Source organism: Hylobates moloch, unplaced genomic scaffold (genome assembly GCF_009828535.3).
Source record: "Hylobates moloch isolate HMO894 unplaced genomic scaffold, HMol_V3 SCAFFOLD_3, whole genome shotgun sequence".
In the NCBI taxonomy this organism is placed as follows: domain Eukaryota; kingdom Metazoa; phylum Chordata; class Mammalia; order Primates; family Hylobatidae; genus Hylobates; species Hylobates moloch.
The window spans coordinates 33,947,145-34,072,063 of record NW_026652278.1 but is presented as its reverse complement, the minus strand read 5'-3'; the positions used below and the strand labels follow the sequence as shown (position 1 = coordinate 34,072,063).

Sequence of the window (124,919 nt, the reverse complement as noted above, 5' to 3'; positions counted from 1 at the left end):
GTCTTTGAATTAACCCAATCAAACAAAGACAAAGAAAAAAGATTAAGAAAATATGAACAAAATCTCCAAGAAGTCTAGGATTCTGTTAAATGACCAAACCTAGGAATAATCAGTGTTGCTGAGGAAGATGAGAAATCTAAAAGTTTGGAAAACATATTTGGCGAAATGATTGATGAAAACTTTCCTGGCCTTGCTAGAGACCTAGACATCCAAATACAAGAAGCACAAAGAAAACCTGGGAGGTTCATCACAAAAGGATCATTGCCTAGACAACATTGTCATCGGATTATCTAAAGTTAAGATGGAGGAAAGAATCTTAAGAGCTGTGAGACAAAATCACCAGGTAACCTATAAAGGAAAACCCATCAGATTAATAGCAGATTTCTCAGCAGAAACCCTACAAGCCAGAAGGGTTTGGGGCCCTATCATCAGCCTCCTCAAACAAAACAATTATCAGCCAAAAATTTTGTATCCAGCAAGACTAAGCATCATATATGAAGGAAAGATATAGCCTTTTTCAGACAAACAAATGCTGAGAGAATTCATCACTACGAAGCCACCATTACAAGAACTGCCAAAAGGAGCTCTAAATCTTGAAACAAATCCTGGAAACACATCAAAACAAAATCTCTTCAAAGCATAAATCACACAGGACCTATAAAACAAAAATATTAGTTAAAAGGCAAAACCAAAAACAAAAAAAACCAAGGTACACAGACCGCAAATAGCACAATGAATGCAACATTGCCTCACATCTCAATACTAACATTGAATGTAAATGGCCTAAATGCTCCACTTAAAAGATACAGAGCTGCAGAATGGATAAGAACTCACCAACTGCTGGGCATGATGGCTCATACCTGTAATCCCGGCACTTTAGGAGGCCGAGGTGGGCGGATCATGAGGTCAGGAGATTGAGACCATCCTGGCTAACATGGTGAAACCCTGTCTCCACTAAAATACAAAAATTAGCCTGGTGTGGTAGCACACACCTGTAGTTCCAGCTACTTGGGAGGCTGAGGCAAGAGAATCACTTGAACCTGGGAGGTGGAGGTTGCAGTGAGCAGAGATCATGCCACTGCACTCCAGCCTAGGCAACAGAGCATGATTCCATCTCAAAAAAAAAAAAAAGAACTCACTAACCGACTATCTGCTGCCTTCAGGAGACTCACCTACACATAAGGACTCACATAAACTTAAAGTAAATGGGTAGAAAAAGGCATTTCATGCAAATGAACACCAAAAACAAGTAGGGGCAGCTATTCTTATATCAGACAAAACAAACTTTAAAGCAACATGGTTAAAAGAGACAAAGAGGGAGATCGTATAATGGTAAAAGGCCTTGTCCAACAGGAAAATATCACAATCCTAACTATATATGCACCTGACACCAGAGCTCCCAAATTTATAAAGCAATTACTAATAGACCTAATAAATGAGATAGACACCAGCACAATAATAGTGGGAATTTCAATACTCCACTGACGGCACTAGACAGGTCATCGAGAGAGAGAAAGTCAACAAAGAAACAATGGATTTAAACTATACCTTGGAACAAATGGACTTAACAGATATATACGGAACATTTCATCCAACAACCTCAGAATACACATTCTATTCAACAGTGCATGGAACTTTCTCTAAGATAGACCATATGATAGGCCATAAAACAAGCCTCAATAAATTTAAGAAAATTTAAATTATATCAATCACTCTCTCAGACTACAGTGGAATAAAACTGGAAATCAACTCCAAAAGGAACCTTCAAAACCATGCAAATATATGGAAATTAAATAACCTGCTCCCAAATGAGCATTGGGTCAAAAACGAGTGGAAATTTAAAAATTCTTCAAACTCAATGACAATAATGACACAACCTATGGAAACGTCTGGGATACAGCAAAGGTGGTGCTAAGAGGAAAGTTCATAGCCCTAAATGCCTACATCAAAAAGACTGAAACAGCACAAACTGACATTCTAAGGTCACATCTCAAGGAAATGGAGAAACAAGAACAAACCAAATGCAAACCCAGCAGAAGAAAGGAAATATCCAATACTGACACTGCTGGAATACAAAAGATCATTCAAGGCTACTATGAACACCTTTATGCACATAAACTAGAAAATGTAGAAGAGATGGATAAATACCTGGAAAAATATAACCCCCTAGCTTAAGTCAGGAATAATTAGGTACCCTGAAGAGATCAATTACAAGCAGTGAGATTGAAATGGTAATTTAAAAATTACCGACAACAAAAAAGTCTAGGACCAGACAGATTCACAGCAGAATTCTATCAGGCATTCAAAGAAGAATTGCTACCAATCCTTTTGACACTATTCCGCAAGACAGAGAAAGAGAGAACCCTCCCTAATTCATTCTATGAAACCAGCATCACCCTAATACCAAAACCAGGAAAGGACCTAACCAAAAAAGAAAACAACAGACCAATATCCCTGATGAACATAGACGCTAAAATCCTTAACAAAATACTAGCTAATTGAATCTAACAACATATCAAAAAGATAATACACCATGAGCAAGTGGGTTTCATACCAGGGATGCAGAGATGGTTTAACATACACAAGTCAATAAATGTGATACACCACATAAACCGAATTAAAAACAAACCACGTGATCATCTCAAAGACGCAGAAAAAGCATTTGACAAAATCCAGCTTCCCTTTATGATTAAAACTCTCAGCAAAATCGGCATACATGGGACATACCTCAATGTAATAAAAGCCATCTATGACAAACCCACAGCCAACATTATACTGAATGGAGAAAAGTTGAAAGCATTCCCTCTGAGAACTGGAGCAAGACAAGGTTGCCCACTCTCACCACTCCTCTTCAACATAGTACTGGAAGTCCCAGCCAGAGCAATCAGACAAGAGAAAGAAAGGACATTCAAATTGGTAAAGAGGAAATCAAACTGTCACTGTTTGCTGACAATATGATTGTTTACCTTGAAAACCCTAAAGACTCCTCCAGAAAGCTCCTAGAACCGATAAAAGAATTCAGCAAAGTTTCTGGATACAAGATTAATGTACACAAATCAGTAGCTCTCCTATACACCAACAGCGACCAAGTGGAGAATCAAATCAGGAACTCAACTCCTTTTACAATAGCTGCAAAAACAAAAACAAACAAACAAACAAACTTAGGAATATACCTAACCAAGGAGGCGAAAGACCTCTACAAGGAAAACTACAAAACACTGCTGAAATAAATCATAGATGACACAAACAAATGGAAACACATCCCATGCTCATGGATGGGTAGAATCAATATTGTGAAAATGACCATACTGCCAAAAGCAATCTACAAATTCAATGCAATCCCCATCAAAATACCATCATCATTCTTCACAGAATTAGAAAAAGCAATTCTAAAATTCATATGGGACCAAAAAAGAGCCCGCATAGCCAAAGCAAGACTAAGCAAAAAGAACAAATCTGGAGGCATCACACTACCTGATTTCAAACTATATTAAAAGGCCATAATCACCAAAATAGCATAGTATTGGTACAGAATGGCACATAGACCAATGGAAAAGAATAGAGAACCCAGAAATAATCCCAAATACTTACAGCCAACTGATCTTCAATAAAGCAAACAAAAACATAAAGTGGGGGAAAGGATACCCTTTTCCACAAATGGTAATAATTGGCTAGCCACATGTAGGAGAATGAAACTGGATCCTCATCTCTCACTTTATACAAAAATCAACTCAACATGGATTAAGAATTTAATCTAAGACCTGAAACTATAAAATTATAGAAGATAACATTGGACAAACCCTTCTAGACATTGGCTTAGGCAAGGATTTCATGACCAAGAACCGTAAAGCAAATACAATAAAAACAAAGGTAATTAGCTGAGACTTAATTAAACTAAAGAGCTTTTGCACAGCAAAAGGAACATCCAGCAGAGTAAACGGCAACCCACAGAGTGGGAGAAAATATTCACAATCTATACATCTGACAAAGGACTAATATCCAGAATCACAATGAACTCAAACAAATCACTAAGAAAAAAAAATCCTATCAAAAAGTGGGCTAAGGATATGAATAGACAATTCTCAAAAGAAGATATACAAATGGCCAACAAACATATGAAAAAATGCTCAACATCACTAATGATCAGAGAAATGCAAGTCAAAACCACAATGTGATACCATCTTACTCCTGCATGAATGGCCATAATCAAAAAATTAAAAAACAGTAGATGTTGGCATGGATGCAGTGATCAGGGAACACTTCTACACTGCTTGATGGGAATGTAAACTAGTACAGCCACTATGGAAAACAGTGTGGAGATTTCTTAAAGAACTAAAAGTAGAACTACCACTTGATCCAGCAATCCCACTATTGGGTATCTACTCAGAGGAAAATAAGCCATTGTACAAAAAAGATACTTGCACACACATTACTATAGCAGCACAATTTGCAATTGCAAAATCATAGAACCAACCCAAATGCCCATCAATCAACGAGTGGATAAAGAAACTGTGATATATATATATATATATATATATATCTCAACATATATAAATATATATATATTTCTCAATCATATGTATATGATGGAATACTACTCAGCCATAAAAAGGAATGAACCAATGGCATTTGCATCCACCTGGATGAGATTGGAGACCATTATTCTAAGTGAGGTAACTCAGGAATGGAAAACCAAACATTGTATCTTCTCACTGATATGTGGGAGCTAAGCTATGAGGATACAAAGCCATAAGAATGATACAATAGATTTTGGGGACTTGGGGGTAAGGGTGGGAGAGGGGGAGGGATAAAAGACTACAAATAGGGTTCAATGTATATTGCATGGGTGATGCGTGCACCAAAATCTCACAGATCACCACAAAAGAATATATGTAACCAAATACCACCTGTACCCCAAAAACCTATGGAAAAAATTTTTAAAAAATAAAATAAATCCCATTTTCTCAATTTCAAGGAATGCCCAATTTTAAACTCAACCTAAAAAAAAATTCCCTGGAGAGGACCAAGCTTGATCCACTAGGTAATAACTCTTACTCAACGTCATTGCTTCATGAAATCTCATTGACTCCCTGCCCCCACATCCCGCTACTCCGCCCCAGGCTACCTTCTTGGCACTGATCTTATTCCAAGGACTGGGCCAGGCCCATGGGTACACACACACACACACACACACACACACACACAGCCTAGGCATTTACATCAACTGCATCAAAAGAGATAATCCCATATTTTAGGAAATGGAAAGTTATTCTCATAGCGACAAAGGTAAATCACTTAACCTTTGGATTTAATTCACTTACTTCATGACTTACTTATCAGGCTTCAGTTATGTGTGTACTCAGCCATATGTTAACGGACTGAGAAGGATAAGGAGGGGCAAAGAGTACAAAAAAAGAAAAAAACAAGAAAGCTAGGAAGCTGTAGTCCTGCTTTTCAAGAAACTTGAAATCTCTGGTGAAAAAAGACATGCATGTGTTATGCAACAATGGTAACTGACAGCCAACATTTATGAGTGGCTCACTATGTGCCAGCCAATGTAGACATTATTATTTTCTAATCCTATATTGTTGTATATTAGTTATCCATCACTCCATAACAAATTACCACAAAACTTAGTAGCTTAAAACAATAAATATTAATTATAAGTTTCCGTGGATGTGGCATTTGATATAATTGGCTAAAGCTACAGATACCTGAAGGATTGACTGGGGATAAAGAATGCACTTCCACAGTGGGTCACTCACACAGCTGGCAAGTTGATTATGGCTATTGGCAGGAGGCCTCAGTTTCTCCCCATGTGGGCATCTCCAGAGAGGTGCTTAAGTGTCTTCATGACATGGTAGCACATGGTACCACATTCTAAACAAGTTATTGTATGTCTTTTGATTATATCCATTCTAGAGGATATGTAGTGTCTCATTGTGGTTTTATTGTTTACTCTTAAAATTTTGTTTTAATGTTTATATATTTACGGGATACAAGTGCAGATTTCTTCTTTTTTTATTATACTTTAAGTTCTAGGGTACATGTGCACAACGTGTAGGTTTGTTACATATGTATACATGTGCCATGTTGGTGTGCTGCACCCATTAACTCCTCATTTACATTAGGTATATCTCCTAATGCTATCCCTCCCCCCTCCCGCCACCCCATGACAGGCCCCAGTGTGTGATGTTCCCCATCCTGTGTCCAAGTATTCTCATTGTTCAAGTCCCACCTATGAGTGAGAACATGTGGTGTTTGGTTTTCTGTCCTTGTGATGGTTTGCTCAGAATGATAGTTTCCAGCTTCATCCATGTCCCTACAAAGGACATGAACTCATCCTTTTTTATGGCTGCATAGTATTCTATGGTGTATGTGAGCCACATTTTCTTAATCCAGTCTATTATTGATGGACATTTGCGTTGGTTCCAAATCTTTGCTATTGTGAATAGGGCTGCAATAAACGTACGTGTGCATGTGTCTTTATAGCAGCATGATTTATAATCCTTTGGGTGTATACCCAGTAATGGGATGGCTGGGTCAAATGGTATTTCTAGTTCTAGATCCTTGAGGAATCGCCACACTATCTTCCACAATGGTTGAACTAGTTTACAGTCCCACCAACAGTGTAAAAGTGTTCCTATTTCTCCACATCCTCTCCAGCATCTGTTGTTTCCTGACTTTTTAATGATCACCATTCTAACTGGTGTGAGATGATATCTCATGTGGTTTTGATTTGCATTTCTCCGATGGCCAGTAATGATGAGCATTTTTTCATGTGTCTGTTGGCTGCATAAATGTCTTCTTTTGAGAAGTGTCTGCTCGTATCCTTCGCCCACTTTTTGATGGGATTGTTTGATTTTTTTCTTGTAAATTTGTTTAAGTTCTTTGTAGATTCTGGATATTAGCCCTTTGACAGATGGGTAGATTGTAAAAATTTTCTCCCATTCTGTAGGTTGCCTGTCCACTCTGATGGACTGATATGTGCCACATTTTCTTAATCCAGTCTATCGTTGTTGGACATTTGGGTTGGTTCCAAGTCTTTGCTATTGTGAATAGTGCTGCAATAAACATACGTGTGCATATGTCTTTATAGCAGCATGATTTATAATCCTTTGGGTATATACCCAGTAATGGGATGGCTGGGTCAAATGGCATTTCTAGTTCTAGATCCCTGAGGAATCGCCACACTGACTTCCACAATGGTTGAACTAGTTTACAGTCCCACCAACAGTGTAAAAGTGTTCCTATTTCTCCACATCCTCTTCAGCACCTGCTGTTGCCTGACTTTTTAATGATGGCCATTCCAACTGGTGTGAGATGGTATCTCACTGTGGTTTTGATTTGCATTTCTCTGATGGCCAGTGATGATGAGCATTTTTTCATGTGTTTTTTGGCTGCATAAATGTCTTCTTTTGAGAAGTGTCTGTTCATGTCCTTTGCCCACTTTTTGATGGGGTTGTTTGTTTTTTTCTTGTAAATTTGTTGGAGCTCATTGTAGATTCTGGATATTAGCCCTTTGTCAGATGAGTAGGTTGCAAAAATTTTCTCCCATTTTGTAGGTTGCTTGTTCAATCTGATGGTAGTTTCTTTTGCTGTGCAGAAGCTCTTTAGTTTAATTAGATCCCATTTGTCAATTTTGGCTTTTGTTGCCATTGCTTTTGATGTTTTAGACATGAAGTCCTTGCCCACGCCTATGTCCTGAATGGTATTGCCTAGGTTTTCTTCTAGGGTTTTTATGGTTTTAGGTCTAACATTTAAGTCTTTAATCCATCTTGAATTAATTTTTGTATAAGGTGTAAGGAAGGGATCCAGTTTCAGCTTTCTACATATGGCTAGCCAGTTTTCCCAGCACCATTTATTAAATAGGGAATCCTTTCCCCATTGCTTGTTTTTGTCAGGTTTGTCAAAGATCAGATAGTTGTAGATGTGTGGCATTATTTCTGAGGGCTCTGTTCTGTTCCATTGATCCATGTCTCTGTTTTGGTCCCAGTACCATGCTGTTTTGGTTACTGTAGCCTTGTAGTATAGTTTGAAGTCAGGTAGCATGATGCCTCCAGCTTTGTTCTTTTGGCTTAGGATTGACTTGGCCACGCGGGCTCTTTTTTGGTTCCATATGAACTTTAAAGTAGTTTTTTCCAGTTCTGTGAAGAAAGTCATTGGTAGCTTGATGGGGATGGCATTGAATCTATAAATTACCTTGAGCAGTATGGCCATTTTCATGATATTGACTCTTCCTATCCATGAGCATGGAATATTCTTCCATTTGTTTGTGTCCTCTTTTATTTCGTTGAGCAGTGGTTTGTAGTTCTCCTTGAAGAGGTCCTTCACATCCCTTGTAAGTTGGATTCCTAGGTATTCTATTCTCTTTGAAGCAATTGTGAATGGGAGTTCACTCATGATTTGGCTCTCTTCTTGTCTGTTATTGGTGTATAAGAATGCTTGTGATTTTTGCACATTGATTTTGTATCCTGACGCTTTGCTGAAGTTGCCTATCAGCTTAAGGAGGTTTTGGGTTGAGACGATGGGGTTTTCTAAATATACAATCGTGTCATCTGCAAACAGGGACAATTTGACTTCCTTTTTTCCTAATTGAATGCCCTTTATTTTTCTCCTGCCTGATTGCCCTGGCCAGAACTTCCAACACTATGTTGAATAGGAGTGGTGAGAGAGGGCATCCCTGTCTTGTGCCAGTTTTCAAAGGGAATGCTTCCAGTTTTTGCCCATTCAGTATGATATTGGCTGTGGGTGTGTCAAAAATAGCTCTTATTATTTTGAGATACGTCCCATCAATACCTAGTTTATTGAGAGTTGAATTTTGTCAAAGGCCTTTTCTGCATCTATTGAGATTATTATGTGGTTTTTGTCTTTGGTTCTGTTTATATGATGGATTACATTTATTGATTTGCGTATGTTCAACCAGCCTTGCATCCTAGGGATGAAGCCAACTTGATCATGGTGGATAAGCTTTTTGATGTGCTGCTGGATTCAGTTTGCCAGTATTTTATTGAGGATTTTTGCATCGATGTTCATCAGGGATATTGGTCTAAAATTCCCTTTTTTTGTTGTGTCTCTGCCAGGCTTTGGTATCAGGATGATGCTGGCCTCATAATATGAGTTAGGGAGGATTCCCTCTTTTTCTATTGTTTGGAATAGTTTCAGAAGGAATGGTACCAGCTCGTCTTTGTACCTCTGCTAGAATTCGGCTGTGAATCCGTCTGGTCCTGGACTCTTTTTGGTTGGTAGGCTATTAATTATTGCCTCAATTTCAGAGCCTGTTACTGGTCTATTCAGGGATTCAACTTCTTGCTGGTTTAGTCTTGGGAGGGTGTATGTGTCCAGGAATTTATCCATTTCTTCTAGATTTTCTAGTTTATTTACACAGAGGTTTTTATAGTATTCTCTGATGGTAGTTTGTATTTCTGTGGGATCAGTGGTGATATCCCCTTTATCATTTTTTATTGCGTCTATTTGATTCTTCTCTCTTTTCTTCTTTATTAGTCTTGCTAGTGGTCTATCAATTTTGTTGATCTTTTCAAAAAACCAGCTCCTGGATTCATTAATTTTTTGAAGGGTTTTTTGTGTCTCTATCTCCTTCAGTTCTGCTCTGTTCTTAGTTATTTCTTGCCTTCTGCTAGCTTTTGAATGTGTTTGCTCTTGCTTCTCTAGTTCTTTTAATTGTGATGTTAGGGTGTCAATTTTAGATCTTTCCTGTTTTCTCTTGTGGGCATTTAGTGCTATAAATTTACCTCTACACACCGCTTTAAATGTGTCCCAGAGATTCTGGTATGTTGTGTCTTTGTTCTCATTGGTTTCAAAGAACATCTTTATTTCTGCCTTCATTTCATTATGTACCCAGTAGTCATTCAGGAGCAGGTTGTTCAGTTTACATGTAGTTGAGCGGTTTTGAGTGAGTTTCTAAATCCTGAGTTCTAGTTTGATTATACTGTAGTCTGAGAGACAGTTTGTTATAATTTCTGTTTTTTTTACATTTGCCGAGGAGTGCTTTACTTCCAACTATGTGGTCAATTTTGGAATAAGTGCGATGTGGTGCTGAGAAGAATGTATATTCTGTTGATTTCGAGTGGAGAGCTCTGTAGATGTCTATTAGGTCCGCTTGATACAGAGCTGAGTTCAATTCCTGGATATCCTTGTTAACTTTCTGTCTCGTTGATCTGTCTAATGTCGACAGTGAGGTATTAAAGTCTCCCATTATTATTGTGTGGGAGTCTAAGTCTCTTTGTAGGTCTCTAAGGACTTGCTTTATGAATCTGGATGCTCCTGTATAGGGTGCACATATATTTTGGATAGTTAGCTCTTCTTGTTGAATTGATCCCTTTACCGTTATGTGATGGCCTTCTTTGTCTCTTTTGATCTTTGTTGGTTTGAAGTCTGTTTTATCAGAGACTAGGATTGCAACCCCTGCTTTTTTTCATTTTTCCTTTGCTTGATAGATCTTCCCCCATCCCTTTATTTTAAGCCTGTGTGTGTCTCTGCACGTGAGATGGGTTTCTTGAATACAGCACACTGACTCTTTATTCAATTTACCAGTCTGTGCCTTTTAATTGGAGCATTTAGCCCATTTACATTTAAGGTTAATATTGTTATGTGTGAATTTGATCTTGTCATTATGATGTTAGCTGGTTACTTGCTCATTAACTGATGCAGTTTCTTCCTAGCATCGATGGTCTTTACAATTTGGCATGTTTTTGCAGTGGCTGGTACCAGTTGTTCCTTTCTATGTTTAGTGCTTCCTTCAGGAGCTCTTATAAGGCAGGCCTGGTGGTGACAAAATCTCTCAGCATTTCCTTGTCTGTAAAGGATTTTATTTCTCCTTCACTTATGAAGCTTAGTTTGGCTGGATATGAAATTCTGGGTTGAAAATTCTTTTCTTTAAGAATGTTGAATATTGGCCCCCACTCTCTTCTGGCTTGTAGAGTTTCTGTGAGAGATCCGCTGTTAGTTTGATGGGCTTCCCTTTGTGGGTAACCCGATCTTTCTCTCTGGCTGCCCTTAATATTTTTTCCTTCATTTCAGCTTTGGTGAATCTGACAATTACGTCTCTTGGAGTTGCTCTTCTCGAGGAGTATCTTTGTGGCATTCTCTGTATTTCCTGAATTTGAATATTGGCCTGCCTTGCTAGGTTGGGGAAGTTCTCCTGGATAATATCCTAAAGAATGTTTTCCAACTTGGTTCCATTCTCCTCGTCACTTTCAGGTACACCAATCAGACATAGATTTGGTCTTTTCACATAGTCCCATATTTCTTGGAGGCTTTTTTAGTTTCTTTTCACTCTTTTTTCTCTAAACTTATCTTCTTGCTTCATTTCATTCATTTGATCTTTGATCACTGATACCCTTTCTTCCACTTGATCAAATCAGCTACTGAAGATTGTGCATGTGTCACATAGTTTTCATGCCATGGTTTTCAGCTCCATCAGGTCATTTAAGGTCTTCTCTATGCTGTTTATTCTAGTCAGCCATTCGTCTAATCTTTTTTCAAGGTTTTTGGCTGCTTTGCGATGGGTTCGAACATTCTCCTTTAGCTTGGAGAAGTTTGTTATTACCGATCATCCGAAGCCTTCTTCTCTCAACTCATCAAAGTCATTCTCCATCCAGCTTTGTTCCATTGCTGGTGAGGACCTGCTTTCCTTTGGAGGAGAAGAGGTGCTCTGATTTTTAGAGCTTTCAGCTCTTCTGCTCTGGTTTTTCCCCATCTTTGTGGTTTTATCAACCTTTGGTCTTTGATGATGGTGACATACAGATGGGGTTTTGGTGTGGATGTCCTTTCTGTTTGTTAGTTTTCCTTCTAACAGTCAGGACCTTTAGCTGTGAGTTTGTTGGAGTTTGCTGGAGGTCCACTCCAGACCCTGTCTGTCTGGTTATCACCAGCAGAGGCTGCAGTACAGCAAATATTGCAGAATGGCAAATGTTGCTGCCTGATCCTTCCTCTGGAAGCTTCGTCTCAGGGGGGCACCCAGCCTCATGAGGTGTCAGTCAGCCCCTACTGGGAGGTGCCTCCCAGTTAGGCTACTCGGAGGTCAGGCACGCACTTGAGGAGGCAGTCTGTCCATTCTCAGATCTCAAACTCCATGCTGGGAGAACCACTACTCTCTTCAAATCTGTCAGACAGGGACGTTTAAGTGTGCAGAAGTTTCTGCAGCTATGTTCAGCTATGGCCTGCCCCCAGAGGTGGAGTCTACAGAGGCAGGAAGGCCTCCTTGAGCTGCAGTTGGCTCCACCCCAACTTCCCGGCCACTTTGTTTACCTACTCAAGCCTCAGCAATGGTGGACGCCCCTTCCCCAACCTCACTGCCACCTTGCAGTTTGATCTCAGACTGCTGTGCTAGCCGTGAGCAAGGCTCCATGGGCATGGGACCCTCTGAGCCAGGTGTAGGATATAATCTCCTGGTGTGCTGTTTGCTAAGACCATTGGGAAAGTGCAGTATTAGGGTGGGAGTGTCCCGATTTTCCAGGTACCGTCTGTCACAGCTTCCCTTGGCTAGGAAAGGGAATTCCCCAACCCCTTGTGCTTCCCAGGTGAGGCAATGCCCCACCCTGCTTCGGCTCATGCTCCATGGGCTGCACCCATGGTCCGACAGGCTCCAGTGAGATGAACCCGGTACCTCAGTTGGAAATGCAGAAATCACCGTCTTCTGCATCGCTCATGCTGGGAGCTATAGACTGGAGCTGTTCCTATTCGGCCATCTTGGAACCTCCCTAGAAGAGACAAGTGCAGATTTCTTACATGCATATATTGCATAGTGGTGAAGTCTGGGCTTTTAGTGTACCCATCACCCAAATAGTGAATATTGTACCCAACAGGTAATTTTCCAACCCTAACCCTCCTCCTACCCTCCCGCCTTCTGAAGTCTCCAGTGTCTAATAGTCCACTCTGTATATCCATAGGTACTCTTTGTTTAGCTCCCACTTATAAGTGAGAGCATGCTGTATTTGACTTTCTGAGTTATTTCACTTAGGATAGTGGCTTCAAGTTCCACCAATGTTGCTGGAAAAGATATGATTTTATTCTTTCTTATGGTTGAGTAGTATTCCATGCTATATATAAAATACAATGTCTTAATCCAACCTTCTGTTGATGGACACAGTTTGATTTCATCTTTGTTATTGTGAATAGTACTACAATAGACATTAATGCAGATATCTTTTTGATATAATCATTTCTTTCCATTTGGATATATACGCATTGGTGGGATTGTTGGATTGAATGGTACTTCTATCTTTAGTTCTTTAAGAAATCTCCATACTGTTTTCCACAAAGGTTGTACTAATTTACATGCCTACCAACAAAGTATAAGATGTGTAAGATGGTATCTCATTGTGGTTTTCAGTTGCATTTCTCTGATGATTAGTGATGTTGAACACTTTTTCTTATATTCTTTGGCCACTTGTATGTTTTCTTTGAAAAATGTCTGTTCATGTCCTTTGCCCAATTTTTAATGGGATTAGCTGCATTTTTCTTGTTGAGTTCTTTGAGTTCCTTGCAGATTATGGCTATTAGTCCTCTGTTGTATGCATAATTTGCAAATATTTTCTCCCATTCTGTAAGTTGTCTGTTTACTCTGTTCTTTTGCTTTGCAGAAGGTTTTTTGTTTAATCAAGTCCCATTTGTCTATTTTTGTTCTTGCTATGTTTGCTTTTGAGGACTTGGACATAAATTCTTTGCCTAGGCCAATATCCAGAAGAGTTTTTCCCAGATTTTCTTTGAGGATGTTTATAGTTTCAGGCATTACATTTAGGTCTTTAATCCATCTTGATTTAATTTTTGTTTATGGCGAGAAGTATGGGTCTAGTTTCATTCTTTTGCATATGGCTATCCAATTTTCCTAGCACCATTTGTTGAATAGGGTGTCCTTTCCCAAGTGTTTATTTTTGTTGATCTTGTCAAAGATCAGTTTGTCATAGGTGTGTGGCTTTATTTCTGGGTTCTTTATTCCATTCCATTGATTTTTTTTTTTCAGTCAGAGTCTCACTTTGTCTCCAGGCTGGAGTGCAGTGGAGTGACATTGGCTCACTGTAGCCCCAGCCTCCCAGGCTCAAGCAATTCTCATGCCTCAGCCTTGCAAATAGCTGGGATTACAGGTGTGCGCCACCATGCCCAGCTGATTTTTTTTTTTTTTGTAGTAGAGATGAGGTTTCACCATGTTGACCAGGCTGGTCTCCAACTTCTGGCCTCGAGTAATCCACCGTCTGTCTTCCAAAGTGCTGGAATTACAGGCATGCACCACCACGCCCAGCCTATTCCATTGATGTATGTGTATATACTTATACCAGTACAACACTACTTTGGTGACTATAGCCTTGTAGTATACTTCAAAGTGAGAAATGGATGCCTCGAGCTTTGTTCTTTTTGCTTAGGATTACTCTGGCTATTCAGGCCCTTTTTTGGCTACATATGAATTTTAGGATTTTTTTATAATTCTGTGAAAAACGACATTGGTAATTCGATAGGGATTGCATTGAATCTGTAGATTACTTTGGGGACTATGGTCATTTTAACAATATTGATTCTTCCAATCCATAAGCATGGGATGTTTTTCCATTTGCATAATCTGCGATTTCCTTCATCAATGTTTTGTAGTTCTCCTTATAAAGATCTTTCACTTCCTTGGTTAAATATATTCCTAGGTATTTTTTTTTTGTAGCTATTGTAAATAGGATTGCCTTCTTGATTTGGTCCTCAGCTAGATTGTTATTGTTGTATAGAAACACTACTGATTTCTGTACATTAATTTTGTATCCTGAAACTACTGCATTCATTTATCAAATCTAAAAGCTTTTTTGGAGGAGCCTCTGGGGTTTTCTAGATAGAAGATCATATAATCAGCAAACAGGAATAATTTGACTTCCTCTTTTCCAATGTGGATGCCTTTTATTTTTTTCCTTTGCCTGATTGGCCTGGTGAAGACTTCCAGTACTAAGTTGAATAAGAGTAGTGAAAGTGGGCATCCTTGTATTGTTCCAGTTAGAGGAAATGTTTTTATTTTTTCTCCACTAAGTGTGATGTTAGCTGTGGGTTTGTCACATATGACCTTATTATGTTAAGGTATGTTTCTTCTATGCCAATTTGTTGAGGATTTTTATCATGAAGGGATGTTGAATTTTATTGAATGCTTTTTCTGTATTGAAATGATCATATAGGTTTTTGTCCTTAATTATCTTTATGTGATGTATCACATTTATTGATTTGCATACATTGAAACATCCTTGCATTCCTGGGATAAATCCTACCTGATCATGGTGTATTGTCTTTTTGATATGCTGTTGGATTTGATTCGCTAATATTTTGTTAAGGATTTTTGCATCAATGTTCATCAGGGATACTGGTCTATAGTTTTCACTTTTTGTCATGTCCTTGTCTTGTTTTGGTATCAGGATGATACTGGCCTTGTAGAATGAGTTAAGGAGACTTCCCTCTTCCTCTATTTTTTGAAATAGCTTCAGAAGAATTAACAATAGTTCTTCTTTGTATATTTGGTAGAATTTGGCTGTGAATCCATATAGTTCTGGGCTTTTGTTGTTGTTGTTGAGAGATTTTTTATTACTGATTCAATCTCACTACTCATTATTGTTCTGTCTGTTCAAGAGTTCTGTTTCTTCCTAGTTGGATCTCAGAAGATTGCATGTTTCCAGAAATTTACCCACTTCTTCTAGGTATTCTAGTTTGTGGGCATATAGTTGTTCATAATAGTCTCTGATGATCTTTTGTATTTCTGTGGTATCATTTTAATGTCTCATTTTTCATATCCATTTGTTTATTTGGATCTCCTCTCTTCTTTCTTGGTCTAGCTAGTGGCTTATCAATTTTGTTTACATTGTCAAAGAAGCAACTTTTCATTCATTGATTTTTTTTTGGTCTCTATTTCATTTAGTTATGATCTAATCTTCATTATATCTTTTCTTCTGCCAACTTTGGGTTTGGTTTGTTCTTGTTCTAGTTCCTTGAGATGTGACATTAAGTCGTTATTTTGTAATATTTCTACTTTTTACTATTTTTATATTTCTACTTTTTAAATATCTATCTACTAAATATAGATATTTAATGCTATGAACTTCCCTCTTAGGATTGCTTTTGCTGTACCCCACAGGTTTTGATATGTTGTGCTTTCATTTTCATTCATTTCAAATTTTTTTTAAATTTCCATCTTAATTTCTTTCTTTCTTTTTCAGACAGGGTTTCACTCTGTCAGCCAGGCTGGAGTGCAGTGGTGCGATCACAGCTCACCACAGCCTCAACCTCCTGGGCTCAATCAAGCAATCCTTCTGCTTCAGCCTCCTGGGTAACTGGGACTATAGGTGCACATCACGATGCCCAGCAAATTTTTAAAAATTTTCTGTAGAAATTGGGTCTTACTATGTTGTCCAGGCTGGTTTTGAACTCTCACAGGGCAGTGGGAATTTTTCTATGTATGTGTAGGAGAGCCTGGTTTCCCATCTGTTCTTGGATGGGCAGCAGCTGCAGCTGCATCAGTCTGAACTCAGCCTAAGGGCAGGATGTAGCCTAACATTAAACTCTCAAAATGGTGCCTTGGGCCTGGGACCAGAGAGGGTAGGGCACGTTCCAGGCAAGCAGTGTGGGCAAGAAGCTGTGGGGAAATGCAATCCGCTCACATCTCAGTCACACAGCAGCCCACTGCAGGGCTGTGGTATTGTCTTAGATATGTATAGGAAAGCCTGGTTTCCCTGATCCTGCTTGGCTGGGTTCATGTCTCAGTCTCAACGGCAGCCCACAGATGGGTGGTAGGAACTCTCCCAGGGGTGTGTGAGAGCACTTGGTCTCCCCTCTCCCTTTTTGGAGCAGAGCAACAGCCGCAGCCATGTCTGTAGATCCCCGGTATCTAGACTATCAAAATAATGCCTTGCTGAGGCTGCTCTAGTCTCAGATGCCTGTAGGATTCCATGTGGATTTCTTTTCTGGAGCAACATATCTGTGCAATTTTAGGCAGCTCCATATATCAGGCCTGAGGTCCTAAGCTGGTTGGGGTTTTTTTGCATAGCCAAGATCATAAAAGCTCTTTCTGGAGTGTGGAGCCCTAGGGATTTCTCTCTTATTGTTTCCCGGCATCCAGGAGCCTCTTGGGGCTCTCAGTCAGCCCCAAACCCTCTCCTTATTTACTTCTGGTGCTTCCCATCACTACTCTGGTGAGTCCTAGCATTCTCTACCAGACAATCTCTTTAAAATATATCTACTTACTCTTCTGGTTCCTCTCCATGAAGGAGGCACATACTACCTGTGTCTAGTCAGCCATCTTCTCATTGTAGTTTTAATTTGCATTTCTCTAATGACTAATGATTTTGAACATCTTTTGAACAGATTGCTTATTTGCCATCTGTATATCTTATTTGGTGAAGTGCACAAATCTTTCGTCTATTTACACCTGGGTTGTTTGCTTTCTTATTATTTAATTTTGAGAATTCTTTTCGTATTCTAGATACAAGTCCTTTATCAGATATGTGATTTGCAAATATTTTCTCCCACAGAAGGATAACCCACTGTGTGTCTTATCTTTTCATTCTCTTAGTAGTATGTTTTGAAGAGGAGTAGATCTTAGTTGCCTTTTTTTTTTTTTTTTTTTTTTTTTTTGAGGTAGGGTCTCACTCTGTCACCCAGGCTGGAGTGCAGTGGCACAGTCATAGCTCATTGCAGCCTCGAACTCCTGGGCTCACATGATCCTCTCATCTCAGCCTCCTGAGTAACTAGGATGAGAGGTCCATGCCACCATGCCTGGCATATATTTTTATTTTTAAATTATTTTTAGAGATAGAGTCTGACTGTGTTGCTCAGGCTGGCCGTGAACTCCTCCCACCTCAGCCTCCCAAAGAGCTGAGATTACAGGCATGAGCTATCATGCCTGGCCTAGATCTTAGTTTCAATGGAGACCAATTTATTAAGGTTTTCTTTTGGTGTGTGAGTGTGTATCTTGCTTTTGCTATTGAATCTAAGAAATTTCAAGGCTACCAAGATTTTCTCCTCTATTTTCTTTTACAAGTTTTATCATTTTAGCTCTTACATCCAGAATTATGATCTATTTCAAGTTAGTTTTTATACGTGATGTTAGATTTTTTTTGGCACTGTCAGTTTTTACTTATTAATATTTCTCTGCAATCTTATCATATGTGTACATAAAGAGCTTCCTTTTGTTTTTCCAGGTACAACAGCAGGTTCTTTTCTGATTCCTCGAAGTCCTGCATGGGGTGGAGGCAGAGATAGAAGAGAATGTAAACACTGGGTTCCACCCTCTGGAGCTTAAGGGAAGACCCCTTACCCAGACAGGGACCGACTGGAGAGGTGGAAGGGAACAAGGTGAAAGGTAGGGGTACTGGTGAGAGAAAGCAGGGGGGCCTGAGAACACAGAGGAAGGTGGTTGAGAAATGTTCTCTCATATGCTCTTTAAGAAAAGCAAATGCCCCTTTTTTGTCCCAGAAAGCATGTCTCTTTATCTAGAATTAGGCCGTGTGCCCACTCCTGAAACAGTAGTTATGACCCAGGGATGAGATTTTGCCCAATACCTCAGGCCTGGCTTGCATGTGCCATTCCTAGGGCCAGGAGTGGAGTCAGAATCCTCAAATGACATGCTACACCTGAGGGTGTCCACACTCAAGTAAAATTGGGATGGATACCAAGAGAAGGGGTTACGTTCCCTTCTCACAATGCCTCTGTTCAAGTACTACGGGCTTTTAGAGTTTGCCATACTGTACCCCCACCCCAGCCTCCCTCACCCTAGTCTCTCTGAGGAGGGGCCTTTTACTTCTCTGAATGACCTGTGGTATTGATTTTCTGCATTTTTCAAATTTTCAATCATCCTACTTGTTAATTTACTTTCTGCAGATGCTGTCATCTCCCTGCTCTGCTATGTCTTCATTCCTCACAGTACCCGAACACAAAGCTGTGGTGTTATCAGACTTTTACTGAAGGTTTGGGGTCCCGAAGAGGATTATAACATAGCACAAAACTCAGAACTGAACATTGATAATGTCATTATCAATATCCAAAAGTTTCCTGACCAAACCCATTTTAAGGACTGCGGTAATTTAAAAGTATGTCTACAAATTAGTTGATACTTCTTTATTCAAAAGGTGGAGCCTAATTCCCCTCCCGTTAAATGTGGGCTAGGAGTTAGTGACTCACTTTTAACAAATAATGTGTGGCAGAAGTGAAGATATTTGACTTCTGAGGCTAAGTCATACAAAGGATAAAGTTTCTACCTGGCTTGTTCTCTTTAGGATCACCCTGGGGGAAGCCAGCTACCATGTAATGAAGGTACTCAAGCAGCCCTGGGAAAGAACCATGTGAAAAGAAACTGGGGCCTCCCACCAATAGCCAGCATCAACTTGCCAGCCATGCATGCCATCTTGGAAAGATATCCTCTAGTTCCAGCCAAGACTTTAGCCGCCTATAACCCCAGCTGACATCTTGATTGCAACCTCATGAGAAGATCCTTAGTTGAGGGGCAACCAAACTCCTGACCCACTGAAATTGTGAGAGATAATAATGCTTATTGTTATTTTAAGCCACAAAGTTTTGGAGTAATTTGCTATGTAGCAACAGATAAGTAATAGAGTCTCTCATGGGCTGTTTTCTTCCGTCTTATCTGCCATCTTGCCTTGATCCTTCCTCTTTTTTCATCTCTTTTTCTTTTTTCCTTCCAGAGCTCCCCAAACCCAGTCTCTAGAGGGAATGCTCAAAATTACTGTATTTCACTTTGCAGAGTAATTTAAGTCTTCTTGGTCTAAACATCTCCCATGTAGATTAAGCCCACGGGATTCCATCTTTTCGGACCAAATATACCTGTTAAGGTCCAAAACAGATAATTCTGTCTTCCTACCAGGCCCAGTGGCATCAGGTCCAATCAGACAGCTGCCAGCTTGCCCTAACAGAAGTAGATATAGGCAAAATACTATAAGAGCAAAAAATAAGAAGCATGTAAACTGACTTGGGGGCTCATGGAGGAGGTAATATTTGAGTTGAGTTTTTAAGGATATGTAGGAGTTCATTTGGTAGAGAAGTGAATGAAAGTTACTTATGCAGAGTAACAGCAAGCAAAAAGGCTCAGAGGTGAGAAAAGTTATAATCAATGCTGAGAACTTTAAATATGTAAGGGTTCTGGGTGACAACATCTATTAGTGAGCTTGGAAGCTTTTGGGGGCTAGATAATATCAGACATTGAAAGCCATATGTATCAGGAGACTACAGACAACGTAAATCCCTGATTCACTGACTTAAAAATAAGAACAATAAGGAATTTACTATTTCAAATAATAAGCCCAAGGTAAGACTGCTCCAATGTCTTAATTTAGCAGCTTGATGATGTTATCAAGAACCCAGTTTGCTTCTGTATTTCTATTCTGTTATCCCCAGTCTTGTACCCTCATGATTATAAGATGGTTACAGCAGCTCCAGGCATCATGTCCTTAAGATTACACCTGGACAGCCTGGGCAACATGGTAAAACCCCTTCTCTACCAAAAATACAAAAAACTAGCCAGGTGTGGTGACGTGTGCCTGCAGTCCCACTTACTCAGGAGGCGGGAGGATCGCTTGAGCCTGGGAGGCAGAGGTTGCAGTCAGCCGAGACTGCACCACCACACTCCAGCCTTGGTAACAGAGTGAGACCCATCTCAATGACAACAACAACAAAAAGATCACACCTGGAAGTAGAACGGGGGCCTTCTCTTCTTTTTCTCTCATTATATAAATTTTTTAAAAAAAGAAATGGGATCTTGCTATATTGCCCAGGATGGAGTATGGTGGCTACTGATAGGCACAATCATAACATGCATCCAGAGAAAATTGCAAATATAATTGTAAGGCAAGCCTTTAAAGAGCAGTTAAAAACTTGTTTTGAAATACGGGTTTCTAGAATTTGTTGAGTTACAGCAAATGAAATAGAGAAATAGTCTCAATGCTTTTTAATTTGTCCTGCTGACTGGAAACCTTAGAACTCAGCCTTATGAGCTCTTAATCAGATAAGCACTGTGGGTTTTTGCAAAGAATCATGCTTGACAAATGCTTGAGGGCATATGGATTTATTGAAGGAAGTATTGTCCAAACCAGACTGACAAAATTTTACAAAGAAAATAGAATTTTAAAATGTTGGGATTAAAATGTAGATCTTATCTAAGCATAGCGGTGTGCGCCTGTAATCCCAGCTACTCGGGAGGCTGAGGCAGGAGAATCACTTGAACCCAGGAGGCGGAGGTTGCAGTGAGCCGAGATGACACCACTGCATTCCAGCCTGGGGGACAAAGCAAGACCCCTTCTCAAAAAAAAGGTAGTTTTTTTTCTGTTTTGAGATGTAGTTATGAAATGTAAATTAGCGGATGTTTCAATGAACTTTTGAATTATAAGTTAATATAGTTTATAAACCATATAAATTAAGTACTATTTAAAAAATAGATGGGAATTATACTTCTACTCAAAAACACCTTGAACTCCTGGCCTCAAGGGATCCTCCTACCTCAGCTTTCTAAGTAACTGGGATTACAGCTGCATGCCACCACGCCCAGCCCCATTATGAAAAATTTTCATTGACTTATACCTGTATTGTTTTTTTCTTTCAATAACTTTGGTATGAATGTATCTCTTTTTAAGATGAAGAAAACTTTGCCTAGAAATGTCTTCCCTCCTCCCTGGGCATTCTTCTTAACAGCTGACTTCCCCTTCATATTATTAGCTAAAATTGTATCATATGCCCATTTAAACCAATATTTTGTGAGGGTATGGGCCCACCATGATTGACTTAGACAATCACAATTTACCTCCTGGGACTGAGGTTGGAGCCTAGCACCCTTCAAGCACATGGCCAAGCATATTCAGTGTGGTTACTTGTCAAGTTAACCAGGTAGAAAAGAGAGCCTACTTCTGGAATAGGCTATCAGCGGGATCTCCCACACCATGCTAAGGAATTTGGACCATATCTCATTGGAATAAGAAACTACTATGGGATCACAGGATGGGATAAAAAATATATAATAAGGAACTTCTGGAATAAGGTACTTCTGGAATAGGCTGTCAGTGGGATCTGCCACACCATGCTTAGGAATTTGGACTATATCTCATCAGAATAAGAAACTACTATGGGACCACAAGATGGGCTTTAAAAAAAAATAAGGAACTAGTGAAGGATTTTAGATCAGGAAGCAGCATGATGAGATTTCCCAATGGTAACAGAATCAAGGGGCACTCAGGAGGGGCATGGGTCTGGAGGCAGGGCCACTAGTTGGAAGGCTTCATTAGAAGATCTTGGAGAGGATTTTAGGCACTTGAATTAAGCACCCCTAATGACTTGTTGGATGGAAAGGGAGAAAGAAAGTTAGAAGGAAGATATGCTAGGATGACTCTCATACAGGTTTCTGCTCTGGTGAATCACAGGGTATTTTGTCAAAATGGAGAATATGGATGGAGGAGGTTTAGGTGGATATGATGAGAGTGGAGAGATAATGAGTTTATCTGGGACAATGGGGTGCCTGAAAGACAGGTGAAGAGAGATGGGTAAACTTGGAAGGGAGGGTGTATACCACATGACATTCCTCCAAATTCCTTTAGAGGGTAGGGTAGGATGGATCATGGAGGGAAGGAGAATCCACAAGGGGGAATGAAGCAAAGCAAACAACTAGCACCTAATATGGGACCTGTTGGGCCGATTTTGCTCAGGGCTGGGCATCAAGCACATCTGGAGAAACAGTGCAAATGTAATTGTAAGGCAAGCCTTTAAAGAGCAGTTAAAAACCTGTTTTGAAACATAGATTTCTATAATTTGTTGCAACATGTTGAGTTACAGCAAATGAAATAGGGAAATAGTCTCAGTGCTTTTTAATTTACCCTGCTAACTGGAAACCTCAGAACTCAGCCCTATGGGCTGTTAACCAGATAAGCATTGCTGGTTTTTGTAAAGAATTATGCTTGACAAATGCTTGAGGGCATATGGATTTATTGAAGGAAGTATCGTCCAAACCAGACTGACAAAGAAAGTTTTACAAAGAAAATATAATAAAAAAATGTTCGGATTAAAATGTAGGTCTTTTCTGTTTTATGATGTAGTTATGAAACATAAATTAGAGGATGTTTCAACGAACTTTTGAATTATAAGTTAATATAGTTCATAAACCATAGGAATTAAGTACTATTTAAAAAATAGGAATTATACTTCCACTCAAAAACACCTATTTTATGGAACACTAAAGTTTGAAATATATATATAGATTAGACTTAGAACTCACAGAAGGCAAATTCAAGAAATTTTAAAAAATTACTCCAAAACATTATTTTAGTTCTTTCCATATCTATTTTGTTCTAGGAACTGAACTGGGCTCTGAAATAATAAAAATAACTGGTATCTGTATAATGTTGTGGTTAATCCCAACTTTATGCAACTATTCTATTCAATGTGGTTTCTGGGGGTCCAGATAAAATATAACACTTCAAGCAGAGTGGGGATTGAGGGACAGAGAAAAAAAAACTGAGAACTGAGAATTGAAGAAGAAAGGCAAATTAGGAAGTTCAACAAGGTTAGCAGAGTAGTGGAGCCAAAAAAACAATAGTCATGGGAACTGAATATAGAAACTGGACAACGGCTAGATCTTACATGACAGTTAGAACTCTGACCCACAACCTCTACAGCAACCAGCCCAGAATAATCAGGACTTGGTCAATGACTCAGTTTCCCTGTTTTTTGCCACCTCCTTTCTTCAACTCAGGACCCACTAAAGACAGCCAAATATGCTACCTACCCCAAGCCAATCACTTAAGAGACACTACTTTTGTTAGCCCACCTCCAGCTTTCCCATGCTAATACCCTCAAGTCAGAGCATACATGAAACCTTCCTTTTTGTTCACTACTAAGCTTTCCTGGCCAGGTGCAGCTGCTCATCCCTGTAATCCCAGCACTTTGGGAGGCTGAGACAGGAAGACTGCTTGAGCCCAGGAGTTCAAGACCAGCCTGGACAACGTAGTGAGACTCCATCTCTACAAAGAATTAAAAAAAGATAAGCCGGGCATGGTGGCACGTGCCTGTAGAGCCAGCTACTCAGGAGGTTGAGGTGGGAGGATCGCTTGCTCAGGAGGTCGAGGCTGCAGTGAACCATGATCGTGCCACTGCACTCCAGCCTGGATGACAACAGAGTGAGACTCTGTAGGTAAGTAAGTAAGTAGTTTTCCTAATGTCCTGACAGGCTTTGAGTCGGCCAAATGCAAGTGATGGTGACTGACTCCCTTGTCATAGCAAGCTTTGAATAAATAAAGCATTTGGGTGGTCTTCTTCCCCATCCCCCCCCCACATTAATTTATTTGCTTATTAATTATACATTAGTTGTGTTTTATCTGCCAGGCAGTGGCCAGTATTGGGAATATGTGGAAGCAGATAGTCCTTGCCTTCAAGGATATTCTGTCTAGTGGGACAGACAGACAGACACATACGTATAATAGTAATTCAACGTGCTAAGTGAAACACTAGGCATGTATAAAAAAGGTGTAGTAGGTCAAGTAGGGCTTTTAGGGGAAGGTGACCCTTAAGATGGGTGGTAAGGGATGAGTAGGAGGTGATTTGGCTAAGAGGCCGGGACGATTATTCAAGGCAGGTGGAGGGGCAGAATGAGCAAAACAGGACGCGTTGCTGGAGCGTGGTAAGGAAGGCAAGCAGCGGCAGAGGACACGGTAGGGCAGATCGTGGAGCGCAATGGATGTGCCACGTTGGAAAGAGCTTGGACTTTATGCCGTCCTCCTGGAAATGAGATAAGGGCTGGTGTAAGCAAGAAAGAAACACACACACCCACGCGCGCGCGTCGTTTCCTTTGTGTTACTGTAAGGTCAAGGAGGGCGGCGACACAGAAATTCATGATGATTGGCATAAGTAGACATTCAATGAATGAATGAATGGACACAAGCAGTTTGATGTGAACGTCATTGTCTTCGATTTATGTTTTTCTCACGGGGCAAGACAGTGAGGTCGGGGCATCAGTTTGGGAGGTGATAGGGAAGGTTTAAGGTGAGAGAACTGCCATTCTGGTAGGGAGGGTCAGTGGGCACAAAACCAACAACAGTTTATGGGCAAGGGATGCGCTTCGGTCGCAAACACCCCGAACCCACCCACCGGAGCTACTCTGTCCCAGGAGCGGCCGTGGAGAAAGCAACTGGCCAAGAGTTCGCGCCCCTGGGAGGGAAGCGGGCGCAGGGCCGCCCAGCGCCACTCACCTGTGAGCTCTCCGCTGGCCCTGCAGGCGGAGCCTCGGTACGACGCCTTTCCGATTGGGCGCGGCTCAAAGTCCCGGGGCGGGCATTAGAGGCCGAGCGCTCTAGGGGATTGGCCACCCTGGCGGACGGACGTGCTGCTGACCGAGCTGGTTCGCCCCCGGTTCGGCTCGTGGAGAGCCGGCCCCTCTCCTTGGGTCTTCTGTCAGTCATTGGCTCCCTGCGGTTTCCTTGGGGACGTGGCGCCGCCGCCGGCCCGGGCCCTCCTTCCGGCTGGGCAAGGGGCCGCGGGGAGCAGCTTGGGACTGAACCGAGCGGTGTCGAAGGAACCGGCGGGCCGCTTGATCCCGTGAGTGTGGGCGCGAGAGGGCTGTGGGACCCGAAGGGACGGGGAGAGGGAACGGGACCCATACCCCGCCACCTGGGGACGACTGGTTCCTAGAGGATAGAGCTGGCCCACGAGAACGCCCCGCTCCCAGGATGCCTGGGTAGGGTCCTCTGGGCCTGAGGAACCAAAGCAGACGGAGTGGGAGCCTGGGGAGGAGGTGGGAGCCATGGAATTCCCGTGGAGGTTTGTCTCGTGGGCTCAGTCGGACAGAAGCCTGAAATCAAATCTTTCTAGGCTGCAGACGTAGGAGATGCCTGGGACAAGGAGGCCACCTTCTCAGGGCAAAAGAAAAAGAAGGTGACAGGCGTTGAGACCACCGAAGGGAACCCATGGCTAGGTAAGGCTGCACACTTTCTCTCCGGCTGGGAGCACCGCAGAGGATGGCAGGCAGGTTGGGGGGCCCTGGGAGGCTGTCCCAAGCGAGATTTGCCCTGGAGCTGCACTTGGACTTTGTATCCTGGTTAGTTGGATGCAGAGACGATCAAAGTTGTATTATTTCGAGGGCTGATAAATAATAGTTTCTAGCCCATAGCCCAGGGGTGGTGGAGTGAGTCGGCTTGCTCAGCTCTGTAAAGTGCAAGGTTGTAACACTGATTCAGATTTGCATCTGAGCAAGGCTAGGTGCCACTTGAGGAGGTTAAACAAAGAAGTTTTTTGTTTTTTGTTTGCAATGAACTTTAAAAGCAGACAGACCGAGGTCCTTTTGAATCAATATACAAAGTGAACTTCACAGATGAATACACTTATCCATACATCATAATACCCTGAAGCTTTTAAAAAATATTAATGTGGATCTACATGCACCAATAAGGGACAGTTATAAAATAAAGTGAGGAAAGATGCAGAACAGCAGGTATGGTGGACTACCATTTGTGTAAAACCGAGGGAATGGATACGCACACACACACACACACACACACACACACAAACACACATACAGATATATTACTGTAAATATATTGGTGTATATTTATGCTTGTGTATCCGTAGAATATCCCTGGAAAAATACACAGCAATGGCCGGGTGCGGTAGCTCACGCCTCTAATCCCAGCACTTTGGGAGGCCGAGGCAGGCGGATCACCTGAGGTCAGGAGTTCGGGACCAGCCTGGCCAAGTAGAAACCCGGTCTCTACTAAAAATAACTAAAAATACGAAAATTAGTCGGGCGTGGTGGCAGGCACCTGTAATCCCAGCTACTGGGGAGGCTGAGGAAGAAGAATCGCTTGAACCCAGGAGGTGGAGATTGCAGTGAGCCGAGATTGCACCACTACACTCCAGCCTGGGCAACAGAGCAAGACTCCATCTCAAAAAAAAAAAAAAAAATTACACAGCAACTGGGTAGCAATGTTTGCCTCTGAGAGAGAGATTGTGGGGTCAGGGCAAGAATCACTTTTCACTATACAATATATCCTTTTAAACTGTTTGATTTGTCTTTTACTATGTGCATATATAATCTGGTAAAACATTTTTAAAATCAGTTAAATAAATTTTCTGACCATCCTGTTTCTTGACAGCATTCTTGGTTGGGAATATTGTAGTTGCTCTGATTCTCCAATGTTATGAGGTTGCCCAGGGAGACTGGTGATCTTTTCACTAACATGAGATTAAGTCTTTGAATTGCACTCAAAAGTGCAGTTTGGAAAAAGGGCAGATAAGGCTTTTCTGGTTTATATAGTAGAAGCACCATGAGCTTCTTCTAAAATTAGAGATGACAAGAACATTTAGACTTCTGTTGGCATGGATTTTTGCCTTTATTAGGAGGGCTTTTATCCAATTTTAAAACGATATTTAAGCACTCAATTGTAGAAATGTTTCAGACTTACTAATGTTTGTCTAATTTCAGGATCAGTTTTTCCTACCTCTGCCCAGCCTCCTGGTACTTCACTGTGCCCACAGTGAGTCCATTTCTCCGTCAGCGGGTGGCATTCCTGGGACTCTTCTTCATATCCTGTCTCCTTTTACTTATGTTAATCATAGACTTTCGACATTGGAGTGCTTCATTACCACGAGATAGGCAATACGAAAGGTGAGTCAGCTTTAGATTTTGGCACTCAAGTCATAAATATTTTCATAAGCTGTTTAACACACTACTAACTTTGACCCTTTTGGGTGATACTGTACTTTTATTAGTAAAATTGCATGCCATTTATTACATAAAGAAGATCTTAAGCCCTATTTTGGCAATGTTCAGTTTGGTACAGGAATACTGATACTGCATGAAAGGCATCTTTCTGTTTTCTTGTTTTGGTGGGCTGAAACTTATTGTGTGTATAAATGTTTAGGACTGTATATACCTTTATGAATGGACCCCTTTATCATTATTAAATGATTTTCTTTATCCTTGATTATATACTTTGCTCTGAAATCTACTAGTCTGGTATTGATATAGCTACTCCAGCTTTCTTTTGATTAACATTAGCATGACAGATATTTCTTCTATAGTTTTAGTTTTAGCCTATTGGTGTCTTTATATAAGTGGGCTTCTTGTAGTCAGTGTTTGGTTGAGTCTTGTTTTTTTATCCAATCTGACTATTTCTGCAGTTAATTGGGGTGTTCAGGCCATTTACATGTAATCTGATTATTTAGTATGTTTAGTTTTAATCTTGCTATGTGTTTTTCGTTTGTCACATTTGTTCTTGTTCTTTTTCCGTCTTTTCAGTTGAGCACAGTTTTTATGTTTCCATTTTATCTCTCATGTTGGCTTATTAGATATAACTTTTTCTTTTTTCAGTGGTTACTTTAAAGTTTATAGTGTCATCTTTAATTATCACAATCTTCCTTCAAGTAATATTACTCCTCTTCACATCTAGAACAAGAACCTAACAACAGTATGCTTTCATTCCTCCCTTCCCCTTGGTCTTTGTGCTATTGTCATATATTTTATTTCTACATGTTATAAGCTCCACAATATATTGTTATTATTTTTGTGTTAGTCAATTATCTTTTGAAGACATTTTCAATATAAGAAAAAAAGGCTTATGTATTTAACCATATTGTTGCCTGAAAGGGTCATATAAGCAAAGTGACCCTTGAATGCTGAAGGGACTGAGAAACCAAAGGAGGAGGCAGGCAAATTGTTCGTTGGTATTGATTGATTTATTGAGGGAACTTGCAGACAGAAGCATGGTCCTGGGTAGCTGCAAGACAGGTAGATCTCCATACTGTTACTCCTGAGACCCAGGGCTTATATAGTACAGGGAGACGGGATACGCACCCCGTGCAAGACAATTAAAGACAGCCCTCCAGAACAGGTAAGAATGCTGCATGTGCCATATCCTGTCATTTGTGTGCCAACACCAAGGTTGACATGTTCTTACACTAGTAAATAAAGCAGGAATCAAGAGGCATTTACGGGACTGGGGCTAGTCAGAAGTCAACGTGGCAGATTAGCATCCATGATGGAGTCACTTTTGTCTATATTTACCATTTCTGGGCTGCTTCATTCCTTTGTGTAGATCCATATTTCCATCTGGATCCATATTTCCATGTTTGCTTTTACCTCGAGAACATTCTCTAGCATTTCTAGTAGAGCAAGTATGTGGTGATAAATTCTTTCAACTTTTATATGACTGAAAAAGTCCTTATTTTGCTTTCCTTTTGAAAGAAATTTTCATTGGGTATAGAACTCTAGGTTGATCATTTTTTTCCTTTCATTACTTTAAAGATGATGCTTCACTGTCTTTTGGCTTGCATTCTTTCTGAGATGTCTGCTGTCCTTTTAATCTTTGTTCTCTCTGTATAGAATGTATCTTTTTCCTCTGAATACTTTTAGAATTTTCTGTTTATCACTGGTTTTAAGCAATTTGATTGTGATGTGCTTTGATATGGTTTTCTACATGATTTTATTTGTTTATTTATTTTTTTTTTGAGACTGTCTCGCTCATCTCCGAGGTTGGAGTGCTATGGTGCAATCACAGCCCACTGCAGCCTCAGTCTCCTGGGTTCAAGCTATCTTCCTGCCTCAGCCTCCCGAGTAGCTGGGACTACAGGCGTATGCCATCATACCTGGCTAATTTTTTTTATTTTTAGTAGAGGTGAGGTCTCGCAGTGTTGCTCAAGCTGGTCTCAAACTGCTGAGCTCAACCTATCCTCCTGCCTCGGCCTCCCAAAGTGCTGGGATTACTGGCATGGGTCACTATGCCCTACTTACATGATTCTTGTGCTTGTGATTTGTTGATTCTTGGATCTATGGATTTGTAGTTTTAATCAAATTTGGAAACATTTTGTCCATTACTTCTTCAGATTTTTTTGTTGTTATTCTCCCCTGCTTTTCCTCTGGGGACTCCAGTTACATGTATATTGAGCTATGTGATGTTTTCCCACAGCTCACTGATGTTCTTTTTTTTTTCCAGTCTTTTTTCTCTCTGTGTTTCATTCAGATATTTTTTTGCTGCTTTCAAATTTGTTAGTATTTTTTTTCTGTAGTGTTTAATCTACTGTTCCATCCAGTGAAAGTTTGGCATCTTTTTTCACAGATAGTACATCTGAATTATTTTATATACTTTTAGCTATACCAATTGCACAGAAGGTCTATATTTCTTTATAGCAGTGATTCATTTTGCTATTTTTTTGAGATTAGTTTTTGATGAAGGTACAAAATTAAATAATGGCATGTTGTGTTCATCATCTTCAACATGATTTTCTTATTAAAAAATTTTTTTCTTTAGAGACAGAGTCTCACTCTGTCACCCAGGCTGGAGTACAGTGGTGTGATCATAGCTCCTTCAACTCCTGGGTTCAAGCAATTCTCCTGCCTTGGCATCTCAAAATGCTGGGATTACAGATGTGAGCCACTGTGCCTGGCCTCATTTTAAAAATATTTACATTTTCTTTTTTTTTTTTTTGAGACAGAGTCTTGCTCTGTTGCCCAGGCTGGAGTACAGTGGCGCTATCTCAACTCACTACATCCTCTGCTTCCCAGGTTCAAGTGATTGTCCTGCCTCAGCCTCCCGAGTAGCTGGGACTACAGGCACATGCCACCATGCCTGGCTAATTTTTTGTATTTTTAATAGAGATGGGGTTTCACCATGTTAGCCAGGATGGTCTTGATCTCCTGACCTTGTGATCTACCCACCTCGGCCTCCCAAAGTGCTGGGATTACAGGCATGAGCCACCATGCCTGGCCTAAATGTTCTTTTTATTGCTTCTCAGATATGTATTAGTTAAGAGGCTTTGGGCTGCAAATAACAGCCCACATTGACTTAAACAATAAGAATGCTCACATACCTGGAAGTCCAGGGGTAGAAGGACTACAAGTTCAACATTGGCTGACAGGATGAGAGGCTCTGTCTCTCCTGTCTGTTGTCCACAGTGTCAGTTTACTTAATGGTTGAAAAACAGCAGACTGCCGGGCATGGTGGCTCATGCCCGTAATCTCAGCACTTTGGGAGGCGGAGGCAGGTGGATTGCATGAGCTCAAGAGTTCGAGACCAGCCTGTGCAACATGGTGAAACCCTGTTTCTACAAAAAAATACAAAAATTAGCCAGGCATGGTAGCATGCACCTGTAGTCCTTGCTTCCCAGGAGGCTGAGGCAGGAGGATCACTGGAGCCTGGGGAGGTAGAGAATGCAGTGAGCTGGGATCACGCCATTGTACTCCAGCCTGGGGGACAGAGTGAGACCCTGTCTCAAAAAAAAAAAAAAAAAAAAAGAAAGAAAAGAAAAACAGCAGACAGTAGCAACCAGGGCAGCATATATACTCACTTATGTCCTGTAGGAGACAGAAAGGCTTTCCATGACTCTCTTCTAAGAATGGAGAAGAGCCTTGCCAGAAACCTCTAACAACCATTTCCTGGAATCTTTTTTGGTCAGAATTGGGACACATGCCTACCCTCCTTTTTATTTCTGGATTCTGTCCCCAGATTTTCTCATTTCCCATTCACTTTGGTCATTCATTCATTCATTCATCATTCATTCATTCATTCAACAAAAATTTGAGCAGCCACTATGTGCAGATGATAATAGGCATCAGACACCAGATACAGAGACTTTGGTACATTTTCTCAAGAAGCTTACGTTTTCAGCCTTGCCTTCTTCTAGCAGCCCTATTCATTTGTATTTTTGGCTTTCTTTTCTTTTTAAATGTTACTGAAATAGAGATGGAGTATGGCTAAAGACAACTGCCCTTAAGAAACGTACTAAATTTGGGGACCTAAATCCATAATTTGAGTTTGTTTAATGCTTATGGAATTTTCTTGACAGACCTGCGCATAGTTTCTCACTTGAAGACGACATGGTCTAATTATGGAGTTCCATGTAGGTTAGTTAATATGGCTAAAGACAACTAGGGAGTGAATAGTGAGCTGTATGGCTGGAGAGCTAGATCAAGCTGAGTCTGTGAAGCTATTTTAGAGGGTTTAGGCATTACGCTCAGGGCAGAAGGAAGGCTTTGAAAGGTTTTGAAGAGTGAAAAGGTTGGAACTGCTTTTTAATTTTTTTTTTTTGAAACAGAGTCTCACTCTGTCACCCAGGCCGGAGTGCAGTGGCGCTATCTTGGCTCACTACAACCTCCGCCTCCCAGGTTCAAGCAATTCTCCTGCCTCAGCCTCCCAAGTAGCTGGGATTACAGGCATGTGGCACCATGCCCAGCTAGTTTTTATATTTTTAGTAGAGACGGGGTTTCACCATGTTGGCCAGGCTGGTCTCGAATCCCTGGCCTCAAGTAGTCCACCTGCCTCGGCCTCTCAAAGTGCTGGGGTTACAGGCATGAGCCATCATGCCTAGCCAGAACTGCTTCTTAAAGAAAGCTCACTTTGGTGGGATTGTGGAAAAAGAATTGGAGAGGAATAAAAAAGAAAGCAAGAAGAGTAATTGAACTAGAGATGCTCCTTGACTTATGATGGGTTATGTAAATTGAAATATCATAAGTTGAAAATGCATTTAACACACCTAACCTAACAAATGTCATAGCTTAGCCTAGCCTACTTTAAAGGTGCTCAGAACATTTACATTAGCCTACTGTTGTGCAAAACCACCTAACAGAAGGCCTATTTTATAATAAAGTATTGAATATCTCATGTAATTTATTGAATACTGTACTGAAAGTGAAAAACAGAATAGTTGTATGGATACTCATGGTATACTTTCTACTGAATGTGCATCACTTTTGCAGCATCATAAAGCTGAAAAATTGTAAGTTGTAAGTTGTACCATTCTAAGTCAAGGACTGTACCTCAAGAGAGAGATGGTTGTGGTCGCAAGAGGATGGAGAGAGGTAAAAGCATTTACATGTATGTGGGAGGCAGAGTTATCTGATAATTCTTGTCTATCACTGTATCCCAAGTGGTCAGAGCCAATAAATACTTGATAGGTTGAATTAATTGAAACAAGTTAGCAGCAGAGCTGAGGAACACATAGACTGTGCCATTATGGTGACCTCACCAAAGTCCTAACACCCTGGCACGCTGTGGCTCAGAGCTCATTGTTATTTAATGAAAGGTTCTGTATATATTGCCACAAATGACCATTTATCATTAAACTTCATTCAGGGCAGCCTCCATGAGTCATTTAAGAGGCAAACATTTATTGAGGGCTTGCTGTGTCCATGACTGTATGATAGCACTGGAGTACAAAGATGACAAAGCATAGGCCCTGAACTCAAGTAGTTCGTAATCTAGTTAGAGAGGCAGGCATAAAGGAAAAATTATTTCCCAGTGAGATAATAGTTTAGGTACGGTTGTATAGAATCAGGAGTGAAGAATCAGGAACTATGTACAAGGTTAAGAATTAGGAACAAAGTTAAGAATCAGAAATTAAACAGAAGAAGTTCTTGAGCAACCAAATTTCATATCACTAAGTTCATGTGCTAAAAGCACCTGTACTTTACTGATAAGATAGGCTCTCACATAAAGCCTGTTAGCTTTTATTTTACACACTGTTCTCATTTGCATGGTTCTCACTTGTCTCAGAACACAACAGATAACAAATTGGAATGGTGGGTGGGGTGTGTTGTTAGATGTGGGCACATTATGACAATAATCAGTTATATCTGGCATCTTAGCAGTGAAGCAGGAGAGAGGAAATTTAATAAAGATAGACTCAATAACTCAAAATTTCTACAGACAGTTTCTATAGTGGTAAACGGTTCTACATATGTTGTTAAAACTGTTTTATTACATAGTCTAAAAATTTATGTTAATGAAATGATAATCTTTCTTTTTTTTTTTGAGACAGAGTCTCACTCTGTTGCCCAGGCTGGAGTGCAGTGGCATGATCTCAGCTCACTTCAACCACCACCTCCCAGGTTCAAGTGATTCTCATACCTTAGCCTCCCGAGTAGCTGGGATTACAGGTGCACACCACCATGCCCGGCTAATTTTTGTATTTTTAGTAGAGACAGGGTTTCACCATGTTTGCCAAGCTGGTCTCGAACTCCTGGCCTCATGTGATCCACCCACTTCAGCCTCCCAAAGTGCTGGGATTACAGACATGAGCCACCACGCCTGGCCATTAATGATAATTTTAAATCAGAGGTTTTCAACCTTTGTGTATCTAAATCACTTGGGGAACTTTAAAAAAATGCAAATAATTGGGACTCTTCTCAAGGTGAATCTAATATACCACCTGGGTTGAGAAAAACTGCTCTAAGATTCGGTTACATTTATTTAAGGAGGTATTGTGAGGCAAGGGAAAGTATTAATTTTAATCAGCCCATCATTTGCTAGTTGGGTAATCTTGGGCAGGTTTCTTAATATCCTGGAATTTCATATTCTTTATATATAAAGTGAGAATACAAATAGCTATCTTTTAGTCTTATCATTTGCATATGACGAGTAGAGCGTCTAGGAATGTCAGGTGCATTGATTGACTAATCAAATGTCAATCTATTATTATTTGAAATAATCTTGATTTTTCTGTTTTCCAATTCTCTTCTCTGCCTGAAAATATACACTGAAGATAATGGGCATTATAATCTCTATTTAAAATTTTGATGAAATGATTAAGCAAGTAACTAGGAATTGGTAGAAACACTTACTACCTTAGTTTAACAGCTTAAAAAAGTTTTAAGACAAGCGCCTGTAGTTGTGATTTTTTATATTATATTCATATATAGACATATTTTTTTCTACTTAAATTGTTCCTAATTCACACAGCGAAATTATATCAGTACTTTATGGTGTCCCTCAGAAAGTGTGCTGACTTCCAGGAATCACTTACACGTGTCTTCATGGGAGCAAGTTTGGAAACCTTTGATCAGGAAAATGTGCCTAGAGGAACACTACATTCATTCTTTATTTTATTTTATATATCTTTCTTTTTTTTTTTTTTTTTTTGTAGAGACAGTGTCTCCCTATGTTGCCCAGGCTGGTCATGAACTCCTAGGCTCAAGCAATCCACCTGCCTTGGCCTCACAAAGTGCTGGGATTACAGATGTGAGCCACTGTCTCAGGCCCATTCATTGTTTTATGGTCTTGACAAATAAGGCATTGCTTTAATTAGAAATGATAGTCTCTCTTGCACATTGCATCTTTGTATTTTAATATATATGAAAGCAGTTAATGTTTAAAATATTTTAATTACTTTTGCATTGAAAACAGATATTTCAATGTGAACTTTTTCTAGGCATTGGTGGAATTTAACATATCACTTCTCAGGGGATATTAACCAGGACTTTAGAAGCCTATCGGGGTTTTCTCTCAGTAGCTCCAGAACTAAAGACTTACATTTTTTTTCTTTATTGTGAACACGTATCCATATTGCTTCTGGAAAGAGAAAGTAGGAGGTTTGCATCAGAACTAGAATTTATTTGATACAAAAAAAGTAAATTTAGAGAGATGGGGTGTCAGTAAGGATAGAATCCAAAACTGTGTTTTTTTAATAAACTTTTTTTAGAGCCATTTTAGTTTTACAGCTCATTTGAGCTGAAAGTGCAGAGATTTACCACATATCCCCTGACCCTACACATGCACAGCAGAGCTGTTTTTGAGAATAATACTTGTATTAGATGTGTGGGTTTTTTTGTTTTGTTTTGTTTTGTTTGAGACAGAGTCTCGCTCTGTCGCCCAGGCTGGAGTGCAGTGGCGCGATCTCGGCTCACTACAAGCTCCGCCTCCCGGGTTCACGCCATTCTCCTGCCTCAGCCTCCCGAGTAGTTGGGACTACAGGCGGCTGCCACCACGCCCAGCTAATTTTTTGTATTTTTAGTAGAGAGGAGGTTTCACCGTGTTAGCCAGGATGGTCTTCTTGATCTCCTGACCTCATGATCCACCCGCCTCGGCCTCCCAAAGTGCTGGGATTACAGGCGTGAGCCACTGCGCCCGGCCGAGATGTGTGTTTTAATCAACTATTCTTCTGGCATGTGCCACATAAGACATGCTCCAATATTTTCTTCAGACTTAATACATATCTTATATCCATTTATTCATTTATCTGTTTACTTATTCAACAATTATCGAGTGTCTACACTGTGGTATCAAATAGGGTAGTCACTACCCACAAGTGGCTAATTAAATTTAAATTAATATTAAATGAAACAAAATTCAGTTCCTCACTTGGACTGGGCACATTTCAAATGCTCAGTGGCCACATGTGGATATATGGGACAGTGCAGATAGAGAACATTTTCATCATTTCACAGAGTTCTGTTGACAGTGTTAAGTGTACCATGTTTTAATTTCTGCTGTGGATGCTGGGTAACTTAAAATTTATTAATTTTTCATACAGTCATGTGTTATGTAATGATTGGGATATGTTCTAATAAATGCATCATTGTGTAAACGTCATAGAATACTTACACAAACCTAGATGGTACAGCCTACTACACACCTAGGCTGTGTGGTGTATATGCTCCTAGCCTACAAACCCGTACACATGTTACTGCACTGAATACTATAGGCAACTGCAACACAATGGTAAGTATTTGTGTATCTAAACATATATAAACATAGAAAAGGTACAGTGAAAATATGGTGTAAAAGATAAATTGGGTCTGGTATGGTGGCTCATGCCTGCAGTCCCAGTACTTTGGGAGGCTGAAGTGGACAGATCTCTTGAGCCCAGGAGTTCCAGACCAGCCTAGGTAACATGGTGAAACCTCATCTCTACAGAAAATTTAGAAATTAGCTGGGTGTGGTGGTGCATGCCTGTAGCCCCAGCTACTTGGGTGGCGGAGGCAGGAGGATCACTTGAGCCCAGGAGGCCAAGGCTTCAGTGAGCCATGATTGCTCTGCTGCACTCCATCCTGGGCAACAGAGCAAGACCCTGTCTCAATAATAATAATAATAATAATAATAATAATAATAAATTGTACACCTGTATAGGGCACTTACCATCAATGGAGCTCACAGAACTGGAAGTTTCTCAGCATGAGTGAGTGGTGAGTGTGAAGGCCTAGGACATTACTGTAGACTTTATAAACACTGTATCTTTAGGCTACACTAAATTTATTAAAAAATTATTTACATTTTTTTCTTTCTTCAATAATAAATTAACCTTAACTTACTGTAACTTTTCCACTTTCTAAGCTTTGAAATTTTTAAAAACTTTTTGACTGTTTTGGACTAACACAACTTAAAACACAAACATATTGTAAAGCTGTAGGGAAATATTTTCCATATAATATTCTTATTCTATAAGTTTTTTTCTATTTTTAAAAATTTAAAAATTTTTTTCTTTTAAAACTTATTTGTTAGAAATGAAAACAGAAACACACACATTAGCCTAAGCCTGCACAGGGTCAGGATCATCAAGACGTCATTAAGTAATAGGAATTTTTTCAGTTCCATTATAATCTTATGGGACCACTGTTGTACATGTGGTTTGCTGTTGACTGAAACGTCATTATGCAGTGCATGACTGTGTAAGAGGAACTTCTAGCATGTATACATAGTGTACCAGACACTATGGTAAACAGTTCTTAAATGTTCTATTTAATACCTTTCCTTTTTCACATTCATGTTTAATATTGTTCACTTTTTGGTAGCCTCACTGTTATCTTCATTAGTGGGTAAAATTTTGTCTGGTTGAACTATTGTCTGAAGAATGTCTTTGTAGCTATTGAAAGGTGGTGCCTTCATGTTCCTTTACCATCTGGAAATAACTGAATGAGAGGTTCTGTGTCAGCAATTGGCTTGGTACTGGCCTTCCATAGGTGTTTCAATTCTGTTTAATTAAAGCAAGTCAAAGAGAGGCATTACTTTTGGTTAGAATGCTCTTTAGCATATACAGATGAAATGATTGGGTTTCTTATGTGTAATAGAACAGTTCAGAGATTTTTGATGGTGAAATTGAAAGCATTTATTCACGTTTATTATTTATAGAGTGACTCAAGCCATCCTCCTGCCTCAGCCTTCCTAGTATCTGAGATTATAGGTGCATGCCACCGTGCCTGGCTAAATTTTTTATTTTATTTTTAGAGACAGAGGTCTCACTATGTTGCCCAGGCTGGCCTTGAACGCCTGACCTCAAGCAGTCCTTCCACCTTGACATCCCAAAGTGCTGGGATTACAGGCATGAGCCACTGTGTCTGTCCCACATTTATTCAGTTAATTGATCTTTTTTTTTTTTTTTTTGAAATAGGGTCTCACTTTGTCACCCAAGCTGGAGTGCAGTGGTGTGATCATAGCTCACTGCAGCCTCAACCTCCCAGGCTTAAGCAATCCTCTCACCTTAGTTCCCCAAGCAGCTGAGACCAAAGGCAAGCACCACCACACCCGATAATTTTTATATTCTTTGTAGAGATGGGGTTTCACCATGTTGCTCAGGCTGGTCTCGAACTCCTGAGCTCAAGCAAGCCACCCACCTTGGCCTCCCAAAGTGCTGGCTTACAGCCATGAGCCACCACACCCAGCCCATTTATTTGATCTTAATGGTGTTTTGAGCAGGACTTTAAATTATAGATGTTCCTGACTACTCTGATTAATCTTGTTAGGAGGTAAGCAGTAATCTTACAATATACTTTTCTGGGTATGTATTACTATCATCAGTCATGCACAGCTACTTTAACCGTAACATCATTATATTTGGTTCTGAGCTTTGAACAGAGTTGAGGAGTATGATGACATTCAGCAAAGAATTAGTAGCCCCATACTCATGGGGGCTACTTCAATTGATTTTTGGCCCATCACTGAGCTCTGTTTGAACTCTAAAGTGGTATAATTAGTTTTGATTTTGTAAGCTAGGTAATGGTTTGCTTAGTTACAGCTCTAATGCTGTTAATGCTTTCAGGATAATGGCAGTGAAAAGCCATTGTCTTCCAATTCCACCTTGGGTGATATATTTGTGGGTAACTTTCTTTTCATTGACTCAGCAGTGACTAGAAGGAAATCATGTTTCTTAAACAGAGGGTGTGTGTGTGTGGGTATGGTATTGGGGTGAGTATGTGTGATAGTGAATCAGCCCTCTTTGGGGAAGGTGGATGTGAGGAATGCCAAGGCTTTTGAGACTTTTCTTTTGGGCTTTTGGTCCTCTTTAGAGATTGGCTAGTGTGGTATCAGAAAAACAGGAGGGTCCAGCAATGCAAGTAATTGACCATGATGGCTAAGGCCATGGCTACAAATTATATATGACAAAAAAAAACTATATAGGAAAAAATGCAGGAAAGATCTGGTGATCCATTCATGTTAGGAGCCTAAATAGAGGAAGGCTTCTAGTTGGTTGAAAGTGTAAGAAGCCTGATTAGGTCATAAGAGGTCAGAGTTCCAGAAAAAGGTAATATGGTTACTGCCCAGAGGGGAAAACTGTTCTTTAGTTACTCGTTTGTATGCACAATGAGAAAAATGGAGACTTTCCACTGCGTAAATGCCATTTAGGCCTATCTTCCTCTTTAGTGATCTAAGGTCAGCTGACATTTTAGCCAAAGCTCACATGGAGACTTCGAAAGGAAGAGAAAGAAAAGTTGAGTTGCACCAAAACTGGAGCTGTAAAGTTGCTTATTTTGGCAGGAATCAGAGAGCATAACAAGATACTTTATTTGGAAAGCAATTAAAACTTTCTAAGAAAGAGACCAGTTGATTCTGAGTAGAGCTGTACAAAGACATGGAGGAGTTAACAGACCAACAGCTCCATTTTGTGAGCTCTAGGACCAAACCAATCAATACTGTTTGATACATGTTTTGGGTGGAGAAACGTGAGAAACTCTGTGACAGTATCAAGATACTATAGATAAGGTACATGTTCTTAAGAAACTTATGGTCTAAACAGGTAGAGCAAGCAAATATGAAAGAAATCTTAGGGGCTCATACTGAAATATAAACAGGGAATATTGACGTCCACATTTTAGAACAGAAGGAAGAGGCCTTTTCAAATCATTCTGGGTATTACCAGTCAGCATTGTTGAGTAGAGGCTTTTTAAGAACTGAGAAGCCATGTCCAAGGAGACAGGAGAGAGGAACGAGTAGGTAGAGAAGCAGATGGATGTTAAAGAGAAAAGGAAGGCTGTATTAGAACAGTGGTTCTCAAGAGTGTTTAGTGGCCTTTGGAGGGTCTTTGAGACCCTTTTGGGAGTCTGTGAGGGTGAAGCTATTTTTATAATACTAAAATGTTACTTTGCCTTTTAAAACTATGGTTCAAACATATACAATTTACCATTTTTAAGTGTACAGTCAGTAGTATTAAGTATGTTTACATTGTTGTGACACAGATCTCCAGAATTTTTTCATCTTGCAGATCATAACTCTGTATCCATTAATGAACTCTCCTTTTCTCTCTCTTTCCAGTGAGCTGCTGGTAACTATCATTAAATTTTCTGTTTCTACTTTAGATACCTCATATAGATGGAATCATACAGTACTTGTCTTTTTGTGCCTGGCTTACTTACTTAGCATAATATCCTGAAGATTCATCTGTGTTGTAACATGTGACAGGATTTCTTCCTTTTTAAGGCGGAATAATATATCATTGTATGTGTATACCACATTTTGTAGATCCATTTATCTATTGATGGACATTTGGGTCGCTTCCATCTCTTGACTGTTGTCATGTTTTTTTTACCTTTTTCACTGAGTTGATTGATACTTGCTTGGATGGTGCAAAAGCAATGGCAGGTAAAACTGCTAATAATGCCTTAGGCAAATCAAGATAGAGGCACCACATTGTACTAGTAGTTACTATATTCTTCATTGCCACATGACTGCATTGGAAGAAAAGATTCAGTTCCACTTATGAATATCTTTTCAATATTCTATGTGATGAAAGGGGAAATAGGTATTAAGCACTTCTGCTATATACTGAAGTTGTCTAGAGTAAAAGCACTTGGGCAGTTTTTTGAATTATGAGGTAAACCCAGCTGCTTTTATCATGGAACACTATTTTTAGTTAAAAGAATGACTGCCAGAAAAACTAAGGTTTTAGACTTGCGTATTTTACAGACATTTCCTTGAAAATGAATGAAATAAATCTGTCACTTCATGAAAAACAGTTTTCAGTATTTATTGCCAATGTTAAAATTTGAACTTCCAAGTGAAAATTAGTATTTTGGAAAACTATATCTGCCACTGTGAATTGGATAGCTTCCCAATACTTAAAAGACTTTTTGAGTAAGATTGGTAGTGATACTAATGAATGTGTGTGTGTGTTTTTTTTTAAGGATTGTAGAATGAAATGTGTCAATGTTAGGAAGATTTGCATAACTCAGTGAACCAATTATTTTCCAATAGATGATGTTATGAAATCATGCTTGGATAACAGCCATTCAAAGTGCATGGTAAACCTATGTTTTTTAATGGATTTTAATGTAACGGAGTATGAAAAGTTTTTAGATAGGGTTTTAGATTCCAATTGCAACTCATCTTTTTTTTTTTGGCGGGGGGGCGTGAGGTGGGGTTTAGATTCCAATTGCAACTAATCTTTTTTTTTTTTTTTTTGAGATGGAATCTTGCTCTGTTGCCCAGGCTGGAGTGCAGTGGTGCGATCTTGGCTCACTGCAAGCTCCGCCTCCCAGGTTCACACCATTCTGCTGCCTCAGCCTCCCGAGTAGCTGGGACTACAGGTGCCTGCCACCACACCTGGCTCATTTTTTGTATTTTTAGTAGAGATAGGGTTTCACCATGTTAGCCAGGATGGTCTTGATCTCCTGACCTCATGATCCACCCGCCTCGGCCTCCCAAAGTGCTAGGATTACAGGCATGAGCCACTGCACCCTATCGCGACTAATCTTTAAGAAACGCTACTTGTTGAGTTTTAGTATAGTATCAAAGAAGAGTATTCAGAATGATCTGAAAGGGCTGTTTAATACTCCTCTTGTTTCCAACAGTGTGTCTGTGTGAGGCTGGATTTCCACACAAATGCTTCAATTTGTGTGAAAATTTTCAATTTTCAATTTTCAATATTGTTTTGATATATTGTAACAGATTGAATACAGAAGTAAATGCGAGAATCTAGGGTCTTCTGTTAGTTTGGCTACTAAAGATATTTGCAAAATTATAAAACAATGCCACTCTTCTTTTTTTTGTTTTAGGAGATATGCTTATTTTTATAAAAATATATTTATATGTAATGAGTTTATTTTATTTAAATGAAATGATACTTAACATTTTTATGTTTTATTTTCTAATATAGTAAATATAGATAGATATAACCTATGTCTGTGAAAGCTCTTTGGGGTTCAATAAGTTTTAAGATTATAAAGGAGTCCCAAGGCCCCCAGATTTGAGAACCAGTGCACTAGAGAAAAGTTACTCATTATGCAGAAGGGGATGGGATCCAGAATCTTGCAAGAGACAAGCAGAGTGGGTGGTTTTCAGAGAAGGGAAGCAGGAAGAGTCTGTGAAGCATGTGAAATAGAAAGATTGCTATGATTGGAAATGAAAAGTCACTTTGGAATGGGGGTGGATTATCTTGCCTGTTTCTTTTTTATCTTTGGCCTTTTATGAGGTCAGTATTTGCAAGAGTTCTGTGACTTGAACCCAGACTTTTGCCCAGCTCTCATATGATAGAAGTGAGCTGTTGCTAGTTGATTGGTGGCTTCTAGCCCAGTTCAGCCCAGTGATTTGATTTATGGGAAGATATGTGGTGAAATGGAATCTTTAGGATTAGAAACTTTCTGTTATGTAACAGATTTTTACCATCTGCTTCATTTCCCTCAACTCACTACCATTTCAGATCCAGAAAAAAAGTTCTACCTACCCCTACTCTCAGTAATAATTTACAACATTATATTGAAGCTCAGTTCCGTGTTCTTCTCTTTTTTAAAAAAATGCATTTTGCATTGTAATATAGGAAAGGTACTCTACTTTTTTATTTCAGAATTATTTCTACATGCACTTCTTTTTATCAAGTTTGCTTTTCTGCCCAAATAAGGAACAGTGTGGTTTGTCTAACAATGTGAAATCACCAATAAACACTGGCTAGATTGGTTTCAGGAGCGTGATGTGTGGTTTATTGTTGATTGGGGGTGGGTTTACTGTGAAGCTAATGATCCTTATACCTTAAAGCCCCTCACTTACATGGGCTTTTTTTCTATTTGTAATGCTGAATCTTGTTTTTAAAAGGCTTTCCAAATTCTGTTAGCTTCAGACATCACAAAAGCTGGTTCTGAGGGGTGCTGTGTAAGAACCTTGGAGATCTAGGAGTTGGCTTTAAAGACAATGTTGGATGAGCAAGGCAGATAGCTTTTTTTTTTTTTTTTTTTGAGACAGAGTCTTGCTCTGTCACCCAGGCTGGAGTGCAGTGGAACGATCTCAGCTCACCAAAACCTCCACCTCCCGGGTTCAAGCAATTCTCCTGCCTCAGCCTCCTGAGTAGCTGGGATTTCAGGCTCCCGCCACCATGCCTGGCTAATTTTTGTATTTTTAGTAGAAATGGGGTTTCACCATGTTGGCCAGGCTGCTCTCGAATTCCTGATCTCAGGTGATCCGCCCACCTCAGCCTCCCAAAGTGCCGGGATAACAGGCATGAGCCACCGCACCCAGCCAAGTGCTCAGAAGTATTTTAATCAACTTTTAGTCTTCTTTATTTTCTGAACTTTTAAGCCTTTTTCCTCAGAGTCTTCTACTATTTGCTTTCCCAATGATTATTCTGTTAACAGCGGCAGCACAGTTCTGCTATGTGTATGATCTCTGTGAGTGTAGATACCCTTCACTCTCCTTGTTTTACAGATGAGGAAACAGTCTGAGAGAAGTTTATTAACTTGCCTAAGGTCACACAGCATAGAAAGCAATAGAGCTGAGATTCAAACCTTGATATGTTTCATGGAACACCTTTACTTGTTTCATCTTCCTGATGTCAGCCAGCCAGATATCTTGGAATGAGAATCTGAAAAAATTCCAACACAAAATACTAATGTCCTAGCGGCCAAGAAGAATTATTATTATTTTTTAAAAGTATAATTTATTTTTTAAACTTGGTGGTAGGTACACAGGCATTTGTTTTATTGTTATTCTTTATACCCTATACATATTTTATTATCATTCTTTTTATGTTTGTAAAATATTAGGCCGGGCGCGGTGGCTCATGTCTGTAATCCCAGCACTTTGGGAGGCCGAGGCAGGCGGATCACGAGGTCAGGAGATCGAGACCATCCTGGCTAAGACGGTGAAACCCCGTCTCTACTAAAAATACAAAAAATTAGCCAGGCGTGGTGGCGGGTGCCTGTAGTCCCAGCTACTCGGGAGGCTGAGGCAGGAGAATGGCACGAACCTGGGAGGCAGAGCTTGCAGTGAGCTGAGATCGCGCCACTGCACTCCAGCCTAGGAGACAGAGTGAGACTCCATCTCAAAAAAAAAAAAGAAAGAAAAAAATATATATGTATATATATAAAATATTGTAGAAAAGAATAATTATTGTTTTTATGAATTACATTTTTAGTTAATGCAATTCTAGCAATATAAATACAAAACAAAAAGCAAAAAAGCAAAACCAAAAAGCCCAATCAAAAATATCACCAGCCAGCCCAGGTGCAGTGGCTCACACCTGTAATCCCAGCACTTTGGGAGGCTGAGGCAGGAGAATCGGTTGAATTTGGGAGGCAGAGGTTGCAGTGAGCTGAGATCGTGCCACTGTACTCCAGCCTGAGTGACAGAATAAGACTCCGTCTCAAAAAAAAAAAAAAAAAATCACCTCTCAGAAACACATTAAATGAGAAATCATTCCACAATATTCTGGATGCATCTATAAAGAAAGATAGAAAAGAAGTGATTAAGATTGTCTCAGTTATCTAGTGTGTATAACAAGCTACCCCAAAACTTAATGGCATATAACAAAAACCAATTATTTATTCAGGGCTACAAGTTCTAATGCTTGAAAAAAGATTGCTACCTCAGCCAGTTTCAGAGCTGCCCCCACACGTGGGGACATCTTTTAGTCATCTAATTTCAGCGGCCTCTAGGCAAGTGAACCAGCTATTGTCTCAAGCACATCAGTAAATCTGTCAATATTGCTTCACTCATTGGTTAGGACTGGTAGTCCCATGTGCTTGACACATGTAGGCACTTAATGAAGATTCATGAACAAATGAAGTAAGTGAGGGTGCCTTTCATGGACCTAACTGCTTAGCACTGATTTCTCTTTTTGCCTGACTTAGGTATTTGGCTCGAGTAGGGGAGCTTGAAGCTACTGACACTGAAGACCCGAATCTGAATTATGGACTTGTTGTTGACTGTGGCAGCAGTGGTTCCCGGATTTTTGTTTATTTTTGGCCAAGACATAATGGGAACCCCCATGACTTGCTGGACATCAAACAGATGAGAGACCGCAACAGCCAACCAGTGGTTAAAAAAATCAAGCCAGGTGCTAATCAGAATATATTTTGTTGTCAATCTCTTTTAAGGCATGAAAGAGGAGAGAAAAGAAGGAGGAAGCAAGCTACCCTTTTCTTCTTGAGAGTCTGGGTAATGGGAGGGATATCTCATTCATTGTCACCCCCTACCTCTCAAATAAATAAATGTTTAGGATATTAAGGAGAACCTTATAGGGTATCAGTTTCCTGAGTCTTATGTGAGCCGCTTTTTAAAGAAACTTTTGTCTGTTTGTTTGTTTTAACTTAAGGAATCTCTGCAATGGCAGACACTCCAGAACATGCCAGTGATTACCTTCGTCCTCTGCTGAGCTTTGCTGCTGCTCATGTGCCCGTGAAGAAGCACAAGGAGACCCCTCTTTATATCCTCTGCACAGCAGGCATGAGGCTTCTCCCTGAGAGGTGAGATGCAGCGTCCAGGAAACACAGGAAAATGGTGGCACAAGAGATGAAAGGCCAGTTTCATGCACTGTCCTCTGTGGTTCCCTGGTGTATACCCCTAAACCCAATTATGACACAATCATTCATTCCCAACTTCTTGTCATTTGCTGCTTTGGGATCAGCATCTATCTGGGATGACTATAGTGATTCTTAGTTTGGATTGAGGGTTGGGAGTTGTGGTGATGGGAATAGATTTGGATCATCAGGCACATAGAGAACATAATTACAGAATAAATTAGGAAGAGGGTCGCCTGATGACCTGGATACCTAGGGACTAGTCGGAGAGCTCTGGTAGGAACACTACCTTTGCTGTAACTCTGCCTAGAACCCTGGCAATAACTGGGGAGTCCCTCATATTGCTGCTACTGGGAAGCTCAGTCTCCATTGCCTTAGGCCTGTTTTCTCAGCCCCAGCCAGTCACATCATTTCCACTTGACCTTGGCAATTCAGCCTGACACCTTGCCACCTGATCCTCTTCCTGCATTAGAGGAAGAGGAAGAGAAGGCTGTATTTAGGCCAGACTCCTTGTTTGTGATTTCTCTCCTTTGGTACCACCTTGATCGTCCATACTTACGTAGGCCTGGGGTAAGAATGAGCTCCCTGAACTTTTTTTTTTTTTAATGATTTTTATTTTATTGTGGTAAGAACACAACATGAGATCTACCCTCTAACCAGATTTTTTTCTTTTTTTTTGGAGACAGGGTCTGCTCTGTTGCCCAGGCTGGAGGGCAGTGGTGTGATCACAGCTCACTGCAACCTCTGCCTCCCAGGCCCAAGTGATCCTCCCACCTCAGCCTCCTAAGTAGCTGGGACTACAGGTGGGCACCATCACACCCAGATAATTTTTGTGGAGCCAGGTTTCACCATGTTGCCCAGGCTGGTTTAGAACTCCTGGGCTCAAGTGATCCGCTTGCCTCAGCCTCCCAGAGTGCTGGGATTTCAAGCGTCAGCTACCATGTCTGGCCCAACAAATTTTTAAGTATACAATACATTATTGTTGACTGTGTGTACAGTGTTGTACAGTGGATCTTCAGTGCTTATTCATCTTGCTTAACTGAAATTTTGTGCCTATTTATTTCCCTTAGCATATTGTCCTTAGTGTTCATCCACCTTGTCACATATTGCAGAATGCCCTTTTTTATTTAAAAAGGTCTAAATAGTTTTCCACTGTGTGTATATACCATGTTTTCTTTACATATTCCTCTGTCAGTGAACATTTAGGTTGTTTCCACATCTTGATTATTGTAAAGAATGCTTCAGTGAACATGGGAGGGCTCATATCTCTTTGAGATCCTGATTTTAAATCTTTGGAATAATTAGCCAGAAGTAGGATTGCTGGATCATATGACAGTTTAATTATTTATTTATTTATTTATTTATTGAGACAGGGTCTCGCTCTGTTGCCCAAGCTGGAGTGCAATGGCATGATCTCAACTCACTGCAACTTCCACCTCACAGGCTCAGGTGATTCTCCCACCTCAGCCTCCCGAGTATCTGGGACCACAGGCATGTGCCACCATGCCTGGCTAAGTTTTTGTATTTTTTTGTAGAGATGGGGTCTTGCCATGTTGCCCAGGCTGTTCTTGAAGTCCTGGGCTCAAGCAGTCTGCATGTCTTGGCCTCCCAAAGTGCTGAAGTACAGGTGTGAGCCACCGTACCTGGCCTATATTTTTAATTTTTTGAGGAACCTCCATACTGTTTTGCAGAGCTGCTGTACCATTTTGCATTCCCACCAGCAGTGTGCAGAGTTTCCAATTTCTCCACAGCCCTGCCAACACTTGTTTTCTTTTGTTTTTTTGGATAACAGCCATCCTGACAAGTGTGAGGTGATATGTCATCGGGGTTTTGATTTGCATTTCCCTGATGACTAGGGATGTTGAGCAACTTTTCATATGCCTGTTGGCCATTTCTGTGAATGGAGAAATGTCTATTCAAGTCTTTAGCCCATTTTTACATTGGGTTAATAGGATTTTTGCTGTTGAGTTGTAGGAGTTTCTAAAATGTTTTAAAGATTAACCCCTTACCAATGTATAGTTCGCAAATATTTTTTCCCATTCTGTAGCTTGCCTTTTTACTCTGTTGTTTCCTTTACTGTATACAGAAATTTTTAGTTTGATATAGTCTTACTTGGTTTTTTTTGTTGCCTGGCTTTTGGTGTCATATCAATGAGACCATTGCCAACCTTAACTTTAGAATTCATCCTCCTGGAATGTTCATGGTCTCATAGGCATCAGGTATTTCCTTATTAGCTTAAATATTTTCCCTTGGTCAATAGCAGTTTTTTTTTTTTTTTTCAACGTTTAAATTTTATAGTTGGCTTTCTTTCGTTAAAACAACAGCAAACAACAAAAACCTCAGCCATACATGTAGGGCTCCAAGGCTTATGTCAGACGTGCAGACAACATAATATATAGCAGCAATGCTTCTTTCAGTGGACTTTTTTTCACAGTTACTGGTTTACTGACTGGTTTACTGTCGAGAAGCAGATTATTTATGTAGCCATTTGTCAACATGAGAGGTTTTTTAGTTCCTTATTACCCCATACATTTCAGTCTTTAAAAAATTTTTTGTTTTGTTTTTACTTATCTTTAAAATCAAACTTTAAATATTGTAACTGCAGCCTTAACTCCTTAAGGGAAATCTTAAAAATGAACAAAACGAAACAATACAACTTACAACCCTGCTACCCTATCAAAACTGTTTCATTTTGTTGTATTCCCTCCTCTCTGTTCACATATATGTAATTTCCACAAAGTTGTAATCACACTGTGCATGCAATTAAGAATTTTTATTTGACATAGGTGATATTCATATTGTTCAAAAATTTTAGAAACCCTGGGAAGAATATAGATGACACAAGAGCAGATGCCCCATCACAAAGTCTATAAAAGGCCAAGGAAAGGGGAAGGAGGCCAGAGAAAAAGCTGACTTGGAGGTTAAAAAGGCAGAATTGACCAGCTGAGCTGGGCAGAGGAACCCACTTGCTAGTTCGGCTACCTTTAGTGTGTTTGGAGCAAAGGAGATTGTTGCCTCACCACCTGGCACTGTTTGGTATTACCTCTGTCAAAGAAGATTCCATCCAAACAAAACTCACTGTGTAGCTCCACCCTTTTTGTCTAAGATGTTAGTTGTCAATGTGGAAAGTCAGAATATTAATATTTATTGTATCTAAAGAATTTTTAAAGAAATTTGCCTTTTTCTCTTTCAACTTGTTTTCTGGTCACCTCTCTAAATAATGCATACATCTGTTCTAGGCTTATAAAATCATTGCTGCCTCTAAGTCCAAGCTAGTTGTTGGCATAAATGTGACTATCAGTATAAGAACCCGTTTTGTGTGATTAATGGTTTGCTAATTTATTAGCATTTGTACACAGATTCAAAATAGGGTTGAATCATTTAGACTATATTTTGAATTTATTAGCATTTGGTTTTATTTCTTTGCCAAAGGCCTGGACTAACAGAATTTTTTCTACCTCCCTTTTATTTTACAGTTAAAAAAATCCCTTAAAAATTGCAACATAATACAAAGTGGTGTTTAATGAAATAATAATTTTTATTTTAGGAAATTTCACATGTGTATAAAAGTAAAAAGAACAGTGCAGTAAATCCCCATTTACCCACCACCCAGCTTTAACAATTATCAACATTTTGCCATTTTAAAAGCATTTTAAATAAATAAACTACATTGAATTTTAGAAGATGAAAGCTTTATCCTGTCACTATGTATACATGAAGAATGATTTGGGTTTTTGTTTTTTTAGCATAAATTGAATCACATTATACATAGTGTTTTGTAAAATGTATTGGACGTCTTTTATCTTTTCATGTCTATACATGTAGATATAAGTAGACTTCATTTCTTTTAACATCTGTATAGTATTACATTGCATGGCTGTGCCATAAGTTATTTAACCAATCCCTATGGTATGGTATTTCCAATTTTTCATTGTTATAAATAATTTTCGTTGTTATAAATAATGCTGCAGTATTTCTCTTCTTTATTTTATTGTCTGATGATTTCCTTGGAATTAATTTCTAAAAGTATAACAGCTGGATCAAAGGTTAAACACATTGAAACATTTTGAAACATGGTCCTGGATTGTCCTTTAGAAAGGTTGTACTAGTAATTTATTTATTTATTTATTGGAGATGGAGTCTCCCACTATCGCCCAGGCTGGAGTGCAGTGGCATGATCTCGGCTCACTGCAACCTCCACCTCCCGGGTTCAAGCGATTCTCCTGCTTCAGCCTCCCGAGTGGGATTACAGGTGTCTCTCACCGTGCCTGGCTAATTTTTGTATTTTTGGTAGAGACGGGGTTTCACCATATTGGCCAGACTGGTCTCAAAACTCCTGACCTCAGTTATCCACGTGCCTCAGCCTCCCAAAGTGCTGGGATTACAGGCATGAGCCACTGCACCCGGCCTGTACTAGTAATTTGCATAACTAACAGCAACATATGTTGATGCCCATTCTTCCATATCATTGCCAAAACCAGCGAACCCTCTCTTTGAGGAGTTTAGAAGCATATCCAATAGGGACAGAAGAATACCACTTCTTGGTCCCCATTTGAAATTCTTATTGCAAGAATTTAATATGTATAACAACGAGCTTTTTAAGAAACTATACTTGACATTATATTGGAAGATTATTACTTCAAATATAGATCTTCACTTTGAAGTGCTAACAACATTCTTCATCAAGTAATACTGACAACTGTCTGAGCCAGCAGAATATTTTTGTAATGAATATTTTTTTAATCCAAGATAACTTGTCTTATTTTAACTAACATTTTCTCTAGATTCATATTATTACTTCTAGCTTTGTTTCTTTGCTTTCCTTTGCTTTATAATATTGATTACATGCTTAAAATGTTAGAGGAAAGACAACCCTATAGATACGAAGTTTCAAATGTTTTCCCCAAATTGGAAATGTTGTTATGTCCTCTGGATTTTTATCTTGATCTAGGGTTTTCAAATGGTAAGATTTTTACAATGAAAAAAAAAAAATCAACCCTTGAAATATGGAAAAGGAGATTAAAAAGTTAATTGTGGCTGGGCGAGGTGGCTCACGCCTGTAATCCCAGCACTTTGGGAGGCCGAGGCAGGTGAATCACCTGAGGTCAGGAGTTTGAGACCAGCCTGACCAACATGGTGAAACCCCATCTCTACTAAACATACAAAATTAGCCGGGTGTGGTGGTGCATGCCTGTAATCCCAGCTACTTGGGAGGCTGAGGCAGGAGAATCACTTGAACCTGGGAGGCAGAGGTTGCAGTGAGCTGAGATCACGCCATTGCACTCCAGCCTGGGCAACAAGAGTGAAACTCCATCTCAAAAAAAAAGTTAATTGTTAGCTTATGTAAAGGATTATATTAAAACTTGTGGAACCAACAGTACATCTTGTGTGGTAATGTGAAGCATTGTTTCTGTGTTGTGTAAGATTTGAGGATGAGATTGTGTTCCTTAATTTAACATCTTTGTTTTACAGTAGTGAGGAATAATGTAATTACATCAATTTTATAGATTATGCAACTTGGCTGCAGTTTCCTGTGGCTTGTTTGTACTCAGCCTGTGAGAGTCATAGAACCACAGTCTCATAGCCTCATCTTTTAACACTCTTTGAATAATAACATCATATAAGGGGAAAGTATTACTATTACCATGTTGCCTTTTAGGTAGGAGGCTATACCTGGAGGCAGTTTAAACTTTTAAAATCAAAGGCGGTACCAAAAAGAAGCAGGGCTGGACAAGTAAATGAGGTAGGTGAACAGTGAGGTCATGACAAGGCTAAGTAGAAGGACAAGTTGAGGCAGTTTATGAGAAGAGAGTTTAGTGACTAACTTTGGGATTTTTTGTTCTTTCTTGCAGGAAGCAGTTGGCTATCTTGGCTGACCTAGTGAAAGATTTACCACTGGAGTTTGACTTCCTCTTTTCACAGTCTCAAGCAGAAGTGATCTCTGGGAAGCAGGAAGGTACTGGGCCTTAAGGGGTGCAGCTGGTTCACCTCTAAGCCAACCACGGCACAGCCTCTCTAACGGGTGTTTAGAATTATTCTATATATCTGATTTTAATTTTTCTGCCAATAATTTTCTTGATTCTGCTACATAGTTGATTTGATTATTTGCATATTTTGCATTGGCATCTGTTTTAAAATGCTGGTTCTGGAAGTCAAAAATGTATATCTCTTTTTAACTTAGTGCTAAGCACTATGTTTATAAGAATGTATTAGTATTTAATGATTTCAGTCGGATATTTGGTTAGCTAACTATACTTTTGAAAACATATATAGTTCTAGGAGTTGTATTGAGTTTGTCAAAGTCAAATGTAAGGTAAATTATTAAAGTAAGGAGAAACTTTAATTTCAAGGGATGATCAGAATGAGTTACTTTCGTTTTGTTATGCCTTCATTGTAATTACTATGCAGTATTGATAATTCCCTGGAATCTCACACTATTGGGTTTGTACTTTTAGAGTGAATATGTGTTCTCATGCAGCCAAATGTGGCCAGTTTGATGAATTATATTTCCATTTCTTATAAACGAGAAGGAGATCTTATATGTCTTCTAATTGCAGACATATACATGGGAAAAGATTTACCTTTTAAAATTTCAGTATTGCATTTTTCAGTTGTAAAATTTCTATTTTGATCTTCTTAATATTCTATTTCTTTTCTTTTCTGTTTCTTTGCTGAGACCTTCTATCTTTCCATTCATTGTAAGACTGCTCATCTTTCTTTGTTATATGGTTGCTCTAATATCTTTGATAATTCCAATGTATGTGTCATCTCAGAGTTGGCATCTTTTGATTGTCTTTTCTCTTCTGAGTTCAGATTTTTCTGGTTCTTTGTATGCCAAGTGTTTTTATATTCTATCCTGGACATTTTGAATATTACATTATGAGACTCCGGGTCCTGTTTAAATCAAAGAGAACATTTTTGTTTGTTTGTTTTAGGAGGCAGTTGATCTCAAGTTCTGACCTGCTCTCTGTAGGCTGTGATTCTTTTTTTTTTTTTTTTTTTTTTGAGACAGAGTTTCACTCTTGTTACCAATGCTGAGTGCACTGGTGCGATCTCTGCTCACTGCAATCTCCGCCTCCCGGGTTCAAGTGATTCTCCTGCCTCAGCCTCCCAAGTAGCTTGGATTACAGACATGCACCACCACGCCCGGCTAATTTTGTATTTTTAGTAGAGACAGGGTTTCACCATGTTGGTCAGGCTGGTCTCAAACTCCTGACCTCGTGATCCACCCGCCTCAGCCTCCCAAAGTGCTAGGATAACAGGCGTGAGCCACTGTGGCCGGCCCATGATTCTATTAGTTCATTTTTCTTTTCTTTCTTTCTTTTTTTTTTTTTTTGAGACCGAGTCTCGCTCTGTCATCTAGGCTGGAGTGCAGTGTCATGGTCTCGGCGCACTGCAACCTCCACTCCCTGGTTCAGGCGATTCTCCTGCCTCAGCCTTCCTGAGTAGCTGGGACTACAGGCGTGTGCCACCACGCCTGGCTAATTTTTTGTATTTTTAGTAAAGACAGAGTTTCACTGTGTTAACCAGGATGGTCTCGATCTCCTGACCTCGTGATCCACCCGCCTTGGCCTCCCAAAGTGCTGGAATTACAGGTGTGAGCCACTGCGCCCGGCCTATTAGTTCATTTTTCAAAGCCTTGGTCACTGCTATTTGGATTTGTCTTGTGTGTCAGCCAGTGGCTAATCTGGAACCTGGGCAGTGGCCTAGCCTGTAGTTCAGTTCTCAGAGCTGTTTGTATATTGTTTAGGGTCAGATCCATGTATTTGTAGCTTGGAGGTGAGCCCAGGGGTTCATACACAACTTTGCTCCCTACTGTCTGTGATCCCTCTGACACTTTCTGGTTCCTTGGAGCTCCCTTTCATTACCCTCCTGTCAGAATACCAGAGCTTTAATTTGCCCACTCTCTGCCATGCACTTCTCATGATTGCATCTGCATCCAGGACCAAGTGGTGGGAGGACAGAGGGAGACAAAATAAACAATAGGATTTGTTTCACACTCTTGAAGCTACAGCTTCTCTGGTCAGAGAAAAGAATTCAAAGCCCTCAGAGTTTTAGGTCCTGCTCAACTTCTACCTCTGTTGCCTGAGGTTAGAGAGAACAAAATAAGAAAAAAAAAAAAGAAAAAAAAAAGCAGGAGATTTCCCTTATTTTCTCCGAACTTTTGGCATTCCTTTTTCTGTTCTTTGGACCAGAAAATGAATTGAAGTTCCTCTGTTCACACCTGGTGTTACTTTCATGTTTCAAGCTGCTTTTAAGTCTAGACCAGGTAGTATCTGAGGGGGAAGAAATGGGACACTCACTACTGGCTTGGTGGTAGTTTAAACCCTGGTCTCTGTCCCGGTGTGCTCATTATCATTTACTTTCAGAGTTTCCAGAAAGCTGCTCCATGCATTCTATCTAGAGTTTATATTTGTATTCAGTGGGGAGACAAGATTGCCCAGAACTAGAACTCCAAGATTTACATTTTTTCTTTTTTTTGATATCTTCGTGACATTAAGATGATTTATATTTCTTAAACATTTGTTATACAATTAATTTCTATTCATTGAGGAAATTTAGAAGATGCAAATGATTTTAAAAGGGAAAAAAATCACAAGATGAAAGATTTGAAATTCCTACATTGAGAGTATGGAATAAAATACTATGATTACTTTTTCCAAGAAAAAGAGGAAAGAGAATCTCTAAGGGAGAGGTGTATACATGGCATAGCAGTAGAGAATTAAGTGAGGGCTTTTCTATTTCTTACTTAGGGGTTTATGCATGGATTGGAATCAACTTTGTTTTGGGAAGATTCGACCACGAGGATGGTGAGTAATACTGTTTTTTTATGACAATTTACCTAAGGGCTGAAGATTTAAGTTATAACCTATCAGTAGCATGTAAATGCAAATTTTGAGTTGTTTTTCTTTTTTCAAACATAAGATGCTTCATTTTCCAGTCCTAATTTGCTTTCTTTTATTTCTTTTTAACTTGTTAATATGGAAAGTTTCAAACATTCACAAAAGTCGAATAATAAAATGAACCTCCATGGACCCATTACCCAGACTCAATATTTACTAACGTTTTGCCATTTCTCCCCCATATTCCCCCATGTATTAAAGGTTTTTTTCTCATTGAGTGTTTTAAAAAGCAAACCCCAGACATGGAATTTTTATTTTCATGTATGTCAGTATGTATCTACAACAGATAAGGGGTTTCAAAATGAACAAAAAATATATCCAGAATGCCGTTTTTAAACTTAATAGAATTAACAATTTCTAACATCATACAATACCCATCTAATACCCTACCCAGGTATAGATTTTCCTGATTTTCTCAAGAATGTTTATTTGTAGTGGGCTTGTTCAAATCAGAATCTGAACAAGGGTCATGCATTGCATTTGATGAATATGTCCCTTTAGTCTCTTTTAATCTATAATGGCTAACCTTACCACCTCACTCCCCTGCCTTTAAAAGCAAGAAAAAATTGGATCACCTGGTAGAAAGAATTTGCCACATGCTGGATTTGATTGACTGCATCTTTGTGGGGTTAACATGTTTTCTTTAACATGTTTCTTATCCCCTCATATGTCCTTTAAACTGGAGGTCAGATATAGATGTTTGATTAGACTCAGATTCAATTCCATCTGCAAGACTAAATCATAGAAGGCGCTAAGTGTTTTCCACTACTCACATCAGGAGTTTTGTAATGTCTGGTTGACTCACTTTTGTCATGCTCAGACTGATCAGGTATTGAGGGTTCAAGTATTATCAGCCTGATCTAATTTAGTATTAAAATTCCTTATCTGCCTTTCACGGAATGGTTGTAATAGCCAATTGTGATCATTGCTTAGACATGTTTTTCATTAGAGATTGCAAAATGGTGATATTTCTAATTCTGTCATTCCTTCTGCATTTAACAGCTAGAATTTTTATGTAATGAACTTTTCTTGATCAACTCTTTGGTTACCGTGACATATAGTTCTTATGGGAAAGACAGAATAAATCCTGATTCTTTTTATTTATCACATTTCTGAATAATGAGTTGGTATCTAGCAACTTCCAAAGGTAACCAGTGAAAAAAAGTTTTAATTATTATTATGAACTCATGGATTTTAATATATTAGATGCATTAGAGCCCATCACATTATTACTATTTTAAGGAGCATCTTTAGGTTGGCTCCTGTATCCTTTTAATATGACCCCAATACTCTTTTATATTCCCCTTGCTATCTGGTACAGCAATGTATTCCAGGGTCATCTTGTATACTTTCTACCCTAGACCTGGCATTGGCCTGTTTTTAAAAGAGCCCTGGTTTCTTTTAGTAAAAGATGGTATTTAGAGATTATTGGTCCAGATACCACAGGTGGTCATTACTCCTGGGATATCATTGCTTCTAGGCCTTTCAGTGAATAGAGCTAGGAAATATGTATTTTTTAGAAAGAGAAAAATAAATGAGTTCATAGTCATATTTCTGACTCATATGTAAGATTATAGGGTGCTATTAATTTGATTTTTATACCTATATCCTTTTTGTTGTTATGCTGAATCTTTGTTCCTAAAGATATTGACATAAACATTTATTTGTTTTATTCCACAATATATTTCATAATTTTTTTTTTTTTTGAGACGGAGTCTTGCTCTGTCACCCAGGCTGGAGTGCAGTGGTGCGATCTCAGCTCACTACAACCTCCGCCTGTCGGGTTCAAGCGATTCTCCTGCCTCAGCCCCCTGAATAGTTCGGATTACAGGTGCGCAGCACCATGCCCCACTAATTTTTGTGTTTTAGTAGAGACAGGGTTTCACCATGTTGGTCAGGCTGGTCTCGAACTCCTGACCTTGTGATCTGCCTGCCTTGGTCTCCCTTCATAATTTTTAAATAATAAAACCAATAATATTGTTAACAAATAAGACTACTGGGATGTAGCTTAAGATATTTGTTTCTTTTGTCCTTAGGCTATATCCTACTAGGGATACATAGTCAAAATGTCACGTTTAAGTAATTTGCAAGAATTATTCTTTGTGTAATAATACAGTTGATTCAGTTAGTATACTTCAGTTGATTCAGTTAGTATACTTGTTTGCTTTCTTTTTTTTTATTTTGAGACAGGTTCTCTGTCACTGAGGCTAGAGTTTAGTGGTGCGATAATAGCTCACTGCAGCCTCAAACTCTTGGGCACAAATGATCCTCTGGCCTCAGCCTCCTGAGTAGCTGGGACTACAGGTGTGCACCACCATGCCCAGCTAATCAAAAAAAAAATTTTTTTTATGAGAGTGTCTCACTATGTTGCCCAGGCTGGTCTTGAACTCCTCGGCTCACGTAATCCTCCCACCTTGGCCTCCCAGTGTGCTGGGATTAGAGGTGTGAGCCGTGGCGCCTGTCTGCTTTCAAAGTTTTAAGGGATTGCTGTTTTGGGGGTTTGACTTAATTTTGTTTTTTAATTACTAGAGCCTTTTTGTTCTCTTATTTATTTCAGAATCAGATGCTGAGGCTACCCAGGAATTGGCAGCAGGACGAAGAAGGACAGTAGGGATACTGGATATGGGAGGAGCCTCTCTCCAAATTGCTTATGAAGTTCCTACCTCAACCTCTGTCCTTCCTGCAAAGCAGGTACTTTACCTTTTAGGGAAATTTAGTTGCTAGGAATGCTAGTATTTGAGAAGGAAGGGCACTGTCTTTGGACTTAGACCAACCTGCCTGGCTCTAAATATTTGTTCAGATACTTGCTAGCTTGCGTTATCTTGAGTAGGTTACCTCTCTGAGCCTCAGCTTCCTCCTGTGTGAAAAAGGGATAATAATAGTATCTACCTCATAAAGTTATGAGAATGAAATAATACCATGTTTGTAAAGCATTTAGCAAACTGTCCAGCATAAGTGTTCGATACGTTTTAACAATTATAACTGTACTAGGTATCTCCTGCCACTGCTGAGGATAAACATGATAATGCATTTACATTCTGGAGCACAGTATTTGATACATATCTATTGTTCAATAAATGTTACTCCCTTTCCCCTTACTGATGATTCCATTCTGGGCCCTCTAATAATCCTTACCCCACTAGAATGTAAAGAATGTATTTTGAGGGAGAAGTTTCATCCTACACAGACACTTTTTGTACACCCATTACGTACACCTATTATGTACACCCATTATGTGCAAGGAATAGACAATACTATGTACAAGGAATAGACATGTTAGTTACACTGTCCCTAAAAACTTATAATTTATCTGTCAGTGGAGACAGCTTGTGATATCAGGGAGACTGTAGCAGTGCTTAACTTGATCTAAACCAGGGCTTCTCATCGTTGAGAAGGGATTATTATCGTTGTCATCAGGGGTTAACATGCATCATGTGATATCTCTTGCCTCTACCAGATGTCAGTAACAATCCTCCCCCTTCCAGTTGTGACAATCAAAAGTGTCTCCAGACATTGCCAGATGTGTGGGGCAGGGTGGAAATTGCCCATCATTGAGACCATCTGGTTTAAACAGAGAGCTGTGGCAATATGGGGACTGGCAGGGCCAACTCGGTTTGCAAAGTTGAATGGGAGCCATTCTGGCTTCATGGAAGGTAAAGTTTTACCTGGGCCTTGGATGAGAGTAGGCTTTTTTTGCAGAGTGGAGGCTGAGGGAAGGCCACCTGCATGGAGGGAACACTATGTACAAAGGCACAGAAAAGCAGCACAGAGGCCAGAATGTCCAGGGAATGACGAATAGCCTTTTGCAGTATAGGATTTTCAGGTGTGCTAGTAGTTAAGCCTGGGAAGATAAGATGGAGCTAAATCATGAGCAGTGTTGAGTGCTATCGTAGGGGGACTGGCTTTTATTTCCATAGATAGTGGAAAACCACCAAAGGTTTTTGAGTAAGGCAGTCACATGGGCCTCAGTTTCATTTATAAAATAATTAAACCGTGAAGGTCCTTCTCAGCTCTGAATTTTGTGATGATGTTAATTGTGTGACTGTGATCTGATCTGTTTTTTGTAGTGAAAGAATTTTTGTGTCAGTAGGAGAAAGAATACAGGTCACAGAACCTTGAGTGAGAAGTAATCAAGGGCTGAGTTAGACAAAGTAAGTGGAAATGAAAGGGAGGGGACAGATTTCAGGGGATAGTTTGGAGTGAAAAACCAATGTAATTGAGCGATTGATTGTGGTAGTGTGAGTAGGGTGGGAGGATGGCCAGCAGTGCTGAGGATCTATCCTAGATAACCAGAAGACTGAGGAACCCAGTCACTGAGAGAAGAGCAACAGGGGTAAGGGCAGGGGTCATATTAAGCAAACAGTATTGTCCTGAGAGATCTGGATGAGAGCATCTATCTGGTCTTCTAGTTCAGAAGTTGTAAAACTAATGACTTCAATTTTGGGTATATTGAATTTAAGATACCCAAGGAACATATGTGTCAGAATATCCACAGGACTGTTGGAAATGTGAGTTTAGCAGTCAGCAGAGAATTTCATGCTGGGGTTGGAAATGTGGGGGACTAACTAGGTTGTGATACTTCTTAGTCTATATTTGTTAGTATGTATTCAACAGGTAAAATGAAGGCATGGATCTGATACTAGGAAATAGGTGACAAGTGGGACTGGGGCTTCAAGTCTTAAAGAAATGACTTGTGTGTGTGTGCAGCTTTAGAAAGGAACACTGTTATGGAAAGCAACACTGGTACAGAATGCATACTTGCAAGCAACAAATTAGATTTACATATAGCAGGCCAGGCACAGTGGCTGACGCCTGTAATCCCAGCACTTTGGGAAGCCGAGGCGGGTGGATCACCTGAAGTCAGGAGTTTAGGACCAGTCTGGCCAACATGGTGAAACCCCGTCTCTACTAAAAACACAAAAATTAGCTGGGCAGGGTGGCAGGCACCTCTAATCCCTGCTACTCGGGAGGCTGAGGCAGGAGAATTGCTTGAACCTGGGAGGCAGAAGTTGCAGTGAGCCGAGATTGCACCACTGTACTCCAGCCTGGGTGACAGAGTGAGACCCCATCTCAAAAAAAAAAAAAAAAAAAAAGTAATTACACACAGCAATATAATGACTCTTCAAGATGAATCTTAGTGCTTGGTAAAAACGAAAGAAACTATGAGACAATGGCATTTAAAACATTTTAAATAATCCTGAATGCCTAATATACTTTTTTGTACAACTCACAAAGTTACGTACATTCACAAAGTTGTGCAGCCACCACTATTGAATTCCAGAACATTTCATCACCCCAAAAAGAAACCCTATATTCACTCCCCACTCATTTCCCATTAGCAGTCACTCCTCATTCTCTCCTCTCCCTACCCCTGACAACTATTCCTCTACTTTCTCTCTCCAGTGGATTTGCCTATTCCGGATATTTTGTATAAATGAAATCATACGATATGTGGTGTTTTACGTCTGGCTTCTTTTATTTAGCAAAATGTTTTCAAGATTCAGCCATCTTGTGGTATGGGTATTTCATTCCTTTTTATGGCTGAACAACATTCCATTGTATGACCAACCATGCTGTATTTTGTTTATCCATTTATCAGCTGATGAAAATTTCAGTGGTTTTCCCTTTTTGGCTATTATGCACAGTGCTGCTGTGAACATTCATATACACATTTTTCTACGTACGTAAGTGTTTTTTTTTTTTTTGAGATGGGGTTTCGCTCTTGTCATTCAGGCTGGAGTGCCATGGCATGATCTCGGCTCACTGCAACCTCTGCCTCCCAGGTTCAAGCGATTCTCCTGCCTCAGCCTCCTGAGTAGCTGGGATTACAGGCACCCACCACCATGCCTGGCTAATTTTTCTATTTTTAGTAGAGACGGAGTTTCACCATGTTGGCCAGGCTTGTCTCGAACTCCTGGCCTCAAGTGATCGACCCTCCTTGGCCTCCCAAAGTGCTGGGATTATAGGCATGAGCCACCATGCCCAGCCCAGTTTTTGGATCTCTTGGTATATACCTTGGAGTGAAATTGCAGGGCACAATGGCATTTTCACAAATTAAAAAGAAATACATTCAAAACAAGAATCCTCATTTTATAACAATACACATATACAAAAATTATACATAACACATTAGAATGGTTGCCTATGGCAGAGAGTGGGAATGAGAGTAAGTATGAAGATAAAAGGGAATAAATAAATAAAGCAAAAGAGAGGCTTTGCCATGATAATGTGGGATGAGCTGAGGAATATGATTAATTCAGCCTCTTCCCTTGAGGTTCAAGAAAAAAATATAGCACCTTTTCATTGGAGGTACAATAAAATTGAACTTTCCCAATCCCCAAACCTGTCACAAGGAACCTTAGAGCTTCTTGGATAATTTTAGAAAAGGCCACAGAACCAGGCACGGTGGCTCACGCCTGTAATCCCAGCACTTTGGGAGGCTGAGAAGGGCTGATCATGAGGTCAAGAAATCGAGAACATCCTGGCCAACATGGTGAAACCCGTCTCCACTAAAAATACAAAAATTAGCTGGGCATGGTGGCACGTGCCTCTAGTCCTAGCTACTCAGGAGGCTGAGGCAGGAGAATAGGAGAATTGCTTGAAACCGGGAGGCGGAGGTTGCAGTGAGCCGAGAGCGTGCTACTGTACTCCAGCCTAGTGACACGGTGAGACTCTGTCTGAAAAAAAAAAAAAAAAAAAAAAAGAAAAGAAAAAGAAAAGGCCACAGAATAGATCTTATGATGATCCACAGAATTCCTTAAATTTATTTTTATTAAATGATTTTTTCCTAACTATTAAAATAACACATTCCCATTGTGGGGAATTGGAAAATACAGAAAAATACATGTGAGAAAATGATATCTGTAGTAATTCTACCTCCTGTATAACTACAGATAGTGTGTTGGGTTTCTAATTTCATATTTAGTTTTTAATTTAGTGTCTAATTTGTACCTTTTGGTGCAGTCTTGTCATTTTGTGTCTGTTTAAAATAATACTATGAGGATGAAAGAATGCTTAAGATGTTTTAAAGAGTAGTCATAGAAATGAAGCCTGGTGTATTAGCAATGTCATAGCTTTCTGGAAGGCAACCAAAACTAAAATTCCCTTTTTTCTCTTGGTATTGTATTATAGGAAGAAGCTGCCAAGATCCTACTGGCTGAGTTCAACCTGGGCTGTGATGTGCAACACACTGAACACGTATACAGGGTTTATGTCACAACTTTTCTGGGTTTCGGAGGCAACTTTGCCCGGCAGCGCTACGAAGACCTTGTTCTGAATGAAACTCTTAACAAAAACAGGTACATTTGACATTGGATCTGAGTTTCTGAAATATAATGTCAGGCTGCAGATATTAGGGAGAAATATTCACATCCTCCTAAGACAGATAAGTCCCTGCTTCCTCCTTCTTTCTGACTACCCCTGCCAATGGGGTAGCATCTCTTAAAGACTTCTATTAGCAGTCCCACTCTGGGTGAGGGTACATTCTGATCTTTGTTATTAGGACTCATAAAGTACAGTAGCTTATTGTGATCTCTTGCTGTTTCCCATATTCAGACCTGACATCATGGGAAAAGGGAGATGAATTAAATTGCCAATTTAAAATGTACAATATATAGTGTAGCTGCTAGCAGTTCCTTCTGCATGGAAGTGTTCAAGACATGTTTGTTGAATTACAGTGCAGTTGCATCTTTTGTGGGAGTTCAGTTCTGTAGTATGTCTAAAAGATAAAAAGCAAGCGTAGTTAAAATTAACTTTTAAAATGGTCTCTCATCAAATTCAGAATAGTCAGTTTTTCCTTTAGCATTGGACAGATCACAGATTCTTCACTTGAGTACCAGATGAAGTAGTTAGACCATAATGTACAAACAGTGGTGGGATTTCTTGTTTCTTTTTTGTTTTTTAAGTCTGTAAAATTATTTATTTTATCATTAAGCACATTGAAGGAAAGCATAAGAGAAAGCAGAGTTCTTTTCCATCATTAAATTTACACAAAATTTTGGAATGAAACCAGTGTAATTGGGTGATTGATTGTGGTGGTGTAGATAGGGCAGGGAGGATGGCCAGCAGTGCTGAGGGTCTAGCCTAGGTAACCAGAAGGGTGAGAAATCCAATCACTGAGAGAAGGACCACAGATGAAAGGGCAGGGCTGATATTAAGCAAACTACACACTTACCTATGTATACTTAACCATTTAGCTACGAACACTAGCTTGAAGAGATACTGGTATATCCCGTTTGTAATAATTTATCCACAGCAATCAATTATCTTATATTTACAGCATGTTGAAGAAAATATTGTCCCATAAGTCTTTTTTGTTTTTGTAAGTCTTAGTCTCTAGGAGTTCAAGGTGCTTTGGGAGAATCCTGGTGCCCTGGATGATTGACTAATGCATTAAAATCAAGTGGTGTGTTTGTATTCTGAAAAGTACTCCTAAATCTATACAAACATTGCTTGGGTTGAGGTGCTCAGATGTCTCCTACAGGCACTATGATGTTTGAAGATCATTTGTTGTGGAAGTTTCACACCAGTTTTGGTTTTCCTTCTTCATTAGCTGCTGTGCTTCCATTTTCTTCTTTTGTTGTTTTACTGCTTTCTTTTCTGTCTGCTGTTTTCTGCTGTCTCCAAACTACTTCTTGCCAGACTGCATCTTCTTCTTCCCATGCGTTGGTACTTTTTTGCCAAGTAGCTAAGTCACCTACTTCAGGTGATTGATGAGTAAAAGACATATCTTGTGTAGCTGCCAGTCTACTAACCTGTTTCCTGAGACGGCAAAATGATCATTGTCTCTTCTCAATAACAATTTTCTGAGTTTTCCTTACAGTTGGTATCACATCCTTAAAATAGTCGGTTCCAGTTATTGTAAAGTATTCTGTTGTACTGCCTCATTCCATTCTCACCCTCGGTCTTTACACTTTTGGGTGCATCCTCATTCTAAGAAGTCTACTCTTCAACATCTGTCTGTTTAGGAACTGATGAATAATTAACTGCAACTGGCAAAGTTACTTGGACCCCAACTTAATTTCTGTCCTTGGACAGATCTTCATACTTATCTTTTTGAGGAATGAGAATATGGTTGCTAGGCAAGTATAAACTTGAAATAACTGGAACTGTGTTACGGCCATGGTGGGAATCAAAGCTTTCCAGTCTTCTCCTCACTCAGAGACTCCAGGCTCTGCAGGTGGCTTCCTGGACCTGTGCTGTGCCTGTTCTGTTCCAGCACTGCTCATTCAGAGGCAGGCATGGGCTCCATCACCATTGCCAGGCATTGCACATGGGCCACTGCCGTGGTCTGCTCTTCAGGAATCTCTCCCCACGGCCCTTCCCACCTCACCCCCTACCAGTTGTATTTTTAAACATTAGAACCACACTCCGCATGATAAGGTCCTTGCACTTTTAAGATGTGTGTGGGAATGAAGACCAGATGGAGAACAGCAGATTCACATCTCCAGTTTCACTACAGACTAGGAAATACACATGTTGACTAAAACGTCGAACAGAATTGATTACCATATTCCTCTTTTTTTTCTAAATTTAACTTGCTGAAGTTAAATGTTTATGTGATGAAATTGCACTCCATCCACTTTTCTAGGGATATCATGAAAACTAGTAGCAAGATATTTCTGATGCACATTGTATTTCTTAGACTAGGTTGAATACAGGCATGACATGTTTTTTTGTTTGTTTGTTTTTGTCATTGTGGCAGATTGCTGGGTCAGAAGACAGGTCTGAGTCCCGACAATCCATTTCTGGATCCCTGCCTGCCAGTGGGACTCACAGATGTGGTGGAGAGGAACAGCCAAGTCTTGCATGTCCGAGGAAGAGGAGACTGGGTGTCTTGTGGGGCAATGCTGAATCCCCTGCTGGCTCGCTCCAACACCAGCCAGGCCTCACTCAATGGCATCTATCAATCGCCTATTGACTTCAACAACAGCGAGTTCTACGGCTTCTCTGAGTTTTTTTATTGTACAGAGGATGTGTTGCGCATTGGTGGCCGCTACCATGGGCCAACATTTGCCAAGGCTGCTCAGGTAAATTATTAATGATAAACATGGCTTATGCTGGCAGCAGCCATTTATTGAATGCCTCACTCTGTGCCAGGTGCTGTGCAAAGGGCTTTGTATACAGAATCTCACTTGTTCTTTGCAGGAGCCCTTTGAACTCTCATTTTACAGATAAGGAAGTGGACTCAGAGAACTTAAGGATCTAGCTATGCTGTACTGCCTTCTAATTAACTAAATTTAGTTTCCATGGATGTCATGTCACCCAAATTATTACCCAGGTGTAAAATTTTTGTGTTGGCTAATGGTTTTTCTTCCAACTTTCCAATAGTCTTGTTTAATGTTTATGCCCAAGAAATGTCACCTCCAGTATTTTTCCTCTTGCTAGCTATTCTCTGTTGTAATGTGCTTTTGGAGATGATATCACCCAGAGGGGCAAGTCCATCTTTCTTTTGGTTTGAGGTGTTAAGAGGCAGAGCGGTATGGGGTCCCTGGGAATATTAGATGTTGTAAAAAGCAATGATGATGGAAGTTTGTTTAGATTTAAAATAGAGGAGTAAAAATTCACTTTGAGCATATATAGGACTTAAGCATCATATAAGTTTAAATCATTGGTACCTGGACAGATGAAAGTTTAGCCAGCTTTCTATCATGTTCTGCTTAATTTAGGGCCATCTCTTTGAATTGTTGCGTATCTCTATCTTTTTCATCAGAGAAACTAATGGGAGAATCTGTCCTCATATTTCTTTTTTTTTTTTCTTGAGATGGGGTCTCACTCTGTAGCCTAGGCTAGAGTGCAGTGGCACAATCTCAGCTCATGGCAACCTCTGCTTTCTGGGTTCAAGTGATTCTCCTGCCTCAGCCTCCCGAGTAGCTGGGATTACAGATGCCCACCACCATGCCTGGCTAATTTTTGTTATTTTTAATAGAGATGGGGTTTTGCCAAGTTGGCTAGGCTGGTCTGGAACTCCTGGCCTCAGGTGATCTGCCCGCCTTGGCCTCCCAAAGTGCTGAGATTACAGGCGTGAGTCACCGCACCCAGCCTCTCCTCATATTTCCCTCCCTCCCTCCCTTCCTTCCTTCTTCCCTGCCTACCTTTCTCTTTCTTTCTTACAATTCTCTAGGGTTCTCGTAGTGTAAGGCTTCCAGCAGAATAATATCTGCAGTATGTGTACTATTCTGTTCCCAAAAGACAGTCCTTAAGAAATACTGTGGGACACCTGGTTTGTATTTGCTCCTTTCTCTCCAGCCTCCAGGAAGACCTTCATGCTCCCTTTTTTTCTGGAGCCCAGAGCTCCCTAACTATCCATGGCCTGACTCTTTCTCTTATCTCAAAACTTCTTCAAATTCTATTCCCTTGAACACCAAAAGGCTCAAGTTATTGCTTGCCAACATAGCTAGTGGCTTAACATGTTATCTTTTCCAGGTAAAAGAGCGATTTTTTTCCCTTACCTTTTTAACTTTGACTCAAACGTTATCTTCCCAGAGCCACTTTCTGGGACCACTCTATCCAAAATGACAACGCTCCCCATATTACCTGTTGCCCTTTCCTGCTTTATTTTTCCCTGAGCATTTATGTTATCCAGCATACCGTGTGTGTGTGTGTGTGTGTGTGTGTGTGTGTGTGTGTGTGTGTGTGTTTATTGTCTGTCTCTTACCACTAGAATGTAAGCTTCCTGAGGACAGGAATTTTTGTCTGTTTTATTTACTGCATGATTCCCTGGCATCCAGAACAGCACCTGGCACATAGCAGACATTCAGTAAATGTCAGTTTACTGAACAAATCAAAAGGAATGATTATTTTGGTGAGAATTATAACACCAAGGGAGGCCAATGACAGGTTTCTAACCATCCTCTTCCATCTGCTCTCCCTGCTCATGTCAGTCCTATGTGGAGTAGAATGAAGCTATCTTTGGCTTTTGACATTACTATTTGTTAGTCCTAACCTCAGCCCCTCTGAAGCCTAAGAGGCTCAGAAGCCACATCAGGCTGGCTTGGTGCTAGACATGGGATGATGGGAATAAACAGGGGTATGGCGCAGTGTTTAGTGAATGAATATGTCATTTCTGTTTTCCTTTGTCAGCTGGTAGCCCACAAGTAACTTTAGAAATGGAACAGCTGTGACTGTGGGGAAGGTAGAGAGTTTGCCTCCAAATTCATGTTGCACTATTTCTGTGGTTGATCCAGGATTACTGTGGCATGGCTTGGTCAGTACTAACTCAGAGATTCAAGAATGGCCTCTTTTCATCACATGCAGATGAGCATCGACTCAAGTAAGTTACTTCCCTTTCCTCCTTAGATGTGGCCTTAAAATCTAGATGGCAGATTATAATGGAGAGAGAGTGAGCAATAATGCAGATTAGATTTCATGTTGAGGGAGCATTTGATTATTCCAGATTTGATTTTCTGAGGGATAGGGGCCAAAATAGTGAGCCTATTATAGCAAAGTCAGAAGAAATCAGTGGTTACCAAAGAGTTCTCATCAAGTGATTTGACAACAAAAGTGATTTTTTTTTTTTTTTTTTGAGACAGGGTCTCACTTTGTCGCCCAGGCTGGAGTGCAGGGCACGATCTTAGCTCACTGCAACCTCCGCCTCCTGGGTTCCAGCAATTCTCCTGCCTCAGCCCCCCAAGTAGCTGGGACTGTAGGCACGTGCCACCATGCCTGGCCAATTTTTGTAATTTTTTGTAGAGACGGGGTTTCGCAATGTTGCCAGGCTGGTCTTGAACTCCTGAGCTCAAGTGATCCGCCTGCCTCGCCCTCCCAGAGTGCTAGGATTACAGATATGAGCCACAGGGCCCGGCCAAAAGTGATTTTTTTTTTTTAACTTTGTATTATAGATAATATCAAACATATAGAAAAGTAGAGAGAATAGCAACATAAACCCTCATGTAACTATCACAGTTTCAACAAATAACATTTTGCCAGTATGGTTCTTTGGTCCTTTCATTTTTAAATGTTTTAGTTAAAAATTGTTTAACATTGCCGGGCATGGTGGCTCACGCCTGTAATCCCAGCACTTTGGGAGGCTGAAGTGGGTGGATCACCTGAGTTCAGGAGTTCAAGACCAGCCTGGCCAACATGGCGAAACCCCGTCTCCACTAAAAATACAAAAATTAGTGGGGTTTGGTGGCAGGTGCCTGTAATCCCAGCTACTCGAGAGGCTGAGGCAGGGAGAATTGCTTGAACCCAGTAGGTGGAGGTTGTAGTGAGCCGAGATTGCGCCACTGCACTCCAGCCTGGGCGACAGAGTGAGACTCTGTCTCAAAAAAAAAAAAAAAAATTGTTTAACATAAACAAAACTAGAATAGTGTAATCAACTCCTGTGTACCTGTCACCCTGCTTTCCTACTAACAGTTATCAGCTCCTGGCCCATCTTGTTTATATCTGTTTTCCCATCCACAATCCCCCTCTTACTACAACTGGGTCGTTTTGAAGCAAATCCCAAACATCATATAATTACATTTGTAGATATTTTAATATGCTCTCTGAAGATAGGGACTCTTAAAAAAAAGAAAAAGAAAAAGACAGCCACAGTATCATTATTGCCTTTATGGTAAACACAAGATAAGTAGGCTGACTTAGAAATAACTCACTTAGAGGTGAGGAAGGTGAAGCGGGAGGAAGTAGGTCTTTTAATAACTGGTGGGAATACGGAGTGGCTTATTGCAAAGGAAAGTATTAGAATTCTTTTCTCTTTTTTTAAAATTTAATTATTTTTGTCACACAGATATCAGTGTTTTAAATCGGCTTGGATGTACCAAGTCTTACATGAAGGATTCCACTTTCCCTATGACTACCCAAACCTGCGGACAGCCCAGCTGGTGTATGACCGGGAGGTTCAGTGGACACTGGGAGCCATTCTATATAAAACACGATTCTTACCACTCAGGTAAAGTAAGACTGACCAGTCTGGTATCTTGAACTCAGAGGATATCAGTTGATGCCTCAGAATTGGTTTCTTTTTTTTTTTTTTTTTTAACCGGCTTAGAATAGGTCTTAAGTGACCTTCCTCCCTACCCCCTCACAAAAACAAACTCCTTTACTTCCACGTGAGCCACTGTTACTACCAAGCATGCTTGAACAGAAAGAAGGTTGAGCATTACTGGTCTGGAGTCTCAGCTTTGCTGTTTCAGAAATCCAGCTTTATTTGTTTACTCACAACAAACCAGTCTTTAGGACTGAGCTCTTACTAATCACTTCCAAGATACTGACAAGCTAAAATGTCATTCTTGGGTTACCCTGGAAAACACATCTGACTAAAGAACAGGGTTAGGATGTCTAGAGCAATCTTTCATAACGTAGGGAGGCACTCCAGACATCGTATCATTGACTTAGAAGGCTTTTTGATGGGTCAGAATTAGAATAAAGGACGTGAGATGTTTTTAATGGGGCTACTTTCATCAAACTCTGGTAGCCTGATGCCTTACCTTTATGTACTGTAAGATATTTGGGACAACTTTTAGGTACTCTGTACCCTGGACTGTTTCAGATAAACTCAGATGAATTTTCTATCTTTGATGTCTGTTCCTCTAAACTCAATACCGTCAGGAGCCAGGCAGGTGATAGAAGTGAGGGAAGCGGGCTAGGTGGGGGTTGCCCACAACTGGAGCATGTATCCCAGTTAACGAACGGGCTGGTTACCGTCACGCACAAGCACTGTCCCAGCATTTGCCAGTTCTCATCTATCCAGGGAAGTCAGAAATCCATATTTTTTATGAAGTCTTTCAGTTTAGAGATTTGCATTCTAGAAGAACACTGCAGGTCAAACCAGACAAAACTAGATCTGGATCTGGACCGCTGAAGAGTGGCTTCTGTTCTAGCCAGGTGGACTATTACACTTCGTTTTCATATCACCTTATTTTTATCAGACTGTAATACAGTTGATCAGGTAACAGCTTTATTTAGATATATCCTAGATCCTAAGGAAACACAGTACCTTTAATTTTTATTATTTTTTTGAGACAGGGTCTTGCTCTGTTGCCTAGGCTGAGTGTGGTGGCAGTGCCGTGTTCATAGCACACTGCAACCTTGAACTTCTGGGCTCAAGTGATTCTCCTGCCTCAGCCTTCTGAGTAGCTGGGAGTACAGGTGCTCGCCACCATGCCAAGCTAATTTTTTAATTTTTCTTTTGCAGAGATGAGGTCTTGTTATGTTGACCAGGCTGGTTTTGAACTCCTGGCTTCAAGCAATTCTCCTGGCCTGGCCTCCCAAAGTGCTTTGATTATAGGCATGTGCCACTGCACTTGGCTGCACAGCAACTTTAAAAAAAGGATTTAGACACACTCTGATTTATTTATTGGATTCAGGGGATACCCTACTCTCATTAGTACTGTATTTATAAACCATATTTTAAGACTTATGTTACAGGTGATCAATCTAGCCTTTCTGTTCATTTTTTGGGCTTCAATTTCAAAGGCCTTCGTTCCCATCTTGGCTTAGATTCTGGAGGGTGTAAGCCTGGAGGTCCCTTCTGGAGGCCGTGGGAAGGAAGACACAGAAGTGCTTCTGGGGCGGGGGATGTTCTTCAGCTTTGCCTGCTCTGTAGAGCTGGTGTCATAAAATGTTTATGTGGATGGAATAAATGTGGTAACACTACTGGGCCTTTCAAATCAGTAAATGTCTCCCTCTGAAACTTAACAGTTTTTTCCACCTACAAATTCTTAATTCTTCCCTAGGGATCTTCGGCAGGAAGGTGTCCGACAAGCCCATGGTAGCTGGTTCCGTCTTTCCTTTGTATACAACCACTATCTCTTCTTTGCCTGTATCCTGGTGGTGCTACTGGCCATTGTCCTATACCTTCTACGGCTACGCCGAATTCACCACCGAGAAACACGAGCCTCAGCTCCGTTGGACTTGCTGTGGCTTGAAGAGGTGGTGCCCATGATGGGAGTACAGGTGGGGCCATGAGGCTGGACCAGGACTAGAGAAGCCTGAGCACCACCGAGTTGCTGCTCATTGAATTCCTCCCCTTTCTTATATGGCCTCAGATGCTGTGATGCCTGACCTTGTGGATATTTGCCCTTGGAATTTCTACTTTACTTTCTACCGTTAATTCCTTCTCAATACCCAGGTCTTCTCTGAGAGAAGCTATAATTTAATCTGTGAGGAACTAAATGACAGGGATTGGTGCTAATACGGGGGACCAAGCTTTGTCCAAGTGAAGCAGGCTTCGACTCCTTCTGAGAGGTCTGGTGTGTTCCTGGAATCTCATCTTTTATTCCCTTGCTAAAGCATGAAGTTTGGCATTTGGCACACTGGAAGCCTGGTTGAAATGAAACTTGTAGCATCTGATACAAAGCCAGAGACATTCTAGCAAGTGCAGCAGCCCCTTCTTTCTCTGTAACAGAGATATCATTTATGTGGAGATCCACAGCCTTTAACAGGGATCCAAGATCTTTGCAGTTCAATGGACCACATAGGAATTTCCAGGCACCAAAATGATATAACTTCCTTGCTTACTTGACAAAGAAGCCATTATGGGTGTGATCCAAGATCCCTGTCATAGTGTTGATGATGTTAGTACATGATTTTAAAGGTTAGAACCCCTTCTAAATGAATGGTCTGTGGAAGATGTTAGTATCTTATCTGATGCCTGGTATGACTAGGATAGAAAATTTTTCCATTTTTATGTGCCTCACAGGCTGTTTGGGCATTAATTTTGCTTATTGAGCCTTAAGTGTGTTAGTAGGATGGAGAAACTGTGATGGGGACTGGGAACCTGGATTTGTCTGATTTTAGGTCACTGTTCCCTAGGCCTGTTTTTATGAGCCCTTAAACAGGAAGATACAAAAAGAGTTCTTTCATTTCACTGCTAAAATCAGTATGTAGTTTGGGGAATGTATTTGGGTTGTTTTTAAAGAAAAGGGGAACAGAATCAGGAGAGTGGGCAAAGGCAATAAAATCAAAGTTCTTATTAATTATTTCTGAGAAATAGAAGTTTCTCAATTTCTGACTCTTGGAATGTCTGAAAGGGAGCAAATTCTAAACTTTGGAATAGATCAATCTGTTAATAAGCCATCTGGCAACTTTCAGAACCTCTATTAAGAGACTGCTCAGTCACAAACAGCACTTCCATTAATGAAGCGAGAGGAAAAGCCATAATAATTACATCTTCACCCACAACCCTTCCAGAGCTTTGCTTCTCCACATTTAGCCATTAAATTGCATGAGGATTTCTCTTCATCAGGGTCCGCATGGAATCTTTCTTATATTTTACCCTTTCCTACATGTAGCCTTTAATGTCCTGTCCACGAATATGCTCCCAGGGCTGGGAGCATTTTTTCTTTTTGTCACCTTTGATTTCTGGGATTAGATTAATAGGGGAAAAAGTCCCTGGCTTTAAAGAAGACAAAAGTAGAATTCTTCAAAAATAAATTTCATACTGGGAACAGAAAGGAATTAAATGCTTCATAAAACAGGGAAAAAGAAATTAAGATCATCCTAGAAATAAACTAAGATAAAAATAAATATATTGACCCTTGGTTGGTAGATAAAAAGATAACCAGTCTTGTATTGTTTTCAAATTAGATAAACATGGATTAAACATGCAAAGACTCTGTTCCTTTTTTTTTTTTTTACTTGGAGACAGGGCCTCACGCTGTCACCCAGGCTGGAGTGCAGTTGTGCAATATCATGGCCGCTGCAGCCTCAACCTCCTGAGCTCAAGCAGTCCTCCCAACTCAGACTCCAGAGTAGCTGGGACTACAGGTGTGCACCACCACACTCAGCTAATTTTTTATTTTATATTTTTAGAGATGGAGCCTATGTTGTCCAGGCTGGTCTCAAACGCTTGGGCTCAAGCAATCCTCCCGCCTCGGCCTCCCAAAGTGCTGGGATTACAGGCATGAGCTACTGCACCTGGCCTCTGTTTCCTTTGGAAATCTCTTACCTTTCATTAGGGTTTTTTTCATAGCAATTTCTTTCGGTTTTTAAGACTTCTACATTGCTTTAATTTTCTATTATCTGTGCTCCATGAACCTTATGAATGCTGCTTAAAAATAATGTCAAAATATGTTTTAGCTAGCCATTGCCTACTCAGGTAACATTTTCTTTTGCCCTCATCTTGGTTTCCATATACTATCTTTGGTTTTTTTGTGAGATCTAATCAATGATCTAGTCAGAAGCTACTTAACTGGCTAACAGTGATCATATTCATGTGCTAAAAATGAACTTGAAACAGGGAAGTAGTGATTGGTCCAATTTGAAAGCTCTTATTAGTATTCTTCATCCTGGCTGTAATAATAGCCATTATTTGTTAAGCCTTTGTTATGTACCAGACACTCTTAAGGATTTTATGTGTATTATTCAAATTGCTATTACTCTGTTCTTTTTATAGTTGAGAATCTCAGGATACCTACATTTATCACTTTTTCAATATATATGTATTTCTTATTCTTATTTTGTCTTGGAGTGTTTAATGTGTTATTTCCTGTTCATTACTTTAATATTATGGGATCTAGGCTTGTCTTTATTACCATGAGCAAGGTCTCCAGGAGTTCCACAGTACTGAAGGAAAATTTTATCATATCCCTCAGAAGAACTGTTTATTGTTGGTATTGGCTCCTTTGTTTATTCTGTTCTCCCAATTAATAGATTTTAAATGAAATCTCATTAGCTAGAAACAAAAGCCATTTACTCCTTGCTGAGGGCCAATTACTTAAATATATTTCTTCCTTATAATAAAATAATTTGCTTCTAGGAGCAGAAATCTATCTTGCCATACCCTTTGGTTTTTAAAGATTTCTCTTCTATTTGCATTTCTGCACTTTGGTGGTTCTCCCATGAAGATAATTATGGTGTCATAAAATTCACATTCCACTGGTTCCTTTGAATCTTACGAACCACTCTTGTTAACACAGACAATGAACCTGAACTGTTTTAGTACTCTTGTTATTACTGAGACAGGTCGCAAATGTCAAAATAGGAGTCTGTGGCTTGTAGTGATGCTTTTTAGTCTTGTGATAGCACAATCCATCACTTTCCCCAAAATTCTTGTCAAAAGAACGTAATGAAAAATATGTAAAATACCCATTTATGTGGCATTTCATTCATTTAAGTTGCAGTTAACTGTAAGCCAAATTATACCATTTTTTCTCTCTGTACTTTAGCTCCTTGAATTTCCTTAATCTGGGAAACTTTTGTTCCCACACCAAGGAACAAATTCAGGGGGTACAAGTGTAGGTTTGTTACATGAGTATATTGAGTGATGCTGAGGTTTGGGGTACAGATCCCATCACCAGGTGGTGAATATAGTACCTAACAGTTCATCAATCCATGCCCTCCTCTCTCCTTCCCTGCTATAGTAGTCCACAGTGTCTATTCTGGTCTGGGAAATTTTCATCACTTTCCACCAATCTTCTATTTCCTCTCCAAATGTCTTCCAAAGTATCTTGCCCCACCCCCTCCTCATCCTAAGTGATTCCTTTAACTTCAAGATCATATCCAGTGATTGCTGAAAAATGTCTGCCATGTACTTGCTAAGCCAGTCTTTTTAGGCATTAACATTTATTATCACATCCATATTTACATTTTTGAAATAATTTATACTTCTCACTAGTATCATCTAAACAGATGCTTCTCACAGTTTTATGTTTTGTTTTTTGTCAGGGATGAAAGACAAGTGAGTGGTTATCACTTAAGGGAAAGAACAGTAGGCTTAATGAATAGCAGACCTGGATTCTAGTTCTGGCTTTGTCATTTACTAGCTCTGGTACCCCGGGCCAGTCACTTACCATCTCTAGTTCGGTTCTCATCTATCAAACAAAGTGGCTGGACAAGATTAGAAACTAAAGGCAGAAGACAAGGTAGAAAGATCATATGATTTTGGGAAGAGCATTTTGTCCTTTGGTTTAGAAGACCAGGCTGCCCAAAAGAGCCTCCTATTTTATCCATAACCCCTGATGATGATAAGGTTGGTGGGAACAGAGTTTCTAATAGCAATCATAATAAATTTCATAAGAGTTTTAAAGCTGGGACTTTAAAGGTCTTCTGGTCAACCCCCTTGATTTATATGGGTGATGAAACTGAGGCCTAGAGCAGTTGTAATCTGTGCAAAGTCATAGTGAGTGGCCTCCTAGGCCCCAGTTTTCTCTGTAACACAGACACCCCAACTACTTTGTCAGCTACAATGAAATGTTCATTAACAGAATCTTTCTGCAAGTATAAACAGAATCTATTCTTTATAAAACAGCTGGCCACAACTAACTATGCCCGATCTTTACAACTGCTTCTGACATTCATTTATGACTGCTTTGCTCACATTTAGGAATAACCTTTGAAAAAAATACTTTGTTAGAAATTGTGCCAAGTTTTTACTACATCTATTCTTGTTCCTGTATTTCTTTTCATACTTTTAAATTTTATACATCTTTTTAAAACAATTTTATACAATTTCCTTTACTACAACATCCAAGCAATTCATTAGATGACTACAGCCTAGATGAAGGTATAAATGCCTATTACATCTACCTCATTAAAGAACTTTGTTGTAATTCTTGGGCAGTTTCCAGACTCTGTTACGGAAACAGAGGGCTGTTTCTTTTTGTTGTCTTTAAACTTTTCAAATTAATTCCAAACTAGTATCTCATTGTCCTTTTTGCTGTGGTATGTGGTGTAATGCTGATTGGGAATAAGAATTATGGTAGAAATAGCAGATGTTTCAAATTCTCCCGTATTAGTCTCTTAGGGACGCTAGCTCCAGATTCCAGCCGCTGGGGCAATAACTTGTGAGGATTTTCCTGGTGTTACAAAAAATATTGCTCTTAAAAAACTAAGACTCAAAACCAAAAGTTGTGATTAATAATAACAGGATTATTAGTCAATAATATTTTGATTAACACTATAGAATAGCAAACAGTGAATATACCTCAAATTGAAAACTTTTAGGTTGTGTTCTTGGCTCATTCTCTCATAACCTGGATCTAAGTTGGAAAGCTGTGGCACCCTGTTTGGGTGTCCCATCTACCTTGTTTTCTGTTTCTGCAGATGGTTTGCTCAAGCTTCATTTTAAGCCTGCTCTGTCTACTTATCTAACTTATATCCTAATAGACTTCTCTTGTGTTACTACACATTTCTCTTTTGCTCTAATATTTGAGTATTTTCCAGTTTGTCAGTACCGTTATCAGAGGGACGAGGAAGGAATAACACACCAGTTGACCATTTTGTTTCTCTGAAAATCTGAGCAATAAGGAGATCCTTTTATTAATAAAACTGAATCATTACTCATACTACAAGGGCTTTCACTTTTAAAATGTAATCCATCATTGCTTGCCATTTTTATGAAAACCAAAGTTGAAAAGTTTTCTGAATCACAGGCTATGTATAGCCACACATGCATGACTTCAGGCTAGCATAAAGACATGTCTGCTCCTGAGCCTCTTCTTTTAAAGAAGGGCAACCACTTGTATACCCTCTGGTGGCCACTCCTCCTCCTCCACTCCAAGGCAGCCCTGGTACTTTCCTAGGTGGCCCCTCCTACAGAGCACTTGCTGGCATTTGGCCTTCTGCTGGTGAAGACTGCCCCTTATTAGCTTCATAAATGTCCTTCTGCAAGCAGGGATCCCAGACACACACTTTGGTTTCTAGTGTTTCAGTTACTATGTTGTATTTGAAATTCTCATTCCACAATTCCCCCTTAGTTGAAGTCCTGAAGTACATGCCGTGTCTCCCCCTTTATGTCTACCTTGATCAATGGCCTCTGTGGAGTGTGGTGAAAGACATCTTTTTATTATGATCCACAGCTAGACACTCTACACTTGTAGAAACCAAAGGCTGCCTGTATTACATTGCTTTGGGGAGTTGTTAAGACTCTATGTCTTTCTACTGCTTCACATTAAACAATTAATTTTGTTGAATTTTGAATTCTTAAAATTCTCACTGACAAACATTTTAGGTCAGTGTTGAGGAAAATGTGTGATGCATGTTAGAGAGGTGACGCATTCTCCCTTATGCAGGGACATGGGTATATGTGTTACATATGCTGATATATAACCCACCATTCATCCCAGGACCACAAGGATAGCTGTAGATAAACTGGTTATCCTAAAATCATGATTATCGGTGCTGATCTCTGCAACCAACATTGCTTTAGGGAGTTGCTAGTCATTACCCCTGCTACAATAGATAGTATTTGTCAGTCTAAGTTATAGACAAAAAATTCTAGGTTGACTGATTAAGAAAGCCGTGTGTTTTAATTTCCTTCATGTTTTAAAAACAATGGACATAAGTGCAGAGAGACCTTTGAAAATATTAAGGGAAATCTATTTAATCCTATAGGTATGTGATGACCTTTTTTTTGGAAAAAGGTATTTGGGACATCAATCTGTAATTATCCATTTTCCATTCATGCATTCACTAATTCAATATTTGATATGTGTCTGGGAGTGCTGAGAATAATATAAATACAAAAAAAAACCTAAGATAATCATTCACCAGAAGCGCATAGATATAATACAGTTATATAGCTAAATGTAACCAGTTGTTTTTCCAAATGTATTCATCATCTGTAATAAAAGAATAATGAAGTAAAACATCTGAAACCTTAACTTACTCACGAGTTGCTACTTCCTTGGAGGGAACTGTAGAAGCATTAATATATGGTTCTTTGGGTTGGGTCATACTGTCCTCTGCTGACTCAGTTATTAACTAAGGACAACCTGGGTTTGAGGATCAGGAGAGGATGGTGTGGGAACCTGCCTCAGGAACTACAGTTCCCTTTCTTTGAAGGATTCTATCCAGAAGAGACCATATCCTACTAACATACTAACAGGAGCAACATAGCAGATCAAATGATATGGTGGGGTGGAAATTAGAAGGGAATGGGAATAAGCTAGTCAGAACTTTCTAAGGTAACTAGGCTATTAGGACCTCAGCCAGTGGTCCCTAGACTTGTCTGCACATTGGAATCACCTGGGGAACTTTAAAAATATGCCTTTTACTGCTTCCAGGGATTGTGACTTAATTGGTCTTAGATGAGGCTTGGGCTTTGGGATTTTTCTAAGATTCAAATAAGAGAGAAGTTGGGAATCTCTTCTAGGCAATAGCATAAGCCCATCCAGGGTCCAGGATTTATGAAAAATTGACAAACTGTTTTGCTAAGGATCACCTGTGTTAGTAGGCTTGCATTGCTATAAGGAAATACCTGACAATTTTTAGAAAGAAAAGAGGTTTATTTGGCTCACAGTTCTGCATAGAACTGTATAGGAAGCATGGCGCTGGCATCTGCTTCTGGTGAGGGCCTCAGGAAGCTTACAATCATGGCAGAAGGTGAAGGGGAGCCAGTGTGTCACATGGTGAGAGAGAGCAAGCGAGAGAGGAGGAAGTTCCAGGCTCTTTTAAACAACCAGCTCTTGCATAAACAACCAGAGTGAGAACTCAGTCATTACTATGGGGATGGCACAAAGTCATACATAAGGGATCCGCCCCCATGACCCAAATACCTCCCACTAGGCCCACCTCTAACACTAAATGTCACACTTTGAACATGAGATTTGGAGGGGACAAAACATCCAAACCATATCACCACCTGAGAATGGTATACTACAGGTCACAGAAACTTACAGGGTACTGGAGTTGAAAGAGAACTGAGATCACCTAGTTCAGAGATTAAAAATGGGAAACGTTAGGTCATTTATGGCTCTCAGACATGGTAAGCCTGCATAACATTTTTTAAAATCTTGAAATTAATTCCCAACACTTGAGAGCTTTCACAGAAAAATCTAGATATGTGGCTTATTTTTAAAAAACAGAAGATTTGGTGACTTAAACACTAAAATTAAACATTTATATCTGAATCCAGCATCTCTTTTTGCTTTGTAAATGAGGTCAAGGATGAAATCCAGATGTTCTCCCTTTGTATTTGTATTGTCACTGTATGGAATCTAGGTATATCCAAGGAAAAATAAACTTAAGATAAATTTATTTTCCTTATTTCAAAAAGCAAAACAAAAACCCAGAAGATCGAACAACCCTGGACCTGTAGAGTGGCAGCAACAGACCAGAACTCAGCAGTTTAGTCCGAGCTGGGGCACCTGCTCGCCAGTGTTACTGTCTCCATCAGCCTGACCCTAGTGAGCATTTGATTTGATCTACCCTACTCTTGCCTTCTACAGAACTAAAACTAACTTCCTGCAACTTTCACCCATTGCTGCCAGCTCTGCAGCATAATGGAAGCTCATTCCCTCTTCTGCATGAGATGGCTTCAACTTCTCAAGGACAGGAATCTTGCTCTCTCCCCAGATGTTCTCTTCTCCAGTTAAATATCCCTAGTTCCTTCAACTATTCCCTGTGTGATAGGGGTTCTGGACTCCTCACCATTCTGGTCTCTTCTTCTGGATACACACTTAAGTATCGTCTGGATACTTGCGTAAATTTGGTACCCAGTGTGAAATGCAATATGTTAGGGGTATTCTGACTATGGCTATGACACTTCTACTGATAAAACCTGAAGTACCACTAATTTTTCTGTGTTACCATATAATAACAACATGAATACTAGTTGGTTCATATTGAACCTGAGGACAACTGAAATCCCCAAGTCTTTTTTTATATGAAATGATATAAGGCCAGGTTTCACTTATACAACTTATTTAATTTAAATGAGTATGTTACATTTCTAATCTGTTTAATTTCATCTCAATGGGGTCATTCTGGGACTGTTTTCAGTTGCCACTGTCATCTATTATATTAGCAATATTGGGTTGCTCCATCCTCAAATCAGATGTTTCTGATGCCTTCATCCAAATCACTGATTTTAAAAGTAAAGTTGAGTAAGACAGAGCCCTGTGAAATATCAAGAGACCAAAATCACATTAATTCAGCAGTCAACAATTTGTTTAAATATCTGGATAGATGTCCATGTACTATACCATCAAGGCCATATTTTTCTTATTACAAAGCTGTTAGGAAACCCTCTCAGGAACCAATTTATACTGTCGATTCCATTCTTCTCTCTGACCTTGTAATGTTAACAGCCTTATCAAAAGAGGAACTAGCTGGGCGTGGGGGCCCACGCCTGTAATCTCAGCACTTTGGGAGGCCGAGGTGGGTGGATTACCTGAGGTCAGGAGTTCAAGACCAGCCTGGCCAACATGGTGAAACCCCTTCTCTACTAAAAATACAAAATTAGCCAGGCATGGTGACTTGTGCCTGTAGTCCCAGCTACTCGGGAGGCTGAGGCACGAGAATCGCTTGAACCTGGGAGGTGGAGGTTGCAGAGTGAGCTGAGATCATGCCACCGCACTCCAGCCTGGACAACAAGAGTGAAACTCTGTCTCAAAAAAAAAAAAAAAAAGGGAACTATTTGGCGATTACCTCCTTTTCCAAGTACTTAAAAACCATTTTGCTAAATATACACATTAAGCTTGTCAAAATCTGCAATTTCCCCATTTCTGAACATCAGGATATTAGAAGACATTAGCTTTTTTTTTTTTTTGCTGAAGACCAGCTGGCTACTTTGGGTATGTCAATCCTATCCTTTCAATCTTCACCTAATGGAAGTGAAGTTAAGAACATAAAGAAATTCTATTTAGGCAGAATTAAGGACTCAGGAGAACAAGGAGACAGAAATCATCCATGTAGAACCAAGAGCTTGCCAACACTGAAAAACCTGACATAAAGCCTGTTAAGCAGCAAATGGCAGACACTTCTTTCTCTACATTAAAACTGATTTTCAACATGAAAAGCAGATTTAAGAGGGAACACTTAGGGTAACCACACTTAATGCATTCTTGATCCAGTGACTTTCTCAAAACAGGAAAAGATTTTTAAGTAAGTTGACCATTTGGAAACCACTTGGTAGTTCAAGGTCATCTCGTAGAAAAGCCCAAGTTCTTACGATCTCTGAAGAGCTCTCAGAACCAGTCACAGTCCCAGGAGGCTAGTCCTCTAAGAATCATTTTGGGACTCTTCGGAGTTCATTCATCAGCCAAAGAGCGCCAGTGAGCAAAGCCAAGGAGCCTGACTGGTGAGTGGCGGCCAGAGGAGTTGGGACGTACATTAGCAGCGTGCTGATGCCCAAGCCCACCTGTCACAAAGGAAAGAAGGCAATAGGAAAGGCAGTAACCCAAAGTTCACACTGAAAATGGCCAGGCATGGATAACCACACACAAACCTCCACATCCTCCTATCAGAGCACTTAAAATACATACATTTTTTATTTCACAAGCAAATATGCTTACAATGAAAGAAATTCGAACAAAATTGATAAACCTAAAATTCCCCTTATTCTTCATTCCATCCCAGTTCCCCAGAGTAGTCACTGTTACCAGTTTCTGCACACTTATACTTTAGTATGTTTATAGAGAAATATATAGTTTTGTGCTTTTAAAAAAAATATTGTTCTGTCACTTGCTTTTTTTTCACTTAGCAATATACAGTATGTATTGCGATCTTATTAAACTGCTGTGCAGTATCGCACAGTATGGATATACCATAGTTTTTTTTGTTTTGTTTTGTTTTGAGACAGAGTTTCACTCTGTCTGCCAGGCTGGAGTGCAATGGCATGATCTCGGCTCACTGCAACCTCCACCTCCAGGGCTCAAGCAATTCTCCTGCCTCAGCCTCCCGAGTAGCTGGGATTACGGGCGTGTGCCACCACGCCTGGCTAATTTTTGTATTTTTTAGTAGAGACAGAGTTTCATCATGTTGGCCAGGCTGGTCTTGAACTCCTGACCTCAGGTAATCCACCCACCTCGGCCTCCCAAAGTGCTGGGATTACAGGCATGAGCCACTGTGCCCAGCCCATAGTTTTTTAACTATTTAGGTTGTTTCCAATTTTTCACTATCACAATTCTATGATGAATTTTCTCATACAAAAGGTCTTTGTGCATTGGACTGTTTCTAGGACAGACACTAATAAGTCCATTTGCTGGGCCAAATAATTATCCATTTAACTTTTAAAAGATATTGCCAGCCTGGGTGACAGAGTGAGACTCCGTCTCCAGAAAAAACAAAGATATTGCCAAATTGCCCTCTGGAAAAAAACTGTACTAACTCATGCTCTCACCAAGAGTATTTGAAGGTATCCATTTTCCTATGCCCATGGCAATACCTGATTATCTTTTTTCACTTTTTTCCAATTTGATAGGCACAAAATGGTACTTATTTTTTAAATTTGTTCCTCTCTGATTATAAGTGAAGCTGAACAGCTTTTCATGTTTACTGGCCATTAATCATTGTTTTTGTGGTAATTGTGTATTGATGTCCTTTACTTATTTTCCGGTTATTAATCTTTTAATTTATTATAAATATGGAAAATATTTTCTCCTAGTCTGTCACCTTTCCTTTTTTTTTTTTTTTTTTTTTTAAACAGATAGGGTCTCACTCTGCTGTCTAGGCTGGGGTACAGTGGTGCGATCTTGACTCACTGCAGCCTCAACCTCCCTGGCTCAGGTGATCCTCCCATCTCAGCCTCCCATGTAGTTTGGACTACAGGCATACACCAACGTGCCCATCTAATTTTTGTATTTTTTTGTAGAGATGGGGTTTTGCCATGTTGCCCAGGCTGGTCTCGAATTCCTGGCTCAAGTGATCTGCCCACCTAGGCCTCCCAAAGTGCTGGGATTACAGCCATGAGCCACTGTGCCTGGCCCCTTTTTTAACTTTGTATTGGGGATACTGTCAGAACAAAAAGAAGTGGTTTATACCTGTGTATACGCCAAAGCCAGCAGAGTCACTGCTGCCATCTTGGTCCTTCTAGGAAGGGGAATTCTCCGAGAGAGGAAGTAGAGCACTGTAATGGCAGTGACTGAAGTGATTCCCTGCAGGGAAGAAAGAGTTTATCACATTAGATAGAAGTGCCAGGTTTCTACTCACCTTACATGTATCTCCTCTAGAACCACTCAGCAACCATGAAGTACTTTCCTGTACCAGTCACAGAGAACCTCTCTGCAGTCCCACCCTGATTACTCCTCCACAGGCTGTCTCTTCCACCGTCCTCTTCTGCTTGCCACTTAAACGTTGGTATCACCCAGGCTCCACCTAAGATTCTGTATGTACCACTTTATACACCCTCACTCCCAGTGATCTCATCCACCTTCCAATGTGGGTGTCTCCCACATTTTTAAGTCATTCTTTGCATCCTTATCCCTAACCATATCTCTAATCCTATATTCTTAAAGCAGGGCTGACCCCAGCACGAGGGTTATTATTTTCCTGGGCTGTGAGTGGAGATAGTGCTGGTGCTGCCAGCTGGTGCTAAAAAAGACCTAAAGTCTCATTTTCATTCCTATCTCTTCAGAACAAGGGTCCAGGACTGGCAATAATGGTCCCCTTCCTCTCCCACAGTATCAGGGAGAATGTTTTCTATCATATTTCTACATTTATTTCACTTCGTTTCCTTTTGAGTGCTGTCCACAATGACAATTTCAACCAGGCTTTACTTATGCTAAAATACTGTGTGCAGGTGGGGACTCAGCCCACACCAGGTAACATGCCTCAGCCCAGCCCCCGCTGGACAGCTGAGTCCTCTGGCCCCCTCTCTCTGGATGTGCTGCTCTCATCTCACACTCAACATGCCTCCATCTGATGCCATCCTCCCACCTCTAGCTCCACACTCATTCCGAGGGTCCCATCCCTGTAGGTCATGTTTCAAGCATGCTGCAGAAGAAACTTTGGGATTTTGCTTGATCTTTCTTCACCTTTATTCCTGACAGCCAATCTTATTAACCCTTTTCCTTTATTTATTTATTTATTTACTTACTTACTTACTTATTGTAGAGATGAGGTCTCCCTGTGTTGCCCAGGCTGGTCTTGAACTCTTGGGCTCAAGCGATCCTCTTGCCTTAGCCTCCCAAAGTGCTGGGATTACAGGCATGAGCCATTGTGCCCAGTGCTCTTATTTTTAACTTAAATTTAATTTTTTAAGAGACAGGCTCTCACTCTGTCTCCCAGGCTAGAATGCAGTAACGTGATCACAGCTCACTGCAGCCTCAAACTCCTGCTCAAACAATCCTCTCGCCTCAGCCTCCCAAAGTGCTAGGATTACAGGTGTGAGCCACCGTGCCCGGCCTCTCTGTTCCTTTAAATTCTCTCTCAAATGCATCATTCTTCTCAAGTCCCACTCCCACCATGTAGGCCCCATCTCCATCACTCTCCCTGGCATTGCACAGCAGCACTATGCTTCTCACAGTCTCCTTACTGCTCATCTTTCCCCGCTCCAATTCATCACACACAGGTCTCCAAGCCAATCTTTAAATGGCCCATAGCAGACCGTTAAAACATATTAGCTTAAATAGAATGAAAAGTACTGGTGAAGCTCCTGGCTCCTTGAGCTTCTGGTTTAGCTCCGAGAGCTCCGTGCTTAGCAGCTATGGTCTCCGCATTCGCTTCTCTACTCAACCACATTTCTGCTGAAATGACTTGCTAGGTACGTGCAGGATTGAGGGAGGTTATCACTTGCCAAGTGGTAAAAGGCACATTTGAACTTTCAGAAGCTGGCAATGTCCTGAAAGCTAGAATTTGGCTGGGGTGGGGGTAGGGGGACAGGGGTGAATAATGAGGACAAAGACATTAGATTAGAGAAATGGTCCTAAAATTTCTTCCAAAGACAGCAGGAAATATAGTTCCTGCTCTACCCTCTCAGTGTTGCCATCAGTGCTTCACTGATACCCCAAAGCCTATGATAGGCTCCTGTGCTCTCTGACAGGTAACCACCAACTACACTTACCAGAATCCGGTGATCAAACTGCACCATGGTGGGATTCTCAAAAACATTCCTCAGGATGGGGGAGAAGGTAAAGAGGTCCTCCGGGATCCAGGATTCTCCCATTTTGGGAAAGGAGTTGTAAACAAGCCCAGCATCTAGCCCTGCCACAAAAGCCCCTGTATTCCAAGGTAAATGGTATTTATTAAAATGAGAGGAAGAAGAGACCAAATACTAGTTCTGACATAGAAAAAGTGTGTTATCCCAGAGTTAAACTAAGGGAACAGTCAGAGAATAATAGAAAGATCTACAATAGGAATTCTCCAACAGGGAAGGTACATCACGATCACCATGGAAATTTCAAATCTCTGCATCCTTACCTGCTCCCACCCCAAGATTCTGCTTCCTCTAGAGAAGTGGAGTACAGGCTGTGGTGTGGGGAGAGGGGGAGAGGCTTATTAGCTTAGAAAAATTCCCTTAGTGATCTTGATGCCCTCCTCACCCCGCCACTGAGTGCTACTGATTTATTTTAGAAATGCTCTCCCACAGATGTCTGCATGACTGACTCCTTTACTTTCAGCTTCCACTCAGATGTCCCCTTACCAAAGAGATTCCGCTTGATGATCCTATATAAAATGGCACTCCCCTAGCCCACTTTCTGTCTCCTGACCCTAATTTATTTTTCTTCACGGCACTAAATATCATCTAACACATTATGTTTCTATTGTGCATTATCTGTCTTCCCCCAAATAATAAATGTTTGTTGACTGAACACGGAAGTGAGACAAATCCCAAAACTTATAAACTAAATCCTGGATAAACAAATAAAGAGGGTATTCATGAATTAATGGATGTCTGATCCATTATTTATTATCAAAGAAAATCCAGAAATGTTTGGGTCACACTCCCTTTTTTCTTTTTCTTTTTTTGAGGCAGAGTCTGGTTCTGTCCCCCAGGCTGGAGTGCAGCAGCACGACCTCGGCTCACTGCAACCTCTGCCTCCAGGGTTCATGCGATTCTCCTGCCTCAGCCTCCCGAGTAGCTGGGACTATAGGTGCCCGCCCTTTGGTAGAGACAAGGTTTCACCACGTTGACCAGGCTGGTCTCGAACTCCCAACCTCAGGTGATCCGCCTGCCTCAGCCTCCCAAAGTGCTGGGATTATAGGCATGAGCCACCGTGCCTGGCCTTTTTTTCTTTTTTTGAGTCAGGGTCTTGCTCTGTCACCCAGGCTGGAGTGCAGCAGCGCAATCTCGGCTCACTGTAGCCTTGACCTCCTGGGCTCAAGCAATCCTCGCGCCTCAGCCCCCTGAGTAGCTGAGACTACAGGTGCACAACACCACACATGGCTAATTTTTGTATTTTTTGTAGAGACAAGGTTCCACCATGTTGCCCAGGCTGGTCTTGAACTCCCTGGCTCAAGCAATCCACCTGCCTCAGCATCCCAAAGTGCTGGAATTACAGGTGTGAGCCACCATGCCCAACCCACTCCATATTTTTTTTTTAAATGGAGTAAATACTTCATAAAATACTTCATATTTTATGAAGTAAAAATTCATGCTCTTATGCCAAAAATAAAAGTGTTGAGTGGTTCATTGGTTTGAATCAATATTATTTTTATTCCAGAGCAGTACTGTCAATAGAACTTTCTGTGAGAGTAGAAGTGTTCTATATTTGTGCCATCCAATATACTAGCCCCTAGCCACATGTGCCTGTGGAACATCTGAAATGTTGCTAGTGTGACTGAAGAACTAAATTTTAAATTTTATTTAACCTTAATTAATTTAAGTTTAAATATCCACATGAAGCTACAGACTCCTCTACTGGATAGTGCAATTCTAGAATGAGAGCAGCAGAGGTGGAAGTGTGGTTTAAAGAATGAAAAAGGCCAGGCGTGGTAGCTCACGCCTGTAATCCCAGCACTTTGGGAGGCTAAGGCGGGTGGATCACCTGAGGTCAGAAGTTTGAGGCCAGCCTGGCCAACATGGTGAAACCCCATCTCTACTAAAAATACAAAAATTAGCAGGGCGTGGTGTTGTGCACCTGTAGTCTTAGCTACTCGGGAGGCTGAGGCACAAGAATCGCTTGGATTTAGGGAGGCAGAGGTTGTAGTGAGCTGAGATCATGCCACTGCACTCCAGCCTGGGCAAAAGAGTGAGACTCGGTCTCAAAAAAAAGAATGAAAAAATCCTCTGTTGGTCTCTCTGTGCCAATGAACTCTCCACCTGCAACCATCTCTGAGGGCAAGCCTTTTGTCTGACCCATCTTGATGTAATGTGATGATAACAATAATGTTTATATATAGTAACAGCTAACACTTATGTAGCCTTTGCTACATGCCAACAACTATTCTACACATTTCACATTTAGCAGTCATACTGTTGTCATAATCTCCATTTTATAGATAAGGTCTCTAAGGCCCAGAGAGGTTACAGAGCTTGCAAAGGTCACATAGTTCACAGGTAGTGAAGCCAGGATTTGAACCTAGGCCATCTGGATCTAGGTAGGTGTTCAATATTTTTGTTCAAATGACAGTAAAGTAAAATTTTTGGAAGAGAGAAAGAAACAGGAAACAGAGGGTGAAGATAGCGGGAATGAGAGAAACAGATGTGAAAAGGAAATATAAAGATGCAGGAGGAAGGGGCAAAGCATTAGGCAACAGGTTCCAGCTTAGAGTGCAATGCAAACCCGTCATCTTTGATGAGCTGAGTCCTACCTGAGAGGGCAGTAAGGAACACCAGACCTGCTGTTCCATGAGCAAATCGTCTCAACTGTAGGAGCTGGCGGGTTTCAGGCAACTAAATAAGAAAAAAACCATTCAGTTAAACTGTGTTGCAGGAACAATGAGAGGCAGCAAAGACCTCCAAGGCCAAAACCAAGTGACAAATTAAGATCAGATCTTCTCTGACCCCTAGACTAGGTTAAGTACTCCCGGCAGATATTCTGTTCCAACAAGCACAGTATTTTATTATAAATATATATTACTATCTGTTTTCCCTTCTACCCCATAAGTTTTGTGAAGGCAGGAACTGCCATCTTTTTTACTAGAGCAATCTTAGCCTAGTGATTGGCACATAGGTACTCATTACGTATCTGTTCAAAAACTGAATGATTTACATTATTCAGGAAACAATGCTTCATCACGGTTGAAAGGATGTCGCTTAAGATCAGGACTGGATTTTCGTGTGTGATATTAGTGTTTAGCAAATATAGTCAGAATCAAAATTGCATAAAATGCTTAGAGATTCCTGAATTTAGTGTTTTTCATAAAATCAAAATTTGTTTTTATTCTTATTACCACCAATTTCTAATACTAATAAGTGAATCATCGAGTATGAATAAGAACTTTATAAACAGGTGACTATGCTACCCTTAAATGGCTTACACTCTACTATATGAAAAGTTAGGTATCATTACTAACATATTATAGGACAGTATATCAGCACTGTCTAATAGAACTTTCTGTGATGATGGAAAAGTTCTATCGTCTACCTAAGGAGAGCTTGAAACATAGCTAGTATGACTGAAAATTAAATAAAAAATTAATTTTATTTAAATACAAAGTTTAAGTAAACAAAAAGCTTATGTAAATAAATTTTATTTAATTAAAAAAATTTTTCTCACTTTGTTGCCCAGACTGGAGTGCAGTGGTGCAATCTTGGCTCACCGCAACCTCCACCTCCCAGGTTCAAGCGATTCTCCTGCCTCAGCCTCCCAAGTAGCTAGGATTACAGGTGCGCGCCGCTATTGCCCAGCTAATTTTTTAAATTTTAGTAGAGATGGGGGTTTCACTATTTTGGCCAGGCTGGTCTCGAACTCCTGACCTCAAATGATCCACCCGCCTCAGCCTCCCAAAGTGCTGGGATTACAGGTGTGAGCCACCGTGCCCAGCCTCAATTAGTTAAAATTTAAATAGCCATATGTAGCTAGTAGCTACTGTGTTGGACAGCATAGCACTATATGGCTCATTGGCTAGCATCTCAAATCCTTTTTGTAATTAGGTGAATCTAAACAAACAGAAAAACAATTGATAAAGTCATCAGTAACCTTTAAGAGCACAATTTCAGTAGCAAGAGTGTGTGGGTTTATGTGTAAGTGTGGGTAAATGTTTGAGTGTGTATGTATTGGGTTGGGTGAGGAAGATAATTACAGGGATTGAAAAGAAGGAATAGATTGTCAGGAAGCAGCAGCTATAGATGCAGGCAAAGTCTGAATTAAAGTGAATTCTGAATTAAAATGAATTCATTTTAGAAGTTTGGCTTTGATGGGCACAGTGGCTCACACCTGTAATCCCAGCACTTTGGGAGGCCAAGGTGGGTGGATCACCTGAGGTCAGGAGTTCAAGAGCAGCCTGGCCAACATGGCGAAACCCTGTCTCTACTAAAAATACAAAAAATTAGCCGAACATGGTGGTGTGCGCCTGTAGTCCCAGCTACTCGGGAGGCTGAGGCTGAAGAATTGCTTGAACCTGGGAGGTGGAGGTTGCAGTGAGCGAGGTCACACCACTGCACTCCAGCCTGGGCAACAGAGCTAGACTCCATCTCAAATAAATAAATAAACAAATAAATGAAGTTTGGCTTTGAAAATCAGGAGACTTTCAAATAATTCCTTATTTTTCAGATGTGGAATTATTCAGTGGTTGTCTACTATATCAATGTTTCAATCCAATTTGGCTTCTCTGTGGGAATGACTGCCAAGACAACACGTCCAGTCCTTACTGGGATCTAGCTACTAGCTCCAAGTACCTAACGGATGATTTGACTCAAGAGTCCTGCTGTCATCTCAAACTTTTCTCCAGAAACAGCTTATTCAGGTCAATCCACGATTTCAATACCTAATATAAGACTCATTTTTTTTTTTTGGAGATGGAATTTCGCTCTTGTTGCCCAGGCTAGACTGCAATGGTGCCATCTCAGCTCACTGCAACCTCTACCTCCCGGATTCAAGCAATTCTCCTGCCTCAGCCTCTCGAGTAGCCGGGATTACAGGCATGTGCCACCACGGCTGGCTAATTTTGTATTTTTAGTAGAGATGGGGTTTCTCCAGGTTGGTCAGGCTGGTCTCAAACTCCCAACCTCAGGTGATCTGCCTGCCTCTGCCTCCCAAAGTGCTAGGATTACAGGCATGAGCCACTGCGCCTGGCCAAGACTCATTTAAAAAAAAATTCTGTGGGAAAAAAATGTCCTATTGCTGGTGTGGTGTCTTGGGACCTCTATTATTAATGAAGGCCTCAAAAAAATGTTATACCTTGCTTTTAAATCAAAGCATAAAATGAAAAACTAGTACTTTCCTTTAATCAGCAGACAGAAAAATACTTCAGACAAAATCACTAAGGTTTACTATATTATTAGACTTAACTGGCAGGTCCCCATTTAACGAACAATATGGCTTCTGTCCACACCAGAAGTTCAGAAACACCTCTGTTCTGATCTTTCTCACTTTGCCATCCACCATCCCTTCTGGGAGTCAGAGGTAAAGCGACTGGGATATTTCTTGTTGTCGGTACTCCCTCCCACTCTATTTTTCAATTTGTTTCACCTTTGCCAATAGAAAATGTTGGCAAAATATTCAATTCCTATACGATCCAGCAATTCTACTTCTAGATATATATCCAAAAGAATTGAAAGCGGGGTCTTGAAGAGAGGTATTTGCACACAACTCTTACCTTGTGCGGAGGGAGTAGCAGTGAGAGTGAGGTCCATAAGCTGGCACAATAAAGAACCAGGGCTGATCCCAGGTGGGCAGCGAGGCGGTACTGACTGACCCGAGGGATGTCATGGGAGTCGGATTTTTCTTCTAGTCCGCTTTTCACCATATACCATCCCAACAGACCCTAGAACCCCCAAGAGATGAAGCAAACAAAACAAGGTTAAAATGATCTGTTCAACTTTCTTTTTGTTGTTTTTCTGAGACACAGTCTTGCTCTGTCACCAGGCTGGAGTGCAGTGGCGGGATCTCGGCTCACTGCAACCTCCACCTCCCGGGTTCAAGTGATTCTCCTGCCTCAGCCTTCCAAGTGGCTGGGACTACAGTTGTGCATCACCACGCCCAGCTAATTTTTGTATTTTTAGTAGAGATGGGGTTTCACCATGTTGGCCAGATGGTGTCAATCTCTTGACCTCGTGATCCGCCCGCCTTAGCCTCCCAAAGTACTAGTATTACAGGTGTGAGCCACCACGCCCAGCCTGATCTGTTCAACTTTACTGAGGAAATGAGCTATTAGGAGTACTCTCTACCCCACCCCTCCTCTTTCCATACCCTCCCCAATACGCAGTGTCCCAAGATTCATGATTTATCCACAATTCTTCGCATATCACCATTAATACTTAACTGCTATTTAGATCAGAAGTGTCCAATCTTTTGGCTTCCCTGGGCCACACTGGAAGAAGAATTGTCTTGGGCCATGCATAAAATACACTAACACTAACAATAGCTGATGAGCTTTAAAAAAAAAAAAAAAAGTCCATGGATATATCTCATAAAACTAGATTGAATGTTTTGGAGAAACTTAACAAAGGTAAATGCTTAAAAACATCTACTGTCAAGTTAGGTTGGAATAAGACAATTATAAAAGTTTCAGGGGAAAATCATAAAAATCAATAAGGTTTTGCATGCAGATCGCTTTGCAAATATCTAAGTTCCCACTCCTCTTTAAGCAAAACCACAGTTTATGGGGATATAAGAAACCTGCAGTTGAATGCCAATCTGGGGACGCATAGTCAAAGAAAAGGCCTTGATTTTGTAAAAGTTGGTAATGAACGTACAGATTTAAGTTTAAAAGTTTATGTTATGTATCATATTCTATGATTCTCTGCTTTAACTGACTTTTTCAATTAACCAAACAATTGTCAGTTCCAATCATATGAGATAAGGCAGCCCTTTCACTCCCACATGCCCAGCTCAGTACAATCAGGTCAAAGAGGTGGACTCTTTCTAAATATATACTCTTCAGGAAATCTTTTTGGGCATTTCTCTCCCCTTTCAAGATTACCCTGGATATTCTAATTACCTTAATTTCATCTGCAAGAGACATTGAAAGATGAAGACGTACACAGTTGATTCACTAGCCCACTTTCTTCTCCCACACCTTATCTGACATCTTCAATTTCTGCCTCCCTAATAGTCTTTTCAGTGTTGGCTTGTTTTTCTAATTCTAAAATGTTAACTTTCATTTTGTTCTACGTGCCTTTCTCTGGTTACTATTAGACTTTGATTACTGTTTCTGCTGCCTCTATTTCTTCTCTCATCTCCCTCAATCCCTTCTTTATTTATTTATTTATTTTCTGAGACAGAGTCTTGCTCTGTTGCCCAGGCTGGAGTGCAGTGGTGCAACCTCTTGGCTCGCTGCAACCTCCGCCTCCCGGGTTCAAGCAATTCTTCTGCCTCAGCCTCCCAAATAGCTGGGACTACGGGCCCACGCCAGCATGCCCAGCTAATTTTGGTATTTTAGGTAGAGACAGGGTTTCACCATGTTGGCCAGGCTGGTCTGGAACTCCTGATCCCTCCACCTTGGCTTCTGAAAGTGTTGGGATTACAGGTGTGAGCCACTGCACCCAGTCTTAATCCCTTCTAACTGGCTCATTTGCTTACCACTTCTGAGTTAAATCAACCAATTAGCTTCCTCCTGATTAAATTTTGATGATGTTTCTTTGATGCCCTGATAATCTCCTTTAGGATCTCTAAACCTTGACCCAAATACTCCTATGTGTCTTCTCTCTTAATTTCTGGCTCAGTTTCACCCAACTTTTTTTTTTTCATCATCCTAGCAGTACTAACCTGTTAACTGTGGGGTCTTTCTTTAAAAGGCGCTCAACTTACATGATTTTAATTGCCATTTATATCTGAATATCTCTCAGCTACATGGGTATTCTACAATCCTTCATCCCACAAAGTGTTTCTCTCTTTTGGAATTTTCCTGTATGCTTCTGTAGCATTCTAGCACGGGGATCCCACTTTCCTATAGCAGACAAGTTAGAAAAAGAGAAGAGACAAGAACCTAGGGAGACACCCATGATGGGAAACAAACTACATCTTGCAGCACATGAAAATATACTACTGAGTGCTTACTGATTCCAGGCACTAAGCTAAGTACTTTAAATATGGATTATCTCATTTAATATTTACACAACTGTACATGGTGGCACTATTATCCCCATTTACAGGTAAAGAAATCATAGCTTTCAGAGGTTAGGTAATTTACCCTAAGTGTCAGAGCTGGGGCTTGAAGCTAGGCCTGTGACACTAAAATGCATGCTCTTACCTACTCTATTAAAGTGCCTCAGAGATTATTTCCTTAAAAACAATGCCAACTAGGGGCCAGGCGCGGTGGCTCACGCCTGTAATCCCAGCACTTTGGGAGGCCAAGGCAGGCGGATCACGAGGTCAGGAGATCGAGACCATCCTGGCTAACACGGTGAAACCCCGTCTCTACTAAAAACACGAAAAATTAGCCGGGCGTGGTGGTGGGTGCCTGTAGTCCCAGCTACCGGGAGGCTGAGGCAGGAGCATGGTGTGAACCCGCAAGGTGGAGCTTGCAGTGAGCCAAGATCGCGCCAATGCACTCCAGCCTGGGCAACAGAGCCAGACTCCATCCAAAAAAAAAAAAAAAAAAAACAATGCCAACTAGGAAGATCCTGGGAGCATTTCGGGTTTCTCAACCTTGAATAAATCTTACCTGGAAGCAGACGAGGCCACAGAGGGCAAGAACACGTCCTTTCACGCCACGGCTGAGCCAGCCCTTTCTCCAAAAGTAGGCAGCAGGCAGGATGTATGCAAGGCCTACAAGGCGACCCCACATTCGGTGTGAGTACTCCATGTACCAGATGAACTTGAATTCTGTCAGTGTCATATCATGATTCAAGCTGGGTGAAATGGAAAGTCAAAAAAGAAGGAGGAAACATCCTTCTGATTTTTATTTTCTTATGGAATGCAAAAACTTTCTTTCCCAGTCCTACAACTTGGTAGGTCTGCCCTCTTCCTCAACAACCACCTCAGAATGACTTTGGATTTGGAGGCTTAGAAGACAAGCTGACTAAACATAACTGAACCAAAGATCATGAAAAAATCTAACCATTCTGAAGGGTTTAAGTGCAAAAGATCAAACGGGCCTACTGGGATGTTTATATAATTTTCTCTAATACTTACATTTTAAATTCTGGAAATTGCTGGTATCTTTGGAATTCTGCTTCCCACTCCTCTTGGCTTGTAGGTGGCTTCATCTCCTTTATTAAATGCCAATCTACCATCGAGAGGCCCGACTCTGTCAACCTTAGGATAGGAAAGAAATTTTGGGGTGTACGCATGAGGCTGCATTACTCACAAAAGGTTTATAGCAACAAGTGGATCTGAACTTAACCTCATTAAAGGTAAACACATTGTTTCCTCTTTTGAGACGTTTCTCTCTTACTGCTTAGAATTTTGTCAGAAACAGCTGCCATCAGGTACAAATTTATTTACCCTTATATTCTCTCAATCCTTTTATTCAACTCTCCCCAATTCTTTTTTTTTTTTTTTTCCGAATTCTTTCTTTCACTAGCATTCCTCGCCAGGCAAAATCAACCCCTACAGCCAAATAAATGTGTTCTAAATGCATAACCAACATTCCTCACCCAGGGAAAAGAGGTCTGTTACATGTATACAGGTTTAGATTCTTGGGTGAATTTAGAGACAATAAAATTCAAATTTGTTGCACTTGCTCATAACAACCTATATAACACATAAGGTATTTTGAAATAAGGGATGTGGAATGTGAAGAGAATTTTAGGAAGACACATTTGACTAAAACCAGAAACTTTTTCACCAAAAGGAATTAGGATTCCTAAAGTAAAAGGCTGATTTTAGGCCTGAGGCAAGAAATGTACAAGATGAATTTGGAACATCTTGTCATACTAGAAAGTAAGGAAACTATCAAAGGTAATTAGGGCCCTGCCAAAAAGTCACTAGAGCCAATTGCAGGAGATGCCCACTGACTAAAGATGGGACAATCTGAACAAATCACTAACACCGTTATCACAACGGACTGAAACATTATCAAGTGAGCCTTAATGAGCCTATAATCTCATAATGAGCCTTAAAAATTCAAATGCTTTATTTGTTGCCTTTGGAGGATTTGGGGGACCAATTTATTATTTTGAAAATTGGTAAATAAAGGGAAAGAAGAATCAAGTATTTATCCTGCCTTTCCTATACAAACTATACCTTGGGATGTCCAAATTGATGATGAGGGAAAGCTTTTTAGAGTTAAGCTAATAAAATATCATAATTTTGCTACGCTAACGAAATAATGGATCTAGGCAATGGTAATTAATGGCTGTTAACATCTATAATAGACACCAGATATTCATGAATGTTGTATTCACCTGCTGAAGTATTTTGCTCCCTCATCCCTAATTTGAATCTGATCAAGCAACTACTCATTCACAGGAAATAGAGGGGACAAAGGAACATGTTAAATATCACACAGTTATGCAATCAGCAAAATCTAGACTGTGCATAACCATAGGACAAATGACTAGTTTCCTCAGCAACTAAAAGAGGGAGAAAGGGAGGAGTGTCTAAATCTATAGTCTCTTCATAGATTTAAACAAACCTAAGAAACATGAACCAATTATGATGTACACAACTTCTTTGGGTTTAATTCAAACAAAGCGTAAAAAAAGTTTTGAGACAAACTTGGACTCTGATTGAAAGAGAAAAGATACATAAACAATGCACAGGTACCAGTGAAGACATAAACCAGTCTTTATAGAAGGCTCCTACTAATAAAACACTCAACTGTTCTATGGCAGGGCAAGCCATCAGACATGTTCCTTAAGGCCTCGGTTTCTCCATCTATACAATGAGGGAGCTAGACTAGATGCTCTGTAAAATTCCTTTCTCCAGCTGGGCGTGGTGGCTCATGCCTGTAATCCCGGCACTTTGGGAGGCCGAGGTGGGCAGATCACCTGAGGTGAGGAGTTTGGATCAGCCTGGCCAACATGGTGAAACCCTGTCTACTAAAAATACAAAAAATTAGCCAGATATGGTGGCACGCGCCTAGTCCCAGGTACTTGGGAGGCTGACGCAGGAGAATCGCTTGAACTCAGGAGGCGGAGGTTGCAGTCAGCCGAGATCACACCACTGCACTCCAGCCTGGCCAACAGAGCAAGACTCTGTCTCAAAAAAAAAAAAAAATTCCTTTCTCCTCAGTCAACCTGTGCTTCTACTGATGATCCAAATACCTGACTCACTATGAGCAAATTACTCACCTAGTTACTCCACCAAGAATAACTGCTCCAGCCACTGTTCCACTGCAGACCAGGAGCCATCGGCCCACCACCCGCTCAGCAGCCTTTGAGGGAAGGGACACTGTACCCCTTCCAGATTGCAAAGCTACTTCAGAGATGGTGCTGTATTGCCCTGGCCTCAAAGGGCGCCTGATGCAATCACACTAAAGATCAAGATAGACAAATTACAACTGGAGAAACAGGGAATGGCTGCTACCCACACTCAACCCCATTCTGATTAGCGTGAAGTACCCATAGCATCCCCGCAGCTATGTCTTGGTAAGTCATCATCTCTTATCTGGATTACTGCATCAACCTTCCAACTGGTTTTCCAATTGGTTTTCACTCAAACCTATCCCCAACTACATGAATCTTCTCATCTCTGAATACTTCCCTCAGACTTCACCCTACTTACAGATATGGAATATTTTCTTTCACCTCTAGATCTTTAAACATTTCTCTCTGGCTTGCACACTTCCTTTCCCCTGATTAATAATACCTACTGCAGATCTCCGCTTACATGTCACCTCCTCTGGGATGTGTTCCCAGGCTCTTCAAGGTCTGCAATAGGTCACTCCCACAGCACACTGGACAGCCCTTAATACACTGTAATGTGCAGTCAAGCATCACTTAACAACAGGGGCACATGTTCTGTGAAATGCATTCTTATGCAATTTCATCATTGTGTGAACCTCATAGGATGTACTTAAACAAATCTAAAGGCTGGGTGTGGTGACTCACACCTGTAATCCCAGCACTTTGGGAGGCAGAGGCAGGGAGATCACTTGGGTCAGGAGTTCAAGACCAGCCTGGCCAAAATGGCGAAACCCCATCTTTACCAAAAATACAAAAATTAGCTGGGCATGGTGGTGTATGCTTGTAATCCCAGCTACTTGAGAGGCTGAGGTGGCAGGATCACTTGAACCTGGGAGGCAGAGGTTGCAGTGAGCCAAGGTCTCACCATTGCACTCAGCCTAGGCGACGAAGCGAGACTCCATCTCTCAAAAAAAAAAAGTACTTACAGAAATCTAGATGGTATGGCCTACTACACCCCTGAGCTATATGGTATGACTTATTGCTCTTAGGCTATAAATCTGTATGGCATATTACGTACCGAATACTGTAACACAATGGTATTTGTTTATCTAAATATAGAAAAATTACAGTAAAAATATGGCATAAAAGATTTAAAAATGGGGCCAGGTGCAATGGCTCATGCCTATAATCCCAAGGCTTTGGGAGGCCAAGGTGAGAGGATCACTTGAGGCCAGTAGTTCGAGACCAGCCTGGGCAACGTAGCAAGACCCCCTATCTCTATTTTTTCAAAAATTAGGCACAGTGGTACACACCTGTGGTCTTAGCTACTTAAGTGACTGAGGCAAGAGGATGCCTGAGCCCAGGATTTCCAAGCTGGAGGCTGCAGTGAGTTATAATCATGCCACTGCACTCCAGCCTGGGTGACAAAGTAAAACCCTGTCTCTAAAAAAGAAATTTAGAGAAAAAGATTTTTTTTTTAAAAAAGGTACACTTGGAAAGGCAGCTCCATTATAATCTTATGGGACCATGACTGTATCTGTGGCCTGTTGTTGACCAAAATGTTGTTATGCAGCACATCACTCTACCTCCAGGTTCATCGGTTTGTATCTCCCACTAAACTATGAGCTTTGGGGTGGCAGTGTCTGGTCAGTCTTGCTCTCTCCCTTCTGCTAGCTTTGTTTCTAACACTGGTTCCTTTATATAACGAGACCATGATAAGGATTTCACAAATGAATAAACTGACTTCCTCCAGGGCAGGAGTCTTGTAATATTTATTTTTCCAGTTCCTAATATATAATAACCACTCAATAATTACTAGTTAAGCAAATGCATGGCCTCTTCTGACTATACTCCTATGAGTCCAAAGATCCATGCTCGGTTTCCTACTTCTGATTAACTGAGTCACCTTTAGAAAAGTAACTTTAAGCCCCAATTTCCTTCTCTGTAGGATGCAGTTATACTTCCTCACCTGACTACTTGGAACTTTTTAAGCAAAAATAAACTATACGGGTAAAAATTACTCAGCTTTTACCATGTGCTAAAGGACTGATGTATATTAAAGAATGTAATCCTCATAACAAACCTTAAAGTAGGTATTGTTATCCCCATTTTACAGATATAGAAATTGAAGAACAGAAAGTTGAATTAACTTGGCCAATACCACACAGCAGGTCAATGGTCCAGATCTGAACCTAGGGGCTCTGAACACAAGGAAATGAGTTGTGAGTGCACTGTAAGGAGCTCCGGAAACGTGATGTGGGGCTCTACATTATCTTTATCCCGGTCCTTTCACTCCATCCCCGCTCCCGCGACTCGCAGTCCGCTCAGTGCGGTACCTGTGCTCTAGGCGCTGCCCTAGGAGCCAGGAGCGGCAGACACTGCCTCCCCTTCAAGGCCCTCAAGGGCAGAAAGAGCAATCGCTGCATACTGATGACAGGGCACGGCCACCTCTTCCACAACCCAGGGCTCTGTGGTGTCCTTCCTCCGCCACGGAAAAAAGAAGCACTTCCGGGTCGGGCAGCGGGAGCCCCGCCTTCTCTGGGGCCCAGAGCGAACAGAAGTGCGCCTGCGTTGCAACTCCGCTTTCGCGGGGGCTGCTGGGGCGTAGGTGTCGGGGACGCGCGCAGGGGCGCGCGCAGCTGTTGACGCGCTTCTTAGCTGGTGCGCGCCGGAGCCCAAACTCCAAGTGGAAACTGCAGGCGCACGAGGGAGGAACGCGTGGAGCATGAAGAGGCAGGGGGCCTCCTCTGAGCGGAAACGGGCGCGGATACCGTCCGGGAAGGCCGGTGCGGAAGGTGGCGGGGGAGGGGACGGTCGGCCGAAGGCTCCCCGGGGCGGGCCGGCGGGAGTCGTGGTCAGTGGTGATTTCTTCTGGAGTCGTTTCCTCAGCTCCTTCCAGCCCCTTGGGCGGCACCTTCTATCTTTGAGGCGTTAAAGGTGTGGAAACGGAGGGCGTGACGAGGGGCAGGTGGCGAGAATGTCTCAGCTGTGGAGCCAAGGTTCGAGTCCCGGGGTCCCCACATAACGGCCCTGCGACCTTGTGCAAGTTGGTTAACTTCAGCTTCACGTTTTTTCCGTCTCCTCACGAGGATGCCAGTACCCCCCGAACCAGCAGCCAGTACTCCGCTGGGATAGTTAATTATCGAGCGCGGAGCCCAGTTCCTAACCTGCAGTTACCTGTAGCTGCCACGGCGGGGACGGGGCTTGGTCCTCAAAGCCACGCAGCTACCAAGTGGCCGAGCTTGTGGCTGCTCCAAGTCCCGAGTTCTTCCTGAGTGCCAGGGTAGGATGGCATGGCAGGTGCCAGAGAATTTGGCAAGTCCCTCTTCCTCTTCCTCCGTGAACTCTTGGTTCCTCCAAACGTTGACCTCAGGACTTCTTTACCTTCCTAAAAGTTATCAAGAGTCCTCAAAGATCTTTTCTTTATGTGGATTACATCTATCTATTTTGACTGTATTAGAAATTAAAACAAATTTTTCTTTGGGAGGCCGAGGCAGACAGATCACCTGAGCTCAAGAGTTCGAGACCAGCCTCGCCAGCATGATGAAACCCCGTCTCTACTAAAAATACAAAAATTAGCCGGGCGTGGTGGCAGGCGCCTGTAATACCAGCTACTCGGGAGGCTGAGGCAGGAGAATCACTTGAACCCGGGAGGCGGAGGTTGCAGTGAGCCGAGATCGCGCCACTGCACTCCAGCCCGGGCGACTGAGCGAGACTCCGTCTCAAAAAATAAAAATTAAAAAAAAACCAAAATTTTAAAATATTGATTAGAAAATAACCATAGTAAACCCATTACATGTTGACATAACATTTTCTATGAAAAAGAAATGTTCCTAAACAAACAAAAGCAAAAGAGTGGAAATATATTTTTGCAAGTTTCTTCAGTGGAAGACAGCTGGATTCTCATACCCGCTGCTTCATTCAGTCTAACATGTCAAGTAGCCTCTTGAAAACGCCTCTTCACGGAGGTTGCAGTGAGCCGAGATCGCGCCAATGCACTCCATCTTGGGTGACAGAGTGAGACTCTGTCTCAAAAAAGAAAACGCCTCTCACTTGTGAGAGAATTAAAGTGAAAAAGTCAAATAAAGTGTTAGTATTATTAAGAAAACGGTTGTAGCCCTGCAGACTCTGAAAAGTCTCAGAGGCTCCCAAAGCTCTTTGAGAACTGCTGCTGCTTCTCCTTTGATCTCTATAACTTTGTTGCTTGGGACAACTGCCTTGCTCTGCCTTCTGTCATAGCCTTTTTTATACATCTCTCCATCTTCTCCTGCCTAGGGTCCTTTCTTGTGTGAGGCAAATAGTCCCCTGGCAGCATCAGCCAGTGCCACTGATCTGACGGCTGGTCTGGTAGCTACCGGGAAACTCATGGAGTTAATAATGCAGAGCTGTTGGTTAACAGCATAGATTGACACTTAACCCTTTCACAGTTTGGGACTGATAGTCTTTTTTTTTTTTTTTTTTTTTTTTTTTTTGAGACGGAGTCTGGCTCTTGTCGCCCAGGCTGAAGTGCAGTGGCCTGATCTCAGCTCACTGCAACCTCCACCTCCCAGGTTCAAGCAATTCTCCTGCCTCAGCCTCCTGAATAGCTGGGATTACAGGCGCCCGCCTGCACACCCGGCTAATTTGTGTACTTTTAGCAGAGACGGGGTTTTGCCATGTTGGCCAGGCTGGTCTCAAAATCCTGACCTCAGATCCGCCCACCTCGGCCTCCCAAAGTACTGGGATTACAGGTGTGAGTCACCGCGCCCGGCAGGGACTGATAGTCCTAAATAAGTAAGGCAGTTGCAGTTTGATGTTAGCAGATGATAGGTTTTTGTTTTATTTGTTTTTCAAAGTAAAAATTGCTTTTTTAAATTATAAAAGCAATATTGGGTAGAAAAAATAAAGCAATAAAGAAAAGTAAAAAGAAGAAAATAAAAATAATTTCAAATCACACCCCACCAGAAGTGACCATTACCAGTATGTGAGGAACATTCTATTAAGTGTCATTGCATGAAGTGTGCATTGTTTTGTTCCTTTTTGTAAATTATGTGCTCCCGGAAAAAAACTCAAAACTCTGTTTACATCACACTTTGTGATATAAATACATTAATTTTGTTGTAATTATTCAGCTTTTAGTAAATATTTGATTATTGTGTACCATGGTAGATACTGTGCTTGGTGTGGGTGATGATAACGATTTCTCACGAAAAGACCTAACTTAGGAGGCCAGACGTGGTGGCTCATGCCTATAATCCCAGCTCTTTGGGAGGCCAAGGCTGGCAGATCGCTTGAGTGCAGGAGTTTGAAACCAGCATGGGCAACATGGCGAAACCCCGTCTCTACAAAAAATACAAAATTAAGCAAGTGTTGTGGCACATACCTGTAGTCCCAGCTACTGAGGAGGCTGAGGCACAAGAATTGCTTGAGCCCGGGAGGCGGAGGTTGCAGTGAGCCGAGATCATGCCACTGCACTGTAGCCTGGGCAACAGAGCAAGTCTCTGTATCAAAAAAAAAAAAAAAAAAAAAAAACTTAGGAACTCTAAGTCAAGTAAAAGTGATCAGATATTTATCTGCATAAATAATAAAAGGTAGCAAGTAATTCATATTTTAAGAAGGAACAATTGGGGTTTCGTAACTCATGAAGAGTTAAATGAGTTCAAAAGAGGGACATAAAATTTTCTACTTCGGGAGAGAGAAAAAATCATGGAAATGTTCCTTGGAAAATTTTATTCAAAGGTGAAGCCAGAAGGAACTCTGGGTTGAGGAGAAGGCATTGAGGAGCCAGCCATAGGGACTGGAAAGATCTGGAAGCATAAGAAGGAATGAGACAGAGTATCGCTGTGTCACCCAGGCTGGAGTGCAGTGGCGCAATTTTGGCTCACTGCAACCTCCACCTCCTGGATTCAAGCGATTCTCATACCTCAGCCTCCCAAGTAGCCGGGATTACAGGCACACGCCACGATGCCTGGCTAATTTTTGTATTTTTAGTAAAGACTGGGTTTTACCATGTTGTCCAGGCTGGTCTCCAATTCCTGACCTCATGTGATCCACCTGCCTCGGCCTCCCAAAGTGCTGGGATTACAGGCGTGAGCCACCACACCCGGCCAAATAACTAATACTTTTTGATTCTTGAGACTATATACTTTACATGAATTATCTCATTTAATCCTCACTACTCTGAGGTACATACTAAAATCTACCTGTTTTACAGAAAACTTAAGTAACTTATCTAGGATCTCACACTAAATAGTTGGTGGGACGTGGATTTGAAGTCTGTCCTGCTTTTAAACCTATATTCCTTATAAAGAAGTTTAAATATATTCTGCAGGCATTGAGAAGCATTGTAAGAATCTCAGCTGGAATGTGATGATGAGGTCTATGTTTTAGGAAGATTAATTTAGCATTCAATAGACATTTTCCTCAGTATAATTTTTTATATATCTGTCTGTGTACCTATTTCAGTCTACAGGCATCAATTCAATAATTAATGTGATATTTTATTGCATTCATGGGCCCTAGTGTACTTACCTATTTACCTATTATTGGACCAATCATTTGCATTTTGGCAGCAAAATGTAAACCCTTTGTGGTAAATTGGTCTGGATGGATAGAACCTTTATGAACTCTTACCATTCTCCATGTATTTTAGGAGCAGCAAATGGATTTCTCATGGAAGTTTGTGTTGATTCAGTGGAGTCAGCTGTGAATGCAGAAAGAGGAGGTAAGAGAAATTAGAGAATGAATGACAGTTGGCTACCCTTTTAAGAGTCTGAAAATTAATCCTGTGTGCTTATCTCGGAAGCCCTTGTGATCTCTAAGCATCCCCCATAATGCTTGCAGAAACAACCAATTATAAACCCTACTGGAAAATTATGATCTAGTCTCTCCCTTCCTCTCCCCAAGTGGGTCACATTTTAAGTCAAGTGTCGACAATAGTACTTACTCACTGACCTCATTTTTCATTGAACTTAGCAAAATTTTAATTTTTTTAAACCATTAACTTAAAGATGACTTCAGAGACTTCATCATGAGGAATTTTATCTTTTTTACTTTTGAACATTATCTATTTTTCCCTCAAAGTTTCTGTTGTACTCTGAACTTGTTTTAATGGGAAGCACAGACATTTTCATCATCTCAGGTTCAGAAAAATTAAAAAAAAATTTTATTATGGAAAAATAAACATATACAAAAGTAGAGCAAATAGGATAATGAAGCCCCATGTATGCATCACTCATCTTCACCCATTTTCAACACATGGCCAGTCTTTCATTTATTTCGGGGGTCAATAAACTTTTTCTGTGAAGAGCTGCATAGTATATATATTTTCAGCTTTGCTGGACACATTTGATCTTTGTCACTTATTTTATTTTTAAATCTTTTGAAAATGTAACCATCAGCCGAGTGCAGTGGCTTACGCCTGTAATCCCAGTAATTGGAGAGGCCGAGGCAGCCAGATCACTTGAGCTCACGAGTTCGAGACCAGCCCAGGCAACATGGCAAAACCCTGTCTCAACAAAAAATAGAAAAATCAGCCAAGCGTGGTGGTGAGCACCTGTAGTCCCAGCTACTTGGGAGGCTAAGGTGGGAGGATCACTTGAGCCCAGGAGGCAGAGGCTGAAGTGAGCCAGTCACACCACTGCACTCTAGCCTGGGTGACACAGCCAGATCTTATCTAAAAAAAAGAAAAAAAAAGTAAAAAACAATCCTTCTTACTTTGGCAATAGAAAAGAATGAAGTACTGATACATAACTATAATATAGATGAATCTTGAAATATTATTCTAAGTGAAAGAAACCAGTGGAAGAAAATACAACATATGATTCCATTTATATGATATGTCCAAAATAGGTAAGTTTATGTAGACATAAAGTAGATTAATAGTTGCTTAGGGCTGAGAGGCATGAGAAGGGTAAGTGACTGCTAAAGGGTATAGGGTTGTTTTGGGGGTGATGAAAATGTTCTAAAATTACTTGTGGAGATGGTTGCAAAACTCTGTGTATATACTAAAGAGTACTAAATTGTACACTTTTAAATGGGTGAATTGTATGAGTGAATTATATGTCCATAAAGCTGTTGTTTTTCAAAAAGAATACAAAAACATTCTTAGTTTTGCCCATAGCCCACATGCCATAGTTTGCTGACCCCTGATTTATAGTCCTACCTTCCTCTCTCAACCTCAGATTATTTTGAAGTAAATCCCGGACATCATGTTGTTTCATTTTAAATATTTCAGTATGTGTCTCTAAAAAATAAAGACTCTTGCTAGGCACGGTGGCTCACGCCTGTAATCCCAGCACTTTGGGAGGCTGAGGCGGGCGGATCACCTGAGGTCAGGAGTTCGAGACCAGCCTCAACATGGAGAAACCCCGTCTCTACTAAAAATACAAAATTAGCTGGGCGTGGTGGTGCATGCCTGTAATCCCAGCTACTTGGAAGGCTGAGGCAGGAGAATTGCTTGAACCTGGGAGGCGGAGGTTGCGGTGAGCCGAGATCGCACCATTGCACTCCAGCCTGGGCAATAAGAGCGAAACTCCGTCTCAAAAAACAAAAAAAAAAGGACTTTTTTTTTGTTGTTTCAGTTCTTTATTGTTTTCAAAGGCCTAGTATGTATACATATATAAGAAATCCATAAATAATGTGGAATTATTAATGTATATTGTTTAAGATAAAGTCCCTTTTAAAGAACAAAACACCACAGTGTCACTAACACGCCTTTAAAAAAATCATTTCTTAATATCGTCAAATAACCCAGTTTTCAGATTTCTCCAGTTGACTCATACAGGGTGTGTGTGTGTGTGTGTGTGTGTGTGTGTGTGTGTGTGTGTGTGTATGTAAACAGGTCTTTGAATCAAGAGCCAAACATTTCATTTGTTTTATATGCCTCTTAAGTCTCTTTAAATCTCTAAGTTTCTCCTGCTTTTTTCTTTAATTCTTTGTTTACTTTCTTAAGATTTATTTGTTAAAGCAACTGTGATATTCATCTTTTAGAGTATCCCATATTCTCAATTTTGCTAATTATATATGTGATACCATTTAACATAGTCCTCTGACCACTGTATTTCCTGTAAAGGTAGTTAGCCCAGAGGCCTAATCAGATTCAGATTTCAGTTTTGACAAAATTTATTTCTAGATACATTATGTACTTCCTGTTGCATCACATCAGGAAGACATCACATGTTGATTTTTTCTGTTTTTGTGATACTAAGATTGATCAGGGAGTTCAGGTATTGCCAGCCTAACCTATCCTTAAGGTTTTCTGTCAGCTTTTCACCTAATAAATTTAGCAACCTATATTTTAGTAGGGGTTGCAAAATGGTGACATTTATTTTTCACTTATGAACTAGAATATTTCTGTAAAGAACTTTCCCTCATCATCTGTTTGGTTATGCTGAAGTAGAGTTTGTATAAGAAAGGCAGAATAAATGCTTGCTTATTTTCCCTTATTTATTATAATACTTTTTAGAATAATGAATTTGTTCTGTCTTCCCTTGAATTGTTTTGTCATTGTGAATCTAGATTTAGATATATTTTGTGTATTTTAATCCATTGTAGTTATTCTGCTTATTGATGAACAAAATGTTCTATCTTTGGCTAGTGAGAGCTTCTTCAAACTGGTTCCTGAGATCTTTTGATGTGACCTTGGTAGCCTAATAATTCTTTTGGTTTCAGCATTTTCTTATTCTTGAAATGATCTTGGTTTAGCTACTCAAAAGTAGCTTTGTGTTTTTTAAAGCTTAGAATAATAAAGACCCTTTTGGGAAAGATTATGTTATTTTCTTATCAACGAAGACTCAGTATTCCACTGTATTCGGTTTTAAGAAACAACTTTATTCTATGTTACTTTCCTGTACATAGAGAGGTAACCCTATAATACAAAATTTTAAGAGAACTAGCTTAACTTTAATTAATTCTTAAATTTGAGTATGAGTAACACAATATGGGCTGCAGAGTATAGCTGAGTTAAAAACAGAGTTTTACTCTAGTTTTATAATTTGATTTCTCTAAGATGATTTCTAAGACTTCTATATTTGGAAAAATATATATATAAACAGGTTGCTGTTTAATAACAGCTTATTTTTTAAAAATGTGTTGAGCAATGCTTTTATATTACAGGTGCTGATCGGATTGAATTATGTTCTGGTTTATCAGAGGGGGGAACTACACCCAGCATGGGTAAGTGTCCGTTTTTCCCAGATTTTCTGATTGGAGTTCACAGAGCCTGGAAGCAACTGATAATCAGTTTTGTTGGGGTCCTTTACTAATGTCATGTTAACTATGTTATGGATGTATCAGAAATGTTTATGGTTGTAAAAAACAAAATGAAAGATTTGATCAAACATATTTCTTTCTCACATCAAAAAGTTGAAAGGTAGGTAGGTAATTGTTAATACCAGTTCAGCTGCTCGGTAGTAGCGTCAACGATTAGGCTTTTATAAAATCTTTCCATGCTGGCGTCCTTAGTATATTGAAGTCCCCTCCTGGTCTTTGTGCTATTGTTGTCATACATTTTACTCATACATATATCAAAAACTCCATGCTGTATTGGTAGTTTTGTTTGAAGAGTCAATTATCTTTTATTAAATAAGAGATTTAAATAATAAGAAAGCAATCATATATTTACCCATATGCAATTACCATTTCTGGTGTTCTTCATTCCTTTGTGTAGATCCCGTATTTCTGTCTGGTTTCATTTTCATTCTGCATGAAGTACTTTCTTTAACTTTTTTTGTTAAAAAGTATGCTAGTAATTCATTCCTTCAGCTTTTATATGTCTAAAATAGCTTTTTCCTTTATTTTTGAAAGGTATTTTTGCTGTGTATAGAATTCTAGGTTGACAGGTTTTTTTCTTTGAAGATGTTTTTCCGTTGTCTTGCTTGTATTGTTTCTGACAAAAAAATCTATCATCCATATCTTTGTTTTTCTCTATGTAATATGTCTCTTTTTTTTTTTTTTTTTTTTTTTTTGAGGTGGAGTCTTGCTCTGTCGCCCAGGCTGGAGTGCAGTGGCGCGATCTCAGCTCACTGCAAGCTCTGCCTCCCGGGTTCATGCCATTCTCCTGCCTCAGCCTCCCGAGTAGCTGGGACTACAGGCACCCGCCACCACGCCCGGCTAATTTTTTTGTATTTTTAGTAGAGACGGGGTTTCACCATGTTAGCCCAGATGGTCTCGATCTCCTGACCTCATGATCCATCCTCCTCAGCCTCCCAAAGTGCTGGGATTACAGGCGTGAGCCACCACGCCCAGCCAATATGTCTCTTTTTCCTACCTACTTTTAAGATTTTTTCTTAATTACTGGTTTTGAACAATTTTCTTATGGTGTACCTGAGTATAGTTTTTTTCATGTTTCTTGGACCTGTGCATTTATACTTTTCATCACATTTGGAAAATTTTCAGCTTGCAGCTTGCAGCTTGTTCTCCACTCCCTCCTTTAGAGACTTAAGCTATTCTTACATTAGACTACTTGAAATTGTCCCAAAAGTCACTGATGAACTTCTCTATTTAAAAAAAAATCTCCTTTCTGTGTTTCATTTTGCATAGTTCCTATTCTATTGTCCTTGAGCTTACTGACCTTTTCTTCTGCACTATCTAATCTGCTATTAGTCTCACCTAGTATGTTTTCATCTCATACATTGTAGTTTTCATCTCTAGAAATTTGAGTCTTTTTATGTCTCTGATGTCTCTTTTTTTGAACATGTGGAATAAAGTTACGATAGCTGTTATAATGACCTTGTCTGCCAATTCTAACATCTTTATCAGTTTGGGTTTGTTTCATTTGATTTATCATCTAATAATATATCTTATTTTCCTGGCTTGTAATTTTTTATTGGATGCAAGACATTGTGAATTTTACTTTATTGGTTACTAGACATTTTTGAATTCCTACAAATGTTCCAAAACAGTTTGGTCATTTTGGGTCTTGCTTTCAAGATTTGCTGGGCAAGTCTGGAGCAGTGGTCAATACAGAGCTAATTATTCCTTACTACTGAGTCAGGATTATTCTGTGAACTCTATCCAGTGCCCATGAATTTTGAAATTTTCCTGTCTGGCTGGTGGAATAGGCATTATTCACAGCTTGGTATGAATGACAGGCACATTATTTTTAATCCTTTTTATTGGTTCTGTCCCAGGCCTTGAATAGTTTCTTTGCATACATGCACCATTCAGTACTCAGCTGAATATTAAAGGAGGTTCTCTGCAGACCTCCAGAGTTATCTGTCTTCCTTTCTTCTTTCATTCCTTCCTTTCCTTTCTTTCCTTTCCTTCTCTTTTTCTCTCTCTTTGCTTTCCTTCCTTCCTTTCTTTCTTTCTTTCTTTTGACAGGGTCTCACCTGTTGTCCAGGCTTGGCTGAAGTGGTGTGACCATAGCTCCCTACAGCCTCAAACTCCTGGGCTCAAGCAGTCATCCTGCCTCAGCCTCTCAAGTAGCTAGGATTACAGGCATGTGCCACCATGTCCAGCTAAATTTGTTTGTTTGTTTGGTAGAGATGGGGTCTCATCATTTTACCCAGACTAGTCTTGAACTCCTTGCCTCAGGCAATCCACCCGTCTCAGCCTCCCAAAGCACTGGAATTACAGGCATGAGCCACCATACCAAGCCTATCTTTTAAAAAAAAAAAATCCTTTTTTAAAACCATTGAGATAGTCTTTGCTACTCCAGTGTTATCTTTCTGTCCTCCCTGTGCTCTCTCCTATAAACTCTAGCTACTTCAGTCTTCCTGAACTCTCAGCTTTGTCTCCTTAACTCAGGGAATTGTTTTAGCTCCATGTGGGTCCCCCATCCCTGTGTTTTGGCCTAGAAACTCTCAAGGCAGTAAGTTGGGTCAATCAGAATTGACTTACTAACTTCATTGTTTACCATTTTCAAGGATCATTGCCCTTCACTGCTTAATGTCCAGTGTCTTGCAAACCATTGTTTCATATATTTTGACTGTTTTTTTATTATTATTATTATAGGTGGGAGGGTAAATCCAGTCACTGTTACCCTGTCTTGGCCAAAAGCAGAAGTCCGTATATGAATTGTGGTCTCCTAAATTATGCTACTCTGAGGTTGATAATAACATTATTTAACGTAAAAAGTTTGTATATGCAACAGCCCTTTGGAATCTTCACACGAAAAGAGGGCATTCCTGGCCATTCTAAAATTCCTAGATCATGTCTGTAAATTTGAGTACAGTCTGTTTTTGTAACACCAATTATGATCATTGCTTGGTATTGGACAACTGCTATCCTATGTAAAATTGGAGTTCTTTTAGCAAGAAAAAAGAAGAAAATTCATACTGGGTAAACAATGGATGGAGCCTGTCACAGCCTTATACTATTGATGGTTTATGAGCTAGCCACATATTATGGCATATTTAGTTACTTTTATGCATAGATCTCTGCATAAAATCACAAATAAGTAGAACTTTGCCCCCTTTCACATATCTTGTTTAAAAAAAAAAAAAAGGTTTTGCTAAATGTCTTTGCCCATTAAAGGAAGATGAACTTTGAAGCTATTTAACCATCTCTCTAGTAGGTTTTAAATAGAGCTGTAATGAATTAGAAAGAAGAAATTGGATCTTGGGGAATAATGTACTGGCAGAACATCGAGCCTGGTAGTTATTGCACTTTCAAATGTCACATACCAATAAAAGGGTTGTGAGTCATACGGATTTTTGTTGAGTCAACTGACAAGTGCTTTTAAATTGTAGCATCTTCTGTTTTCTAAATTGTTCTATTTAACCCTTTGCTATTACTTACCTTCTGCCATATATACATTTTTCTTCTCAGTGTCCTCCTACCTTTTAGAGCCATCTTTGTCCGGTTTCTTTAGTTAACTCCACCTTTTTCTTTTGGAGGTAATATGCAAGAGCAAATGTAAATGACTAATAATATATCATTGGCTTTAGCTCACATTTGAATTTTAGTCTGCTTTCTTTTCTTGTAGGTGTCCTTCAAGTAGTGAAGCAAAGTGTTCAGATCCCAGTTTTTGTGATGATTCGGCCACGGGGAGGTGATTTTTTGTATTCAGATCGTGAAATTGAGGTAATGAAGGCTGACATTCGTCTTGCGAAGCTTTATGGTGCTGATGGTTTGGTATTTGGGGCATTGACTGAAGATGGACACATTGACAAAGAGCTGTGTATGTCCCTTATGGGTAAGAATTTGTATCTAAGACTTAAAAGCCTCTAATGATAATTGTATTTATGCTCGCAATATAGAAAAACAACATCACAAAACTGACTTTGCGGTCATAGCTACAGACACTTATACTAACCTAAGTATTTCAAATAGTAGTTATTTAGATGTTTGGGGTGGGGTGTATGCATGGCAAAGCCTTCTTAACTCTCCTCAATTGCTATAGATTAGGCTCTGCTACTGTTCCCATAGAACAGAAATTTAAGGGAAATTTACCATGATTCCTTTAATCACTGCACCAAGAACTTCAAAAGCTATTATAGTTGGTGAGGATGGACCACCAAGTTTGAAGATGCAAAGAGGACAGAAGCAAACTACCTATATTACTAGACCAAAGTATTTATTGAATGACCTCAGAGGGACAAGTATTAGATGTAATGCTGCCTTTATTGTTCTCAGATTAAATGATTTTCATTTGGTGCTAAGCCATGAAGATTTGGTGTTAAGCCATCAGAGAGTTTTGGAAAGATAAAACTTGAATTTGTAAGGCTGCTATTTTATTATTATGTTAGTTTACTGCCTTGTTAGGCGAAGAAAGTTAAAAAGTTTTAGCTAACATGGAGAATTCTATATATAGTAATCAGTGATGACATCTTCATTCATGTTGTTATGTGACTTTCTTTTTATAGCTATTTGCCGCCCTCTGCCAGTCACTTTCCACAGAGGTGAGTCATTTTCATTTTAAAAGTTCTACTGAACAGTGTTAGTTTTCTGATTTCAACAACTGCCACAACCTTTTTATGGGACACAATTCTGTAGTGTTCCAAGGTTACCAATTGGTTTTTTAGATCCTGGGACTAAAAGTTATAAAAGTAGAGATGTGCAATTTCTAGAAAATTTGAAGCCTTAGTTATGGAAAGTTGTTAAAAGTGGGTGTTGGTGGTGGTGGGACATAATAGAGAGAGGGAGAAAGTAAGCATTGCCTTCAAGTGTGTGTACGTATCACAGCATTCCAAGCAAGAATCCTGAGACTCATTTAACTAAGATTGTATTAGGTCATGTGCAACCCCAAAAGAATAAATTATTGTGGCTGGTGAAGTGAAAGGTACTGTCTATCTTAAGCCAGGCAAAACCATCCCTGGGGCTAGCAGTGAGGTGAGGTTTCACAGATAGAGACTGCTTAAGGGGAGAGAAAGTTGGGTATCTGGAGAAGAACTGGATCTTATTAGGAAGGGAGAAAGGAGAAATAGATGCAATCTAGTGTTGACTAGTCAATGAACAGATGTCCACAATAGTATACAAAATTATTTTTCATTATAGCTTGTCTGCACCACAATGATTTTTTAATGTGATAGTTTCTTATAAATAAATATTTCCTATAAAAAATCAGGTAGTTATAATTTTTTTTTTTTTGAGATGGAGTCTCGCTTTGTCACCTAGGCTGGAGTGCAGTGGCACGATCTCGGCTCACTGCAACCTCTGCCTCTCGGGTTCAAGCAGTTCTCTGCCTCAGCCTCCCGAATAGCTGGGATTACAGGCATCTGCCACCATGCCCAGCTAATTTTTGTATTTTTAGTAGAGACAGAGTTTCACTATCTTGGCCAGGCTGGTCTTTAACTTCTGACCTCTTAATCCACTCGCCTTGATCTCCCAAAGTGCTGGGATTACAGGCGTGAGCCACCACTCCCGGCCAAAAAACCAGATAGTTATAATTTCTATACTTTTTGGCTACACCTTGGTAAAATGGAAGAACAAGTATCTATTTTGCCGTCAGAGAGCACTGCCATTGCACATGAAAAGAAGTCTACAGTCAAAAAAAATTTTTTTACTTCAAATTTCTGTTCTTTTCTTTATTCCAATAGGTTTAACAAAAATATTTTTATATTTTCAAAATTTGTAGAATTTTTGGGTCCCACATTTTTTTCACTAATGTATTTAATGAGATAGCATAATATTGTTATAGTGGTGAGAAGGGAACTCCTCTGTGGTAGATTTAGTTGCCTACATACACTAAAGGTGAAATGAAGGGGCCTGTCCCAGAGGACCACTACCACCTAATCCACTGCAGGCTAGAGCTTCAATATCATGTAGCAGTATGAGCACCAAAGCAGAAGTAGGTTTTCTGTTTTCAGTTTCCTGATACCACTTTACTCTTTGAGGGCTCTGAGGAGAGAAGTCTCTTAAAAGTAGGATGGGGCCGGGCACAGCGGCTCACCCCTATAATCCCACCACTTTGGGAGACCGAGGCAGGTGGATCACAAGGTTAGGAGATTGAGACCATCCTGGCCAACATGGTGAAACCCCATCTGTACTAAAAATACAAAAATTAGCTAGGCATGGTGACGCGTGCCTGTAATCCCAGCTACTCAGGAGGCTGAGGCAGGAGAATCACTTGAATCAGGGAGTTGGAGGTTACAGTGAGCCGAGACCACACCACTGCACTCCAGCCTGGGCGACAGAGCAAGACTCCATCTCAAAAAAAAAAAAAAAAAAATAGGATGGAAGTGAAACTTCGTATAGTTTGTTGAAAACAAAACAAGTATCCTTATGCTATGAACCTTGAGTATGTGGGGTTAATAGATTAATCCAAAATATTAGTCAGAAATGAGAATGTGAGCCAAGGCTTTTTCTAGAACTGGTGAGTACAGTGTTTCATTCTACCTAGTCCAATTTTTCTGAAGCCTTAGAAGAGTTTCCCAAATTTAACTCACCTGCCTATCACATTTAAAATTTTACCATATATGAGTGCTACCTGTGCACATTTATTTAATCATTTTCTTTAAATAAAATCTTAAGTATGCACCCATGAAAAAGAACAAGATCATGTCCTTTGCAGAGGCATGGATGGAGCTGGAGACCATTATCCTTAGCAAACTAACACAAGAACAGAAAACCAAATAGCATATTTCTCACTTATAAGTGGGAGCTAAATGATGAGAACACATAGGCACATAGAGGGGACCAACACACACTGGGGCCTTTCCGAGGGTGGAGGGTGGGAGGACAGAGAGGATCAGGAAAAATAACTAATGAGTACTAGGCTTAATACCTTGGTGATGAAATAATCTGTACAACAAACTCCCAAGACACGGGTTTACCTGTATAACAAACCTGCACTTGTACCCCTGAACTTAAAAAAAAGTTAAAAAAAAAAAAAAGTAAATTTATTTTAAATAGAAACTTTTATAATTACTGTATATTGAAAACTTTTCATTTCTTATCTGCATTTAAGTAAATATACCATTTAAATGTGTACCATTATTAAAATGATTATGCACAGTGGTATGTAGACTGTGTGGTGTGCTGATGAACTGGCTCTTAGAAAAAAGAGCCCTGATTTGTAGCATTTTTAAATTTCTGTGGTTTAAATACTCTCTACCTTCACTAATTTTTTTTATTATTATTAATTAAATTTTTATTTTTCTTTTGAGACAGGTCTTGCTCTGTCGTCCAGGCTGGGGCACAATGGTGCAATTGGCTCACTGCAGCCTCGACCCCTTAGGCTCAGGTGATCCTCCTATTTCAGCCTCTCGAGTAGCTGGGACTATAGGTGCACACCACCATGCCCAGCTAATTTTTGTATTGTAGATATGGGGTCTTGCCACGTTGCCCAGGCTGGTCTCAAACTGCTGGGCTCAAGTGATCTCCCCACCTCGGCCTCTCAAAATGCCAAGATTATAGGCACGAGCCACTGCACCTGGCCCTACCTTCAGTAATTTCAGGCTGCCAGTGGATTAACAATCTGACTTGCAGAATTCTTGAGTGTTTAATAATTGGCCTTTGTAAGCCAGTACAAGCTAGGTCCAGCATGCCACTGCGTGTATACTACATTTTAGGAAACGCTGCATTAGAGATACCTGTTCAAAATTCACATCAGTTTTATGTATTCCAGCCTTTGACATGGTTCATGATCCAATGGCAGCTCTGGAGACCCTCTTAACCTTGGGATTTGAACGAGTGTTGACCAGTGGATGTGACAGTTCAGCGTTAGAAGGGCTACCCCTAATAAAGCGACTCATAGAGCAGGTACATGGACTTTATCTTTTTTTCCCCTAAGACGCTGTTGTGGTTACTCCTGACATTCTGCTGTTTAGCCAATTTGTGAGACTATATATTAGTGACTTTGTGGTTACTCTGTAGGAAAAGGAAGCAGGCAATAATGTATATAATTCTTATTTCTTTCACACAAGCCTTTGTAATAACCAAAGCTTTCAAGATCAAATTATATATAGATAGTGCCTAAAGATCTGATCTAACTTGGATAAGCACAGCAAATTTTACCTTTTCTCTGCCATTGGCATTGCAGTTTTTTTTTATTTTTTATTTTTATTTTTTAGTTTAGATACAAGGTCTTGCTATGTTGCCCAGGCTGGTCTCGAACTCTTGGGCTCAAGCCATCTGCCCTCCTTGCCCTCCCAGATTGCTGGGATTACAGGCATGAGGCACTGTGCCCAGCCAGCATTGCAGTTTTAAGCCACATCTTTTCGTTGTCAGCCCATGTATATTCAGGGGATCCCATATAAAATTATCATCTGGAGGTAAATTCCAAAACTAAAACTATAATCTTATTTCTTCTCATCTGTCAATATAGGAGGAAATATATTTTTCTATTTTAAGAGTTTTCTTGGTGAGCTAGCATCATTTGTAGAGCACTCAGAAGGTGACTTTGTAATTATAGTATGTCTGTGTTTTTCTGACATCAGTCCAGAGGCATTATAAGTTAGTGAGTACAGACCTTGAGGTGAGAAAGTTGAGCGTTTGAGACTCAAGTTTGATACTTGCTATGTGATGTTGAGCAGGTTACTAGTCTTTAAGCCTCTCTTTCCCCCTGTGTGAAACTGAGATGAGTTTAATACTTATTTTAGAGTTTCTCAGAAGATTGCTAAAGATGGGATGTGTTAGAGGCTTAGCACAGTGGTTGGCATATACTAGGTCTTAATAATGTTAGGTTCTATTATTACTGCTATTATTAATAATATTAATGTTCCTGTGTAGACATCTGGTTATTTTCACTTTTCTATAGCCATGAAAATAATTTTCAGAAATTTCTCCTAAAGATCTGATGTGACTTTGCTACTCTGGGATGTAATGGTTTTACAAACATTTATTAAATATATATTAGATGCAGGACATTTGTACTGTGGGGGTAACCAAGGGCTAAGTGTCTGTGTGTAGTCACTGTCCTTACAATTTAGTGCAGAACAGGCACTTCTAATAGAGCAGGCAATTTTAATAGAGCTCTATTTTTAAAAGGTACTGTAGGAGTACATTGGAGAGGAATTAACCCCAAATTTGGGGGAATGAAGGTTGGCAATAATTAGAGGAAGCTTCCCAGAAGAAAAGACATCCAGACTGCAGTGTTTTACTCATTTGAAGGATGTTTGGGAGTTATCTGTGTAAAAGTTGGGGGCAGTGGGAGTGAGAATGAAGGGGATGTTGGTGGAATTGTTCCATACAAAACAAATAGTATAAGCAAGGGCTATAAACAAAAGCAAGCATAACTTAAAACACTGAGGAATGACCAGAATATTGAATGTGGACAGAATGATATCCAGAGCCTTGAAAACGTTATTAAAGTATTTATTTTCGTGGTGCAGCGGGGAGGCCTGAAGTGTTTTAAAATAGAAGAGTTGATGAGTCAGGTTTCCAGTTTTAAAAGGTTACTCAGTAAGGAGTAGAAAATAAGATATAACCGCCATTGTAATGTATTGCATTTCAAAATGTGTATGTGTGTGTGTATGTCTGTTATTTGTATGTTAATCTATTGGTTAGTAGGAAGAGCTACTCAAATATTCTCATACATTAACTTTACTGAAGTAACTACCTAGTAGTGTAACATACTAGTTAAAGCATAGGCTTTGTGATTGGACAGGTCTGTGTTTAAACCCTGGCTTGGACACTTACTAATAGTGACCATGGATACATTACCTAACCATCCTAAACCTCAGCTTGCTCTTCTGCAAAGTTAGGATAATAATAGCACCTACCTCCTAGAATAGTCGTGACGGATTTCTTCAGGTTATAGCACTTAGTAATTGTTCTATATTATTAAATCTGACATTTAGTGATTGCTGCATATTATTAAATCACTTTGATAGCCTTATATGAGCATATACTTCTAAATAATCTTGTGTGGAAGGCAAAAAGAAATGGTAGAATTCATTTCTTTAAAAATATTATTTCTCTATGTTTTGGAAAGCCTTGATTTGAAAGAAACAGGCAAATACGACTTTTTTCCATTCTGAAGTGATTTCAGCTTTTTAGATAGTCAATGTTTTGTTTTATGGATGCTTTGTTCAGGCCGTTTGAGAATATGAAGCATCCTTGTTCCATTTATTTCCCTAACAATTTTTAAATTATTTGAAATAGACAGTCCCCTCTTTCACTCTCTTTCGTTAACTTTATTTTTTGCTTTATTTATTCGCTTGCTTTGTTTTTTCTTTGTTATACTTATTGCTACCTGGAATTTTACTGTATAAATATCCCTATGCATTGTCTCGTCTTTCTTGAATGTGTAAGCTCCATGGGAGCAGGAACTTTCTCTTACTCACCATGTCAGGGCGGAAAAACTTTTCTTCTATCCTCAGGGTTTGTTATTGGGGGCCTGCAAATTAAACTGACTAAAGACAGATTAGCAGGAGTAAAAACAGATTTTATCACATAAGTACATATATATATGTAAGTATATACAGAAGTTCACAAAGAAATATGACTTAGAATTGGGGGCCTATATACCATCTTAATAGGTGAAGGGGAGGGAGAAAATGGCACTTATTGGGGGGAAAAATGACTTTTGGAAAGATAACTTTCTAGAGACAAATTTACTATGCTGGACATCTTACTTATCCAAGATCCCAAAGAAATAGAGAAGATCTAGTAAAAATTAAACATTAATAGTAATTTTTAAAATTTAATACATTCTGACTTATGTTTCTATTCTCACTGCCTGATTATCCCATTCAAGAGAAAGATATTAAAATTTACTTGTTTTTTTTTTCTTTTTTCAGGCAAAAGGCAGGATTGTGGTAATGCCAGGTATTTATTTATCTATCAATTCACTAGCATAACACTGAACTATAGTGGAGGAAGAGCAAAGGAGGCAGGAAAATGTGACAGAGAGTATTAGTACATTACATATTAGTACATGATCTTCAAAGAGAAGAATATATAGTTTGATTAAAATGTTTAAAACTGAGAGATCTGTGCTAGAATTTAAAAGTTTAGATAAGAAGGAAAATATTCTAATAGGGATTAGCTCAAAGAGGAGCAAATAAGGAAGTAGATAGAGATTGAGGTTTCTCCATATTTGCCCTCTCATTATATAGAAATTTATGAATTTGGATGTTCATCTCTGGTGAGGCACATCAAATTTGATCCTAATCAAGTTTTGTTTAGGACAAATGTCCTAATAAACAGGGTTTAAGCAAAGGTTTAGGCAACATCCTTGGGTAAAATATAATACTCTCTCAGTTCCTGAAAATCTCTGATTGCCAAATTATTTCTTGTAACCAGAATTTAATCATATGATCCTGTTGATAACCATAAGATCAGTTAAGTTCATAATGGCTAATTAGAAATGAACAGTTGGAGCAGCTTTTAAAGAATTAGATAATACAACCTAGAAGAGTGAGACAAATGTAAAGACAATCTTAATTTTTTTAATTGTTTCTCAAACATATAAAAAAGTAGAAAATAGCATAATGAATCCTCATATGCTCTCTATCCTGAGGTATTTTTTTAAAGTTAAATTGAAAGCATCATGACATTTTATCTTTATTTATCTCTAAAAAGGGTGGGATGTTACCATAATGACAATTCCATTGTCACACCTATCACAATAAACATGTAATACTCAACTTTCTCCAGTTGTCCCCATAATGGTTTTTATAGCTGATATGTTCAAACTAGGATCCTGTCAAGGAACAAGCATTACATTTTCAGTTATCTTTTGTTTGTTTGTTTGTTTGTTTGTTTATTTTTAGAGATGAGGTCTTGCTATATTGGCCAGGCTGGGCTTGAACTCTTAGCCTCAAGCGATCCTCCTGCCTCAGCCACCCAAGTAGCTGGGACTACAGTTGCACGCCGCCATGCCCAGTTCTATTATCTTTTAAAATATCTTTAATATAGATGTTTTTCCTTTTATTTTTCTTGCTTTAAAAAAAAGTTACATTTACAAAGTTTGGGCTGGGCCCAGTGGCTCACACCTGTAATCCCAGCACTTTGGGAGTCTGAGGCAGCCAGATCACCTGAGGTCAAGAGTTCGAGACCAGCCTGGCCAACATGGTGAAATCCTGTCTCTACTAAAAATACAAAAATTAGCCTGCCATGCTGGCATGTGCCTGTAATCCCAGCTACTTGGGAGGCTGAGGCATGAGCATCACTTGAACCAAGGAGGCGGAGGTTGCAGTGTGCTGAGATTGCACCACTGCACTCCACCCTGGGTGACACAGCAAGACTCAGTCTCAAAATAAAATAAAAGTTTGGATCACTTACCCTGTAAAATGTCCTACTTTCTGGATTTGTCAGATTATTTCCTCATGATATTGTTTAGCTTGTTCCTCGTGCCTCTGTATATCCTATAAACTAATAGTTAAATCATAAGGTTTGAATAGACTCTGCTTAAATATTTTTGGTCAGAATACTTTATGGGTGATTCTGCATACTTACATCATATGACATCACATCAGAAGGTATTCAGTCTCTGGTTATCTCACTACTAATGATGTCAAGACTGACCAGGGTTCAAAATAGTGACACCTAGATAAAGAGTAACTTTTAAAACAGGCCGTGAACCTGGGCAATATAGTAAGACACCATCTTTACCAAAACGTAAAAAAATTAGTTGGGCATGGTGGCGTGCTCCTGAAGTCCCAGCTACTCTAGAGGCTGAGGTGGGAGGATTTCTTGAGCCCTGAGGCTGCAGTGAGCTATGATCGCACCACTGCACTCCATCCTAGGCAACAGAGTGAGACCCTGTGTCAAAAAAAAAAAAGGCCATATAAGGGGTATTGTCAGATACTTAGGAAGGCTTTGACCTTTAACAAGTCCTTGAAACATAAGCAGAGAGAAAGTATATATTATCTCTCAGAGTGTGGTACTTTTTGGTTAATCAAGGAATGTTAAAGAGACTTTCTGAGTGTGATGCTTTTCCATTTAGCACTAAATATTTATAGTTTTGACAACTAATACTTAGACAATTGTTGACATTAAGAGTACCTTTATTTAATATGCAATTGTTATCGGCTGTGTGCAAGGCATTACTTGGGATGCAAAGCTACACAAGAAACCACGTTCTCAAGAAGCTGACTCAGGTCAAAAGATGTTACGTACAAAAATATTTGTGATTAATTTCTTTAACAAACCTTATCAGGCAAATGTTAATTGTATGACAATTATGTATATTATATGCTAATTGTGTGATAGATATGAAAACAGAAATAAAGTAATCCTACTTGAGGAGCTCACAGAATAGACTTATAAACAAATGTATTACAATTTCATGTGAATAAGTACCAGCAAGTAAAAACTCCTAGGTAAGTCATTCTGAATGCCTAATAAGTATTCATCATTGAGAAATATAAAGAGGTAGTTGCCCTCTAGGAACTTTCATAATGAAACCTACAACATATTTAGGCTCTGGTTTCTTCATCTATAAAGAGAAGAATATTAAACTAGTTCTGTGGGATCCTTTTTTTTTTTTTTTTTTTTTTTTTTGAGACAGAGTCTTCACTCTTTCGCCCAGGCTGGAGTGCAGTGGCGAGATCTCGGCTCACTGCAAGCTCTGCCTCCTGGGTTCACGCCATTCTCCTGCCTCAGCCTCCCGAGTAGCTGGGACTACAGGCGCCCCCCACCACGCCCGGCTAATTTTTGTATTTTTTAGTAGAGACGGGGTTTCACCTTGTTAGCCAGGATGGTCTCGATCTCCTGACCTCATGATCCGCCCGCCTCGGCCTCCCAAAGTGCTGGGATTACAGGCGTGAGCCACCGCGCCCGGCACCTATGGGATCCTTTTTAACCATAGAGCTGTGTTAGTCTGAGTCTGGAAAGGTGTATTACCTGTGTACTTAAGTTGCTGATAACTGAGCAACATGTGTTTCAGTGGCCAGATGTTTTGTTATTTGTTAGAAGGAATAGAAGGAAATATATTTGTCTCTTAATCCTTACAATAAGCTTGTGAGGTAGCCAGTATTATCCCTCTTTTATTGGCGAAAAAGTTGAGGTCAGTGAATTTAAACAATTTATCTAATATCACATAGCTGTGAAGAGCTACAGTGATAAAGCCAGGATTTCAGTCTAAATCTACTCAGCGTTTATTTTTTCTATTTCTTTCTTTTCTTCTGAGACAGGGTCTCACTGTGTCACCCAGGCTATGGTGAAGTGGTACAGTGGTGCAGTCTCAGCTTACTGCAGCCTCTGCCTCCTAGGCTCAAGCGATCCTCCTACCTCAGCGCCTTGAATAGGTGGGTCTGCAGGCACCCACCACCACATCCAGCTAATTTTTGTATGTTTTTGTAGAGACAGGGTTTCACCATGTTGCCCAGGCTGGTCTCAAACTCTTGAGCTCAAGTGATCCTCCTGCCTTGGCCTCCCAAAGTGTTGGGATTACCAGTGTGAGCCACCACACCCAGCCTTTTTTCTATTTCTTAAGGCTCAGTGATATTACTGTACTACTAATGAAAAAAAGACAAGTTAATGAGTCTGAAAGAGTGTGTAAAAATAGGTTATTTCAGCATCTTTAATGGCTTGAGATACAAAGTACATAGTTTTAAAATATTGAGTACATCCTATAGGGAGATAAGGATATAAAGATGAATAAACTAATTTCATATTTATGATATACTGGTATCAATTCAGAATATGATTATATATAAATATTTAAAAGATTGTTCATCAAAACAAATGTCATAAAATACTTGGTGGTACAGTTTTAATAAAGTAGAATCAGATTCTTCTGTGAAATGAAGTATAAAGCTGATATTGTAACTAATAACCTGTATAATACCTTGCATTATTCCTGTTTCCAATGAAGTCAATATAGTCTTTACATCCGGGGCTAGAGACACATCTCTGAGGTTGTGCTTTTGTAGATTTTTTTCCTCAAACCTATCCTTACCTTTCTTTTTAATTTGATTTTGCTTTAATTGAGGGGCAAGCAGGGATAGCATTGTTATATTAGCCAATGGACAGATAAGATTCTATCATACATGTTCTATAAACTTAATGGTACTTCCCCAGAGTCTGTAGCCTATGTATCTTTTATCACTTTTCTAATCTCATTCTAGCTGGGTAGGGAGAGACTAATTTTTGAAGCAATGAGAAATTCAGTTTGGGGATTCCAAGTAAAGTAAGCAGTCATTATTATTCCTTAAAATTTATGCAAAATTCTATTTTACTAACATTTTTTTTAATTTTTTTTTGCACACAAAACAATAAACATTTTCTAAAAGTACATACAAACAAAAAGATGCATATCAAACATTAGGAAGGTTGCACATGGGAAGACGGGGAATAGAAATGGGGGGTGGGAATTAAAGAAAATAAATGAGAGAGGGACTTTGTATGGATCAATGATAATAACTCAATCCTCTATTTGACAAAGAAGGAGAAGGAAGAGGAAGAAAAAGAAAGTGGGATAAAGGATCAGAAAGGGAGGAAAATAGAAAAAATTAGAGTATAACTCCAGGGTAGACCTGTTTTGTTGTCGCTTGGTTGGTTGGTTGGTTTGTCAGTTGTATTTTTCATATGTTTCGCCATGTTGGCCAGGCTGGTCTCGAACTCCTAGCCTCAAGTGATCAACCCGCCTCGGCCTCCCAGAGTACTGGGACTACATGAGTGAGCCACCACATCCAGCCCCCACATTGCTTCTGGCCTCTGTGGTAGACCTCCCAGACGGGGCGGCCGGGCAGAGGCGCTCCTCACATCCCAGACAATGGGTGGCCGGGCAGAGGCACTCCTCACTTCCCAGACGGGGCAGCCGGGCAGAGGCGTTCCTCACTTCCCAGACGGGGCGGCCGGGCAGAGGCGCTCCTCACTTCCCAGACGGGGCGGCCGGGCAGAGGCGCTCCTCACTTCCCAGATGGGGCGGCCGGGCAGAGGCGCTCCTCACTTCTTCCCAGACAGGGCAGTTGGGCAGAGACACTCCTCACTTCGCGGATGGGGTGGCGGCCGGGCAGAGGGGCTCCTCACTTCCCAGATGGGGCGGCCGGCCAGAGGCGCTCCTCACATCCCATACGATGGGTGGCCGGGCAGAGGCGCTCGTCACATCTCAGACGATGGGTGGCCGGGCAGAGGCGCTCCTCACTACCTTGGGCAGACGGGGCCGCCGGGCAGAGGCGCTCTCACATCCCAGATTGGGCGGCTGTGGGCAGAGGCGCCCTCACATCCCAGACGGGCGGTCGGGCAGAGGCGCTCCTCACTTCCTAGACGGGGCGGCTGGGCAGAGGCGCTCCTCACATCCCAGACGGGGTGGCCGGGCAGAGGCGCTCCTCACTTCCCAGACGGGGCGGCCGGGCAGAGGCGCTCCTCACATCCCAGAAGGGGCGGCCGGGCAGAGGCGCTCCTCACTTCCCAGACGGGGCGGCCGGGCCGAGGCACTCCTCACTTCCCAGACGGGGTGGCGGACGGGCAGAGTCGCTCCTCAAATCCCAGACGATGGGCAGCCGGGCAGAGGCGCTCCTCACATCCCAGACGATGGGCGGCCGGGCAGAGGCGCTCCTCACATCCCACACGATGGGCGGCCAGGCAGAGACGTTCCTCACTTCCTAGACGGGGTGGCAACTGGGCAGAGGCGCTCCTCACCTCCCAGATGGGGCAGCCGGGCAGAGGAGCTCCTCATAACCCAGACGATGGGCGGCCAGGCAGAGACGCTCCCCACCTCCCAGACGGGGCGGCGGCCGGGCAGAGGCTGCAATCCCAGCACCTTGGGAGGCCAAGGCAGGCGGCTGGGAGGCGGAGGCTGCAGCGAGCCAAGACCACGCCACAGCACTGCAGCCTGGGCAACACCGAGCACCGAGTGAGCGAGCCTCCGTCTGCAGTCCCAGCACCTCTAGAGGCCGAGGCGAGCTGGAGAGCAGCCTGGCTGACATGGCGAAACCGCGCCTCCAGCCAAAGGAGAAAAACCAGGGAGGGATGGTGGCGCGCACCGGCAATCCCAGGCAGCTCGCAGGCCAGGGCAGGCGGACGCAGGGAGCCTGCAGCGAGCCGAGTGTACTCTAGCCTGGGCTACAGAGGGAAGAAAAGAAAAAGGAGGGAGGGAGGGAGGAAGGAAGGAAGGAAGGAAGGAAAGGAAGGAAGGAAGGAAGGAAGGAAGGAAGGAAGGAAGGAAGGAAGGAAGGGCAAAATTCTATTTTACTTAATGTGTTACTTATTCTTTCCAACAGGAGGTGGTGTAACAGACAGAAATCTACAAAGGATCCTTGAGGGTTCAGGTGCTACAGAATTCCACTGTTCTGCTCGGTCTACAAGAGACTCGGGAATGAAGTTTCGGTAAAAGTGTATTCTATGATTCAAATAAAAAGGATGAGATTAACTTTTACTTTCTCCCAAATAGAAAAACTTTAGATGGGGGCATGATTAATCAATGGAATATTGTGACTACTACATAAGTATTGTAGTTGTTTTTGTAGTTGAAAAACATTTCTAAAATGATTCTTGTCCTGTCTTAAATAAACAGGCTCTTTGAACATAGGTGAACCTTGCCTTGTAAAGGCATTGCTGAACTTAGACCAGTTAATAGTAAACAAATTCTGCAGTTGAGCTTCAAATGAGTCAGATATGCACATGTGCCCATTCGCCTATGATATCCTGTAGCAAAGTTAATAACTATGGTGTAAGGATGGAAGAGTCATAGTCATTTTTCTCCCTCCTACCTTTAGTACTTAGTCTTCCCTCACATTTGTTCTCTGTTTTCAGTTATTTTGAAATTATATTATCATTAAGAAATTGTGACTATTGTATGGGGTTTTTTAAATACTTAAGAAGACTCTTTAATAGTAGTTGAATGTTTCTGTTTATAAATTGGGAAAAACACAATGTAAAAGAAGCAAGATGGCTGGGCGAGGTGGCTCACGCCTGCAATCCCAGTGCTTTGGGAGGCCAAGGCAGGTGGATCAGTTGAGGTCAGGAGTTCGAGACAAGTCTGGCCAACGTGGTGAAACTCCGTCTCTACTAAAAGTACAAAAAAATTAGCTGGGTGTGGTGATACGCGCCTGTAATTTAAAAAGAAAGAAAAAAAAGGAAGCAAGAGCCTTAGAACTTACAATTCTAGATATAAAATCAAGTATACTGTCCGGTGGATTCAGCTGCTGGATGTTTCAAGTAATTAATTGATAAAAATTATGGAATATACTAGTTCAGCATACTTGACCTACCCTTGTATCATGAAATAGTCTATAAAATGAAGTGGCAGTAGGAGGGCTCATTTAATAACATATAATTGTCTGTTCCTTTATTATTTCTATTACAGAAATTCATCTGTTGCCATGGGAGCCTCACTTTCTTGCTCAGAATATTCCCTAAAGGTAACAGATGTGACCAAAGTAAGGACTTTGAATGCTATTGCAAAGAATATCCTGGTTTAGCCAGACCTCTCTGAGAGACATGGATATCACAGGATGAAGGTAGAAGTATAATCTGCAATTCTCTATGACACGGCTTTAACCTTCTTCTCTGGCCAGGACAGTCACAATCTTCGTTTTAAGTTTCACATGGCCATGGAGAATGTGCCCAAGAAGAAAAAGAATTTGAAACAGAGATACAGTCACTTCCTTTGCTTAGTCTTACCAGTGATTGTCGTCATGGTTAAAGCTGGTCTATGCTTCTTCCATAGACAGAAGCTTAGTCTGTTTTTGGTGGAATTAATTGATGAACTGGGAAAATTTAACTGCATGGTATGAATTCAGAGTGTGACTTAAGAGTCAATTCAAAGCAGTATTTTGACTTTTCCTTTGTAAAATAAAAATTTCCACTCTTACAGTACAGTCTCTTATTCTTGCACTAAATACAGTCTGTAGCCTACAAGTATGAAAGGAAACATGTTATCTTGTTTGGTTCTTCACTTTCTCTTTTTATTATGTGCTGATTGGATATGCTGCTTTGGGCGAGATGCTAAGGGTACAGAGTAAAATGGTGCAGTGTGAAAATTCCCAGACTTGGGAAACAGAATATCAAAGTTCCTAGACTTACCAAGACAGATGTGAACTCTGGCATTCAACAGGTTACTTCTCCTGTAAGCGGAAAGAAATGGCTTAACTCTAAG

General features: G+C 40.4%; 4 protein-coding genes and 1 long non-coding RNA gene across 10 annotated transcripts; 3 read left to right on the top strand and 2 right to left on the bottom strand.

Annotated features, from left to right (window-relative positions):
• Positions 1-18,223: 18,223 nt before the first annotated feature.
• Positions 18,224-19,614, top strand: LOC131383033 (uncharacterized). The gene is made up of 3 exons (XR_009212730.1): positions 18,224-18,334; positions 18,853-19,061; positions 19,248-19,614. It is a non-coding gene; the product is annotated as an uncharacterized LOC131383033 (long non-coding RNA).
• Positions 19,615-25,422: 5,808 nt separating this feature from the next.
• ENTPD7 (ectonucleoside triphosphate diphosphohydrolase 7) lies at positions 25,423-77,147 on the top strand. The gene is made up of 13 exons (XM_032180495.2): positions 25,423-25,557; positions 25,831-25,933; positions 27,440-27,622; positions 45,053-45,258; positions 45,517-45,667; positions 51,574-51,677; positions 54,475-54,531; positions 57,182-57,315; positions 61,756-61,922; positions 64,328-64,652; positions 66,810-66,895; positions 68,354-68,515; positions 70,302-77,147. The coding sequence occupies exons 2-13, from the start codon at positions 25,926-25,928 to the stop codon at positions 70,531-70,533; spliced, it is 1,815 nt and encodes a 604-aa protein (XP_032036386.1). The 5' UTR covers positions 25,423-25,557; positions 25,831-25,925; the 3' UTR covers positions 70,534-77,147.
• LOC116485167 (cytochrome c oxidase assembly protein COX15 homolog) lies at positions 60,077-98,081 on the bottom strand. 4 transcript variants are annotated; one of them, XR_009212729.1, is made up of 10 exons: positions 97,900-98,081; positions 95,510-95,691; positions 93,408-93,530; positions 92,938-93,124; positions 89,929-90,096; positions 86,980-87,061; positions 84,290-84,444; positions 82,269-82,382; positions 80,459-80,647; positions 79,193-79,404 (listed from the first exon to the last, which is right to left on the bottom strand). XR_009212729.1 is itself a non-coding variant. In XM_032180522.2 (9 exons), exons 1-9 carry the CDS (start codon positions 97,987-97,989, stop codon positions 62,276-62,278), a joined length of 1,167 nt encoding a protein of 388 aa, XP_032036413.1. In that variant the 5' UTR covers positions 97,990-98,081; the 3' UTR covers positions 60,077-62,275. The 4 variants fall into 4 exon arrangements, 3 of the variants coding, with proteins under 3 accessions (XP_032036413.1, XP_032036395.1, XP_032036405.1); XM_032180522.2 differs by lacking the exons at positions 79,193-79,404; positions 80,459-80,647 and adding an exon at positions 60,077-62,341; XM_032180504.2 differs by having other exon boundaries at positions 79,193-80,647.
• LOC116478140 (receptor-binding cancer antigen expressed on SiSo cells) lies at positions 62,918-63,746 on the bottom strand. Its single transcript, XM_032169077.3, is given in 5 exon segments — positions 62,918-63,224; positions 63,226-63,469; positions 63,472-63,513; positions 63,516-63,638; positions 63,671-63,746. Coding segments are annotated over 5 exon segments (600 nt in total). The 3' UTR covers positions 62,918-63,109.
• Positions 98,082-98,154: 73 nt separating the features above from the next.
• On the top strand, positions 98,155-124,636 carry CUTC (cutC copper transporter). Of its 3 annotated transcripts, none has more exons than XM_032180542.2 (9): positions 98,155-98,349; positions 102,195-102,266; positions 105,659-105,718; positions 109,473-109,682; positions 110,353-110,388; positions 113,556-113,689; positions 116,671-116,698; positions 123,043-123,148; positions 124,128-124,636. In XM_032180542.2, the coding sequence occupies exons 1-9, from the start codon at positions 98,289-98,291 to the stop codon at positions 124,240-124,242; spliced, it is 822 nt and encodes a 273-aa protein (XP_032036433.1). In that variant the 5' UTR covers positions 98,155-98,288; the 3' UTR covers positions 124,243-124,636. The 3 variants fall into 3 exon arrangements, with proteins under 3 accessions (XP_032036433.1, XP_058292093.1, XP_058292094.1); XM_058436110.1 differs by lacking the exon at positions 98,155-98,349 and adding an exon at positions 98,407-98,562; XM_058436111.1 differs by lacking the exon at positions 98,155-98,349 and adding an exon at positions 98,423-98,500.
• The last annotated feature ends 283 nt before the right edge of the window (positions 124,637-124,919 follow it).

Excerpts from the sequence above, each read along its gene's own strand:
- ENTPD7 (XM_032180495.2), top strand. Across the intron at positions 27,623-45,052 it reads CGAGATAGGCAATACGAAAG|GTATTTGGCTCGAGTAGGGG; the intron begins GTGAGTCAGCTT and ends TGCCTGACTTAG. Across the intron at positions 68,516-70,301 it reads ACACGATTCTTACCACTCAG|GGATCTTCGGCAGGAAGGTG; the intron begins GTAAAGTAAGAC and ends ATTCTTCCCTAG.
- LOC116485167 (XM_032180504.2), bottom strand. The coding sequence starts at position 97,989 with ATGCAGCGATTGCTCTTTCTGCCCTTGAGGGCCTTGAAGGGGAGGCAG. Across the intron at positions 93,125-93,407 it reads CAATTTCCAGAATTTAAAAT|CTTGAATCATGATATGACAC; the intron begins GTAAGTATTAGA and ends CATTTCACCCAG. Across the intron at positions 84,445-86,979 it reads GTTCCTTACTGCCCTCTCAG|GGGCTTTTGTGGCAGGGCTA; the intron begins GTAGGACTCAGC and ends CTTGGAATACAG.
- CUTC (XM_032180542.2), top strand. The coding sequence starts at position 98,289 with ATGAAGAGGCAGGGGGCCTCCTCTGAGCGGAAACGGGCGCGGATACCG. Across the intron at positions 102,267-105,658 it reads TGTGAATGCAGAAAGAGGAG|GTGCTGATCGGATTGAATTA; the intron begins GTAAGAGAAATT and ends TTTATATTACAG. Across the intron at positions 123,149-124,127 it reads GACTCGGGAATGAAGTTTCG|AAATTCATCTGTTGCCATGG; the intron begins GTAAAAGTGTAT and ends TTTCTATTACAG.